At 36.1% G+C, this 144,179-nt stretch overlaps 1 protein-coding gene across 1 annotated transcript; it reads right to left on the bottom strand.

Moving 5' to 3' along the window:
- Positions 1-74,061: 74,061 nt before the first annotated feature.
- On the bottom strand, positions 74,062-138,047 carry LOC145667118 (uncharacterized). Its single transcript, XM_081734861.1, has 5 exons — positions 137,385-138,047; positions 119,082-119,302; positions 99,270-99,612; positions 87,324-87,425; positions 74,062-80,448 (listed from the first exon to the last, which is right to left on the bottom strand). The coding sequence occupies exons 1-5, from the start codon at positions 137,528-137,530 to the stop codon at positions 80,316-80,318; spliced, it is 945 nt and encodes a 314-aa protein (XP_081590987.1). The 5' UTR covers positions 137,531-138,047; the 3' UTR covers positions 74,062-80,315.
- Positions 138,048-144,179: the final 6,132 nt, after the last annotated feature.

Raw genomic sequence — 144,179 nt, 5'->3', positions numbered from 1 at the left:
GGTTGAACATAAAGAGATAAACTTAGTGTCGTTTTATAGAACATAGATAACACAATATTTTTATGGAGAAACAACTTTTCATAAAACGCATACTTTTAGAAATATTTGGCTCTAAATTCTAAAATTCCGAAATTTATCGTTAAACTAATTTACAATTTTATTGAACTTATGAAGTAACTATTAACAAGTTAAAATTTGACGTAGATGTTGGTAAAGATTATGTAAATGACATACTAAAATCCCACAACTTCTTCGTTCGCCATATTGGGAAATGTCCAAATGTCCGAAGTGATTGAAAGATAATATTTTGTTAAGTGAAATACAAAATCTGGACTGGGCTAAATATTTCAGAAACTATCAATGCAGTCGATCCGAAGTCAATTGCGATCAATTCTGGTGGGAGGGGCGAAACGTTATGACGTGTTTAAAGTTGTTATCCGCCATCTTGGTGGCCGCCATCTTGGTATCAACTTGTTTATTTTAAATAACAACATGGTTGTGTGACATATAAAACAATATCCTCGTCCGAAGAGAAGCCCAACGGTAAGGTAATTTTTCCAAAACCTGCAACAGTTTTGAACTTGTGAATAGATTTAGGATATGTTATGTGTGAAATGCTGTGTAAAGTTTCGAATTAAAGAATAAAGATAAAGTAAAAAACAAGCTTTGTAACATCTCACATTACATATTCTTTAATAACCAGGAAAAGAGAGAGCTAACACACATAAGACAATTACAATCACATGACATGTATAGTTTAGGGTAAAAATAGTGTAAATTATTGCCAATGAGCTAGAATTATAACGACATTCAAGGGTATTATGCAGTTAGGATTGTCACTGAGACTGAAAACTATAAAGGTAACCAAGAAAGTTCTGTCGCTTTTTCACCCACCATCTTCGGACATCGATATGTCACATAAGACGTTCCTGAAGATCAAAATTAGTCCCCATAAGCATCGATGACCTTCTCATAACGCTCTGGAAGGCCATAGATTCCATCGCGGTAGAACTTGGTAGGCCGTAAAGCCAAAAAGGTATCAAGTGCATATTGCATCTTTACTAGGTATTTGAACTGGCGTCCTCTAAGGTGATTGTCCAAGAAATGAAACAGGTAATAGTCGGAAGGTGCAACGTCCGAGGAGTATGGCGGACACAATAGTATTTCATCCAAGACGTAGAATGGTGTCCAGGGTCATCCTAGCTACGTGGGACTTACCGTAGTCCTGTAACAGGAGGACCCCTTTGCGATTCAGAAGTGCTGGCTCCATAGTTTTGAGTTTTTATTGAGCACGGCTCAACTGCTGACAGCACATAGTTGCATTGATGCTCTAATCAGCTGGTAGCAGTTCCCGATGCACGATGCCGCGAGCAGTCCAGCAAACACACAGGAAGACCTTCTTCTGGTGAAGTACTGGTTTCGGTTGTTTTGGAACCTGTTCATGGGATGCTAACCAATAATGACGGCGAAGTGGAGCTTCGTACAGGACCCACTTCTCATCACATGTTAACATCCTGTCCAGAAATGGCTTCTTCCAAAGACGACACAGCAAAGAAACGCAGGTGTCTCCTCGCGTTGCCTTCTTTCCCGTAGTCAAATCATATGGGACCCTACGACCCAACTTGTAGTGCTTCTCAAGTTGATGGAGGTGCTGCTGAATGGTTTATTTCCTCACACTGAATTGTAGTTGCAGTTCCTGACATATCTGGCCACTGTTCGTCTCAATTGCTGCCTGAAGATCTTCATTTTGTACATGCGTTGGTCTTCCAGCACATGGCGCATCTTCGAGTGTTTTGTCACCGTCCTTAAACTTGTTAAACCACCGCTGCACTGTCCGTGTAGTCAAGACACCCTTACCAAAGGCCTGGTATATCTTTCGCCCCACTGCAGCGGCGTTGACCCCAGTTCGAACTCGTACAGCATACACGCCGTTATGACGCTCTTTGGAGGTTCCATATTCACTCTGTTCTTACGTACGTTCACGGTGTAACTGAATTGCCACAACCAGATAGATATACCCACACCAACAACTGACCTTCGCCTTATCTCCATTTGCATTCAACTCATGGTGTGAGTGCCAATTGAACACAAATCTCCACAAAAAATAACAGACTTTCTTTGTTACCTTTATAGTTGATAAGTTTATTTGTTAAGAGTTTGAAGATTTTAAGAATTTTGAAGTTTCTAACCGTTCAAACTGTGGGTGGTTCTAGTTATAATGTTAAAATAGCATGATTTATCATTTTCAACCATAATTTGGAAAAGTTGATTTTTTAAATGAAAATCTTGCTTTGTATACTCTGGGACAAAAGTGTTGAGTTGGTGAGATTGCATACCCCGAAGTTAATATTGAAATTAATGGTCGATTTTCAGGAAACAAACAATGAAATCTAACTTTTCTCGTCTTTTGGAGCTAATATATACATATTTTGTAGTATTTTTTTGTACATTTGAGTAAATTTTTGAGAAATTTGATTTGTCTTGGTTTAATCAAACAAACGTCAATCATACTGTTATTAATCAAATTCTATCGAATCCTTTGTGTATTTGATTGAATATTATTAGAATATTAATTATAATAAATTGTTACCTTTGGAATTTGCTATTTTTTGAACTGTATTCAATTTTTCAGCCTTGTTGCCTTAAGTATTAATATATTAATGGAACCTGGGCGTAAAATTCTTTCTATCTTGACCATATTCCGTGACCACCTCTTTTGTACAGTCGTTGTGGTTTGCCCTTTGAGTTTTTTTTTTCCTTTCGGGTTATTTAACCTTCGAAAATTCGTGCCTAAATCGCTGTGACGTTCATCGGAGTGTTAGAAGTTCAACAGTGTAATAATAGATTAAATTTTGTGTTACTAAGTTCAGCAACGTCGTAATAGAGATGTCTTATTAATAATAATAAGGGAATAATAGATAAAATGTAATGTCACTAAGACATGAATATTTTTTATCAGAAAATCAATGTAAATACTAAATACAGTCTCTAAAAGCATATCATATGCTTTAGTTAAGTAATAATAAGACAAGTAAGAGTGATATTGGTCACCGTCCGGAAAGCTGTATATTGTACAAAAATACGGAATCCGTAAGTTTTCTACGAAAATCTCTGCGGTGCTACATACATACTGTCCCTTTTTCCGCTTAGATATTACATTTTTATTTCATACGAAAAGTACTTTTTGATGGAACACTTAACATCCAAAGTACTATACGGAAAGTATTATAAAATATTGCGTTTTCAGTTATACTATTGCAGCTTGTTACCTATAGTCGTAAGTTAAATCCAAAAGCTACAGGATTTACGCATGTAACTTACGTTTTTACGTACGCCACACTTTTTTTTTAGTTCCTAAGGCACTTCGAACGAATAAATAGTAAGAGCAAATTTTAAAAAATGAAAATGATCTTTTCCCGCCATATGATTTTTTTCTGCCATGGAATAGATAACACTTCTCTTTAATGAAATATTAATAATTTCCTAGAAAAGTAAACTTAGGAACGTTATTGTATTCCCATATGAACGGTTCAGTAATGCATAATGTAATAGATAAGATTTTATTTATTTAATCAAGATGTGAATGTCTTATCAGAAAACAGGAACTAAGTGAGGTTGAAGTCTGATTAGATATGAAATAGGTATTAGACAAACAGGGGCAAGACTTGATTTTGTGAAATATAAATAACTTATTAGCAAGTTGAAAAGTAAATATTGATGCCAATTGGCGATATGGAAAGTGTTTCAATTAAAGTAATGGTTAAGATTTCGTCTTATTGAAATGTAAATAATTTGTCAGAATACAAAGAAATGGATCATTTTGTCAGTAACGAGAGATATTTATCAATAAAGAAATGCCATTTACCAGTGGCGGCGTTACATGTTTGTCTTGCCGGGGCGGGCCAGGAATTTTGATGCTCCTTCCTCTCCTCCACGCACACAAGAGAAAAGGGAATGTTTTATTATTACAGTAGAGCGTCGATTATCCGAACGTCGGTCAACCGAACGACCGCTTAACCGAACTGTGTACTCGCTCGCACCTGTTACTCTCCCACCCTACCGTCCATCATCCCCCTCACTCCCAAACCAAGTTTCCCACAGTAGTCGCCGCACTGAGCTACCGCTGGCGGAACATTGCTTCTAATGGGGCCTTCATAAGGCGCTGCTGACCGGCCAAGCCGCCAGTCGCTGTGTTTCAACAATCAGCACACTTCTGTCGGTTTGGCACTGGCTGTAGAAGTACAGTCCAGTACAGTACAGTGCAGTACAGTACAGTTCGATTATCCGAATAAACCAGTTTTCCGAACACCAATGTCCCCCAATTACTTCGGATAATCGACGCTCTACTGTATTATTGAACAAGGAGGAATTAAGTTATCGAACTACTAAAAAAAATCCTCTGTCATTCTGTTCGTTCAATGATATGATTCTTATTTTCTTTACTGTTTGTTTGTCTTAATAGTTTAAAATATTTGGTCTAGGAATTAATTCGTGCGGGTGGACAAGAGATGGCGCAACGAACGGAGCGTCCCACAGTTCCGTGTATCCACACATGTGTTGCAAACCCCTGTCATCGCGTATCGTTCGTAGTATAGGGCAGTGCAGTGTTGCCACACTTGGTACAATTGTACCAAATTCAGCCCTTTTTGTCATTTATCGGCCCATTGGTACCACGCTGGCATTTTCAGCCCCTTTTGTGAAAAAGTTGGTACAATTCTACCCAATTCAACACCATTTAACAAATATTTGTCACATTTTGAAAAGTATCAGTAAGAATTTTCCTACATCTCACGTTACTCATACTGTGTGTTGGATTCTTAAAGAATGTTGTTGTACATTCATTCTGTGACGTTGCATCGCATAGCGCTACGAACTTTGTGTGGAAAATTCGTAAATCGAACTATACTGAGAAACAAATTATGCTAGATGGACGCATCCGCGCCGCGCATGAAGGAGACAAGAAAGAAGCAGTGGAAATTTTAGCTTGGAATCTTATATATAAAAAAATAAGTACACACACGTTGAATCAAGTGTTGAATGTTCTGAAGAAGACCAGTGTGTGCTCAAGTAAGTCTATAAATTCTGTGCCGTTGCAAAGATTCTACACTAAAACGATAATAGCAAGAAAAAATACATTGACGTAGTTGCGAACTTACCAAGCTAAGCTGTTTACTAGTGACGCTATATTGACGAATATAAAGATACCCGAACATTTCTGCGTTTTATATATCTATATCGACGGGTTCTAACAAACTTTATGTATAGGCCTAAAATTTGATCAGGGACGATCATACGTTGGCTAAATTATTTTTCTTTTTGACCAAAAAAAATAAATAAAACAGTAGTATAAAAATAATGAATTCAGCCCTTTTTGTTTCAATTTGGTACTATTTTTCAGCCCACTTCAGAGCTAGGACTGTGGCAACACTGGGGCAGTGGATTAAAGCGTCAACAACACCAGTTTGTAGTTAAGTGAACATGGCGCAATTTGTGCCTGATAAAGTGTTTTTGCGGGGTGTCCTGCTGCATTACTTTAACATGCAGAAAAGTGCGACTGAAAGTCATCGTATTTTGGTGGAAGTGTATGGTGACCATGCTCTAGCTGAGCAAACGTGTCAGAAGTGGTTTGCACGGTTTAGAAGTGGTGATTTCGGCTTGGCAGACCAAGAGCGAGCTGGACAGCCAAAAAAATTTCAAGACGAAGAATTGACAGCATTGCTCGAGCAGGATTCGTGTCAAACGCAGGAACAACTTGCAGCAGCATTAGGCGTTGATCAAACAACAGTCTCCAAACGCTTGAAAGCCATGGGAATGATTCAAAAGATGTCACATTGGGTTCCACATGAATTGAAAGACAGAGACGTTGAAAGACGAAAAACCATTTGCGAATTGCTGCTTCAACGACAGAGCAGAAAGGGGTTTCTGCATCGAATTATTACGGGTGATGAGAAGTGGATCCATTACGAGAACCCTAAACGAAAAAAGGCCTGGGTGAAACCAGGTGAACCAGGTCCATCACAACCAAAACGAGATATTCACTGTGCAAAGGTTATGCTGTGCATATGGTGGGATATGAAAGGTGTGGTGTACTATGAGCTGCTGCAACCGGGTGAAACTATGAATGGAGAACGTTATCGACGACAATTAATGCGTTTGAAGCAAGCTCTGGCCAGAACACGACCAGAATGGGAGAACAGACATGATAAATTTATTGTTCAACATGATAACGCTCGCCCACATGTCGCAAAACCGGTCAAAACCTATTTAGAAAATGTCGGATGGGAAGTTTTACCCTACCCGCCGTATTCACCAGACGTTGCTCCTTCGGACTACTACTTGTTCGATTGCATGAACAACGATTTGATTGGACAGCGGTTTACTTCTTCAGAAGATATCGAAACATGGGTCTCTGACTGGATCGCTTCCAAGGATGAGGACTTCTTTCGCCACGGAATCCGTACATTGCCTGACAGATGGGCGAAAGTGGTGGCTAGCGATGGACAATATTTTTCTTAAGGTATTTATGTATTTTGTGTTTGTACTACAGCTTCAATGTGTGCGTACCAACCGCACGAATTAATTCCTAGACCAAATAATATATTTTATATAATTACATAAAAACGAGAAAATAAGGTGTATCATTACAAAGAAATAGAAACGTTATGTTTACAACAGTGGACTAGCTATACTAGTAAAAGTAAAGATCGTGACGAGAAGCAACCCCCTTCCCCCCGAGTGTTCAACACTTTGCTGGCCGTCATACCCTGTCATTGCAAAAATCTTGATCACATCGTTTAAAACTACTTTGGATGGTGTTTCCGATTCTATAGATACTATTTTAATTTAACTAGCCCACCCAGTTTCTTCTCAGCCATTGTTGATCTGAGTTAGTTTTTTTTTTTTTTTTTTTTTTTTGTAATTTTCATTTCAAAGAAGATTCTTTCACAACTCGCGACATTTACCGGTATTGCCAAAAATATACAATAGACAATCGTAGTATTTCGTACATTTTCGGGTAGGTTATTAGAAATTATATCATAGGAACATGTCTTCAGGACATCATAGGAACAGATCTAAGATCCTTTCTCTCCTAATTTGGGAGATGATTTCTTCCAACGCAGGAGCTCTTCTACAACATCCGTAGATATTTCGCCATTAATAGTATTTAAATAATTGAATCCTCGATTCACCTATTTCTTCCACTCGTAAGCCAGCAAGATTCCTGGGTTGTAAAAATAATAATACTTAATACTTTTTCTTTCCATTTCTTTAAATCTGTCTTGCAAACTCCGTATGATAGAATGAGACATTGTGTTGAACACTTCAAATTTCTTTTGCAAGGAAAGTGGAGGTTCATCGGGACTAAATTCTTCTGGTACAGTCTTCTATTCTTGAAGTCTTTTTTACAAAAAATGTTTCTTCCGTTTTCTATTTAGCCATGGTCTGTGTTGTGAACGTGAATAACACGAGTTCTTCTTTTCGGATACCTTTAATCTTTTCTCCAATTTCGTAGATTGATCCTCGAACCAGATTGAGTTCGCGTTACTGTGAATGTATTTACTTGTAACGCTGATTTCCTTCAGCACTCACTTCCATATCACAAGAATAATGACAAGTTTTATTTTGAAATTGGATGAAGGAATCCTTCGCTTTCAGGTTTTCCTCGGAGTTTCGAAAAGCTTTTTCGTAACCCGTTTCTTTTCATCTCGCTAACATTCAGCATCGAAAACAAAATAGGGAATGCGAAATCAAGGTTTCATGTTCTCGGTTGTGATTGGCCATTGTCCAAATTCTCGTAAAATTAAGAACTGGAAAAGTGCAGTTTACCTTTGCCGATCAGATTTGTTTTTCATACGACTGGCAAAGTCCAATAGAGTGGTCGTATTTTTTTTATTTTCGATTGTTTTTCTCACTTCCTAAAATAATTCCATAATAGACCAAAGTAGCTCACGAGAAAAATTAGTTGAATTAAATAATACTAAATCGTGGCGCAAGTGATCTGAAGCTTTTAATGCAACATGAGACAAAGGTACCTCGTAAGTTAGGAATGGCTAGAGGGAGTAACACCATATTTTAGATAGAGATAATAGAGGTAAAATCCCATTCATTACTGTATAATACCATCATGGTGGTCACCTTGAAGTTCGCAATCTTGGATACGGGTTGCAATGAGCACTTTCAAGCTCATTGCTAGTTTTGTATATATATACATATATTTAAAGTATTTTAATATTCATATTATTTCTTTGTTTTATTAATAAATATATAATTAGTAGTAAGTACCAGCGCTTGTAAAACATTATAGAATATGGTATATATTTATTAATCTCTTATATAGATATATACATTTCCTGTTGTACATTTTATGTGTTGCTGAATGTGTGTATATATGTATATGTTAATCTGAAAATTATCTTTAACATATACATGAGAAAATATTTCCAGGTTTGGCTAAAGTTTGTTTTGGTCACTAGCTAGTTCAGTTTGAAACACTACTAAGCAGAATGACAGTTTCTCTCGTTGTTGCGGAGAGGGAGAGGTTGTAAAAATCATATATAAGAAAAAAGGAAAATACCAAAGGGATGGCAGATTCTTCATTCTTTTCAAACAGTCGAGACGGAATTTCTTTCGGGAGGAGCCTCCGTGCTCCATAGGTCTCTTTTTTCTTCGCGACTTTTTTTTAGTCAGAACAGGGGTGCAGCCGAGGAGATGGCTGTGGGTAGGACCAAGTTTTAGACTTGTATTAGAGGAATACAAATCGGAATATTTAAATTCTGGTTGTATGTCCTTGGGGTTTAAACTAAGGATAGGTTCGATACTCAGATAGGAATTTTGAGTGAAATGTATTTTAGTAGGGGTCAGTAACATACATATCTAACAGCATTTCCATCTTATCTCTAATCATTTCATAGTTTTCCTTCATAATACATGTTTATTAACTTACAATTGCCTTTCTAAACTTAAAAAGTACTTTTGCCTCATGTTGTGTATTAGAAATTATTCAAAACTTGCAACACCATTTAATGTTATTCAGTTCAGCTAATTTTTTCTCATTGGCTACTTTGGCTTTGAGTATTTTACCAATCATGTATTGGATCTACAGGGGAACTAAAAACGTGGTGTTTGCAAAGCAGAAAAGTGGGTGTCATTTTATTCGAATATAAAGACGCTAAAAGGCAACGTACGAGGGGGAGTCAAATGAAAACCATAATTATTTTTTTAAATATTATCTATTGGTCACACAGGGTACAGAAGTAAATCACTTTTCAACATAGTTCCCTCCTCGTTCAATGCAAGTCCGCCAGCGCTTCGGAAGAGCCTGAATACCTGCTGAAAAATGTCTTTTGGGCGACGGCGCAACCACTCGTGCACCGCGTTGCGTACCTCTTCATCCATGACTCATGTGTACACATGCTGCAATTTCGTCTATTGTCACTCGGCGGTTTTCTTCCAAAACGATGGCTTCAACGGCTGCAATGGTCTCTGGAGTCACTACGCGCCGAGCCTGACCGGGGCGTGGAGCATCGGCCACAGACGTAACACCATTTGCAAATTTCCGGCACCATTCATAGATCTGTGGCTGTGACAAACACGCATCTCCATACTGAACCTTCATTCGCCTAAAAATGTCAATCGGTTTCACACCTTCACTTCGCAAAAACCGAATCACAGAACGCTGCTCCTCGCTGGTGCATGTGGCTAGTGGGGCTGCCATTTTGGAACTGTTGTTGCGCCGGTGTTTGTGCATCTGCCGGCTGCTGCCACCTAGGAGACATCCGGCATACTATCGTAAACAGGCATGCCAACTTACAGCTCACTGGCGCCATATGCGGATTTTTATTTCTATTTTTATGGTTTTCAGTTGACTTGCCCTCGTATGTCCAGTACGTCAAAGTATTTTCTAAAATAGTTTAGCATAGGAGCCTTTTAATTTTATATTTTCTCATTTACAACAATCACTTCACTTTTGTAGTACTAAACTAAACTTTGTAAGAAGAGTACTCAAGTTTCGAAAAATACTTCAGTATGCAATAATTATAACGCTAATCGCGTGGATTGCAGTTCTCAAAATAGTACTTTTTCTCCCTCTTCTACTAAATTGTGGGGTTCCCCATAACCCTCTATCTCTAGCTATGCCACTGAATATTTCTAAATTTGCTCTACTCTATATACGTACGCGCTATCAACGCAGCGTTGTTAACACGCCCAGATGCGTTGAATATTCTCAACGCCCAGTTCTTAGCATCCATATAGTCCATGGCTAATTAAGTTCTTATTTTTATGGAATCAATTTATTATAACTGTAAGAAATACATGTTGTTTTGAAAGAGGAATATGGAAACGTGATTTATACCAGTAGCGAACAAAAGCAGAATTTTGCTTTTTCAAACGTGCCACAGAATGATTGTACTAGGCTCAAAGTGCCACAGAAGATTACACATACTTTTATTTAGGATTATTGGTAGATTCGAATCTATAGGTAACAAACATAAATTAGATATTATCCTCTGAATTCATAAGTATGTACTGTCAGATGGAAGAATCTCTATTTTTGTTAATGGGTATGCATGTTTGTTTGGTATAATATGTACTTCAAATCATGGAAATTTCTCTGTGATATGCAGATGTAGTATAATACAAGAATCTATATTATTCTGTGTGTTATGCTTTCAGTAATGTGGTCGCTCTATGTTTAAAAAAATCTATATTTGCAGAATGTGATAAATACTGGGTGGCCGTAAAATCTCGTTACGTTACCTCTTGATAAATGTTAATGTAAGTTTTCCCCTTTACCCCCTTGATAATTTCTAACGTAAGTTTTCCCGTTACATCTTTATAAATACTAATTTAAGGTTTTTCATTGCTTCATATTGTGTTAACGATGGCTGATACTTCCGGTATCCGGATCTGCCCGCAGCACTTGCCTGGCCACCATGAAGCCCAAACCTCACCACCTGTGATAACGCTATGGAGATTCATGAAGGGCGTCGTTGCACAAAACCGTTACGATACCACTGCCGAACTGACAAAAGCTGTGAAACAAACTTTCATTCAAATTATATCAATGCTCCGGAAAATGTCGCACAGAACCTGGCGGTGTATAATCCTTTGTCATGAGAATGACGGTCGACAGACTGACTCTTTGGACACCTAATGTTTCCTACTTAATAAAACTCCTCGAAAGCAATGTTGTTTATGTCATTCAGTTCTTTCTGTGTAGTTATTTACGTATGTTTAGTGGTTTATGTTACTTATTTTCAGGGATAACGGGACTTTGTTGCCACCCTGTAGATTCCAAACTTTTCATAGGGTCTTTTTGGGTTTAAGACATATCAACATTGACGCAGTGGACAACATAGCATAGAATATCAATACAAACAAAAAAAATAGATCTTGAAAAGCAATATTATTTTACTTGTTGCGAAATATTAATACTTTGCAATTGCTTTGTGAAAATATCACGGACACCAATAGAAATTTACTTGTAGTAAGGTAATTGCTACGAACAATAGATGTTATGTTGGTAGGAAATTTCTTTGAGGTAAACAACCATCAAGACGCATTAGAAGTTTCGTGTGCAGGTGAGAGTCGAGATAACAGGTCGTTAACTCTAAGTGATTTTAGAAAGACTCTCTGCTTCATTAAAAGAGGCACATGCATACAGGCAGGAAGCTCAACTGCATGAAGGAAAGTTTAAATTATTATCTATTACTGGAAGCAGAAAACACTTCCTATTACGAAATCAAATCAAGTCTTTACGCTATTACGAAATCAAATTTAGGTTTACCAAAATAGATCTTTTGTATAAGAATATGAAAATAATGGAAGTCAAAAGTAATGCTTTGTATGTTATTTTAGTTTGAGTTTTGGTATTTTCATATTATACAACACCAAGGTTATAATGGACTGGACTTACTATTAACAAGTGTTACGAATGACAATCGGGGCTTCAATCCGGTGCAACTGAACACTGCGCAGACTATTAGGCAAGATAAGTCTTTATAGGATAAGCCTTTATAGTATTATGTAAGATTTAGGTCTTTCCTTACCACACTTTCTCGCCTCCAAGGAACAAAGGCTACAAGACCATGTATTGGTCCGGACTGATAGAAGATGTTGGGGTATTATGGAATAGCATTTTTGTTTCGCTTGTAACTCAGTTAATAATTGCACATTGAAGCAAAAAGGAAAACAAGTATACGCCTTACATATTTGGCATTATTTATGCGTATCTTGATAAAGAAGTTTCGTTACAGGGGTGGTCAAAATTTATAATTTGTAGAGAAACCACTTTGGAGGGTAATATGAAATAGTCGGATAATATGGAATACAAATGCTATATAGAAAAGGAATGAGTTTTCTGTTGAACATACAATACAATGACAATATATGAAAATTCTGAATGCCAATCCTTAACTGAATGTGATTACTTGCAAAAGTCACAAATATAATACTTTGCTTCAGGATCGGCACAGTCATTGTGTACTCATATTAAACATGATGAACAAAGGACCCAAGTTCAACCCTTGTATCAGCAGAAAATTTGCTGTCGTAAAAAATAATTTAGCATTGTTGTAAAACTAAATGTTTGTTTAATTATCCAATATCGATAGATATTTTTGTAATCGGAATACCATACGGAATACGGAATACCATGCTTTTCTTGTGGGTATTCCATATTGCCCTCCACGCCACCTTGGAAACAAAAGAGCTGTTAAACGCATCTGAAGATGTATAGGTTAATGGCGCTTATCAAACTACCACTCTGTATATCCAACGTCATAGTAAAGAAAGAATTGTTGTTCTACTACATTTCAATAGGAAAATACAGGTTGTAAAACACATACCTGTAAAAGTTTTCACGACTAAGAAATCAGGTTTTTACATCTACCAACACAACGAATGTCACAATCACAGGGAGACTGACTGTAGAGAAACATGGGAAGTAGTAGTAGTTTCTTTCACGCCATTTTTAACCAACACATCACAGGCGAGATAATGAGGTATTCCATATTACCCGACTATTCCATAATACCCGAACTTCCTCTATAGTATGATGATTCAACTTCATGTACAGTATGAAATTAACCCGTTCAGACTGATATTGAATACTTTTCGGATACACTCGTTTTTGAATAGGAACTCTAATCTTCAACGGGGTGTTGTGAACACATTGCCTTGAAAGTCTCCATTGTCTGAAAAAAACGCCATTTTTTTACCATTTACGCTGTATGGTGATAAACGTTGAAACTGGTATTGAAACCGGAAGTAATAGTAAATTTGAATTACTTCCGGTTTTGCTAGAGTGAGATAGTCATGATATATTGTCTTGAGAAGCTAAATCGTTTGCAAAAATAAAACCGCTTCTCGCTGTTTGTTACTATTTTCGTTTTACGGCAATAAACCTTGAAACGGGAAATGGGAAACGGGAAACTACAAAACACTGCATCTCCATATCTCCTACCGTTTTTGTTCTGATACCTGTCGACAGACGGACGGACAAAGCTGTTCTATAAATTTCCGACATTTATGCATAGCATAGTTTAGAATTCTAACAAATTAGTTTTGTTTCACAGTGTGAAACTACGGTAGATTTCCAAACTATGCTGATTCAATACTCAAAAGTATGTACTACATCTATAACTACTGGTTGGAAGATTAATAAGATCAAACAGAAAAGTCGTTCCTCAGAATTTTAATCCATACCAAAAACCCTCGCTATTTTTACTCATTTTATTCTATGGTGATAAATATTAAAACCGAAAATCGTTAATTTGAATCATTTCCAGTTTGAACAGAAGGTTAAGTGAGGAGATAGAACTACTCTAGGAAAGCTGAATCGATTGCAAAAATCTGCACATCGATATAGATACCTGCACGGGCCCGGCTTGGGCAGGCCGACTCTGTTATTTCTTTGGGCCGGGCCGGGCCGACACTGATTTCTCTTCAGGTCGGGCGGGGCTGGGGTCGATTAATTGCAATTCCTTAATAATTATTGACTTTCGTTAAACGATAATTGGAATAAAGCCAAACGTTGAATAAGTGTGCCCGTGAAAACTGTGACAAAGAATGCAATAGCTATTTACAGTTTGTGTTGCTTAGCGGCTCTACTTTCACTATAGAGGATTGCAGGCATTGTGCGGTAAATTGAGCTCTGACCTTGATCTTCACTGAACCCAAAATATGGTAAGAAGAGGTGGGAAAGTTTTGCTTGTCGCTGAACAATATTGTCATCGTCACTTTATGCTAAAATCAATTAAGTTAGATTGTTGTTACAGGAAATGGAGTTGTTGTTCTCTCGATGATAGGCAAAGTTCTAGGAGGCAAGCGTCAGGTTGTCAACCAGAGTTTACAAAATGTTTCTGAGGGTTAGGTCAAGTTTAATACTAAATTTTGAGAAAGATTGGGGCTCGAACAAATTTTTTTTTAATTTATCGGGCCGGGGTCGTTCCAAAAACTTTTAAAATTTATCGGGCCCGGGCCGGGCTTGGGCCAAGAATTTTAAAAAACTTATCGGGCCGGGCCGGGCTCGGGCCAAAAATCTCCAAAACTTTTCAAGCCCGGGCTCGGCCGGGCCTAGGTAAATTCGGGCTGGATTGGGCTCGAAACATTCGGCCCGTGCAGGTCTCTACCTCCATAAATTTTACCGTTTCTGTTCTATGGCAATCAGTATTGAAACTTTTAGAATTAGTAGTAACTTTCAACCACTTATGGTTTTAATATAGTATTGCGGGTTATGATGGTATGTTCTCTGGGCATCTTGAATCATTTGAAGAAAACCGCTTGACGCTATCTAATACCATTTCATGCCAACAAAATGTTGAAAGTGGAAATGGTTTATTTAACCACTTTTTATTTAAATTGGGGTTAATGGAGAAGAAGTAATCTATTCTTGGAATTTTAAATCAATGGCAGAACGTTTTATCTCTTAACGTTTTTGCTCTATGAAAACCATTATTGAAACCGGAAGTAGTAGTAAATTTGAACAAGCTCTGATTTTGGTAGTGTTTGGAATAGTCACGGTACGTTCCTTTGCGATACTGGGTTGTTTGCAAAAAAACGCTCCTGTCTATCTATTACTGTTTTCGTTCTGTGGCGGTAAACGTTAAAACTAATTTTAATGACTTCCTGTTCAAATAATGGGCTATTGCAGAAGATGGAATTTATTCTTGGGACGCTAAATCGATTGTAGAAAACCGCATCTCGATACATCTTACTATTTTTGCTCTGTGGAAATCACTACTGAAACCGGAAGTAATATTAAATTTCAATTACTTCCGGTTTTTCGTAGAGTGCTCTGGATATTCATGGTACGTTGCCTTGAGACGCTAAATCATTTGGAAAAGACCGTGGGCCGTATGCAGAGTCGTTCTGACGCATGATTAGTACCTTGCTAAAGAGTTCGACTAACATATGTTTCCTGCAGTAGTAGGGCCTTTAATATGATGCTAATCATACGTCAATGAAATGAAATCTTTAAGTTTTACGTCCCACGGTTATGCCGGTTAGGCTAAAAGAGACGGTGATGATGAGAGATGAGTGAAATGGTGGAATGAAGAAAGTGGGAGGAAACGGGAGAACCCCGAGAAAACCCATGAGCACGGTGTTTGTCCATCACAAAGTCTACACGGCGCGAGCTGGGATCGAACCAGGGACCCCAAGCACCGGAGATGAACGCTCTACCACTGAGCCACCGCGCCCCCAAGCATAAGGCCCCGTATCAGCAGCGAGGCTATATGAGACGTGAACCTACAGATTAAGGTGGAATCCGAATCACATGAGCTCTCGCCGGGAATCGAACCTGGGTCCCCCAATCCAAAGACGCGTACACTAACCGCTTAGCCACGGAGGAGCTCAACGGACAGACAAAGCCGATCTATCGTAAGACTTTCAACAGTTATGCATAGCATAGTAGAAAGTCTAATAATTGCTAGAATGCAAAATTAGAAGCACATTAGAATGGCTTAAACTAGTGGTTCCGAAACATTTTAGGTTCAGGACTTCCTTCATAGCTCCTTCATGGTAAGCTCTATTTCCTTACAATCAGATCTACCGGAGGTTATTTGAAGAATATACGCATATACTTAACATGTTCACTGACCAGTTTAATCTCCCCGCAGCCAGATCTTTCACTTTGAACTTAACACGTTCTTTTGCCAAGTCAATCCCCCTACTTCAACGTGATTAAATATTTAAAAAATCAGCTTAAGAACTGGGATTCTGGCGTAGTTTTTTTCATTATTTTCATCTGAATGTTATACCAGTATTTTATGAAGAATAGTCAGCTATTTGTTCACGAGCGAGCTACAATGCCTTAATTCTGTGACCGATTAGCCTATAAGCTGAACTATAGGCTGAAGATATTCTAATGCAGATATGCAAATAAGCAACAAAATTTTACTCGTCCAAGAAGAAAGCTACTAGCCAATATCCCACAATAGAAATCATTTACTTACCTTCGGTATCATATTAAATACTCGCCCGCACCTACGAACCACTCATCCGGGCGTGTGCACAGAGAAAAATCCGTTCTCTGGACAGCGGTATATTGTACAAATATACGGTATCCTCTAGCTTACTATATAAATCAGTACGAAACATATGTTATCCGTAAGCTACATACGCACTGCTCTTAGATGTTACATCATGCCGTTGCAGGATGTCTGACATCTAACAGTTTTCCGTATATCACATGCATATACTTATGTTACCTTCGTCAGCTATAGGTTATATACGTCCATTTGTATGTGAGATCCTGACCGCCTACATTGTTTCAAATGTAAGTACGTATAGATGGAATACTTATACAGAAAGTATTATAAAACATGCGTTTTCAGTTATACGTCTGCTGTACGTTAAGTCCAAAAACTACAGGAATTACACATGTAACCTATCTTTTTAAGTACGCCACCTACATGTTTTTCTCAGTGTGTTATTTGCATCCCTGGTCTAATGTAATAGTGATCAGGCAAGTTATATTATTAATGTTTGTATTATTTTGATAATTGTCTGTATCTTTACATTCAATAATTCAATATAAATCTGAAAAATACTTAAATTTAATATGCACCTCTTAGAAAAGAGTAGTTTCCGTTGAACGTAAGCTATTAGTAACTTCAGCCTACTATCATCTATTCAAAACTATAACCAGCGATAACTGGTTACATCAAAAAATAAAAATAAAAAATAATAAAAGTAAAATAAAATAAAATTATAAAATTTGTTTTACTAAGTTTGCTGCAGATAATGCAATATTCAAACAGAATAATTATTGTGATTTACAACATCGTTTCCTTTATTTATTATGGTATTCGTGTATACAGGGCTTAATGTCAGGAATGCACTTGAAAATGTGTGCACTTATAGTTGTACCTTTGAAGCACTACTGTTCTTCCAGGTAGTTGTCATTTGCATGTTGAGTACCTTTAATCATATTTGTTAGATAATCTTTAAAATCTATAGTAATTCAAGAAGAGATTTTCAAAATCTTCAAATCTGTCTTTGTGAGGAAGGGAGAGAGCATATTGCAGAACGAGAAAGTTGATTGAAAGGAACAAGTTTTATTAATACTTTCAATTCTAGGCACTCATAATGTCTTACGAGCATTGATGCAACCGGACGGAGCCCGAGTCTAGGGTCCGGTACAGACGCGAATCTACGAGAAGTTTACCGGGTCCGGACACCCCAAAAATTTCCTAAATCAGTTTACAGTTCTGCATTTTCTCAATAAAACTATACTAATTTAACAGGGAAATGATTTGATGTAGCATGAATCTTTGATTTTATACTTCATCTGTACTCTTTTTCTTTTATAAATAATCTACTGTGTCTCAAGCCTCGTGAAGTTTAAAGCGTGCACTCTTTTTCCGCAATACACAATGAAAGTTACACAAGGTTATCTAATACTTGATGCTTGGGAAAAATACTATATGAACTCAAAAATGTCTTTGTTAATAGAATGTTAGTGTATGTTTAGGAGAAAGGAAAATCGTTTCTAAATAATTACGAGAGAAAAGCATGATTCTACGTGCAGTGATTCATAATTTTATTGTAAAATTGTTTCTTCATATACAAGTCAATCTAAACCTAGGGGTAAAAGTGAGTTCAACGGGGGACGCCGTTCCCCTGCTGCCAAAAAATGTCCGTGACGTCTCCCCACTTTCTAAAAAAAATTACAATTTGGCAAAGATAGGCATGGGAGACGGTGTGACGTCATCCGTCCTCCTACCTCTTCAGATCCACTTTTACCCCTGTCTAAACCAGTGTTTATTCTTTCATCTTCTCGGTTTGAAGCATTTACTTTGTTTTCCCATCTGTGTTTCACAAAAGAAGAGTTTTGCGTTATGCTTGTACACGAAAGGAAATTAAATCCGAGAACGTCGCTCTTACGCGCCATTCGCTTTCGCTAAACGTCATGAACCGGACAGTAATTCTATATTTTTTTCTGAAAATATGGGCGAAAGTATTTCACAATTACTTATCGTATTTTCGGATACAAAATAATACCTGTCCAATACTACATAGACGAAGTGGCTTGTAGTATCCCCCCCCCCCCCAAGTTTGGATCCCTCCTAACAAAAAATTTTGGTTGTGCGCCTACGGCTCCCAGATTTTTAGGCTAAAAGAGCGGGATACCCTATGAAAATTGGAAGTACAGTCATACTTGTTATTTGCTGAAGAATCACAATTAATTAATTCAACACTCACCATAAGTGAGAAACAGAGAGCATTCGTATTATTCCCTTATCAATTACTTATGAAAGTGGGATGTTTGTAAATATCGAACGAATAATATTAACTTGTGTTTAGGAAATAGGCTGAAACATTTGAAGTTTTGAACATTTTTCTGCTGGGGGCAGATGATGAAAATTTCAGACTGTCCTTGCTAAACCTGGACGCCCAGGGCACAATAATGTCATTTGAGATTTTTCTAGGGGTGCAAGATTTTCCGCAAGAATATCGCCTCAGTTATATTACTTTTGTTCTATTTTTCTAATAGTAAAAAGGAGAAGAAATCAATTTCGTGTGATGACCCTATTTCCCTGGTTATCATTATTTAAATGTGATTATATCCTTATATTCTAATACGAACAAAAGAAAAGATGAGTACGGTGTTTAAGAGGCCTCATCACTGCGAAATTAAAATACCGCTAATTTTGCAGTAATTATGTGATATCTTCAAATAGATAAAAGATAATCGAAAAGTGGAACAAGATCTCCCTAGACAATATTATTTTGCGAAGAAATACCGTTATTACGACTCATTTATCTGCTTTCGATTTCCAGCCATTTAGAAAATCGGCATTTCTTTTCGCGTTTCTAAATAATTGCAAACGGAAAGTTACTAGGTGACTCATAATAACGGTACCTCATGCAAAATAACATCGTCTAGGGAGATCTTGATCCACGTTTCGATGATCTTTTATCTATTTGAAAATATCACATAATTACTGTAAAATTAGCGGTATTTTAATTTCGCAGTGATAGGGACTCTTAAGAACGTATTGCGTTATCTTACAAACGAGTGTTAGAAGTAAACAGACATCAGACATCATATTGAATTATCTTTCTGGTCTTGAATACACTCACTTTCTTCTTGATTCCAAGATACTATATTCATAGAAAAGATTGACATAGTTATCAATTTGCAATTCATTAGTCATAAATCGAGCAGTCTTTCAGACCATTCTTAATTTCGTGATTGTCTTCGTATTTGTGATCTTCGTTTCTGTTTACCCCTGCCTGCTACCGAATGTATTTCCATCTTTTCCCCATCTATGGTTTCTTTTACACAGCATCTACCTTATGCTGTTTACAGTTTAATTTTTCTGAGAAGTTTTTTTTTTTTCCTTACTTCTGTGTTGATCACAATCGTTCACTCCTAATTTCCAGTGACCATGCCAGAAGGAGGGAAATGGTACGATTGCCCCTTGGTGGCTACGTCTGTCCCCTCTCCCAGAAATGTTGTTCTGTAATGTAAGTCAAGCAATATAAAACTATCCATTTCGGTTTCAATAGGTCATTTTGGCTCAATTCTTGTTGTAATATAAATACATTAATTAAAGTATATATTTAATCTTGTAATTTCTATTTTAACCACCAACTACTACAACTTTGCTTCCGCCGTTTTCCGATAGGTGGCTACAACGGTAAGTAGCGGTCGAAATAAACAGATTGCAGACGTCAGGCAGTTAGCTTGGACCTCTGTCAACATAACCCCATTCAAGCATTAGTCGATTTGTGTGTGCATCGTAAAGTTGTTCTCGATTGAAAATGTCAGGTTACGAGCCAAATTCTCACCATTTGCGGCAGGTTCTACTTTCTTGTTTTAATATGAAGGAAACTGCGACTGAGTCTCATCGAATGCTCTCAAGTACTTATGGTGAGCACGCTATTAGTGAGAGAACGGTGACTTTAACGTCGAAGACCGGCATAGTGGTGGAAGACAGAAAATTTTCGAAGATGCAAAATTTGATACCTTGCTGAGTGAAGACTCGCGAAGAAGAATTGGCACGATCATTGGGAGTGCCACAGCAAGATATTTCAAAACGGCTCCTCAAAGCCATGGGTATGATTCAGAAAGAAGGAACTTGGGTCCCGTATGAGTTGAAACCAAGAGACGTTGAATGGCGTTTGTGTTTGTGAACAGTTGCTTCGGAGGCAAAAACGGAAGGGATTTCTGCATCGGATTGTGACCGGGGACGAAAAATGGGTTTATTACGATAACCCTAAACGCAAAAAATCATGGGGGTATCCCGGCCATGCTTCCACGTTGACGGCCAAACCGAATATTCATGGCTCCAAGATCATGCTCTGCATTTCGTGGGACCAGCTCGGCGTCGTGTACTATGAGCTGTTAAAACCAAGTGAAACAATCACAGGTGATCGTTGTCGAACGCAATTAATGCGTTTGAGCCGAGCATTAAAGGACAAACGGCCGCAGTACACCGAGAGGCACGACAACGCTCGACCCCACGTTGCTAAAGTGGTCAAAACGTACTTGGAAACGTTAAGATGTGAAGTCCTGCCCCACCCGCCGTGCTCTCCAGACATCGCTCCCTCTGATTATCACCTGTTTCGATCAATGGCGCATGATCTGGCTGGCCAACACTTCCGATCTTATGAAAAAGTCAAGAAGTGGATCGATTAGTGGATCGCCTCCAAAGAAGAAACATTTTTTGGACGCTGCATTCATACGCTGCCCGAAAGATGGGAGAAAGTAGTGGCCAGCGATGGACAATACTTTGAATAATGCCTGGGTAAGCAATTTGTTTCATTAAAGCGTCATATTTTGGGGAGAAAACGGCGGAAGCAAAGTTGTACACCTTGTATTAGTGAAAATAATTTTCTTTCCTTACTTAACTATAGGGTGATCATAAAGTCCCGTTAACCCCTATCGCCTGTCCACATATTCATGGATGGTCACATTTTATAGATGTGGGATCATGGTAGAAAACAACTTTGAGATAGTGTGACTCTTCTGTACTATTTATTCCAGACTCTGTGTGTGTACATCATCTCTTTCATGACAGAATATGATTATCCTCGATGTACGATCTGAAATTCTCCTCAACATCCTCAGACGTTGTAACCTTAAAACATGTGCCCAGTCATGTTGTCTTCTATGCATGCCTCTTCTCCCACCGTAAAATTTCTGGATTTGAAGGGGAAGATTTCTGAAACCTTTCAGTGAAATCTTGCTGAATGTCTCTCATTGATTTCCCTATATGGGGTCATTCGTTCATTGCGATCCGTTCCTCCATGATGTAAGTGGACACATCAGGCATGTTTCATATGTACTTATATCGGCACCTACAACAATAAGAAACAACAATTCATTAACATCTATGTAATAAAAAAAAACTGGTTAACGGGACTTTGTGATCACTCTGTACATCTCTGGATGGTTGGAAACATTGGTCCTAACTTAATGCTGTCTGCTCAATAGAGTAGGGACAGGGGAAACATAGTCTGTTTGCAACTCCCATTAGGTTCTCTCGCTTTTTTGTTGACAAGTGACGTTGCATCACATGACAGGAAAACTGAAACTATATAAACAGAAGATTAAAACTACACTACTCTTTTCAGCCTAGTCGTTTGAGCCTTGCTTTTTAGCCACGATGTTTAGTCACCGTGTTACAGTTAACATAACTGTTAGAGCATGTAAATCCTTTACGGCTCTTGGGTTTTTAGCTGGTAGGTTAACTAAATGTTAGGTTTCCTGGAAGACTAGTTTTGCTATTAACGTACACTATCTCACTTTTGAGATAGTATTGAGATGGTAAGTACGACTGTTAAAGTTAGGATAGGAAAAACGAAATGAAATATTTAAGTTTTACGTCCCACGTTTATGCCGGTTAGGCTAAAGGAGACGGTAATGAGGACAAATGAATGAATTAGTGGAATAAAGAAGGTAGAAGAAAACGGGAGAACCCCGAGAAAATCCACTCACATGGTTTTTGTCCACCACAAAGTTCAGTTGGAGCGAAATGGGATCGAACCAGGGACCCATGCACCAGAGGTGAACGCTCTACCGCTGAGCCACCGCGGCTCAGGTTATAATAGGAATTTCGCCTGTAATAAGATTTTGTTAAAGTAAGGTTTAGAGTGGACATTATTATTATCCTTACTGACCCTACTTTTATAAGAACATTACTTTTGTTGTCTTTGTTATTTTATTTTATTTTTATTTGTTATTTTTGGTAAAGAGAGTTGTATTTGGCTTTCTTAGGACCTAGTTCATTAACTTGGCTAGAATTAGAAAATTTTAATTTCAATTCGTGTCTTTTATTAAAGGCAAGTACAAAATCGACCTGTCTATTAGAGAAAGGTAGTGTGCATCCTTTTAAATAGAAAAGAGTTCGGCTTAGTCATGATAGGACATTTACTTTGAAGTACCTAGTTCGAGTTCGGTTTATTAAAACCTCTTTTGATGTATTTCCTTCCCTTAAAACCCTTTCCGCATCCCGGCATTTTGGGCTATTTTTTAGACTTTCAGTCAAGCAGCTACTGCATCGTCACTATTTATCGTAGGATCATGGTTCATACCTCATTCTCTTCAGAATAGAGCTGGCTTTCAAATGGTACCACTTGCGTGCTCATAGCATATACCAGAAGCGGGAAAAATGATGTCAAAGGGAAAATTTCGGGGGGGAAATTTTTTTCTCGCACTTTGGCCTCCCCTGGAACGGCCCTGTGTGAACGTAGCCATCTAAAAAAAAATCTGATAAATAGTACTTGCTATACTGAATGTGTGTACCAAATTTCAAGTTTCTATCTTGAATACTAAGATAGAATTCCCACAATAAGATAGAATCAAGAATTCCCACAATGCCCCAAATTACCACAAAACACTATGATCTCAGGGAAAAAATTTCCTGAGACATCCCTAACTACCCTAGGGTCATGTTTCGCCCATCATTCTCTTCAGAATAGAACTACCTTTCAGGCGGTACCATTCACATGTCTCCATCATGTATCTAAGGCGGGAAATTCCCGAAAAATGGATTTTTTGGTCTAAATTTCCCTTTTTTCAACTTTTTGCTCCTCTGGACCCCCACTGTTTTAACGCAGAAATCTGCAAAAAAAAATATGTTAAATGCTATTCGGTGGACTGAATGTTTGTGCACAATTTCAATCTTCTAGGTGCAAAAATAAGCCCGCCATAAAATATATATATACCGATAATGCCCCATATTACCCTATACAGAAGTATATTTTTTAAAAATTCCCTGAGACATTCCTAATTACCCTAGAATAATAATTCGACCGTCATTCTCTTCAGAATGGAACTGTCTTTCAGACGGTATGACTCACGTGTCTCCATCATGTATGTGAGGCGGGAAAATCCTGAAAAACGGGATTTTTGGGTAAAAATATCCCTTTTTTCAACCCTTTGCCCCTCTGGTTCCCCCCTGTTTTAACTCACAAATCTGAAAAAAAAATCTGGTAAATACTACTCGGTGGACTGAATGTTTGTTTAAAATTTCAATCTTCTACGTGCAAAAATAAGCGCGCCAAAAAATAATGAACATAGGCTTAATAAATGAAAAAATACATTTTAGAATTATGACGTCATCACCTCCTATGTTTGGACGCAGGAAGGTCTGAAACCATACGTAATGTCTTCTACAATGCCTCTGGACTTGAAAAACAAAAAAACCCGGACGAAAAAACTCAAATAGAAGAGAAATAACGCAATGTACCATGAAAAACGCGTATGGTACAAATTGTACCATAGGATCCCCAAAGGGACCTAACCTTGTCCCTTAAAAGAGAAATTCAGTTAGAATCCTTAATGGAATTGGTTTTAATTTCAAGAGGCTATATCACGGTTAGAATTAGTCCTAAAAGATTAAGCTAGCCTTTGAAACTTAAGCAGCAAACCACTCGTGTTGGAAAGCACCAGAAAGGAAATGACTTGATAGTTTCCAGTCTATTAGAGCAATATAGAAATTACTGAAGCTTAACCTGAGTTTTTGATGTTAGTTTCAGATGGCTATCTTCTTAAGATAAAAAGAAGTAGATTTTATATGCAAGGCTTCAGTGGCGTAGGGAAGGGGGTCCCAGAGGGGCCGCTCCCCCCCCCCCCCAAAGAGGTCCGACAATGTACTTTGGTACTTTGATGTTTGTAATTTTTTATATATTTTTATGTTTATATATTTTTTTGTTTGTAATTACTCTATATGTACCTATAACAGCACTGCCCCCCCCCCCAAACACACATCCTGGCTACGCTACTGCAAGGCTTTTACTTTATTTTAATACTCTTAAATAGAGAAGTGCTTGAACTTAGAGAAAGTATTTTTACAACAATAAATTTTAAATAGGAAAGAATTCCTCACTTTTATTTAACGAAGATAGCTCTCAGCCTTAAATTTTATATCTAGAAGTAGGTTGTTTCTTGATAATTATTTAGAAAATCTGTATTTTAACATATTAACCATTTCAATGTGTTTGTAATTTGTAACGTTTGGTTTTGTGGTCTCGTGAGCCGTTTAGGTAATGATAATTAGTTTGATTTTAGAAAACGTGTTAGCCATCACCTGTTATATCCAACTAATGGAACTATAAATGAGAGACAATATACAAGATGTTTCAAAACAACACCGACAACGTTTGGGAGGTGATTCCTGACACCAAGATAAGACAAAAACTATAGACCAACTTGGATGCACAAATGCTTCCTTTCGGAGTTATAGACTGCCGAAAACATGAAAAAATGAACTTTTAAAGTCCATAGCTCCAAAACTATGGGACCTACCGAAGTCAGGTCAAGAATTCACTTAGGAACTAATACCTGTCATATCGAAAAATACATGTTTCAGTATCCTAAGGCAGTGCTATTCAACTTTTTTTTCTCGCGTACCCCTAGACACAGTTTGCCATCCAATTGTGTACCTCTGAAGCTGTTTAAAAGAAATTAAATCGACATGAAGTTATGAAAATTAATACACATGTTCTGTTCTTTAAAATGGAGACCAATAGACACCCAACAAAAGGACAATCAGTGTGCCAATCAAAAGACTACTTACAGGGGGAATAAAGTGCACATCCGAAAAAATTAGCATAGGATATTTCAAAACGTATGGGAGACATCTAGTTCTACAGAGGAGAATTTCCCCTCATCGTCCCTAATAATTCGCACACTGAGGACAATGTTAAAAATTCAAAAACTAAAAGTAACTTTATAACTAAACTGTTAATGAGATGATTGAGTTTGTTTCCGGGACGCTAAAACTCGATTCTTGGTCTAATCTTCGAGAGTGCGAGAATCAGACCTGATTCTGGATTTTCTGTGCTTCGTTTTTATTGATCTCGATGGAGAGAAACCCTGTTCACATAAATATGCAGAATTTGTGAAAGAATTCGTGAAATAGCACTGATAATTCAATAAATTCTCCAACTATGATCATTCAATACATATTGGAAGTATGCTTATTTTAGGATTACGTATCCCCAGTATACTCTTCGCGTACACCCAAGGGTACATGTAACCCGGTTGAATAACACTGTCCTAAGGTACTCACGAAACAATTTTTATAGAGGGAGTTACGGGCTTATATTTTGAAGTGCTCACCAACTACCTCTATAAAAATTGTTGTGGAAGAACAGGAGGATTATGAAACTTGGATATTTGGATAAGACACACATTAGTTCCTAAGTGAAGTCTTGATAGATAGATAGATAGATAGATAGATAGATAGATAGATAGATAGATAGATAGATAGATAGATAGATAGATAGATAGATAGATAGATAGATAGATAGATAGATAGATAGATAGATAGATAGATAGATAGATAGATAGATAGATAGATAGATAGATAGATAATTACCAATCTGGTAAATCTAAAATGTATCGTACTCATATACAGTGCAAAAGACGGTTTCTCGTATAAAAGCTGAGATCATATACAAAAAACTTTTCCTTTGATATAAGGTTTTCCTTAGGTGAACAACAATTCCCTCATCTTACCTCTATGCATAAAAAAACGGCTTTACAGTATAGCAAGTTAGACAAGAAAACTGTTGACAGTTCAGTGAATTGTTGCGTACAGTTTAACTAAAGCAGTCAGCAGCACGAGCACTCTTTGAGCGGTCCATTCATATTATTACCCAATTTCCAAGACAGTTGTTGTAGTGTTAAAAATATTATAGGAATAAATACGTTACTGCATGTACAGAAATGTATATACGTTTATACATCAAATGTCATGTTTTTTACTTAATACTCTATACTTAAACAATACAAGGTGATGGACTGAATTTTGCAGAAATCAGGGGTAAAAGTGAGGGGAAACCCGGAAGCACGTTGTCCCCCACTTCTAGAAAATATCTGTGGCGTCCCCCCACTTTCTGAAGAAAAAAATTACAATGGGGAAAGATAGGCACGGGGGACGAAGTAACGTCAAGCGTCCCCTTACATTTTCAGATTCACTTTTACCCCTGGTAGGAATCAAAGTGCAATTCAAGGTATATTTTATTTTCTCTTAATTTATCAATATGGCTAATTTTATGGTCTACAAAGGACTTGTTTCTAATTGAATAAAGGAAATACATGAAACAAAAATAATGAAAATTAAGAAACTGCATTTCGCTGCCATCTACTGGTGTTAACTTAGTTTTAACTCAGACGGTACTTTCCTTTTCCTGACATCTAACGGAGAACGTACTAAACGTTCTGACTGCAGAATATGTGGGTTTGCATTTTCACCGATTACGACAGTTTTTGCTCAAGTAACATTTTTATTGACCATATTAAATGATGACATATGTACACCTTATTCCAAAAAGGTTGAGGGGATTCTTTATTGATGCTTTGAGGGAAAATTTTTCTAAGTTTATCTTCGGCTATCTTCGGGAAAAAGTAAACTAGGCTCGAGCCTCCAAGGCAACCTTTGCAATCAAGAAAAATTGTGTAGATGTGTTTTTTCTTTTTTAAAAAAAAATTGTAAGGCTTGTTACTAAGTGTAGAAAAAAGCAACATTGATTGAAATACTTAATGATACAATATTTCGAAACCATATACCGGTATTCATGTCAGCACATGTTTGTTTGTCATTAGCTTTCCATACGTAAAAGAACATTTAGGTAAGTGAAAGAACCTTTCCAATGAAAGGAAATACAGAGAACATAGATCCATAGTAAATTTAAAAAGAGAAAGGAGAAAGAAAGCTACAGAATTTGCAACGGACAAGAATTGCATTGGGTTGGAACTTCAGTTATATTTCGTTAGAAAGAATCTAGCCAGAGTGCTCATGTTAGCTCAATTGTAAACAGAAGGACTTCAAATCGTAAGGTTGTGAATTCGATTTCATTTAGGTCAAAACTTTATTTGTATGAAATTCTATTTTCATCAATGTATGAAAATTATATAAAATAATTACAATAAAATAGATCAAGTGTGTATATATATCCATATAATCGTTTCAGGACGTAAGTAATTCTTATGTATAAAATATAACATCTAAAATGTGGGAGGGGTTGACACAACGTCGGTATATTATATGTGAATAGTAAAGGTAAATTCATGCCTGTTGTTCTATATGGTTGGGAAACATGGTCGCTTACTCTGAAAGAAGAACATAGACTGAAAGTATTTGAGAACAAGATCCTGAGACAAATATTCGGACCTAAGAGGAACGGGAATGGGGAATGGCGGAAACTTCATAACGAGGAACTACATAGTTTATACGGTTTACCCAACATTGTTAGGGTCGTCAAGTCTAGGAGGCTTAGGGGGGCAGGTCATGTAGCTAGAATGGAAGAAAGTAGAAACGCTTTCAAAGTCTTGACTATAAGACCAATCGGAAAATGACCATTAGGAAGACCTAGGCGCAGATGGGAGGACAATATTAAGATGGATCTCGCAGAGATAGGAATACAAAGTAGAAACTGGATCTAGTTGGCTAAGGATAGAAGTCAGTGGAGAGCTTTTGTGAATGCGGTAATGAAGCTCCGGGTTCCTATCTTTACCCATTGTATTTTTTTAGGAACTAGGGGACGCCATAGATACTTTTTGGAAGTAGGGTAACGGTGTTCAACTTCACTTTTACTAGTGGAAATAAACGAAATTACCATCGCAAAGACTACATTTGGCGTGGAGTTAAATTTGAGTGTTATACTTAATTCTCACATCTTTTTTACTTCTTTGTTTCACCCATTTGTGGTCTCGCTTCTATTCTTTGAAAGATTAGAGATTGAAAATAACTGAAAGTTATTAATAATTAATGCATGAAGATAATGCGAAGAAATAGGAGAACTCTTAAGTAATACAATGTCATAGTGTTCTCAAGTGAGAGATTTAATAATTTATTGCCTTATATAAGGCTAAGAATAAAAGATAACAATTTTTATTTGTCTTCTTTACTAAGGTATCATTTTATATGGAATTAACAATGAAATAGAATTCTCATTTATTTTTTCATTACGTTTATTAATTTTATTTGTTCATTTCGCTATGGCTTCCACTTATGAATTCCTGCATACCGTCTAGATTGTAAGTTCAAATTGACACAAACATATTACTTTAATAGCAATATTTGTCTGTGGGTGATGCTAATTTCTAACAGTTCAGAATCGTCCTTCACTACGTTCACTAGGACAGTGCAATATTAAAAAAACTTCACTGTTGTTAAATAGAAATAAGGTTATATAATTAAATATATAAAATCCACAAGCATTTATTCCATGTTAAGGTGAATGTAATTTAGTGACTAAAAGTGGATGACCAGTATTATTATTTTTCTTTTTGAAATCTTTCGAATCAATGATATTGAGTACAACTTAATTTAAAAAAAAAAAAAAAGTCTCATGTAAAATTTTGTAACGTGAAGATGAAATTTGAATACTTTCTACGTTCCTGCTCGTCACCATTTTATTTATTTATTTATTTTTTTTTTTTTTACAATAAAGCTTTATTGCATATATATTCCTTATGATTTAAAGGGGATTTCTAACTCAACAACGTATCTAGCAAAAGACTTTGGAATTCAAAATCTACTTTTCAGAAGTTTTTTTTATAACAACTAAACGACAGACACAAATGTGTATTTTCCTTCCAGCCCAACTCTCAACAAGATTTGCAGATCGAGAAGTATGTACAAAGTTATGTTTGCCCGTATCATAATAAGTACTACTACAGTTATTGACATAATTCTTGTTCGAAAAACAGAAACAGTAAACTTACGACAGTTATTTTGAAATTCCCTGTGTCTCCATAGCAACTATGTCGCAATAAACTTCTAGACAGTTCTCCAAAATTAGTTTTTGAATACCTTAAAATTACTTTGAGAACAAACGTAAGTTTTGTCACATGTACAAAATATGCACAAATGTTTGAGACTATTTTGGTGAAATTCGGAAGACATGGGGAGGACTGTCTAAATGGACGTCTAAAAATAGGACTCAAAGGAAATCATTTCCCAGTCGTAGAAAAGGTCAAAACCAACGCAACTGCTAGCGAACCTTCTCCGGTGTTTCCTGCAATGGCAGGAGCAGCAAAGCAAGTAAGTGTATACGTATGTTCCTATGGCACCTACTTTGAAGGCGGTTATGCAAATGTGTACTTATATTATGGGAATAAAGAGCTACAAAAAATTCCAAACATTTTTTGACTGCTCTCGTATCTAAAATAGAAATTGTTTATTACGTTCTGCTTTACTTAGCTATAAGCCAAGATGTTTCAGAGAATATTATAAAGCAAATTAACAACGGGAACTTCCCGGTTGAGACTCAGATTTCCCATGAGTTAAGAAACAGTGCATATACAGTATGTGTGTGAACTAACTTAGTATTCTCGATTGGTATTATGCAACAATGATGTTTAATATTAACTATAATTATTTTAGACTTTTCTCTTAGTAGGAGAGCTGGCGTTCAGATATCTTAGGTATTGTACAGGAAAAAGTTTAAGTTGTGATTTGCATAACAATATTAGAAAGGTGTAAGTGTGGATAGGAACGTACGCAACAGGTGGGTCCTGGGAGTCACGAACTCCTCCTCGAAATTTTACAATTCTGTAAATATAGTCTAATTTTTGGGATAATTTTGCAAATATTAATATCATTTATCCTCATAAAATGAATTTGGACTCCCCGAAATAAACTCCTGCATACGTCCGTGACTGTGTCATTATATGTGTACTATAATGTGATTAAATAAAAAACACAAAGAAGAAACATATTTATTACCCCTATCAATGTTCACAGTTAATCTTTGTAAAGTTTTATTTATTTTTTTATTTTAAATATGGTGTAATATCGATTTTATATGTATCGATTTTTTTTCCATCAACATGTATTTGTATCAGTGTTTTTATTCATTTACTTATTTCACTTGTGTAGTCATAAGTCCGGTAACCTCTAGTTGGTTACTGTGATATGTGATGACAAGCTCATACAAGTATCATGATTGTTGTGGTAAATTTAGATCGGTAAAATCAGAAATGTCTCTCCAAGGTTTCAACTAACTTCCAGAAAGGAGACCAAATTATAGGTTTCTAGGAAATACTCTTACATAATGACAATGCAACACCCATATGTCTAGTACGTTTAACTTCCTTCCCACAAACAAGATATTATCCAGATGTTGCCTCCTGTAACTACTGTGTCTGCTTTCTTAATTATATTAAAATTGATGAGGAAAATAATAAATGCATTACTATTTATCACAAAGCCGTTGAATATTATCTTCAGAACTAACTATTATAAAAATCGTTTTAAAAATGCAACTCTGCATAGACACTGCTTGAGCGGTCCCGGGTTCGATTCCCAGTGGGGGCACTCGGTCAAGATTTTTCAGGTCAGCCATCCGGAATGAGGTTTTCCAGAATTCGCACCAGGCAAATGCCGGGGTGGTACCTAACTTATGATGTGGTTATTCCGTAAAAAGATACAAAACCGCGATTTAGGGGCAGTTCAAAACTTTTGTGGCCCCTGATCCTTAAAAAACATCCAATATATTTCATTCCATCAAACGTTTTCTTGTGCGCCTTTTATCTGGAGAACTACATATAATGCAGCCAAACCCAAATTATCACTTAAGTCAATATGATGTGGTTATTCCGTTAAAAAAAAAGTAAGAAAACTTGATTTTGGGGCTATTTAAAAATTTTGTGGCCCCTGATCCAGAAACTAATTATTGTTCAAGATCGCGAAGTTTTGATTTAATTTTTGGATCATTCTTAAAATTATTCTTCATTTACTTCCTATGCCATTACTCTTTTTTTTTTTTCTTTATTTATGTACAAATTCTTGGAAGTCTCAATTTTGAAGTAATGGGAATTAAAATGATCGCACCGATATAATGATCCTTTGCTATACGCTTTAAAATAAATATCTTTCAAAGATTTAAAGTAAGACAAATATCCGTGTTCAGTGATGTGTTTTTGGTAGGTATACACTCGACTGTTTTCTAAAGTTCCAACGCTTATAATCTCCATTCATTCCTGCTTTAGAGTGAGTACATGTTAATCTATAAAAATATCCCATATATCTTCATAGACACTCCATTACATTCTTGCCTTAAGTTGTTTCAATAAGTTTAATTTTTCTAATACTAGCATATATTACCCGCTTCGCATGGTTTAAATGAAAATTTAAATGCACAACTCCGTATCTCATGTGTTTAGTACCCGTGAAATATGCTGTTTTCGGTCATGTCAGTGGTCATCTCAGTGACGCCAGAAACTATGAATTCGACACTAATATGGGTTATTTTTGGTCAGTTTTATGTATTTCTCTTCCCCCCCCCCCCCCAAAAAAATGCGGGGCTGAATTTGGATTTAAACAGCATCATAAGTGTCACTGTTCATCTCGGCGACCCCAAGAACTATAGATTCAACATTAATATTGGTCATCTTCGACCATTTATATATAGCTCCCCATCCTCCGTTCGCGCCACATGGCATCAGAATTGTCACTGTTAATCTCAGCTTCTCCTAAAACTATAGATTCGACACTAATATTAGTCATTTTCGATTTTCGATCATTTTAAATGCTTATCCCCCTAATCTACGTTGTACCCTCCCCTCCACAACCATCAGGGCTGAACTTGGATTGAATCAGCATGCGAAGTGTCACTGTTTCTCTCATCGACCCCGAAAACTATGGATTCAACACTAATATCGGTCATTTTTGTCATTTTTAAATTTCTCTGCTCCCTCTCCCCTACGTTGCATCGTCAAAGTGAATAGCCTAAAGTAATAACTTCCCCTAAACTCATATATGTTGAAAATTTGATCGAGATTGGTTGGATGGTTCAAAAATTATTAGGTTTCTTTAGTTTTTATTTATACGTCCCCCTCCCCTCCCCCCTAAGATCTACAATTAAACTGAACTTACAAAAATGTTTCCAGATCCGAACCTCACGTATCTTGAAAATATGATTGAGATTGGTCGGATAGTTCAAGAGTTATTAAGTTACAAAAATAGTCAGTTTCAGTCTTATATAAATTGATTTTTATATATCTCCCCTTCCTTCTCCTACCCTACGTTGCTCCGTGAAATTTGAATCACAAAAACGATCCCAGACCTGAACCTCATCTATAATGAAAATTTGATCAAGATCGGTCGAGTGGTTCAGGAGTTAGTAAGTTTTATTTATTTTTATACCCCCCTCCCCAAGTCTAAGTTCTACCATGAAAGTGAATAGCCTAAAACCAGCCCAGACTTGAACCTCATCCATGTTAGAAATTTGATCGAGATCCGTCAGGCGTTTCAGAAGATTTATTAGTCATAAACATAGTGATTTTCAATTTTATATATATAGATTGACTTACTATGGTAAATAATGATCGTCCCCATAGTTCGAAAGAAGCATACCATTAACATTTATATTGTTATTATTATTATTATTATTATTATTATTATTATTATTATTATTATTATTATTATTATTAATGATTTCCGTTGCCCCAAAGCTCGGAAATGGGAATCAATTCAGTTTTCTTTATATTTTTTTATTTTATTAATTATTTTTGTAGTTACATTTTTGATAAACTGAAGCGTATGGTACGCGCATAGAAGACAAAAGACGATTCCTGGTATGTTGTAACAGCTGACATTACATAGAAAGAAGTTTCCTTTTTGATATAAGATTTTCGTTAGGTGAATGCCCATTTTGCTCGTCTTCTCCTATATCCAAAAGGTAACTATGGACAGATTTCACTATATTGTTGTTTACAGTTTAACTTAAGGAACCAGCTATCAGCAAATCTTCAGCAGTTTGCATTGCTGCTGTTTTTAGTGTTCAAAATATTTTTGAGATAAATTAGCTTTACACGGCATCTTCAGAGATACATATATGTTTATACATTTAGTTTCGTGTATTTGACTTTATACTCTCTACTTAAACAATACAAGGTGAGTAACTAAAGTTTGCATGGGTTTAAGTGCAATTAAAGGTATATTTCAATTTTCTCTTAGTACAGTAGTATGGCTACCTTTATGATCTAAAAACGCGACTGGCTTTTGAATGAATGAAGAAAGAAAATACACCAAACAAGACTAATAAAAATTATAAAAGTGTATTTTACTACCATCTGCCGGTGATAATGTAATATTAACTCAGGTTCTTCCTTTTCCTGACATCTAACGGAGAAAGTACTAACGTTCCTATTGCAGCGTCGGGTTGCATTTTCGCTAATTCCAAGTTTCATCAAATTTATAGCAAAAGCGGAGCCCAGGGACGGCGTTAAGGGTGGGCGGGGGTGGGCGACTGCCCACCCGATGGATGGCCTCGCCCACCCATCCGCCCACCCCAACAGAAGTAGAATAATGAAGGTGACATCCTGTACTTCAAAAGTAATAGGTATTACTTTCGATTGTAATGTAATAGGTTCTAAGACTATGTTTAACTCTGCAAAGAACAATAATTTTAAGACAGATACTTGTAGTAATATAATGATGTCAAAAGTCGTGATTAATGAATTAAAGTTTAACACACACACACACACACACAAAATCGTGCTATTGAAACGCCGGTGTTTATATGTGCTGCGCTAAAAAAAAAAAAAGGAATGTGCTTTTTAAAAAGCCGACTAAATAATGGACAGGACTGAGTAGTATTGTCTATTGTCTTATTTCAGAAAGAGAGGGAGGGGAGTAGTGCTTTGTGTCGTCGTGATAGCTTCTTAAAAAAGGGTTTACAGCAATGTACCCCATGTCTTATCCGTGTAGCATTAAATAGATTTGTAAAACCCTTATTATATCATTGTTGAGTTGATCTCTGTTGAGTTCAAAAGTCTCAGTGATCGGTGCTTGCTCAGTTGTTAAAAAAAAAAAAAAAAAAAAAAAACCTTATCAGCGATTTCTTCTCAGGCTCAGTGTCTTCCTCGTGTTCAAAGAAGAATGATTTTCAATCCGTTGACGTGAGTGATAATCCTTCTTCAATGGGGAAAAAGACAAAAAATACGAATACATGTGACAACTAGTGCTGTCGAAATTTTGTGACATTTGCGGTTTTCGGTTTTTGACAAAACCGCTTTTCTGAAAACCGGAAACCGCAAAATCGGTTTTTAAAACCGAAACCGTAAAAGTGGTGTTCAAAACCGAAACCGCAAAAGCAATTTTCAAAACCGACATTTCGGTTTTATGAAATTTCACTATCTTCAAAAACCGGTTTTCGTTTTTTTTTCAAAAAACGATTTTGACAGCACCAGTGACAACCAGGGTTCGCAATTTGAAGTATTCGATTTCGAATAAAGTGAAAATGGACTAGATGCTGGAGAGAGCGAAGACGACAGCATTGCTTCTGAAGATACTACTAAGGACTTGTCAGTGGAAGCAGAGGAGTCTTTGTGTTCAACCAAAAGCCCTAGTTGTATTAATCGTGTCAACGATTTAGCAGAATTTCCATCCGAGGAACCCCACCAACTATATTTGCATCATTATCCCAGAATAAAATACGGCAGGGACAATCGATCATTCAAAAGTGATTGGTATAACACATTTCCGTGGATTGGGTACAGTGTACAGGAAAATGCAGCTTTTTGTTTTCCTTGTAGAATGTTTTCATTGCCGAACAAAAAGAAAGGGAAGAATGACATATTTACAGCAGTTGGTTACAAAAACTGGAAAAGAGCTATGTAGAAAGAATGTTTTTCGAAAGCACGAAAACAGCGAGCATCACAAATCTCAGATTGCTTGGGCTTCGTTCAAACAAATGAAATCCAAAGGTAGAAATGTATCTGTTGCCACATGTGTAAGTGAAGTGTATGACCGCCAAGTAAGGGAAAACTGTCAGTATATTGCGCGTCTTGCTGATTTATTACGCTACCGCGGTACAGGGAATTGCACAAAGGGGCAACAGAGAGGAGGAAAATAGTGAAAATAGGGGAATTTTCCTCTAACTGGTTTCGCTAGTTGCTAAGACTGATGAGATCCTACATAAGAAATTTCTTAATGCTCCAAAAAAACGCAGAATATTTAGGGGTATCCATCAATCCAGGACGAATTGCTGGCGGCTTTTTGTAAGTTAGCTAAAGAAACAATTAAGGGTGAAGTTGAACAGGCAAAATATTATAGTCTATTGATAGATGAATCAAAGGACATAAGTAAAGTGGAACAGCTCTCGACCATTGTACGATATTACTTTGAAGGAATAGTGCATGAGAGATTCCTTGGTTTCCATCCTGCTGCAAATTTAGATTCCGAGTCACTGTATCGGTATGTGAAAGAAATTCTGTGCAGTTGGGTATTCTTCTAGAAAACTGTGTTTGTCAAACACGCGATGGAGCCAACGTTTTGAGTGGGCAATCTCGTGGAGTCCAAGCACTAATTAAGCAAGAAGTACCTCAAGCCATTTACGAGTATATCCATTGTATGAACCATAGATTAAACCTTGTTATGGTGGATGTCTTTTGTCCAGAACACGCTCATTGCCCCATTTACGTTAGTATATTATGACTGAGCAAATATCGGTTTAGGAAGATGATATCCAATCGCAAGAAGGCCACAGACTAGGATATTTCTTCCTGTACTTGACAGAATACTTTCAGAAATGAATAGGTGTTTTACAGAAAATGCAGGTAGGCCCTATTCTATGTGGGATAAGCGGTCTTCACCCTAAAAGTGAACACTTCCTCTCATTTGACAAGATTGAACCACTTGCGCGTCATTATGGGTGTGATGTCGATAGTACAGAGGTAGAACTGAAACTTCTCCCGAAAGTTTTGAAACGTTATGGGGAGGAAAAGCAATACAAATTACCTCCGTTTCTCAGTTTACTGAAGTGATAAATTGTTTCAAAATTGCTTTTCATAAAATTCACAAATTAGCCATTGTCACCATTACTGTATCTAGTTCACCATGTAAGCGTTCTTTCTCGTGTCATAGACGGGTTAAAACACATCTAAGAAATCGAATGGTAAACGGTCGCCTAAGCGATCTTTTTTTCCTTTCGGTAGAAAGAAAACTTGTAATGAATATTGCTGTAGAGGATGTGGTAAACGCATCCCATGCTGGGCATAAAAATAGACGCATTGCACTTCATTAAAGTGTAGATATAAGAGTTTATTGTAAGCTTGTTCGTACCATGTGATCAACCCTTCATAGTTTAAAATACATTGTTGTTTCTGTGGATCATGATGAAGTTTTGTTAATTGCTATTTACTTCTTTATTTTTTATTTATTTATTTATTTATTTTTTGCTAACTTGCTTCAGTTTCAAAGATTTCTGTATAAAGTATGATCAAACAATCATGCTGTCGAATTTCTCTATTCTTTTAGTAATATAGGTCTTTGCTGTTGCATATAGAGATCATGTCAAAAAATCTAATGTGCACAAATTAAGAATATATTAGAGAAGATATAAATGATTTTTTTTTTTGTCTCTTGCTTTCTTGTAATAAATCCTTCAAAGATAAAAATGTTTGCAGTACCCTATTTTATCCTTGTTTCACTTTACCTACTTATTGTGTATTTTATGTTATTAACGAAAGGTAGAGTATTATCTGTTAGTCTGTGTTGTTTGAACCTTCTTTTATTTCTATGCATTCATGTGCATTCTTGAAGAGAAAGGAGGTAAAGCTGTCTTGAACTTCATCGACTACACAGTACACACCGTTATTATTGTTTTTAAAAAAATGGAAGTAGAGGTAGTGTTTCTTCCAGGCGAAATTCGATAGATCGAGCATATAGCTACGAGCTCCCGCAGCCCATCCTAAGTCCTGCATTTCTCCAGTCCCACTAGGCGAATGCCGGAATTGTACCTTCTACAAGACCAAGACTGCTTTTTCCAGATCCTTGTTCCTTCCTATTTCGGTCTGAGCCTTAGCTAACTAAAGAGTATAAAAAATTGAAACTTAATTGTCAAAAAATATCTACATTGCCCAGTTCTCATTTTCATTGTCCGCCCACCCAGCAACTAGGTCCGCCTCTTTTCGCCCACCCCATCAAATGTTTCTGGCGCCGTTCCTGGCGGAGCCGTAGCTAAGTAGGGGGCGAGTAGGTCGGTTACCCCGGCCGCTGATAGCAAGAGGGCGCCGAACGAGCAAGAAGAAAATAAAAGGCTTGGAAATGAGAAAATGGCTTGGCGCCCCGAAAAAGTATTGGCACCCTATTAAATCAATATGTTGTCGGTTTCCAAAGAAATAGATTTCTTAAAAATTTTCTTGCTCGCTCCGCCCGCAACACAAACGTTTCAATAAGAGTCAGTTGCGTACTCAGAAATTTTTCGAGAGGGGGGCCTATTTAGGCCTATTTTGTCTAGAAACATGAATCCAGCTATGTAAGTATGGCTAATACACACACACTCACACACATGCATATATATATAAAAGCAGATCTTGAGTATGCATTGGTGAAATTTACTGAGTTTTCGCAAAAACATACTGCGGTATTGGTTGGATCAGATTATCCTAACTTCTCTCTTCATTCTAATGTTTCTGATTGTCTTACTGAATGAAGATTCTGGTATGTATCAATGTGCGAAAAGTTTTGATCATCTTCGTCTAGTGAATGCTTTTGACTGCTTGTATTCAAGATATATCCAACATGACATTAATCCCGGAGATGAAGTAATGGTAATAGAACCGTTTAATGATATGTACATGACGTGGTTCATATAGCAGAAAAAAGGTTGATTCCAGTATTCGTGAAATTCAGAAAGAGAACGTGTGTTCCTACCAATGTTTGTAGTGATTGGCAGATTGAGTTGAATGTGTTGAATCGTTCATTCAATGAAAAGACCAAAATGATAGTAGTGAATAATCAGATGGTGCTTTTACCGAATGCATTGCAGTGCGTCAACTTCAATCATCTAAGTATGACATTGCAAAGTTTTGGAAATCCATCAATGTAGCAATATCGTACTAACCTGAACCAAACTAACCTTAATCGAAACCAAATTCGAAATATCCATGTGAAATTAAAGTGTGATCCCAATGTAAAAGGTGATGCTAGATTCACATATACCGGTAATGCAACCAAACCTAATTACAGAGGAAACAAAAACCGTGGTAAGACAAATTATCGTGAATATTGTGGAAAGAATAAGTACAGATCTATTAGGAGACACGACATCTCGCCACCAGAAAAACGAATGAGGACTGTTAATATACGTTGCTGTTTTTGTATTAATATAGAGATTCGTTGTCATAGTAACAAAGTATCAATATAAAATAATATAATTCCGGAACCATCTTATGAAGAGCTACGAGCATAGTCTTGGGGGGTGTATTTATTTTAGTACCTATGTGACATAATAAAAAGGAAAATATTAAATGCAATATGAAATGTTTTACGGTGGTTCTAGTAGCCTAGTTTAGATATAAATATAACTGAGGACCTTTCTATAAGTGTCGTCTTATAAATTTTTGGTGGTCCTCGCAGCAAGGTCATCGTTATATATATATATATATATATATATATATATATATATATATATATATATATATATATATATATATATATATATGAAATCTTTAAGTTTTACGTACCACGCTTATGTCGGTTAGGCTAAAGGAGACGGTGATGATAAGAGATGAGTGAAATGGTGGAATGAAAAAAGTGAGAGGAAACGGGAAAACCCCGGCAAAACCCACGAGCACGGTGTTTGTCCACCACAAACTCCACACGGCGCGAGCTGGCATCGAACCTGGGACCCCAAGCACCGGTCTCCCACTGAGCCACTGTATGCTGAGTCTCCCATACAATACATATATATTGTATGTATTAGCAAACATGAGCAGGAGAAAATTGCCAAGAACAGAGAGAGCCGAATTTGAGTGGGGCTTTGCAATAACATATTCGCTTCTAAAAAGTGTTTGTTGGTATGTGTGTGTTAGAAGGTAGAGGTGAAGAAAGATGGGTCAATCTGTTGTCCTTCGTTCTGCATTTCGACAAGAGACAATAGGTGACAATTTCGTGAGTTTTTCTTTTATTGCTGCAACTACATTAGAAAAAACTTTGGACTCAATCGGGGAGGCTCGATCCAGGTGAGCCCCCCTACATACGCAACTCATAAGAGTCAGAACAAGTTTTTATTCTTACTGAAAGAATATTATTATATGTTATTTGTTAATGACGATATGATATATAGAAACCGAGTAATCATTTATAGTGTACGCACCAGCGTTTTCAAAATCAGAAATGCTCAAAATCTGAAATACGTGTTCGGCGTTTTGATGATGAGTTTGCTTAATTAATCACGTGATTCTACCCAATCGGATTAATCACGGCGGTAAGAACGAAGGTACTAAAATGAAAGGAGTGAAAAGACACGCAAGCTGCTGTTTGTGCGGGAATATTAAAAATGAAGATAAACAAAGAGAATAATAACAGTTTTTGAACTTGAAGCAGTTGTTGAATATGAGCTTAAGGGGTGAGAACTTAACCCAACGAATTTCGTCTTTTTCAAAGACTGACCAAATGACCACAACCAGTGACTTTTCTTTTTAAATTTTATTGACATATGAAATATTTCCACTTTGAATGAATTTATTGGGGTCATTTCTCCATCAACTATTTGTATCGTCAGGATATTTTATGTGAATAAGTATCTACTTATGTGATAGTTTTACATACAATATATATAGATATATATATATATATATATATATATATATATATATATAAGTGTGTGTGTGTGTGTGTGTGTGTGTGTGTGTGTGAATGTATTTTAATATGATAATTAATAATAAGTGACCTGAAATTCACAATTTTCATTCATTAAAAAAACGCAGGGGACGGTGATTTCTATAATTTCTATATACGTAGTAGCGGGGGGCGGTATATTATCCAACAGGGGCTTACTCTTTTATTTAACTTGAGTGGGAGAGACAGCGTTAATGGAAATCGGTGGACAACGGAAAGCTACTGAAGAACATTATGCACAAACTCGTTTCTGATATTTCCTACTGTCTGACCGCGCAACATCAAACCTTGTAACAAACGATATTACGAGGGGATGCTGGGAAGTCCTTAGCTTTGCCCCCTTCCGATATTTATAATGTTTGTTTTTATTTGAAAGCTACATGTGTCTATATGTTTGTGACGAAATATTAAAACATTGGTACTAAGGAAAGTTATTTTTTTAGGTGAGTGCTTGAGATGGCAGGGCAGCCCAACAAGTTTAACGATGTTGAGAGTCGAGCGGTGATGAAGTTCCTCTTCCTCCAGGGGAAATCTGCAAAGACGATCCATGGTTAGATGCAACAAACATTGGGGGTTCATGCACCTTGTTATGCCACAGTGAAAAACTGGGTTGTGAAATTTAAGACACACCATTTTGGCACTGAAGATGACCCCCGCCCTGGGAGACCATCCATAGTGATTGTGCCAGAAATCATTGAACAGGTTCATGAAATGATTCTCACAGACAGACGAATTTCTGCTAAAAGTATAGCAGAGGACCTAGCTATATCCCGTGAATGCGTTGGTGTCATTATTCGCGATCACTTGCACAAGAACAAATTTTCTGCCAAATGGGTGCCGAAATGGTTGCAAGCCGATCAAAAGCGTGCAAGAGTGCTTGCTTCCAAAGAAGTTTTGAGCCATTTTGAGCAGGAAGGGGCTAATTTTGTGGAACGTTTGGTCACGGAGGATGAAACATGGATCTATTTATATGATCCAGAGACAAAGGAACAATCAAAAGAGTGGCGTCACAGTAGTTCACCGAAACCAAAAAAGTTTCGTGTACAAAAATCAAGTTCAAAGGTTCTTGCCAGTGTTTTTTGGGATAAGGTTGGGGTAATCTTTGTTGATTATCTAGAACAAGGTAACACCATAATCGGAGCTTACTATGCATCATTACTGGAAAGGCTTCACTCAGAGCTGAAGCAAAAACGCCGTGGAAAGTTGTCCCGAAATGTTGTCTACCTTCAAGACAACGCATCTCCTCACAAGAGCAATGTTGCGATGCAAAAATTGGCAAGCTTAGGGTTTGAAAACTTGCATAACCCACTATATTCACCTGACCTGGCCCCATCAGACTACCACCTATTCCCAAATTTAAAGAAACACTTGAAGGGGCAAAAATTCGCCACCATTTCTGAAGCAATTACAGCAGTAAACTCATGATTTGACACCTAACCCAAAGAGTTTATTTAGAGGGCCTAAATAAATTGCAGGCCTGAAGCAAAAATGCATCGAATTGAAGGGAGAGTATGTTGAATAAATCCATCAAAAAATTTAATTTTGTCTTATTTTTCTTAGTAAAGCTAAGAACTTATCAGCACCCCCTCGTATTCTGTGAATCAAAAGAAGTAAGTTACTGAAATAGTAATTCAGTTTTGTCTATAGCATTTAGATTGTTTCGTATTTTTTACTTATGATTTACTATATTCTCCTTCATTTACTTTTTATGAATCGTTATGTCATTATTCTTGTTTCTTTATTTAAGCAAAAATATACAACGTTTTCCAAATCTCTGTTAGAGGGTATTGGGAATCACATTGATCGCACTCAGGCCCGTAGCCAGCCCAAAAATGTAGGGGGGGGGGCTGAAGTTAGGGAGTTCGATCCAATCATATTATAGTTCATTTGCAAGCCTACCGTGAAAATTTAGGGGGCAACAGAATTTTAGGGGGCAGCCTCCTAGAGTCCCCCTGGATACGGGCCTGCTTGCACTGAGGAAATGATTCTGTACTATACGTTTTCAAATGAATACATTTCTAAGATTTAAAGTGCAATCAATGTCTGTGTTCAGTAGTGTGTTTTTGGTAGGTATACACTCGAACGTTTTCTGAAGTTCCAAACTTTATAATCTCCATTCATCCCTAATCTAAAATCAATATGTGTTAAACTATAATCATACGCCATATATCTCCATATACACTCAATTATATTCCTGGCTTAATTTATTTCTCTTGGGACGATCCTCTTATAAATCATCATTTTTCAGCTCTACTTCAGTCATCCGATAACCCAGAAGATAAGGCCAGACTCCTAGCTACATCATCTCCAGAAGCAGGCGCTTGACTCCATGCTATCCCGTCACCTTCTTTAGCGTTGCATCTTCCCAATGACAGTTTTAGAATTGCCAGTGTACTGCGTTTGGGAGCAGATGTTTGCGAGTAACACAGATGCCCTGCCTGTAGAAGTGTCGTAAACAAGAAGGGCCTTCATGGACTCTCCTTTGCCAATAGTGCGGGCAGACATTCACGCCACTCCAGCGTCAACGACATTATCACGAGGGCTCTAATTTCAGCAGGCGTTCCTTCTATATGTGAACCGTTGGGATGCAGTCGTGCTGATGGCAAGAGGCCAGATGGTATGACCCTAATACCATGGAAGAAAGCAAAAGCATTTCTATGGGATTTTACTTGTTCCGACACTTTCGCCCCTTCAAATCTACATTCTTCCTCAGCACAAGCTGGCAACGTGGCTGCTCACCGTGAAACAGAAAAACGCAAGAAGTCCAGCAATTTACTCGAGAAGTATCATTTTGTCACTATAGCTATCAAATCAAGTGGTTCCTGGGGTCCCGAAGTTCTTAGCTTTATAAAAGATGTCGGACACCGCATTTATTTATCGTCAGGAGACGCTAGAGCAACCTCTTTTCTACTGCAACGCATCAGTAATGCAGTACAAAGAGGGAACGTTGCAACAGTTTTGGGAACGCTACCCTCTGGTAAGGAACTGGAGGAGATCTTTTTTCTGTAATCATCTCGGCGAAAATTTGAAAATGCTGTTGCAAAGCTTTAATATATATTTTGCATAATGTACTGCAGGCACGTAGCCAGGATTTCGTGAAGGGGGATTGGGGTCCGTGGCATGAAAAACTGGTCACCACACGAGGGGCTCGACCATTCTAAACTATTTTACTGGCACATATATTGGTTCTTTTAGCCAGGATTTCGGGGAGGGGGGAGGCGTGACATGAAATTGTGAAGGCCCAGGAGCTCGATCAATCTAAACTACTTTACTATCAACATATATTGGTTTGTTAGCACAATAAAATGAGGATATGTTGGTAAGTATTTTAATAACAAACTATGAAGAAATCTCGAGTGAAAGAATAAAAAAACGTATTGAAAAAGATTTTACAATATTTAGCTTGTTCCTCTGTTCATTCAAATATAACAATTTTCCTTTCATTATGACCTCAACTATTATGAAAAGTACATATTCAATAATGTCTTGTAAAATATTTTACAATACCTGCGTTCCTTTTTCTGTTGAATCAAATGTTAACAGAACTTTCTTTCCACATATGTTTTTGTTTTTATTATTCCGTCAACTACTGTCTGTTCCAAATGAAAGATTAATAAAGGAGCAGTATAAAATTGTTTTTGAAATAACATGTTTAATACTGCAAGGATGCCATGACGAAAAATTATGATAAAAAATGTCCACGCTTTTACACAACGGCACTATGCTTTCGGACGCTTGAAATCTTCCTGACTAGCAACAGAAATTCTGAGAATTCGGTAACTTTTCAAGAAATTTCAAATTTCCTGACTCTTCCAGAATATCTCGCTCACCTCGTCACCACGTATTTCAAATAATACAAATCTCCTCATAAGAAAGAGTAACCAAAAGCTTCCTGTATTTTTTTTATTTTTAACGCTTATCTTTCTTTTTCTCATTTCATTTTGTTTCATCCTTCCTTAATTTTTTTTTCATTTCTGGTCTCGAAGGGGGTCTTGACCTCCCGGAATCCCCTTTGGCTACGTGCCTGTGTACTATAAATAAAACTGTCGGTATAGTGTGTATATAGTAGAGAAATACTTCAGAGTCAAAATATAAACGTTAGAAGTGTCCATAAATAAAATGAAGAATACAATATGTGAAAGATGTAAATACAAATTAACTGTACTGTTGTAACTTATTGATAATAAATTGATTGAGCGACATCATTTACTTCAATATCCTTAATTTTATCAACTATGGCCCTACTACAGTAAATAATGATCATCTTTATAGTTGGAAAGAAGCAGACAATATGATTTACCCTTTTTATATTATTATTATTATTATTATTATTATTATTATTATTATTATTATTACTATATAGTGTAGTTACCTTTTAGTAAATGTAAAACTATCGTACGCATTTACAATACAAAAGGCAGTTCCTCGTATAATATATAATAGCTGACATTATATACAAAAAAGTTTCCGTTCGATATAAGATTTTCCTTAGGTGAACACCCGTTTGCCCCGTCTTCCCTCTAGGCATAAGAGAGATTTTATAGCAAGTTAGACAAGAGAACTGTTTGAGTGAATTTGTTGTTTACGGTTTAACCTACTAAAGCACTTGCCTGCATCCGCATCATTCCACGTTGTAACAGTTGTATAGTTGCATTACACAATTTCCAATACAGCTATTGGGCTGTTAATCAAGTATGCAGCGCAAAAAATGTATGAGTTTATTGAGTTTTTTTTTTTTTTTTTTTTAAGGGAGACAGGATTGGGTGAAACCTTTATTATCATATAATATATGGAAATATGAAACACTGCCACTAGAGGGTTTCGCCCTCTCTCTTGGCCTGGGATGTGGAAGCATCAATTAACTTTTATTGCATTTGTTGTTGGGCAATGTGCTGTTAAAGAAAATGTTGGTAAGTAACAATTACTAAAACGCAAGAAGTTGCAAACACATTTATGCATATTAATACATAAAAAGAACTTGAAACAGAACAAAATATAAACCTTAACAATAACTAAACACATAATAGGATAATAGAATAATAAGTGCATTTAGATAAATAATACTAAAAGGTGCAAGGAAAGCATCAAATTTATTGAGTAAATGTTATGTATTTGATGTTCTACTCTATATTTACACAATGCAAGGTGAGAGAGTACATTTTGTAGTGATTAAAGTACAATTCAATATACGAATTTTAATTTCTCTTAATTTAGTAATGTGACTAATTTTTACAGTCTATAAAAGAACTTGTTTTTATTAGAATGATGGAAACACACCCAACAAGAGTGTTGAAAATAATGAAAGTGTATTTTAGTGTCATCTATTGGTGTCATCTTAATGTAAACCCAGCACGTTAGGTAAATGTGCTGTAAGGGTTCAACACTTAGATCACGTTGAAGACTTGTCAATAATGGTAGTGCACAATGATGCGTTTCAACCAATTCTAGGAAGGAGTTGGATAGATGCGTTGATTACGCAGTGGAGAGCTCAATTCACAGATATATTTCACGGTACTAGAGAAATGAAGCAGGTTGAGGTTATTAGAAACCGGTCTCGTGATATATTAGAGAAGCAGCTATTACTACAATATAAAGAAGTTCTTAATGGTTCAATTAATGTACCAATTAAGGATTTTAAAGTTTCGACACCACTAAGGCAAGGTGTTACACCTATATTTTGGAAAGCTTATCATATTCCCTACTCCTTACGAGAACAAGTTAAAACAGAATTGGATAAATTGTGTAATGCAGGTGTTATAAAGAAAGTTTCCCAAGTTGATTGGGCTACTCCCATGCAGGCCCGTATCCAGGGGGGTCTAAGGGAGCCGCCCCCTACGTTTTTGGACTGGATACGGGCCTGCTCCCATGGTTATTGTTAAGAAAAACAATGGTACGGTTAGACTATGTTTGGATTTTAAGCGGAAACTTAATTTGGTAACTGAGAAAGTTAGTTACCCTCTTTCAAAAATAGAAGATTTGCTAAATAAGTTAACTCACGCAAATTGCTTTGTTCTGTTAGATTTGAAGCAAGCATATCTACAACTGGAAGTGCATGAAGAATCATAAAACTGCTTAGTGTTTAACACACCTTGGGGATTATACTTACAACATAGGCTACCGTTCGGCCTTAATTGTTCAGCACAATTTTTTCAGAAATTTATGCATACACTGCTATAGGATATGGAAGGAGTAACTTGTTATTTAGATGATGTGCTTATTTGGAGAGTTACTGTTCAGGAGTGTTACCAGAGAACAGTACGAGTGCTAAATACATTCAAAAGTTTTAATATACAGGTGAATAAAGAAAAGAGCATTTTTTTCGCAGATTCTATAACCTATCTAAGATACGATATTTCTCAACAGGGCATACTTCCAGCAGAGAACAAACTACAGCCTATATTAGACACACCCTCTCCAAGAAATGTAGCCCAGTTGCAGTCATTTCTGGGTATGCTAAATTTTTACCATCGACATTAACCTGCTTTATCATCAAGCATTCCCGAGTTATATAGATTGTTGAAAAAAGTAAATAGACAAGTAAACAAGAGGAGGAATTTCGTGCTGCAGAAAAACATGCTACAGAATACGAAACTTTTGAATCCCTTTGATGAAAAGGATAAGGTAGTACTTACGGCGGATGGATCTTCAGTTAGTGAAGGTACTGTATTATACAATGAAATAGATGGACAGTTAAAAACAGTAGCTTGTGCATCGACTACTTTATCATTATCAGAAAGGAATTATTCTTAATTTGAAAAAGAAGCCTTAGCTATGATATTGGGTGTTCGTAAATCATAAGTTCTTTTTTTAGGACGTTTAAAATATTGAATCCCAGCCTGTTAAGTGGATTTTTGGATTGAAATATTAAAAAATACAAGAATGATAACAACTCTTTTCATTTTTTATTAACACTTTCTACGTGGCATAGACATATTATTCTCATGGACATATTTTGGACATATTTTAAGCCTTGGTCCAAGTAGGAATTAAAGAAAGAAAAACTTAAGTAACAAATTTTTAAAAATACCGACTATGTTGAAAATTGACTAGTTTATTGCTCTTTGTTCCGAACAGAAAATTAAGAAAATAAGTCCCGAACTGAAAACTATAAAAAGTAGTTGTATAATCGGGTAGAAAGGACGGAGTGTTACTCTTTTATTAGTACATTCGACATCATGTAGATCTTAAAGCCTCCGAGTACAAAGCTATACCTTAGTTTTCAATTCAGGATTTGTTTATTTAGTTTTCTCTTCGGAACGAAGAGCAGTAATTTTTTTTTCAGTGTAGTTTGTTTTGTTTACTTTATTTTTTTCTACTTTTCAGAGTATGAAGTACTTAATTAAAAAGAAAATTTACTTGAGAAGTTAATTATTCCTTATGGATGACATGTGGGTGGCAAATTCTCCCTTTTTCTCTATAATTTTATCGATCTCCCTTCCTCTATTTACAAAACTTCTTTTCCTACAATACATCGCCATATTGTCTTTTTTGTGTGTGACGTCTTCCTATGTTGTCCGGGTTGTTACCAAGTTTCCAATGATACCTCGTTTATTGAGATCGGTTCAGGCGTTTGAACTTCACAGTGGAACTAATGAACAACAATACATTCAAACTCAGATACGGACTTGCCAAACACAATAGCCTCCTTTTGGCTTAGCAGTGGTCGGATGAAGAAAAGAACCGAATATTAATTGTATTACTGTCTATAATTTTAACACTTTCGTTCGATCTCTTATCAGTATATGATGTGGACAATGAATACACTGACTTTTTAATAGGATGTTAATGCAATATCATGTTTTATTGTTAAATTTATAGATAAAACTAGGGTTATGGTGAGTTTATTGTGTATTGAGAATATCTTGGCATTTAGCATAGAGTTGCAGATTGGAATGTGTTTCAATGTGTTTCTTGGATTAACGTTATATCATTCGCTTTGAATTAACACAATTACACAGAGAAAAATCCGTTCTCCGGACAGCGGTATATTGTACAAATATACGGAATCCTCTTGCTTACTATAGAAATCAGTACGGAGCATACGTTATCCGTATTCTACATAGGCACTGCCCTTAGATGTTACATCATGCCGTTGCAGGATGTCTGACATCTAACAGTTTTCCGTATATCACATGCATATACTTGTGTTACCTTCGTCAGCTATATGTTATATACTTCCATTTGTATGTGAGATCCTGACCGCCTATATTGTTTCACACGGAAAGTACGTATAGATGGAACACGTATACAGAAAGTATTATAAAACATGCGTTTTCAGTTATACGTCTGCTGTACGTTAAGTCCAAAAAAACTACAGGAATTACGCATGTAACCTATCTTTTTAAGTACGCCACGTACATTTTTTTCACAGTGTATAACATATGGCAAGTGGAACCGATTTAGAAATCCAATAAACATGTTATAGTGAGAAATGTGCTAAGAAAGATAAACTATGAAAGCTTTCTTCAAAGATATCGCAAGTGTTCACTGTGAGCATCCCGTAAAACACGGCGCCAGTGTCTCTTCCAGACATGTTTTTGGGGGGCCACTGCTCCCCCTTCCCCCGGGGGCTCTGAGAATGTCTCCCGGGGAGGCCAAATAATATGTCTATAATGTAATAATAAATAGAATAGTACCACAGTGCCCCCCGGAACATTTCTTCTGAACGCCGATCACGGCGCACATCTCCTGCCAAACCTTTTATAGCATGCTGCACTCAATCAGTAATTCATTTCATGCTCACTGTTGACTCCTAGCGGTAGAAAGTGGAAACACTGCTTGGAAAGTAAACTTCGAAAATTAATATATAATTAATATTATATATGAAATTAATGTCTTACAGTAACATATGTTTACTAGATTTCGCAGAATAAATTTCTGAAAAGAGCATATTTTGATTTGTCCGTATTAAGAAAAAAAAAATAATCCTTGATAAAGTTCCCGTTTTGAGACAAGTGTTATTCATAAACATGTTTTAAGAATGTGTTAGCAAAAACATCTTCTTGGACTGCTATTGCTCTCTTGTGAAAACTGTGAAACAATTCCTGCTCAACTTTGTTAATGAAATCGAAAGCTTGTCTTTAGAAATGTTTATGAATAAAATCAAAATACCACTTTCACCAAGACCTTCTTACTGAAAACCTGTATCTCAAAACGTTGTCTGAGTGGGATTATTAATCAGAAATTCACTTTTCAAAACAGAACTTGAGAAAAAAATCATTAAGATGCATGTATGAGTAGAGTCCTAAATGATGTACAGAATCTAGTTAAAAACGGTCAAATTCTTTTACTTATTTTGATTAAAGAGTGCGGCCAACAAAGCATTAGAATTTAGTCCCAATTGCATCTCCAAATAAATTTCCTCGAACTTGAGTGCAAGCGATAGCTTCTATGCATAGAACATGACTCTGAAGGAACCAGAGTGGTCAGATGCACCGTTCCTGCGTTATCACGTTCCAAAGTGTGGGATGCGACGAGATGGTGCCAGTATCGAGGCACAGCTGTGAGATCGCCTCTAAACGCCTCGAAGCTATCACGTTATAGTGGTCACAGATATAACTCCGTATCGTATTAAACTCCGTATTAAACTCCGTATTATCGTATTATTGCGAGTCTGGAGCACATACAGTAGGATGTTGTTAACACATGACCACCATTATTTGGTACTTCTCTTACGGCCACAACTATGAGTTTGTTGTTCCCGGTCATCGATAGTCCAACGTTTCTCTTCGCATTGAAAATGCTTTCGGGGATGAGGATGTTTCGGATTGAGTTTCATAAACTAAAGTGGCACGTTGATCTTAACCTCGATGCTGGCGCCACCTCGTGGCATCCCACACTTTTGGAACGCGATATCTCACACGGAGAAAAATGCATAATCCAGTCGGCATGTAAATGCTGTTTTTACCAGGTTACGCTCGTCACCACATTAAGTAATGTTGTTTCATCAGTAGTACGATCTACACCACCGTCCAGCGAAAATTTTGTATTGTGGGACCACCATTTCAAATCTAGAATTAACGCCATACCCATTCCGACGGTGGTAACTTATGTATATAATGTTGTTACTACCTTCCTACGAGTGTCCCCTCTTGGTTCTTTCTAAATCTGTGACTCCCTACCTTACGAGAGTAATAGTTTATAACACGAAATCAATCATGTGAATAAAATTATCCAATCACAGCGAGTCTAGTTCGACGCCGAACTCCAGACTTGGCATGGTGTTCCCACCTGCTGTACTTTTATACATGAAATTACATTACTTAAGGAGCGCACCCGCGTAAATACAATGTATCCACACGGAAATCCTAGTCCTTATTTTCTGAGTGCAGGAACGGTGCAGGAACGGGAGACGAAATTGAGGCTAAACCTGGACGCACTCTTTATTTTAATAATACAGCAAACAGAAATTTCATAATTTTACTGTATTCATCCAGGACTTCCTTAGTTCAATGCGTTAAGACTGTATTGTAACTGAGGCACATAGTCAGTGCACGCAGATCTCTCTCTCTCTCTCTCTCTCTTTGCATCCTCTTTTGTTTCTCTCTGGCTTGACTTCACTGTCTTTCCTCTGATAGGCCTAAATATGCGGCTTGCCCAATGGTTTATTGTCTGTAGCATACGCGCAGCCTTCTCATATGGGTGTGCATAAGGGTTATGAAGGGTTAAAACGAAATATTACTTCAATTTGAATCATTGCAGCTACAAAAAAAAAATACGTAGAATGCATTACAATTGAATAAAAATAGAATAAACTATTTTATTGGAATATGCACTGGTAGGTCCGACACACTCTCTAGCTACGCCTATGCTCTGTAATACGACTTAGGCTACTAAAAGCGTACGTTAAAGCCAACTGAGTGATTATGGGAAAATTGGTAGAATTACAATGTGGAAGGAAACGAGCAAAGCAAAATACACAATGTTATCCACCATGAGTCTACGTGTCTGGAATCGAATGAAAGATCCAATGGGCGTTTTAACTAAAAAGGCGCAAATACTTTTAATTCAATTGTTTTAAGCAAATGCTGAAAAGTGAGTGAATAAGTATTGGAGTAAATGTTTTTTTCTAAACTGGAAGTGAAGTACTTGCTTTTGCTTGTGTTTACATGTGTTCCAGCTGTGATATGCGTGAAACAAAGCAATGCTTCATACAAGAACCAAATGCTTCCGAAATTTCTGAAGGTCCTATCTTTGTTAAATCACATATGAGAGCAATGGTACAAGTAAAAATTTACGTCGCGTTATATCCTGTAAGTTACATGTTACCGCTAAAGATTTTTTTTTTTTTAGCGGGATGCTAATTGATGGGTTGACGGCTCCTTGTACTAACTCGTACAACATTCTTTTTCCATTGAAAAAGTTTTATTTCTCTATTTCCTGTTCTGTTTCTGCCAGCTTTCTTTTTTAGTCTTCTTTTCACATTAATTTTCTTCATCATTGTTGGCTTACAATTACATTCCGGAAGATTTCTTGAGAGGTGTTAACCAACGATTCCAATGCGGCTTCTTTCTTCTTTTTCCGCAACGGGTAGCTGTGATTTTTCTAAATACTCTGGGTATATTTTGAGTCGTGTTACTAAGAATATCATCGCCCTTTTGGCATCCTATTTGTTCATTGTCATATTCACATTTCCTTTTGAGCTCCCTCGTGGCTAAGTAGTTGTCGTGCGCGCATGTGGCGTGGGGTATCCAGGGTCGATTCCCGGAGGAAGCTCATGTGGTTCGCATCCCATGTTAAGCTCTGTAAGTCCACGTCCAATATAGGCTAGCTACTAAACTAAAAATCCAATCAAATCAAATCCGATTACCTTTCCACGATTACGACTAGTACGTGAGACACCAACCTCAGCTGCACAAGTTGCTTCTGTAGTATGTATACTAAGTGGAAATGCAAAAGTGTCGGGGTTTTTGTGATTTTTTAAAAAAACAAACCGAAAGTTCTTCGTGGTGGACAAACACCGTGTGCGTGGGTTTTCTCGGGGTTCTCCCGTTTCCTCCCACTTTCTTCATTCCACCATTTCATTCATCACTCATCATCACCGTCTCCTTTAACCTAACTGGCATAATCGTGGGACGTAAAACTTAAAGATTTCATTTCATTTCAAACCGAAAGTTGTCGCTTTTTTATTTACTTTTATAACTTTCGTGTCGAAGTACCATTTTTGCGCCCCTGTACTAAATTCTACAATTTAAAAAAAAGCTTTTACATCATCCAGTACTTGTGAGTCTTCTGTTCAGTCCAAAGATGATTGTTTTGATTGGTTTTCAAACTGGCATAGCTGCAGTTGCCAGCAAGTGTAGGTTATGCAACCACCAAATCCAAAATGTTCTTTTGGATACTTAACTATGTTATCAATTACCTGGAATTTATATATATTCTTAGGCATTTATATATCGACAAATATGTTTTGCTGGTTTCCTAAATTCAATCTGGCAGGCAAGTAAAAGGTATCATAAACCAAGAAAACCATTTTTGTTTTCGTTCAAAATCTTGCTTACCTCTCATTCTCTGTCGAGACAACAGTTTATTTTGGGTTTCAGAGACTTCAGTTTACATAATTAGTGCCGTAAACTTATCACTTTGGGCATGATGTTAGTTTAAGATCATTATTCTCATCATTCCTTCTTTCTTTACTGTCATATTGTGTCACAATTTTACAAATAAGAAAACTTATGAATACCGTTTTAAACGTTCTTTCCTTCAAATTTTAGTCGCCTTAATGAATGTTATATATAGTTATAATGACTTTTTATTGTACTCACAAATTTTAAAAGAATTTTTTTGATCGATTGCTTACTTTTAACAATAATTTTTGTTCTTCAACGTTAACCTAATAGCTCCATTAACAATTCGTTGGAACTTAAAAATAAGACAAGCACTGCGTCCACCAGTCTGCACATTTCTTCCATATCAAATGACCGATTTTTTCGATTCTTGAAATTTTTCACGATTTTCTCTTCAGAATGCAATAATTAAATGTTATTTTGTGTTATTATAAAAAAAACAAAGGTGCAATGTATTGTTACATCTCCACTAAAATTGAAATATATTAAAAAATCCAAAATTTCCCAGGCAGAAAAGGAGCGAATTTTTTTCAAAAAAATTTTTTTTTCCAGACTTTCGATCTCCAATACTAAGTCACAAACTGCCAGTATGTAATCATGTGACCCATTAATTGAAGCATTAGCTTCGGTCCCAGGAAATGTAAGTTTAAAAAAAGAAGAAGAAGAAGAAGAAGAAGAGTTTATTTATCCAGATCGAACCAAATGTTCATCCTTCGACCTTTTGTTTCAAAGCACGTGCTTTTTCTTCATGCTTATTCTTTGAAGCATTTGCTTCTATTTTATTCATACTTTGTACCCCTCAGTAACTTTCTTAGGAATCCAACAAATCCCAAATTCAACAATTTCTTGTCAACATCTGTTGTTTGTTTCGTTAACGTATTTCTATGTCATCGCTGGTGAAATTATGTTTAATATATATTTTCATGATAGTTTAATTATAAGTACTGAGTTAACCTGTTTTACATCCCGAGTTTGGATGAAAAGATCTGACTTAATTTGCTAATTATAGCGTTTGGTGTATAAACTATTTTTTAAATATTATACAAAAACACGTAGCTACTTGAAGATACCGAACAGTAAATCTATCATTCTACAAGTTTTGAAATATTTCTTTATTTCTATTGTTAAATATATGGTCACTAGGGCATACTCATAGGACCGCCGAACAATGGAACAACGTTACATGATCCTATGAATCACGACACAGCCTTCCTCACGTTGATGACTGGGTTAAAATCTGTCGTTTTTTATAGGAAAAGCTGCTGGAGATGTGCTCAGTATAATGATAACAGGCTGGTGGTGACTCCATTATGATTCGGGAAACCTTCACATGGCCATCCATAGGCCCAGTAGTGCTTGTGGAGGGAACCAATATCTGATGGCTCCTAGCTATCATCAGATCATTGATCACGTACACCCATTAATGTCAGCCATATTTTCAACTGTAAATGGCATCTTTCAGCAGGACAACGTTCATTGTGTTGCAGCGGTTCGAGAGTTAAAGTGGTGAATTTCAATTGCTAAAATGGCCTCCAAACTCACTCGATCTTAACCCAATTGTACACCTGTGGGATGTCATTTGAAAGTCAGGTCCTAGCTCATCCCCTTCCCCCACAGCATTTATTATTTATTTATGTCTTTATTTGCCATCAACACAACACGCATAAGCCCAATTATAATGTTGGTGTATTACATAATAGATTTACAATAGTCTTCTTAAACATAGAGTTCATATTACAGATGTCAATTTCTTTGTGTTCGATACATATTTTGTTATAAGTAAAGCATATTCTCCAGATTGGTGATTCCAATAATACGTTGCTCTTTGCTTTTTTCCAACAGAAGAGGCCAGAGTTATCAGCAAGAGTTTTAAGTGTCGGAACATGAAAATTTAATATTACTATGAAATCCGTACAATTAAACTCGTTTCGTACTATTTTATGAAGAAAAATCATATCTATCACATTTGCCTTTGTTCAAGTGTAGGGATACAGAAGTTGTCTATTAACGTTAGATAATTTTCATAATACAGATAGATTCCAGTTCTCTTGTACGCCAAGTATTTGATAAATTAAGATTGGACCTTTTCCAGTTAGTGTCTGTATTGCTGTTGTGATGGATTCCAGATCAGAGCAGCATATTCCAGTTTTGATCGGACATAGGAATAATACATTTTTTGTTAGTGCGGTAGCAATATTGTTAAATTCCTTTCCAGTTCTAATTATGAACCCTAACATCTTTAGAGATTTATTAACTATGTTCACTATATGGTTATTAAACGTTAGTTTCGTATCAAATGTAACTCCAAGATCTTTCACTAAATTTAATCTATTTAGTAAGATCTGATTCATTGAGTAATTAAACTTTATTTGACTTTTGTTTCTGGTTAAATATAAAATGTTACATTTGTTTATCTTTACATTAAGTTTGTTAAGAGAACACCAATTAGTAATATTTTCCATGTCACGTTGTAAATTAAGACAGTCATGGATGTTCTTTATCCTACCGTATATTTTGAGGTCATCAGCAAAAAGCAGTTTGTTACTTAATAATATATGATCAGGGAGATCGTTAATGAATAAAAGGAACAATAATGGACCTAGATTAGAGCCCTCGGGAATTCCAGAATATCCAATATAATCAGTTGATTTATATTCTTTGTAGGTAACAGTTTGTTTTCTATTATTTAAATATGATGAAAACAAATTGATGAAGGGGGAAGAGAAATTATATTCACCTAGCTTATGCAATAGTATTTTGTGATTGACTCTGTCAAACACCTTTTCAGAATCTATATATATTACATCAACCTGACATCCTACATCTAACGAATTTGCTATAAAGTCTGTGATAAGTGCAAGGTTTGTTGTTGTTGATTTGTGTGGAATGAAGCCATGTTGATATGGTGAAATTACTGGTTGGATGTAGTCAATTATCCGTCGGTATAGGATTTGTTCAAATATCTTTGCAAAAGTAGGTAAAATTGATATAGGCCGATAGTTATTTATTTCATTATTGGGTTTATTATTGGTTTTTGGTATTGTGCAGACTGTAGATGATTTCCATTTATCCGGAAAAACGCATGTTTTTAAATCGAGGTTGAGTGCAATCCTTAGGGATATGTAAATGCATCTATGCACCCCTTTATAATATATGGAGGTATTCCATCAGGGCCAACAGCAGTTCTGGATTCTAATTTTTGGATAGCCATTTCTACTTTAGATTAAGTGATTTCCTCAATGCTAAGTGACTCTAGTTTTTTCTTTACACAAGTTAATATATTGTTTGTAAGAGTGTCAGTGACACCTGTATATGGCACATATACTGACGAGAAATACTGTGCAAAAGGATTGGCTATTTCATCATTATGATAAAGTTCACCCTCATAATTTAATTTCCCACCCCCAGGAATATGCTTAGTCTGTTATTAATTTTATTAGTATTGTTATTAATGTTATTTTCAGACTTCTATGAACGCTCTGTATGCCAGCTTAATGTCTTTATTCCTCTACGTAATTCATTGAATTTATTGAGATAATTTACTCCTTTATTATATTTGTATTTTTTATGATACATTGCTTTAGTTTTGATTTTTTGATCATTCCATTTGTAAGCCAGCACGGATAAGCTGTTCTTGAGTTGTTTTTAAGTGGCACTCACTTGTCAAATACACTATAAATAATATAATAGAGATTAGCGACTAGGTAATTGGCGTTTTCATATTGCTTTAGGCAGTTCCAGTCAATAGATGAGAATTCAAGATACAGCCTTAAGAAATCAGCTTTCCTAAAATTATATCCTGATATATTAGTTTTCTTTCTAATCTTCGTGGTCCCCTACTGCATTACTTTTATTATTAAGAATGAAAGGTGTACATCTGGAATTAGTGGGCAATATTCCCTACTGACTTCTATATTCGTTATATTAGACAGCACCAGATCTAATGTACGATTATTTTCGTTCGTCACATTATTTAATGATAGCAGATTATAATAAGACATAAATTCATATAAATTCTTACATCTAGAAGAGCTTGTTTCAAAATTGAATCCCGTACCGTGTATTTCTTATAAATTGAAATCACCAATCAGAAGAACAGGACAACCTTGAGGACAACTAATTTCAAAGTGACTAAATAAATCATTATATAATTCAACTAGCAGCGTTCACCCCGCTTCGCTGCGGTCACCCCGGAACGCAATAAACTTTGTTACTTAGATAATTTTTACTTTTTCGCTTTCAAATTGCAGTAAATTTTAACATTATAGCGCCTGTCATTTATGTTAACCCGCCGAGTGCAGTGGTCATGCGGGTTGCATATACATACGTTTATTTTTACCTATGATGAACTATGGAGACTTAAATGGTCCATTATCTCAAGACACTGATAATTAAAAATTAAAGTGATATGATAAAAACCATCTAGGGTCCAAATCCTAACAACCCCCCAAAAATGAAAGAAATCGGTTCAGCCGTATTAGCGTGATGAGTTCACAAAGGATTTGTGCGTTCTCTTTTATATATATAGATATTAGATCCCGGTGAGAAATACACAACACAAATATATATGGTTTTCCCCTCACTGATTATTTTGGCAATCAAGCAGTCATAATTATCATCACACCTGTCCAATAAGAAGATGCAATGTTTAGTTAGAGCTGCAATAAGAACACACACACACCCCTGTTTCACAAGTTTTCATAGAGTTTCTGTCTTGTCTCAACACAGTATATCTGTTATGAAATAACTCAGCATCATAATGAAATTCGTTAATCCATGTCTCAGTGATTACAATTAGATCATAGTTTGTTAATACACTACAAAAGAAATAACATGTTCGAATACTAAGCTACGAGCATTTTGATAGAATATTTTAGAGAATCTTTATTATATGTAAGACCAGTTGCTATTTTTGAACTACACAAACACGTTTCTTCGAGATCAAATATAGATAACATGTTCCATTGCATTCCTTTGATAGTCACACACTGCTTCTTTGGGGATGTGGAAAAGTCGCCCGTGTGATCTTCCTTCATCTTTTGTTATCGGACGATGGAATTTCCGCACAGATGGGTGCACTCACTGAAATCGGCGTTTGGTTAACCACTGGTAGTGTAGCTAATTTTGTATTCACGTTCATCGGAATTTCCTCTTCCTTTGATAGCGTCGCAGTTCTTCAAGAGTAAATGCCTTATTATTTATAATTAACCTGTTATACTGAAGCTTTGCATGGTCACCTCTTGGAACGCGCATCACACATGAAGACAGTTCATTACGAATTTGACGAACTGAGGCGGAGAAATCTTCGGTAATTGAGACAGAGGTTCCCTTAGCATGATATGCATCTTTTTAATATTAGATTCTACTTCTTGTAGGAAGAAAACTTTACAATGATGGGTCTGTTATGTCCGCGGCCTACATGATTTACATGAATTAAATGACTTCTGTGTGCAAATGTTGTGTGCCATGCTTCGAGCTACCTACCAACGTCTCATTGATTCCCTGCCAAACAATATTCCTGTTGTCCTATGAGCCGAATATAGGTGGTCATAGTGTTCTGGCTGGTCAGTGTATATGTTTAAATTTGAAATTTTAAATGCTGCTACATGAAGAGAAGGCATTGGCTTATTTTTTATCTAACATGTATTAACGAAAGGTATAAGGGAGTACGTATGTGTGAGTATGCAGTTTTATTGCTAGTTGATCATGAAACTACGTGTGAAAAACTCAAGTATCCACCGTTGGGAAATGAACTTCCATTCTTTATCACATAACACTCTGTCGTCCTTAAGACCTTGTTCATTGAATCTCTAGAACCTTCTGTTTGCGTGGGCAGAGGTATCCAATTTGCAAGATCTAGAAACTGAAACTGGCTGTACAGTGTCAAATGGCTGTGACGCACATTCCAGACATATTAAGAGCCACAAAATGAAGCTACGCAAGATGAACATCGACATGTATAAGTTACAGGATACATATTTTTAGAAATCATGTTACATCTAACTTTAACTTCATTTGTTTCTTTGCCTGTACTAAGAAGTTGAAAAATACGACAATAGCTAGCTTTTATTAAGATTGAAGTTTTGCCTTCATTTTAGGAAGCTGTTTAAGGATGAAAATGTCATAATTTAATACATACCTTCTGAGGGGCGCACATGTAGGGGATCCACTGAATCCAAATCCCCCAAAACTTTCTCACTTATTTGTACACTTTCTCAATAAAACTCTACTTGCTTAACAGTGAAATGATTGATGTAGCACGAAAATTTGAAAACAATCTAGCTTTATCACTTTTTTTCTGAAAATGTAGGTGGAAGTATTTTAGAATTACTTATTGTCTTTTCGGGTGCAGAATAATATCCGTTCAATACCACTTAGATATCATCATCATCATCATAGGTATTCTGCCTTTATTGGCAGGTCACTTGCCGCAGCTGAGAAGCTTCCATGCTCCACTGTCCTCCGCTAACTTTTCGTCTTCGCGTATGATCTTTCTGTTTTAATATCATCCATTAATTGTAGTCTCCTTCGCCCCCTCCCTCTCTTTCCCCCCACCATACCCTCTAGGACGTCCCTCATGATACAATCTCTTCTTAGGCAATGTCCTAACCAGTTTCTCTTCTTCTTCCTAATAATATCTAAAAGTGTTCATTTCTCACCCACCATTTCTAACACTCTCTCATTCGTTTTCCGCTCGACCCAACTAACTCTTTCCATTCTTCTCCACACCCACATTTCGAAGGCTTCCAGTCGATTTTCGTCACCCTTACACAATGTCCACGTTTCCGCCCCATACAGCACAACACTCCACGCGAAGCATTTTATGAGTCTTTTTCTCAACTCTTTGTTCAAGGTCCCACAAAACAGACTTTTCTTTCTTTTAAAGGCTTGTTTTGCCATTCCTATCCTTGCTTTTATTTCACGTTCGCATTTCATATCATTACTAAGAACACTACCCAGGTATCGAAAACTATTCACTTGTTCTATTTTCTCCCCTCCTACTTTTATATTTGACACAGACCCCTTTGTTCCAATCACCATGGCTTTTGTCTTTCTAACATTTATTTTCATCCCATATTCTTAAAAGGCCCTTCTCATTTTTTCTAACATTTTATTGATTTTCTTTTCAGATTCTGCAACAAGGGCCATATCGTCTGCAAATCTTATGCATCTAATCATTCTACCTCCTACCGAAATGCCATCATCATCATGTAGGCTCTTTTTCACTATCTCTTCTAGATAGACATTAAATAGTGTTGGCGAGAGGCAGCATCCTTGTCGAACTCCCCTTCCAATTGCACTCTCTTCCGTCAGTTCTTCCCCTATCCTAACACTTACTTGTTGGTTCATGTATAAGTTTCTTATGAGTCTTCTATCTTTCCATTCCAACCCTATCTTTGTTAGAACTCCCAACAACAATTCCCAATTCACGCGGTCAAAAGCCTTTTCTAGATCAATAAATACAACATACACCTTCTGACTTGGATATAATGACTTGTAATATTGGATCCTTGCAAAAAAAAAAAAAAGAAAGAAAAGAAAAAATAAAGAAAGAAAGAAAAGAAAAGAAATCTGGATTTGCCCCCGTCTTCTGTTTATTTAAAGAGTTGAGGCTTTCTTTTATGTGGGTTTATTGGTGATATATATATCTATTAAAATGCTACAATAGCAATTACAAGCGCTTTTTTTAAGGCTAGTCGAAGGCTTGCATCCTTTAAGAGGGCTACACCCTCTTTTAGGGAAGGAAGTTGAGAGGACCGTTATGGGGAAAAGGTATGGGTGGTTGGGCTATGGGCTTTTAATGTATTATTATATTATTTATTATTTAACATGTTATTGGAAGGACATTATGATCTTTGCGATCATAAACATACTTGTAGGCGAACTGGAACATAAATCATGGTTATACGTGAGAACAAGATACTACATATATAATATACGAAATATAGGATACACAATACAACATATAATATAACAAGAATGGTGAAGAACATACATAATATGGCAAGCGTGAGAAACTAGACAACAAAATATAAAGTGAAGGTATAGATAAGCGATATGTAGAAATCATTATGAAAATTAGAGATGAGATGAAGTGCACTTGACGCCACAACACGACACAAGAAGTGTTAGAAAGACGAATGCGGTTATCTTCTGCCTAGGGGCTGCTGTATACTTCAGTATACTTCAGTATCATTAATGACATACACCTCCTATTATCAAAATGAAGTTGATACTGTAGTTTCTAGGATGCCTTTATCAAGTTTTCGTTATGACACTTGCAAGACAACTGTACACAGTATAATTAATGATGTACACCACGTATTATTAAGATCAACTAGATACTGAAGTAGACTGAGAAAAATCTGTTCTCCGGACAGCGGTATATTGTACAAATATACGGAATCCTCTTGCTTACTGCAGAAATCAGTATGGGGGCACTGGGCTATATTCTCGCCCCAGGCGCTGATTTTCCACGGCACGGCACTGTCAGCAGGACAATTTATTTCATGTATTTGGGCAGCTGGCATTTTAAATCGCAACGTCGATGTTTCACTCCACTTGTGAGGGAGTGTTTTCAGTTATATTTTTTTAGTTACAGGATAGGAGACCAAGATAAGAACTGAACTCCTCGCTATATTTGTTATACTTGCGTGAATCGTTTTACTGGGTGGGCAAATGGTGAACGCAACATAAACTTCGGCGTATCCATGATCTAAAGGAAACCAAAAGATCGTTCTTCAGATTATTACTTTTGTATGACACAGATAAAATGAATAACCAGTAAAGTTCAACATTCAGTGCAGTACCCTGATTTGCCATCAGCAATTAGACCAATTCCACACAATACAGAATGACCAGTACCACAACCTCCAGCTCATCTTACTGTAGATAAATATTACGTATTTGAAGCAACTACTGAAGTACAACATGAAGAGGAAGATGATCCTACATATGTAGGAAGCACATCTACATTCGAGCCCCATCTGATAACTCAGGGTGAACTAAATGACCTCATTCGGGATTTAAAACTCTCCAAAATACAAGCAGAATCTCTTGCTTCTAGACTTAAAGGCTGGAATCTGCTTCATCATGACACTGAAGTGTGTGTTTTTCGAAACCGTCATGCAGAGCTTCAGAACTACTATTCTAAAGAAAATGATTTAGTTTATTGTAACAATGTTTGTGTTGTCATAGATACACTCGGACATGAACATGTAAGTACAGAGTGGAGATTGTTTATTGACTTTTCAAAAAACTATTTGAAGGCAGTCCTATTGCACAATGATAATGAATTTCCTTCAGCGCCTTTTGGTTTATGCAACTAACATAAAGGACATCTATAAACACATCAAAATATTGTTAGAAAACAATCAATTTGGGAAATACAAGTGGATCGTTTGCTGTGATTTAAAAGTCATTTCGCTCTTAATGTGTTTAAAGCTTGGTTATATGAAATATTGTTGTTTCCTGTGCAAATGGGACATCAGTAACAAAGCGGAACTTTACATCAAGAAGTAATGGTCAAAGCGTTTATTAACTCTTGGACAGAAGAATATTGTTTATCTTTCACTGGTGAGCCCTGGTAAGATAATTCTACCTCCTCTTCATATAAAGTTAGTGCTTTTCAAAACTTTGGTTAAGGCAATGGACAAAAGTAATGCAGGATTTTGTTATCTGAAGGAAAAATTACCTCTGGTTAGCGACGCTAAAATCAAGTAAATAATTTTTGTAGGCCGCCAAATAAGATGTTTGATTCGTGACAAAAAATTGAGGATATCTTAACTCCGGTTGGAAAGGCAGTTTGGTGTTCATTCAAAAGTTTAACAGAGATTTTTTTTTAGAAAATCATAAAGCCCCAAACTACAGTAAAGTTGTGAGTGATTTCCTGCAAATCATTCAAAGAATTGGGTTGCAAAATGTCCTTTAAAGTCCATTTCGTAGACTCCCACCTGGATTTCTTTCCTGAAAATCTCGGTGCCGTTAGTGATGAAAGTTGTGAACGTTTTTTATCAGAACATTTCCGCCATGGAAAGGTGGTACAAGGGACAGTGGGGTTCACAAATGTTAGCAGATTACTGTTGGATGCTCAAGAGAGATGTTCCAGAAGTCAAACACAGAAGAAAGTCGACAAGTAAAACTTTTTGGTTAAGGTAAGTGTTCATTTCTTAACACTTGACACTTTGGTAAAGTACATATATGGCAAGTTTAGTTTAACTTTAGTTTAGCATAGAAACAACTATTTATATTTATAGACAGAATAACGCGATTCACATGAAATTAACAAGGCTTATTGAATAGAAATAAATGTATCTTTTGGTGCGATTTCCATTTCTGTATCATTATATAAATAGAGGCGTGAGAAAACATTCTTATAAACTACTTTTTGGAGGGAATTTCCCACAATATCCCTCTCGAATTTTACTTATATAAAAAAATAGCGACACGTTGTATACATCATTGTAAACTTTGGTTCATTCGAATCCAATGAGGTATAAACCATGCTTATATTGTAATTACTGTGGAGGTTACATGTGATTATCTGGACGTAAATAAGACATTTCTGAAAATAACTTATTTTTCAAGGTCACGTGAGTGTCGCTTGAAAATAGTGGGCGATGAAGAAAACTGGTTACATATTTGAGTTCTACGTGGAAAGTTCTATTAGACTCAGGTATTTTCTCGTGTGTCAGAGAAAAAGGTTTCTGTTGACGAGTGTAATTGACTCATAGAAGAAAAAATGAAGAGGTAAGTTTCCAGGAACACAGATTGTTGAGTTTTTTAAAGCTTGTTTGTTTTACCAAAATTTCCTTTATATATTCACTCTGAGTTCTTCATATGTCCGACCGGAAGACAAAATTTCAAGAATTATTTGATGGGTCATTATTAGCTTTGGCCAGCGTGTTGAGAGTCGAACGTTATGAATCATGCTCGTTGATGGAAATGAATTCATCCAGTTGATCTCAAGATATACAACCAATCAAAATTAGTTACCCATGTATTCCTATGGAAGTAATTAAGAATATTATCCTTGGCTGATAGACTACCCACAGTACTGTTTATATTAGCGGGTTAGTATAATGCTCAGGATGCAAGATACTAATCAGGCCATAGAATAGAAATCTAAAATTAAACTACGCGGCGTGGTCTAGGACGTACGTTTCACACTCCACGAACAGAAAACAGACAAGATTGTGCGAGATGGTAGTGGGTATGCGCTCGAGACAAAACACGTGACTATCAGCTGCACTACGCAAGCAAAGGAGCAGAGTGAAAATATTGGCTCTGATACAATCCTCCGCCAACTATGAAGCGTGATCTGTGATCAGATTTTTGGACGTGCGGGCCGTTCGAAACAAGGATGTGGTATGTTTAGTACTGGTATTGTGTTTCACGATAGTGTTCGCCCAGGTACATGCCATGTAACAAAAATCTTTTGCGATCGTTCCACTGGAACGTGTTTGACCACCAACTCTATAGCGTAGATCTTGCTCCGAGCAATATTCATGTCTCCTTACACCTCAAGAAATTCCTTTCCTTTAATAATTTTAATAGGGATGAAGAGTTGCAAATGGCTGTCATAAACTAGTTACACTTCCAAGCAGTTGACTGTTACAACATCGGAATATGGAAGTTGATCCCATGGTATGCCAAGTGTCTGAATTCCGGTGGTGAATACGTTGAAAAGTCGTGTCATCTGTACTGTATTTGTGGCAATAGATGTTTCAAAGTCACTGGTCTTCTTTATGATTACCGGTCTAGGGAAACACACTTTCCGAACGCTCCTCGTAAATTGCTTTCTACTCGACAAATCTAGGGACTTAAATAGTTTTCATTGTCAAATATTTATTTATCTTAAATTATTCTTCATCTAGTTCGTGTTAAAATACTATATTTAAGCCTGGACTTGGTAAAATTTAGCCTTTTAAAGGAGTATGTTTTATAAAAGCCAAACTGAATTCTTCATATAATGTCCACTTTGACATTGCAAGTTATTATAATCATTTCAGTTGTCTCAGTCTAGTATATGGCAATAATATTATTCTATATTTTGCTTGTAAATGTTTGAGCATAAATTTATGCAACCAACAATGCACTTTAATAATACAGGTTGTATAAAAGCAAGGTGTTTACTCACAAGGGAAGGTCACAAAGTGACTCCGCTTAGATCCGAACGAGGTAATTGTGTTTGCATTTGATATGTTATAACTAGACGAATCTCAAAGTTATACATGCGACCGGGCGGCATATCGTAAGTGAGAACATATTTTGTAATGTATTAGCTGGCAGAATAGTTTGAACTAGGTCATTTGTTCGGAAATGGTTGGGTAGATAGAAAACTCGACGAACACGTATATAATTATTTTCAAGGGCATACTTTTTGAGGGTAAAAAAGTTTGCCCAGGGTCCCCCATAGGGTCCCAGACGGGGTATAACTCAAAAGTTTCAAATGGTAAGGGGGTTAAGTACTACATCGTTTGAAAACTGTTGTGAAATGAAAGAAGATGAAGGAAGCCCCGACTCTCTACGGCAACCGTATGCAAAATGGCAGCTAGTTAAAATATAAGCAAAGACTTAAAGGAGCAAGTTCAGCGTTTCAAAAAAAAATCGAAACCAATATCATGTAAATAGATGGCGGACGAGATTGCTGCAACACCTAAGTACCTTTTCTTTAATCATTCTTCCGATTCCCAAACATAAGTATGTTCACGTTTTGTTGCAATTTTTAACGCTGACAATATAATGTTGTGCTTCAAGGTATGTACAGGAGCGCAACATATGAGGCAAAAATGAAATAACATCTGTAAAGTTTGCCAGAATACGAAAAACACTTCACCGGTTAAATTTCTTTTATTTTCATAGCTGTCCGCGGAACAACTCTCATCACCCGTTTCATCATCATTGTCACATGATACAGAGAAATTAAACGATGGATCAATGTCTTGAGGAACAGTCATGGTCACTGATTCCTTCTACAAGCCGGTATATTTCACTCACTAATTCACATTGTATAGCATATTTCTAAAGCAGTATCTTCAGAATCATGAGTGACATCGTCTCTATTACCCCCTAAGGGTGACATCCAGAAGTCCTAAACGGCAGAAATCCTAAAAGGCAGAAGTCCTAAAAATATAGGCACTAAACCTAAATTTTAGGACTTCTGCCTTTTAGAACTTCTGCAGTTTAGGACTTCTGCCATTTAGGAGTTCTGCCGTTTAGGACTTCTGCCTTTTAGGACTTGTGCCGTTTAGGTCTTGTGCCTTTTTCATTCACTTGCTTCAGTTCTGAAATTCGCCACCACCACTCGAAATTGCGACGATGCAGCAACTAGTTGGCAATAATGTTACGAACATAGCTAATTGCAACAGTAATAGCTATATTTGTACTACTAAGATTATTATTATCACTATCTGTTCTGCACTTATACACGAATTACATAATACAACCTATTTCATTCCAAGAATTAATTACATAATTAGTTAAGAAATTCGTTTCTTTCGAATGGAGATACGAGAAATTCGAGAATCCCAAGACAAATTTCTAAAATAAAAATAAATAAATAAAAAGTAATAAAAATGTTTAAAAAGCATATTTTACCAGACTTCTGAAACTAAGTAAACATTCAGAATTGCAATATATACTGTGCGGAGTGTATTTTATTAAGAGTAGGACAAAAATCCACCAAAGTTTACTTAATTAGGACAAAAGCTCACTAGACATTTCACGAGTGAACATTAAATACCAACTGTATACATAAAGAACGCAGTAAATTTAAAATTGAACAAAGAACATTTATTATGCAATACAGTGGGTGACATTCAGAAGTCCTAAACGACACAAGTCCTAAAAATATAGGCACTAGACCTAAATTTTTAGGTCCTGTGTCATTTTTGCAGAAATTACTACATAGTCATTTAAGGGTGTAGCCTACAAATTTTTCTAGGGGAGCAGGCTTTTTATATATTAAAAGCAAATCAAAAGTTTATTTCCAGATTACGAAACCTTCAATAAGACAATAAATTTATACATATTACACATGTACATAAATACATAATATTATTATATTTCCAGTTAGTTCCTTTTTGAAACCTGGACCTTGACAAAGCGTAAATTTAAAACCACAGCTTGTGGGAAATGTACGAATAAGTTAGTTATAAGAAATCGGAAACTGTTCATGGAAGTCCATTTGTTTGGCTGTATTTATCTTCTGTACTCTTATATAAAAGAGTAAAGATGAGTGATTTTTGGGACATACTACTACAAGTAGAGTCGTTAAATTTTAATTATAAAATATAATTTTCTTATGAAAGCAGGACATACAAAAGAATTTTTGGAAATAAGTATCGTAAAAAGGGTGGTGCAAGATTTTTTTTAAAGGGTAGTGTATCTCGCAAGTTTCTGAAGCTAGTAAAATGAAACTTGGCATATAAACTTTCCCGTTTAAAAAAATGAAAATTGAACACACAAAAGGGAAAGAGCAAAGGGAGCACTTTTTTTATGTTCGAATTCTCCACAGGCAAAAATCTGTGAGTAAAATCTCCATTGCGATGAGCAAGAAGCAAATATGTCAGCAAAATAGGCTTTGGAAGTGTGGGTGAGATCCAAAGCTATCGCTAAGAGGTATCAAAAAACTTAAAAAAAAATAAAAAAAAAAGATTGGCTCTGGGAAACAGAAACGCAACTTCTAGAGACTTAAACATAAAAATGGCTGAGTATGGTGTAGACATTTCGCCTGAAAATGTTCGAAGGGTTCTTTGTGTTAAGGGAATAAAAGAGCACAGGCCAAGAAAGAAAGCAAAAATTACTCCAATCATTGCAAAGAAGCTCCTCGAATGGGCACGAGGCAAAGAACTTTGGACTGCTGATGATTGGAGAATACGAGTTTCAGTGATGAATCATATCTTCGTGTCTGATGAATGTTCACAATATGTGCGACTAGTGTTGCAAAGGTCTAGAAAAAGAAATGGAAATTTTGGGTAAAAAACAGTTTTTTACAGTTTTTCCCGAACCTGAAAAAAACGAAAAGATTGGGGAAAATTGAAATTTTCGAATGTTTCACACATTATGCTTTTAAAATGAACTCTATTTTATATTTACTACTTTACAGTTAAGATCATTGAGTAGTTATGTTTCTCGTATTAGAATAGGGAAATTTTATGGCAATAAATATATTTAAACCAGGCTACAAAAAATACTGAAATATAATCGAAGTTAGGTTAAATAATATAGACGCATTTAAATTATCTTAAGTAATCTTATAAAGTTACCGTTTTATGGCAGGGAAGTGTTAAAATAACAGAGCCAGAATCATTTTAGTTAATACCAGTATGTTAAAATCAAATATCTATTTTATGGAGACACGTATCTTCCTTGTGCTGTGTAAATTTTTATAAATTTTGAACCCATTAGAAAAAATCTTTTATTGGGAAATATTGGCAAAACCCGGACAATGTAATTTAAAAACTATTTATTTGCCAGATGCTAATATTATTTGCTGTAACGTGTTTGCAGCATCTATACATACAACGTATTTCGCTAGCAGGAAAAATAGTTAAAGCAACATCTTTTAATTTTACTTTTTAGTTTTCTGATAAAAATACCTCTATATTATTTGTATATTTTTCGAAGAACTCAAAAAAAGAGAGGATTTTCTTTAAATATACACACATACACCGCATAAGTGCGTAAATTTGAGCATCGACAAATATATTAAAGAATTTAACATGTGAAACTTCCGTTCGTTATTCTTAAAGACTAGCAGAATACCCGTTCTTCACACGGGGAGAATAGTTTCATTTTCGGTATAAGGAGCATCGAAACTGTCACCAGTGAACTTAGGGACCCCAAAACTATGAGTTTGACACTAGTATCAGTCATTGTCACTTACTATTACATGTCGTCCTCTCCCTTTAGGAGTAATAATGGGGCTGAATTTGGATTTAAACGGCATCGGAAGTGTCACTGTTCATCTCAGCCACCCAGAAAAGTATGGATTCGACACTGATATCGACCATTTTCGACCATTTTATATACCCACATCTTCTCCCCCCACAAGTTACAGTGCTGAATTTGGATTTAAATGTCATCTGAAGTGTCACTGTTCATCTCAGGACCCAAAAAACATGAATTCAACACTAGTATCGGTCATTTTGGATCACTTATATATATCCGTCTCCAAGTTGCGGGGATGCATTTGGATTTAAACTGCATCGGAAATGTTACTGTTCATTTCAGCGACTCTAAAAACTATGGATTCGACACTAATATCGGTCATTTTCGATAATTTTTTAATATCTCTCCGCCTCCAAGTTGCGGAGAGGAATTTGGATTTAAACTGCATCAGAAATGTCACTGCTCATCTCAGCGACGCCGAAAACTATTGATTTGACACTAATATCGGTCATTTCCAGCCATTTTTATATAGGCGATCTTTTCCTACCCAAGTTGCGGGCCTGAATTTGGATGTAAACGGCATCCGAAGTGTTACTGTTCATCAAAGCAACCCCAAAAACGATGTATTGGACTATATATACCCCTCTCCTTTGTCCCCAGGTCACGACGCTGAATTTGGGTTTAAACGGCATTAGAAGCGTCACTGCTCATCTCAGCAACCCCAAAAACTATAGATTCAACACTAATATCAGTCATTTTCGATCTTTTTTATATATCACCCCTTCCGTCTCCCTAAAGTTTCGGCGTTGAATTTGGATTTAAACTGCATGGGAAATGTTACTGTTCATCTCAGTGGCCCTGCAAACTATGGATTCACAACAATATCGATTATTTTGCATCATTTTAATATACCTCCCCCTCCCTCAATTTGCGGGGAAAAATTTAATTTTTTAAACGGCATCGAAAGTGTCACTGTTCACCTCAGCGACCTCGAAAATATGGATTCACACTAATATCAATTATTTTGCATCATTTTTATGTATCTCCCTCAATTTGCGGAAGTAAATTTGAATTTAAACGGCATCGAAAGTTTAACTGTTCACCTCAGCGACCGCAAAAACTATGGATTCGACACTTATAGCGGTCATTTTCGATCATTTTATACATCTTCCTCTCCTTCCCCCAAGTTGAAGTGCTGAATTAGAAGTAAAGCTTCATCGGAAATGTCAGTGTTCATTTCAGCAACCCCGAAAACTATGGGTTCGACACTAAGATCGATAATTTTTAATATATATCCGCACTTCCTTCCTCCAAGTTGCACCTTCAAAGTGAAATGATAAAACCATCTCAGCCCCGAACCTCATCTATGTTGAAAGTTTTTGTCGAGATCAGTCTGGTGGCTCAAGTGTTGTTAAGTTACAAATATAGTTACTTTCATTTATATATATATCTAGTTACATTCTTTCATTTCTAGTCTAGTTAGTTACATTCTAGTATACTTTCATTTATATGTAACTAACTAGACTAGAAATGAAAGAATGTAACTATATATATATATATATATATATATATATATATATATATGTATATATATATATATATATATATATATATATATATATATATATATATATATATATATATATATATATATATAACTCAGCTATTGCTTCTGCACTATTTCAATGGTTCGTACTTTAATACATCCGTTCCTCAACCATGGTTGCGGAATTGATTAAACGTAATGTTCTTGTATTAAATAAATTTATTTTAAATATATCTTTCTCATTAATTTCAATTAAGTTGCTTTTCAAAGATCATCTAAAATTTCAGTGACGCAATATGGGCTATAAGCTATTGACTTCTATGGCCACCCCTGCTAAAACTACAGACTTAAACATTCGATAAAGCATTTCAGTAGTAAGTAGTTGCCACAATACCAATATGAACATATTTAATTCCAACGGTAACAACGATGTTACTAACACTAAAATTATTATTAATAATGATAACGAGTAAGGAGTAGTTAATTACGAGTATGACAATTATTTGCTACAGAAAGACTTCTGTACAAGAAATATATGTGTAAAAATAATTTACTTCAAAACAACACAAGGAAAGCAAAATTTATGACGTACATAACTAAAACACAATATTATGTTACTAATATGCGGTCAATGGTGTGGAAATAGAGAAAAAACAGACATTATGAAAAATATAGGAATCACATTTGGTAGGAAGTTAAAATTTTGTCAACATAGAAATATATCATGGAAAGAGCAAGAAAGGACAATAGGCTTTATTTATTTATTTATTTATTTATTATTTCAGAAAGATAGAATATGTATTTATACAAATAACTTGTAAGAACTAAGGCTCTGTAATATGAAACAGTATATCTAAAACTTTGACTAACAGATTGACAGTATTCTTCTTACGGACGCGATGGTAGCGCCACAAGAGATTTTTAGGACTTCTGCAGTTTAGGACTTCTGCAGTTTAGGACTTCTGCCTTTTAGGACTTGTGCCTTTTAGGACTTCTGCCATTTAGGACTTGTGCCGCGAAATATTTTTTAGGACTTGTGCATTTTAGGTCTAATGCCGTTTAGGTCTTGTGCCTTTTAGGACTTCTGCCGTTTAGGACTTCTGCCGCGTTTCCCCCCCCCCCCCATAATGCCTCGTCTTGACTACAACCATCAATTGCGTCTTGTATGATATTTGTACGTTGGTAACTGGACATAGATCGGTGCTTGTTTAATGGCTCGGATTTTAAACCTTTCAATAATATACTTGGAACAGCATTCTTTCTCAGTTTGCGTGTAAATAATTCTTCTGGCATTAGCCAGAAGTGGATCCAGACGGTAAAAACTAAGGGGGGAGTCAGAACCCAGACTATGATAGGTATATCATGTTCACTAAAAACTTTCAAAAATATCTAAATAATAGCTTAAATCAATTTTTTCACTCAAAAACTGGGGGGCCTAGGACTCCGGCTCCAGCCTAGATCCGCCACTGGCATTAACTTTTCTTTCAGTAAACTTGACTTCTCGAAGGCAGGCTCTTCAAGATGTTTGGAACACGAGTGATTTTATTTGGTACAGTTTTTTCCCCTTGATTTTCTTGAGCCATAATTTATATCGATCTGGTGATTTCTCACGACTTGGAAACGTAAAAAAAGATACTTTATGTCCTCAGCTTTAATTGCACAAGAATTACAACCGAAAACACAGCAGGTGTTAGGCATTTCTACTTCACTTTACAGACACAGCACGCGCTGTACTAACACGTGTTTTCTACTTCACACTAGTGTTTCTTTCAGAAAAAAAAATCCAGGGGGGACACTTAGTATTCGGAGAGGCACATTATTTTTACACAGTACTATTACATTTATTATATTATAGACGCATTATTTTGGTCTCCTCCGGGAGAATCTCTCAGAGCTCCGGGAGACAGTGCCACCCTAAAAGCATGTCTGGAAGAAACACTGTTTCGCACAACAAACGTAATTCTGCTCTCTCTCTCTCTCTACTCTTTTTTATACTAATGCTGTAGGAAAATTAACTAACAAAAACGTCCCTCAAGAATTCAACACAGAGCAAGACTGCTAACAAATCCAAAACACAATCTATTAAATCCAATGCATTATTAAAGGTTTATCAGCTGCGTACAAGGGAGTGGTTGCTGACTCACATTGAGTTTCTCGCGTATCCCACCCGTGACGTTAGCATTTACGATTGATCAAAAACAAATGCCTGTAGAAGCTGAACGAGACGGCCTATCAAGATATAAAAAAATACGGGTCTCTTATTTTTTGTTACCCTTTCTATCGCACCAAACTTGTTTTTAACTCGAACTGCTCCTTTAATTGAAAAGTCCATGACCAACCCTATAAATCAGAAATCGTGAGACAAATTTAAAAACAGGAAAGCACGTGTGGCATCATTTTCAAAGCACAACGATTTAAAGTGAAAACGTCTTGTCACAGGGCCCCTGGAGGGTCCCAGGTCGGTTTCAACTTAAAGTTTTCAAATGGGAAGGGGGTTAAGTAGCACATCATTTGAAAGAAGATGGAGCAAGTTTCGACTATTTACGATAACTCTGTTCAAAATGGCAGAGGGTCAAAATGTAAACACAAACTTAATTGAAAAGTCTATGGCCATCCTGAATCCAAGATGTCCGCTTAAAACCTATGTTGAAAGGAAAGGCACTCCATACTGCTGAAGTTAGGAAAACCAAATTTAGCATGAATGTTGATTAGTAAGAGTAGGTGACGAAAAGATACGAAACTTTCAAAACTGCGACGTTGTCTTCACTTCAAAATGCCGTACTATGTATTACACTGACGTCTAGCTCAAACCACTGGAGCTGGAGAAGTGAAATGTCTCTAATGCTGTAAATGCTAATGTAAGTTTTCCCGTTACCCCTTTATAAATGCTTATGTAATGTTTTCCATTGTCTCAGGTTGTGTGCATGATGGCTTTACTTCCAGTTAAAGTATTGAAGAATGTGTTGTTGCAAGTTATGAGTCTGGATCTCCCCGCACCACTTGCCTGGCCACCACGAAACACAGACCTCACCACCTGTGATAATGCGGTATGGATGTTCATAAAGAGCATCGTTGCACAAAACTATAACAATACAACTGCCGAACTGACAGAAACTGTGAAACAAACTTTCATTCAAGTTACACCTGCAATGCTCCGCAAAATGTCGCACAGAACCTGGTGGCGTATTTATTTTTATTTATTTATTTATTTTTATTTTATTTATTTATTTTTATTTTTTTTTTTTTTGTCATGAGAATGACGGTAGATAGACTGATCTTTGGGACACTTAATGATTCCTATTTCAATAAAACTTCTCGAAATCATTGTTGTTCATGTCACTCAGTTCTTTCCGTGTAATTATTTACGTACGTTTAGTGGTTTATGTAACTTTTTAGGAATAACGGGACTTTGTGGTCGTTCTGTATATGAAAGCTGAAAAATAACATAATATAGAAATATATGTCTTATACTTTTATTTCTATACGATTTAATACAACTATAACTCAAACATATTCACAATCTGAAGCAAATAACTTTAAAAAATAATATAAATAAGTATCTTTACAATAATAAATAAAACTAGCACAAACAAATATTTGCCTAATACAATTACACAAATTACAAAAAGCAATCTGTTTTGTTATAATTTAGGAAAATATAATAAATATTTTTTCTTAGCTACATACGTGCACTAAAAATGTCTACGTTTTTCCCCTATTGTCCATCAATGTCTATTACTATCTATACTACTTAATCAAATATTTACATACAAAATTTTAAATTTGTAGAAGGTATTATAAAATGTAATTGTATTTATTGTCATGACTACATATATTTCCTTGTTCATAAATACTGATAATTTATATTTCAAACTAATTTTGCAACTACAACTATTATTGATACATGAAAAGTTCTATATTCTTTATCCGGTATGAGAAAATCATCACAGATAGATGATATCTAATATGTATAATTACAAACAGTACATACAGTATAAAATATTTAGAAATAATTTCAGAAATCATGCATATAGAACAAAGTTAAATATACAAAAATTCAACAGTTACAAATTTCTTACTTCAAAGATCAATAATATTTGAATCAAATATGTAATGGTTCCGTAATTTACTTTACCAAAAACATATTTATTTTGCTTTCAAATGAAATTGAAAACATTCGTGTACCAAATATGATTATACTAACAACTTCCTGTTTTTGAAGCAAATAAGTAGAATTTGATACGTTATAGCATGAATAAGGATTTACTCCAAATTTACACAAAACTTTTTAAAAATGAATTTTAAACAAATCAATAAAAACTTGTAAGATTAAGACCGTTTTATAAGTATGCTTATGTTTATGAAAGATGCTTGTTTCGTGAAGTTTTCAGATAGATAAACATGCATACTTGATTTTAAATGCATTATCTGATTTTAAATTCATTGCCTATATGTTTCGAATATTGTAAACCATTTCCAGTTCCGGACACTAATTCCGGTTGAAATTAATTGAAATATTTAGATGTATTATTTGTGTCTTCTAATTGTTGATATCAAACAAAAAGTTTTAAGAAATTCTTAAAACCTATCAATTGTAGAAATTAGTTATGCCTCTTAATTGTCTCAAAGTTAGTCCGAAGGTTACTTATTTTCAATCCTTCATCTCTATTCAGAGTTTGAGTATTTAGCATTCCTTCAAGTACTCACATCAGTCTATTTCAGAAATTCGTCATCTTTCTTTATTTTGCATATACTACTTAATTTAAACATATATCTCCACTGTAATGAGTGTTTCTTCATCTTAATATCTTTTTGGCTGAAGTGTACACACCTTATATGTTTTAAATGTTAACTAGTTACAATATGACAAATAAATTGTACTAGACAAACGAAATGTGAGCAATATCGAAGACAATGTGTATATAGCTTCATTAACCTGTATGAAAAAACATCACAACAATATTCAATTTCCAGAAGTCTATCAAATGATACTTTCACCTCATACTTTTCAAAAATAATTGGTTTTGTCACACAAGATGAGCAAGTGCCGTAGATTTATACTAAGTATGTTACAACCACATTATTAATTAGGTATAATGAACATATTCATAATAATGCAATTTTTCCTTACCTTTACAAAGAAGAATCAAATACAAAGAAGGAAAAACATTTATTCAATAAATAATTTATTTGAAAACGTATTATTTTTTAACCCAACGTTCATATTTTCTTGTTTGTTAAAAACTTGCATTTATTTTTTCTGTTCTATTCTGCATCTTTTAAATTTCCTCTTATCAGCAATCAATATTTATTTGAAAATATTAAGAAATTGTTAAAAAAAAGAATATGCATAATACATACATATGAAGTAAATATGATTACATCACTAAATTTTCGCACTGTCTTGTTTAGTCCCATTTTAATGGTGATAGTTTTAATGCGAAATATAGAACTCAGGGAAAAAAAACTCCTACATAAAAATTATATAAAAAATAATGTACCCATTGATTAAGAAGGCTTAAAGGCATAAATATATTGATTTTTCAATGTTGACGTCTGGAAGTCTTGTCATAATATTGACACTATCAAACCTAATTCACATGATTATTTAATATGTGTTAATTAACTGTAACAATGTTGAATTAATACTTTATATTACCATATCTCATTTGCACATATTGTAACGCTCACATTTCCCATACGTATGCATTAATGATCATCTAATTTCTATATATTATTTACAATTAGTTTAGTGTTAAACCTATTATAAATTTAATCAAAAGAAAGTGTAAATATCAAACACTCAAATTTGTAAAAAGAAAATATAAGAATCACTTACCTCAGACTCTACTCGAAAGGCACTCCTCTCAAAATGATTATTAATTAATTTTGTATGTTAAACAATTTACATAATATTAAGAATAAAAATTTATTTTTGAATTTTGTTGAAAATATTATCAAGAAGAGTGTATTTCCAAAACATGCTAAATCCCTTTGGTAGAATTCTTCAAAATGGCAAAAAACTATATCTTTTTACATTGAATCGCTATCGCAAGTAATATTTCAAACGGAATTTAACACAGAAAATAATGTTTTGAGTAAAAATAACTACAAAATTTAATGTAAGAGGTTCCATTGTATACTCTTCCATATTCAATTCAAAATCGACTTTTTGGATTTAGCATGTTTTAGAAATACACTCCTCTATTTAAAGACCACAGCCTACTTAATTCCTCTCATCTGATGTCCATTATACATATGTAATATATAAACCAAGTTGAATTTCCGGCTATTATTTTCTCAAACACTGATCGCTTATTTTGTTCAAATTTGCCGATTCATTGTGTAACACTTAAAATTATTTTCACTATACTAATTTTTTGTACTTTTAATTTCGATATTTTAATATATACATTTTTTAAGAATAGAAGGTTAGCACATTACCTCTATATACTGAATAAGTATTACATAATTTTAGACCTTCATATTTCAACTTTAATATTTTTAATTGATTCATTTCTCTTCAAACATTATATTTTAATACTTTCTTCGTATGCTAACTTTTAACCAAAATAATTTACATACTAGAACTTTTGCTTACAGTAAAATATTGAAACTTTAATAGCTATGATCACATTAGAAAATACATAAAAGCAATTTAGCTAATTTTTGTACACTACCGACAAGAACAACTTTGTTTTCGATGTATTAAGAAAGACACTATGACAGTAATTGTTAAAATGGGGTTTGAATCATATTATCACAATTATTATTTAATGTCATTTAATGTTAACTGTTGTTAAGTATTCTATTTTTCGCGAACATTAAGTTAAAATCTGTGTGTCATTATCTGTGTACAAATTTGAGAGAATCTAAAATGTATATTTTTAGTAACAAATTAGTTACGAATGTATGTCTTAATATTCTTTGCATAATACCATGTTATCTTAAAACATTCTCATCGTTTCTTATTCTTTACACTACATATTTAATGAAACTGAAATCATAATTTTCATTTACTTTTACCTTTTGCAATATTATTATATGCAATATGTTTCCATCATTATTATAAATAAATTATATTTCACAAAGGTATCTTTCAGTATATATTCTCAATATAATTGACTCAATCTCTTAGTTCTTTGAATCTTTCACTGTTGAACCATTAACTACATTTTGTAATAGTTTACAAAATATGGCAAAAACGAAATTTTAAGACCGCTTAAAATTACACATAATTTAACAAATACATTATTTAGAAAACGCTGCTAAACTAGTTCATATTTTGTTTTAATAAGCTTTTCATTACTTACCACTATATCTAAAAGTCATTTCTAATGTCATACATTTTGGTAATATACTGCTAAACAATAGCAACTTATTGGAATAGTTTATATTTTAAAGCATAGAGGGTTTTGTGAATACCAAAAACTTTAAATATTAAATATTTACCTTTTAAGTACCGAAGAAACACCTTGTAACCACTAAACGATAAGTTGCAAATAAGGAAAAAGATACGAGATAAATAATAATAGTTACGCTAAAAGTACTTATAATGTTGATTTGTAAGCATAAAAGAGATGTACTCTTAAGTACTGAAAAATTACCTTGTAATATAGTCTAAATTTATTTGGAAAAAATTAAAAGAATTACATTGTTAAAAATATAACGACAGCCTTCACTACAATCTTTAATAATATATTCGTGCTTAGAAAATGAATGATTTCGGGGACAATTCTGAAATTCACTGTGACAACTAACACAAAGGAAAGCATGGAAGAAATATTGTTCTTTTGATTAATTTAAAATTAGATCCTACAAAATATAAAAGTAAAAAACGTCAGATGTGAGGATTTTTGTATCTTTTCGCCATATTTTAATTATAATATAATTTATATGCTGCTATAATGTTATATAACTTTTTATAGTAACAATATACTTACAAAATCGCTACTCATTTTTTATAATTTGTTTAATTTCTACATATTATAAATTTAATAGTAATCCTGATTATTTTTAACTTAAAAGTGTTTAATACCTACACAATACTTTTTTTTTGCACCTCGATTTATGAGAAACCTTGAAAAAACCGTAACTTTAATTATTTAATGTTAGTATTGATTTCTTTCTCCTTTATATATATATATATTACATCGTAAAACTTAAATTTTATTATACATGGTGTATCAAAAGTCCGGAGCCAAACCTAAATTCTGTTATAAGTAAAGATACAAAAACCCGAAGAAAATTGTTGTAAATAGGTGTTTTTCCATGTAAAATGGTGGATTTTCCCAATTACGTCAACCATTTGGGCTTTAAACTGATAATGTGTCCTATGTTTAACGAAAAAGCAACATTTCCAGTCTTGCAGGTTGTTCGAACGAAACATAATGGTATGCAAAAATAGCACGTGAAACGTGTACATTGTTATGTGAGAGAACCTAGATCAACTAGAGGCTGTTTGAATGAAGCACAGGAGCATACAGAAATAGCACGTGAAACGTGTACATTGTTATGTGAGAGAACCTAGATCAACTAGAGGCTGTTTAAATGAAGCACAGGAGCATACAAAAATAGCACATGGAACGTGTACATTGTTATGTGAGAGAAGATAGAAAACTCGAGGCTGTTCAAATGAAACGTAAGGGCATGCAACGTAGAACGTGTACATTGTTATGTGAGAAAACCTTGAACGATTTGAGGCTGTTCGAATGAATGATATAGGCATGCAATATGGAATGTGTACATTGTTATGTGAGAGACCCTAGTGCAACTCGAGGCTGTTTGAATGAAACATAAGGGCATGCAAAAATAGCACGTGGGACGTGTACATTGTTATGTGAGGGATCCTAGAACAACTTGAGGCTGTTCGAATGAAACACAAGGGCGTCCGAAATAGGTTGTGGAACGTATACATTGTTATGCGAGAGAACCTAGAACAACTCGAGGCTGTTCGAATGAAACATAAGGGTATGCAAAAATAGCACGTGGGACGTGTACATTGTTATGTGAGAGAACTTAGAAAACTCGAGGCTATTCGAATGAAACATAAGGGCATGTAAAAATAGCACAAGGAACGTGTACATTGTTGTGTGAGAGAACTTAGGACAACTCGATTCCTTGTCCCAACAATGTTGTATTGTTGGTATGATGAGACCCTGAGGAACAGCCAACTAAATTGGAAATTTTACTTCTTCATTTAACGCAGGGTAACTTAGAAATGTGCAGCCCAGACGACTAGTGCAATTGGAAAATTTCCACCATTTTACATAGGAAAAAACCAACGTATTTTCAATAGCTTTACTCTCTTTCCAATTTTTCACGTCTTTACTGATAACAAAGTTTGCCTATGGTCCTGGAATTTTGATACACCCTGCATATAAATTTATATATAATCAAATTTAATGAAAATAATATTAAATTTATACAAAAGTTAAATTCATTTAACTATACTAAGAAGAAATAGGTAAAATCATATCATTAATATTGAAGCTCATTTCAAAGGAAACAGAAAAAAGTCCTCATAAAAATCAATGGCTAAAAGAAATTTTAAAAAGGTGTAGGTACTTAATGCCGTTTTCATAATTATATTTTGAAGCAAATTCAGTAAAAAAAATTTTAAATTAAATATTGAAAATTTCTGTCTTATTACAAAGTCTGGAAAAGTACTTTACACATGACAAGTAACTTGATAAATCCTTTCTGCAATCCTCATGGATTTCTTGATATCACGTGAATGGTCAACCAACGGAGCATCTCTCGCCATAGGAGCAGAGAATCATAGTTTATCATTTCTTCTGTTTTCGATGGACATCTGTATTCAAATACATCGCATTTCCTTGCTCTGTAATGAAACGTCAGAGATTACTTACAACAATTTTATTATAATTTTAGTGTTCAATGGAAAACAATTGTCCAAATATGAAATATACAATCACCAACAAAAATCATTATAACCACCTGCTGCTCTTTGAACAAAGTAGTTGACGTAGGAGTCATAGAACACAGGAGAACCGTTCCTCAGACGGAGACAGGGAGAACGGGAAAAGCCAGTGATACATGAGAGTTTTATCGGGGGTTAGATTCTGATGGCTAGACGGCTGGGGACGACCATCTCGGAAACACCTTGGCTTGTCGGGTGTTTGCAAGCTGGAGTTAACATCTTCTAAAAGTGGGAAAAAGGTAGTGAAACCCCTATAAACCACAAGGCATGAGGAGGCCACAACTCGTAAAAGATGTTGGACATTGTAAACTGTCAAAATTGGTAAAACAGAATCAGATACAAACTATGCCACAACTAACAGGAGATTTCAACAGTGAACAAAGAACGAGTGTGTCTGAGGACACAGTTTATCATCGTACACTGTTAAATATGGACCTCTGCAACCGCTTTTCACATGTGTATCAATGTCAATCGCGCAGAATCCTCGATTACGAAGGGAATGGGACGAACTCATCGTCATTGGACAACCAAGCAATGGCTCAACGTTGCACTGTCCGATAAATCACGATACTGTCTTCATCACATCGATGGCTGAGTTAGAATTCATTGTCTTCCATGGAAAGGACTGCTCTAGATGTGCAAATTAGGACCGCGACAGACTGATGTTGATTCCATTATGATCTAAAGAACTTTCACGTGGTCACTATTGAGTCCAGTAGTGCTTGTAGAGAGCACTATGACGACTCCTAGCTATTATCAAGTCATTCCTGATCATGTACACCCCTTCATATTTTCAGCTGAGAATGGTATCTTTCACTAGAACAATACTACTTATAATAAAGACAACTTTATGCTGCAGTGGTTCGAGGAAAACAGTAGTGAATTTCAATTAATGCAATGATTCCCAGACTCACTCGATCTGACCCAATTGAACACCTTTTGGATGCTATTGAATGTTAGATCTTCGCTCATCGCCTTCGCCCTCTGCTGAATTTACATCAATTAAGCGACTTGCATGTGTACATGTTTCGCACCATACTCCAACCATCTACCGAGATCCTATTGCTACCATGTCAAACCCCGTTGCTTCTGTCCTGAGTAAAAAGTGGGGCATACTATGGGGTGGTGAGTGTACAAAAGTGTAAATCTTCGTGTGTAGTTTATGAGAAAAACGAGCAAAAGACTTTTGCAAACCTCAAACTTGAAGCTATACAATATAAGCACCATCTATTAAGATAAAGCTGATTCTAAAGTAGGCGCATACATTAATCAAACATTTCATTATAGCAAAGATAATAAAGAGTACAGAAACAAGATATAGCCAAACGATATGATTAGCACTTATACTTCAATTTTTTAAACTATAATATTGTCCCACGATAAGACATAAAAGGGTTATTGAAAAAAACGTCCCGGTTTTGGATCGCCTGGTAAATATTTGTTTCTCGGTTGACGACATTGTTTTGTATTGTTGCTCTACCAACAAACATTCCGATTGTCGATTTAGTCTGAATTCCTCACATTTCTTCAGTCGGAAGAAAGTTGTGCACCAACTGTCAGGCGACTTCGCGCGGTTCTAGGGCGAAAAGAGGCACCGAATGAATCAACAGTTCGCAGAGTTTTTGTGGCCTCATTTAATTGGAATGGACACTCTAGAGTTGTGGATTCAGCAGGATGGTGCACCTGCATTTGCTGCCCCCCAAAACAATCCAATTGCACAAAGATTGCCTGGATTGCCTCATTTCGCGTAATGCTGCCCAGTAATGGCTTCAGAATCCATGCGACTTTACTCCTTGTGACGTTTTCTTTTGGATACTCTTAAATCAATTGTGTATGTCAATAAACCCCGTTCCATCCGTGAATTAAAGGAGGAAATTCGGCTAGTCGTCGACAAAATCCAAGTGGAAACGTGTCAGGCACCATAGCGAATTTCACGAACAGAGTTATTGCATGTCAGCGTAGTAGAGAAAGTCATATGCCCGACGTCATTCACCATACCTGAAATCGGAATGTGTGAAGAACACGTCTATAAATTATGTTAGTGTATTTTGAAAAAATAAAGTTCATAATTTGATGTAACAAAACTGGAGCGCTTTTCGAATAACCCTACAAGTTATCAATACCCACTGTTTTACAAAATGCTTTATCAACCATGCTAATCTATATTTTTTAGCCAATCTTTTATTACAAGCTATGAATACGCACTGCTCTACAAAATGCCTTATCAACCGTGATACCGTCTATTATTCTTGTAGTCAATCTTTTTTACAAGCTATAAAAAAATGCTTTGTCAACCGTGCCATCATTTATCATTCTTTTTAGCCAATCTTTCTTACAAGCTATGAATACGCACTGCTATACAAAATGCCTTATCAACTGTGCTATCGTTTATTGTTTCTTTTAGCCAATCTTCACTACAAGCTATGAATACGCACTGCTTTACAAAATGGCTTATCAAGCGTGCTATCGTTTATCATTCCTTTTAGCCAATCTTTATTACAAGGTATGAATACACACTGCTTTACAAAATGCTTTACCAGCCTTGTTGTCGTTTATCATTCCATTTGGCCAGTCTTCACCACAAGCTATGTATACACATTGCTTTACAAAATAACTTATTACAATTGTGCCATCATTTCCTTCTTTGAACCCGAAATTAACATTTATATAGTTTGTTACATGTATTTTTCCTATCAATAGTAGCAGTTCAATATTTTATTTGACTTTGACCCAAGTATCGTAGTTGCTAACATATTTGCGTTTGGTTAAGCTTTCCCGGATTCGATTGCCGTTGAGGATACTCGGTCGAAAACATAAAAATCATTTTCAGGTCAGACACCTTTAGTGAGGTTTTCCTCATTTGCACAGGCAAATCCCGGGATGATACTTATCAATATGAACCCCCAGCCGCTTCCCTTCCTCCTCATTCCGTTTTCCCTTCCCAATACTCCAGGTAATATGGTCACCAAGGTATGGGCTAACATAGTCATAGTTGCCGCAAGCCCTAAATTCTCATTTCTAATTCTAATTTTCATCGACTATTTGACGAAGTCCAAAGAGCACCAACTTTCATGCCTCATAACTCATGAACTAAAGCCTTGCTTCATAGTATTTATTGTGCATATTAAAATCATCAAGGTCTACCATTATGCCAAAATTGGTCAAGGCCAGATGAGTCTCATCGATTACATTCAATATACAGGGTGTTAATGAACTCCACCGAGAAATTATAGGAGGTAATTTCTAACATCAAAATGTGAAAATAGTTGTTCACATGGACCTGTCGGAGAAAGTGCAGTTTCAGAGCTGGGACCGTAAAATTCATTGCGACACATGTCATGTCGAACACAAAGAACCGTGAAGTGGCAATCCATATCGGCTTAAACGTAGTCACATATACTTCATCCTAACGTACAGATTTTAACATGTGCCATGGATTCATAGGATTCCTTACATGCCATAAATGCCAATATGCTCTTAAGATGATCCCCGGATATAATCGGACTTAAAGGTGAGTCCAAAGTAAGCAAAAACTAAGCCTTGACATCAGTGTACGCAGAATATGTCGACATGAATTAGGACTGATAAGAACCACCAGCTTTACTGTTCCTTGTGTTCGGAATGACGAGTGCTGCGATATTCCCTTTTTCACGATTTTGGACAGCCCTAGCTTCGAATGAACACATACATCTCTTTTTTGTTCTCTTGTGAAGAATGACTTCTTTCAGTTTTCCGTTACTCCGACCTGATGCCACCTTGCCGCGATATTTTTAGCAAGAAGGTGCCCCACCGCACTATGCACTGCGGGAATGCTTGGATCTGCATTTTCATTGACATTGGATCGGTCGCCGAGGCCCTTTGAGGTGGCCAACCCGGTCGCTGGACCTCACTTTCTTGGATTTTTTATGGGGACACTTAAAACACCTGGTGCATCAGAAGTTTCGGGATGTTGCACACCTACAGGAACGTATTCAGGACGCCTGTGATAGCATCACCCCCGCTGTGTTGTTACGGGTTCAGGAGGACTGGATTAAGAGACTCCGGTTGTGTGTTGCAATGGACGGGCAACATATGGAGCACATCCTGTAGGTGGGACTTTGGGGCGTCATAACTTTGGAACGGGACATGATAAAGTGTTTCTGTTGCAGAACTGCATTTCCCCTGCAAAAAGCAGTGTTAATTGATGTGTCACATGCCTACCTTCCCATTTGAAAAATTAACCTAAATCCAAGATGGCGGCCATCAAGATGGCCGCCATTCACCACGCAAACATCAATCGGTAGCTTTTTTACCCAAGTCCGCCCTCCGCTAGTCAGATTTGCTTTAATCATGTTTGTTTACAAAATAATCCACTGTACTAAGACTTATGAATCACCCTGTAGTTCAATAGTAGGAAAAGAGACAGCGGACAGTACGCTGAAAAATCACGTAACCTAGATCCATTCAGGAAGAGGTTAATGTAATTTCTAAGTACTAAAATTAGGTGAAATGTGGACTTCCTACAACTTAAAGTGGAATCCCAAACATATGACCTATTTGAGTTCAAACCCAAGCATTCTCGACAAAAGACAAAATCATTTATAGCTACGACAGAGCTCTGACAATTAGAAACAAAATTGGGTTATCGCCGGACCAATTTTAGGAAATTTATCGGGTTAATTGGAGAATTTATTTAAGTTTGTGAGAAAGAATGAGTACAAGGGAGGTAAGGGGAATAGTAAAAGTTAAGAACAGTGTTGAATTCAGACATTTTCACCCGGGGGGGAATGTCAACTCCTCGGGGGGGAGGGTTGTTTTTCCGTATTTTTGCAAGAAAGCAGCATATTTAACAATTCTATTCACATGCACATCTTAGCTAATATTGAGACTAATTGCTGAAAAATATTCAATGTGAGATTATATATTTAAAAAAAAAACAATCGTTTAATTTTATCTAAAACAATAAATAAAGAGTGGCAAAAATATTTTAGACTAAACTTTAACTGCTATTTACAGTAGCTATTTTAGTTATTTTCCCCTATATTCAGTAGTTCCTGTTTGTTACTAATGTAGAAGTTTTTTAAATTAACTCAGATTTTTTTTGTTCTAAAACAAACATACATAGGAATATCTTAACAAAAAGTAACCATTCTTTCTCACACTTCTGATTCTAAATCAAGTATATTAGCCTTGGTTTCTTTACTGCATACACATCAATAGTTTAGTTTACGAAATCTTCAGAAGGATTAGTGCCGTGTCGTGGAAAATCAGCGCTTGGGGCGAGAGTATACGACGGCACCCCCGTACATATGAGTGAGGTCTACAGACCATCCGCGAAAGGTGAAAAAAATTTTAAAAGTACTCGTAAATCCTGCTTTTCCTTGATTTTGAGCACTTTTTATTACATTTTTCCTTTCATTTTATATATGTGCACATGTGTTTCATTGCCTCTTTTTTCTTTCCTTCTTTTCTTTTCTTTTTCCCTCCCGAATCGTCCGCCCCTTTCTTCGGTACCCGGGTCCGTCGCTCCGTTTGCCCCTTCTTCGTCACCTTCAATAGCAATCTTTTACTTATATACTACTATTATATTGATAAATTCTATATAAATATTTAACCCAGGAGGGATAACTGTTCCTCCCTGATCCCTCTAAATGACGCCCTCTGAATCTCACCCTTTAACTGACTTATTTTTAGTTAAAGAAAGGTGTGTTTACTTTAACAATCGTAAAACATATTTACGTCTGTTACTTCGGATGCGAGAAATGAGATTTAGACGCTGTATTTCAAATAATGCAAAAACTGTACATTTAAGAACTGAAGTCTGCTGACATCAGAGATCATATGGAATGATCGAAAGATCTTCCCTATCTTTCCTTTCCTATCTCAATCTGTGCTAGTACTACATACTAATATATAATATAGGGCGAGAGTATAGTACCTATTAAAATACAAACCTTTCTTCAACAGTTGACAATTTCATGTTCTGCCAAACTGCGTCATAGCATTAAGAAATAGAGGTTTTATTGACTATTTGGTATTCTATCTTAGATGTTACATGTTTAATATTTATATAGAATGGGTCTGCGTCATTTATATGTATATTGAGAGATCGGATTTCGTCCGCACGTGCGGAAAGAAAAACAAATAATTGGGTGAAGTAATTTCTACATTTGTGACTGAAATTTTGGGAGTTTCTCCGGGGGGGAATGAATTTTCTTCGGGGGGGACATTCCCCCCCGGGCTACCCCCTGAATTCATCCCTGGTTAAGAAAGTCGTTGTATTTGTTGATTGTTTGTTATGTTGTTAACGGCACTGTATGTGGAGACGGATGGACTATTTCGCGGAGAGGTACACTTTTTTTACTATACGGATCCATAATTTGTAAAATGTACAGAAAAAATTGGCAAGTCTTTAATTTGCCTATTTCATGTCAAGAATAGAACCCAACCAACCCCTGCCGGGCTTCTAACCCGTTCCTACTACTACTATTACTACTCTTACTCCTGCTTCTACTACTACTAATACTTAAACTATGGATCCGTATTAAATTAATACTGCACGCCTAATGTAACGTAATCTAGCATAACTTAATGTAATCCAACAAAATATAACCGAATGCAATACACTTTTGGGCTTTTTTTCAGTTTTCAAAGTGGCCCGGCGATACGGCACAAATGCTGCAAGATTAGTTGACAAATTGAATTCAATTTATATTGGCGTGTTTCGTATATTATTTCCACTCTTGTATTTGTACGTAATTTTACACGTTCTTATAAACTAAATTTAAGCCACTTACCTATCTTGTCCCCTAAAAGTAGCTTCCATATACGACAGCAGACGTGCTCCTTCAGTTGTATTAATCAGTTGAGACGTCAAGTAGCGATAATTTCCATTAAAACTGAAAGAATACAACGTGAGTTATTAGTAGTGCTTCAAATACTATATTCGTTAATTATAATCCCGTTCCAAAAAAGTGTCATATTATTCTTTAAGAATGTCATATGTATACAGTATCGGATTTACGTATAAGCTCGACAAGCTATAGCTTAGGGCCCACACTCTTTTGGAGTGGCCCAAAAATTTAAAAGAAAAGACTGGACGCTATTTTTGTAAGATAAAAGGTAAATAAAATGAAATCTACATACAACAAAAGTGTGCTTGTATGATGAGTAATAGGGCCCCTCCTGGTAGCTGCTCCCTAAAATGTTAATTGACAAAGATTAGCTGTATATATATAAACCGATTACCTTCAAAAGGTTAGGGTCTCATCAGACCTGAATTCAGCTCTGTATGTATTCACATATTAGAATGTCAGATGAACAACTAATTCATAAAAATACATTGAAACCAGATTAGACTTCCACTAGTATTATCGGATAGCTGGGTCATCTTGTTTTCTTTTTCATAAACACAACTAAAGTATTTGCTGAGCAAAATAATATATTCACATAAAAAGAACTACATAAGTGTTACAGTTTCGCCAACTAACCCTTGGCTTCATCAGACTCTAACTAATAGTGTCTGTTAAAGTCAAGTGTTAGTTGGCGAAAATCTAACAGCTATGTAGTTTTTTTACAATTATATGGAGAAGTATCTTGCTATTCTCTTTGATACACAGGCGGCTAATGAGAGAAATCACACTGATAAAAATTAGTATGTGAGAGAAGAAGAAAAGTAAAGAAAAGCTGAAAGAAGAAAACTTTCTTAATGTACTGATTGCTATATACAACAATTAATGCATTTGACAATCTTTATACCTTAGTTTCAATAATTAATGCATTTAATAATCTTTATTCCGTTAATTTCAACAATTAATGTATTTGATATTCCCTTTGTTTCAAGTGATTGGAACTTAGTAGTGAGCACCCTCATGAGCCGCCTGTGCTTTAAAAGAAACAAAAATTTTCTTTGGTTTTGTTTTAGTCGTTTCTCTTTCAAATATATTCGGAGATCGTGGCATGGTCCTGCAGTCCAGTACTCTTGTATGCAAACTAGTGTGGTGGAAACGCCTTCTAATGTAAGGATAGTTCTTGCATGGTGGCCTGTGTACCAGCAAAATTCTTCTAATTCAAGCCTTGGTCGTGGTTATAAACCCGCGTTAGCAGGGGCTCGTCCTTTATAACTTGGGTATTGCGTTTAACACCAGCTGATATGGCCGTTTCTCATACAGGAAGATTAGGTTTATGAAGAATGTTTGAAAAACAAGTGTATATTTGAATCCTTCTCTCTTTAGGACGCGGTTTTTACGAAAGAAGGGTGATAAGACCTCTGTTGAAGCCAAGTGACAAACTATGTTACAAAATTATTTTTAAATAGTTCAGCCTTTTCCCGTAATGATAAGATAAAGAACATCAAAAATATTTTAGAAATTTCACCTTCTTCCCCTTAGAATTGGATTTTTTTATGCTGGGGCACGTTTTCGCTTATTTTTAATAAGGAATTTATCTTCTAAATCTCATGTCCCTAATTTGGGGGAGGGGCTCCTGAGATATTCTATTTTAGGTATAAATTTACACCCCTTAGGATCCGTACTCTATTCAAATTAACATAATAATAATTATCCAATTCGAGGTAAGAAGTGACGGACACTCACGAATTAAGAAGTTGAAGCACCAAGGAAGAATAATCCAATTCAACTAATAGGTATGTAGTGTTGGGTATTGAATAGTGAGAGATACCAGAGTTGGCAACGAATGACTTATGTTCTAACGCCAGGTACGTCGAGTAGTAGAAAAGAAAGAAATGTCTTTACCTGTGGTTATGCTGAATTTGATAATTGCAATGAGAAGTTAATTCATGTTACGAAAGATTGTGATTTTAAGATAAGAGTATGTCATTACTCGTCAGTGCATTTAGATTATGTTAAAGCTATTAATGGAATAAATAAGATAAGGGGTTAATACAAGTTTATGGTAATTACTGGTAGTAATTTAGTTATTTCGATTAGTACCTGAGCAGTGCAACTAGCTGTGCTCAATCCTTGATTAGTCCTGTTTTTACTTTCACCAATTTGGCGACGAGGTATTAAAAATCCACGGGCAGGCAGATACAAGATGGATTATAAGTTTCAAGAATCACAAAAAGATGGAAGTACCGCACGGATACCGCCTAGTGATAACATCTTATGGATTAAATCCGAACTACAGAAGCGAGATATCCTCATTCGTTATTTGGTTAGGGATGTATGTTACCTGAAGAGAATTATTTTGCAGCAAAAAGGGCAAACCTATGAGTGTTTCCAATGCTATCAGAAGTCGTACATCTCAGCCAAGCGGTGTAAATATTGTCTCCTCAGTCATGGTGATAAGATATGTCCTGCAGCAAATAAACTTTGTTTCAGATGTCAATTACCGGGACATTTCGCATATGTTTGTCCTTTCCTTTCTAAGCAATCGCCTATGGTAAATAAATCTACTCCGGTATGTCAAGGAATAGATCACAGAGGAAATCAACAGCAGGAGGTATCAACTAAACCAGAGAAACAATCGTGTTTATTATTCAAGAATGATAAGGAAATACATGTACCGCACTTCTTTACCAACTCGATTTCAACTTCGAATGACGTACATCTAAAATGTCTACCGCAAACAGTAGCTAATAATAATACGAAATCAAGAGAAGATATTCTAGTTGACGAAATTCAACTCTCGTCTATAGATGAGGAAATAAATGTACATAAGCGGAAGGAGGAGGTTCTCAAGAAGAAGAAAATACATCAAAATCACCAATTAGTGACGAAAGAACATCGCAAAAACATGGCAGTCAACTCGATTCAGACTCAAGGGATAGATGAATTAGCACTGAAACTTAAACAACAGATAGGCAGCAAACAGTCTACAGAGGCGAAAGAAGCTTTTCACTCACATGAACCTGAACAGATATCAATGCTGAAATCGAAGAAAGAGGCAAAACACATTAAGAAGAAGAAGAAACATTCGCGGAAGAGGTTTCATAAAATATGAGGATATTTCATTCTTGTAATTCTCGATGTTTCGGCAGTCTGATTAAATAGAAGCAGTCCTCTCACACATATCGCAAATTGCAATATTCTCTGGTAGTGTTGGTTTATATCAAAGTTGGAGTTCGTGTCCAGTGGGAAAATAGATGTGGTCACATATAAAAAATCAAATATAAACGAGGGTAATGTTATTGGAAATAAAAGTTTAAAAGAAAAGAAAAGAGGGGAATGTTGTTGGGTATTGAATAGTGAGAGATACCAGAGTTGGCAACGAATGACTTATGTTCTAACGCCAGGTACGTCGAGTAGTAGAAAAGAAAGAAATGTCTTTACCTGTGGTTATGCTGAATTTGATAATTGCAATGAGAAGTTAATTCATGTTACGAAAGATTGTGATTTTAAGATAAGAGTATGTCATTACTCGTCAGTGCATTTAGATTATGTTAAAGCTATTAATGGAATAAATAAGATAAGGGGTTAATACAAGTTTATGGTAATTACTGGTAGTAATTTAGTTATTTCGATTAGTGCCTGAGCAGTGCAACTAGCTGTGCTCAATCCTTGATTAGTCCTGTTTTTACTTTCATCATGTAGTACTATAGACGGTGTATAAAATATTAGTTTCAAAGATCGGGAACATCGCGAATGGCCACCAGATGGCAGTAACGTCAGTAGTTAGGAATTCAACCTTGGTCGTTATCAATCAGTTGTGAAGCGAGAGAGAGAGAGAGTCAGCACATTGCCGGAAGATCAAGAAACACACATAATGCCTCGTCGTCGCATTAGACAACATTACCAGAATTTGACAGTGTTCGAAAGCTGCCGCATCGTGGGGTTGTGTGAGGTCGGCTGGGGGGTTCGTGCGATTGTCGTACATGTGGATCATTATGATGTCACCGTACCCGGATATTTGGATCAGTGGATACGTAGTAGCATTAACGCACGACGTGAAGTTTCCGCTCGACCACGACAGGTCACAACATGGGAGATTGTCGCATTGCGAATGAAGCTTTATTTAACCCTGTAATGTCCGCACCTCCCATTCGGACATAAATAGTGGACTCTCTAGAGCACCTTGCGTCATCCCGCACCGTGTCTCGACAACTGATATCAGTTGGAATGCGGATCCACCGTCCCCTGTGTATGTTGCCATTAACATCAGTGTATAAACGATAGCGTGTGGAATGATGTGACACTCGGTAGTAAGGAATCCTCATAAATGGTAACGGCACGTGTTAAGTGATGAGTCTCAATTCTGCATTACCGCAGATCACTATTCTGTGCGTGTGTGACGGTACCAAGGAGAGGAGTTGCATTCAACCAATGTTATCTAACGGGACACTGGCGGTACTTCCTGGCTATCATGGTACGGGGAGCCATCTCATTTGACTTCGGTCACCTGTCGTAGTAATTCACGAAAACCTGACCACACAGTGATATATGTGTGAGATTCTGAGTCCGCATGCATTACCCTTAATGCGAGAGCACGGTAGTACAATCTTTCAACAAGATAACCGCATCAATGCATGTATCCTTGACTTAGAGAGTGCTACAACCTACTATAGGTATTACGCTCATACAACTAAATCTCTGTCGGATTGATCTGATATTGTAATCATTATAATAAAGTTATGTACCCTTAGGACTCGTGAAGTTTCATTCTATCGTCTCTGTAAATCAATGTTAAAACAGCAAGTTCTAATGGGCTTCTCACTTTTGGTTATAGTAAATAGTTAAGAATGAAGGTAAAATGCATTGAAGGAATAGTTAAAGGATTGCAAGGAACAGCTTCTCGCTATCTGTTACTGATTTTTACTGTATGGTGATAAATGTTAAAACAGAAAATGGTTGATTTCTACCAGACTTACAACTGGAATATCGCCTCCATCAACTAACCCTACTCCTTTCTTTGACCCTCAATATTCTGTCCAAAATTGATGGTTCTCCATCAAGTAGCTGCTAAAATTTATTTGTCTCCCGGACGGAGAGACGGGGTAAATATATAAAGACGTTTCGGTAAGCGAAACTCATTAATAACCATACACTAACTAACTAACTAACTAACTCTATGGCCTATGGAACCCGGAGGTTCAATGCCGCGTTCACAAAAGCTCTCCACTGACTTCTATCCTTAGCTAACTGCATCCAGTTTCTACTTTGTACTCCAATCTCTGCAGGATCCATCTTAATATTGTCCTCCCATCTGCGTCTAGATGTTCCTAATGGTCGTTTTCCGATTGGTCTTCCAGTCAAGACTTTGAAAGCGTTTCTACTTTCTTCCATTCTAGCTACATGACCTGCCCACCTAAGCCTCCTAGACTTGACGACCCTAACAATGTTGGGTAAACCGTATAAACTATGTAGTTCCTCGTTATGAAGCTTCCGCCATTCCTCATTCTCGTTCCTCTTGGGTCCCAATATTCTCCTCAGGATCTTGTCCTCAAATACTTTCAGTCTATGTTCTTCCCTCAGAGTAAGTTACTATGTTTCGCAACCATACAAAACAACAGGCATGATTATCGTTTTGTATATTTTAAGCTTCAAATTCCTCGACAGAATTCGTGACGACAAGAGATTTTGAACCGAATGGCAACACGAATTCCCTGCTTTTAGTCGACAGTTAATTTCTTCGTGGATATGATTTTCCTCTAGCTTTTTGTAATGTATTGATATTTCTTACTGTCTGGTTTTTCCTTAAGCTCACTCTCACTTTCCTGAATTTTAGTACGCTAACGCTCTCGTCTTTGGTGCGAGCTGTCCCGAGTTCGACTCCAGATGGGAACACTCGATCGAAAAATTGGAAAAGCCTTATCAGACCAGCCATCCTAAGTGAGATTTTACTAAGTTTTCCTCATTCACACCAGGCGAATGCTGGAATGCTACCTAACATATAGGTCCCAGGTCGCTTCCTTCCTTCCCTTTCCTCGGGTAATGTGATCGCCGACGGACGCCATCCCACATGCGTGACGGGCTAACATGGTCTTAGATGCCGAAAGCCCAGAATTCTAATTCCTAATTCTAATCCTAAACTGAATTTCAGTAGATAACTTAAAGATAATGAAAAATATCAAAAATATAATAAGTGAGCCAAGTAGTATTTACAAACTAATTGTTTCCGAGCATTTTTCTTAGAGACCAGAAATTTTGGTACGCAGTGTGAGACGTCATAACTGGCGCACACCTAAAGGTCCTATTCGGTTTGCCATAAGGACCAGATTGTGTCATGTGATCAGGTCAAAAGTCACATTACCTGCTATATCGAGTCTGGAGATTCCAAATCCAGATGTGAGATATTTCAAGCGTGTAACCTCCGCGTGGGTTTGCCCTGTGTAATTTGCAGAAAATGCATATACTTTATCATTATTATTGGTTTTACTCAAACAACTTAACTTTCAACAATGTTCTAACCATATTTACCTTACGAGCTATACATCATTTTTAAGCTCTTCACCATGCCTTTGCAATAAGCTTTCAATTTGCCATCTTCTTGTTATAGTTTTTGAGATATGTGGACGACTTCATTTTTTCATTCATTTTTTACTGACGTTCATATTTGGTTCGTGATTTTTTGACTCTATTCCATCCATTTTAGGACAATTTCTTTTTTGAATGTAGACTCTACATAGTCTGATAGTCTGTTTTATATTTAATGTAATTTTCAGATATCTCCCTCTTTTGACTTTTTAGGTAAGTGGAGGAATTTGTTGATTTTCCATTGACCTAAATGTTAATTTTCCGTGCTTTTTCTGATTATGTTTCATCTGTTTTATTAAAATTTATTTTTCGAATATAGAATCTACACAGTCTCTTCTACATTTAAACTGAATTTCAGCCATCTCCCCTAAAGTCTGTTTACATTATTGCAATCGGATAGGGCCTTTACACACTATACGAAAGATCTTGTAAACAATTATTAGTTCATCATATAGGCTAATAGCATTTCGTAGATACAACCTGGCTTACTTTCCATATCTTTAATATTCTCCATTGTCCCTAATGCAAGTTAATCAGTATAATTCAAAAAGAGTTAGGGTAAATTTAGCGAACCATTAAAATCACTTCAAAAATTCTTGTTGGACGAATACACAAAAATGTTTATTCATTAAATACACTTATAATACAGTTCCTTCCATATGCAGCCTTTCTTCTACTACTCAATGTTGCAGAGAGAAGACAAAACGCGGAGATATTCCTGAAAACTTTCACATGTAGTTTTCTCAGCAAACAACCGTCTGGAAACTTCTTTTTTTATTATTTGGTGCAGTGTTATAGAATGCTCCACGGAAGCAGTCTGGCGGTTGTCCAACACGAATGGCGCCATGTAACTAGAATATTGTCTTTCGAACAGGCCAAGTTAAGCGTATGGATTTTGTTACGAGAGATAGATCCCGAGGGGAAGAAAGGATTATTTTCTTTTCATCCTTACGTATGCTTTGCCTAATCCTGCTATTTTTAGTTTTCCACCTAAGCTATTGTTGTCTAACTTTTACTCCCTACTTAGGAGAATTGAGTATTTTTCTTTAATGAACTTTCAAAATTAAATAACTTAATTACTTCCAACTAATTCTATGGATAATGACATAAGATTATTTATCGCCGCAGAAACAAAAACTCGCCTCTGGATCTTACTTTGTATCAATTCATTCAATCGTTCTAGTAGATCTTACTTCATATTACTTCAATCAATCCAACCAGTGTATCCCTTATTAATTCAGTCAAACCAGGCAGTAAATCTTATCCTGTATTAATTCAACCAATGACGTCAGTGGATCTTATCATTTATTAATTTAACCGATCCCGCCAGAAGATCTTATACTGACATGAAATGTGATTTCTAGTTTCATGTCCCATGGAAGATGTTGTCCATTATAAAATCGTGTAACCATGGATCTTATCCTGTAGTAATACAACCAATCTCATCAGTGAATTGTATTAATTCACTAAGTTAACAATGTATTCATTCAATTAATCCCGCCACTGAATACTGTTCTCTATTAATTCAATCATCCGCCGGATTATTTTATTCTGTGTTTATTTAATCAATCCTGCCAGTTGATCTTACCCTAAATTAATTCAATTAATCCTGCCAATAGATCTTAGCCTAAATTAATCCTGCCAGTAGATCTTAGTCTAAATAATTTCAATTAATTATGCCAATAGATCTTAGTCTAAATTAATTTAATTAATCCCGGCAGTTGATCTTAGCCTAAATTAATTCAATCAATCCTGCCAATGGATCTTAGCCTAAATTTATTTAATCAATCCGCCAGTGAATTTAGGCTAAATTTATTTAATCAATCCCGCCAGTGGATCTTAGCCTACATTAATTTAATCAATCCTGCCGGTGGATTTTATCCTGTATTAGTTTATGCCAATAGATGTTATTCTGTATTAATTCAATTCATCTGACTAGTCAGAAAGACCGAATCGGAATACACACAAGCTGAAATGTCAATATACACATTTTGATGCACACAATACTTCACGTAAAACAATTATTATTGATGCACATTGCATTACATTATTAACTACCGTAAATATATTAAATTTTGTAGGACGTAAGCAAGTAATTCTAGAATGTTTTGCAATGTATTTCGAAGAAACAAACTCCTTTTCGGAAATCCAAAGGAGGACAATTGTCTCCTCTTACACCCACTGCAGATGCCCATGTCGCTAGTATATCTTATCCTGTATTAATTAAATCCTGCTACTGTTAATTCAACAAATCCGGCTAATTTATCTTATCTTTATTAAATCAATCAATCTCGCCAGTGGATCTTATTCTGTATTAGTTCAATCACATCTGTCAGTGGATGAAACATTTGAAATGAATTTTTGAACACAGCTAGTATTTGGTTCGACAGTAATGGGGGAAAAGTTCAAATTTTTCACAAAGGATACTGTCATAAACGTATTCTTGCAAAGAACGTAAGCAAACACGAAGTTCTGGAGACAAAGCCTCCAGCTAGCCGGAGGCCAGTATTAAATAAGAGCGAAGCAGTGTTTACCTCGGTGCGATAAAAATAAAATCAAGGAAGGGAATCTAACAAAACCGTTCAAAAATGTAAAACTGGTCAAACGAAACAATATTCACCTCTTTAAGTGCAAACAAAATGAGGAGGGAATTGCATAACTCTTCAGAGTAAGAACTTAAAAGAGCCCAGTTTTACGAGTATATACTTTTCTTGAGTAATAAAGTGTTTTGTTACGTTTTCCAAATATATATTACGAAAGTTCAATGTTTTAGCATTTTTAATAAGTGAGAATTTTAGGCCTCTTGTAATTTTCACATGTGATATATATACGTATATACTTGAAATTCTTGCCTTAAAGTGAACTGGATAACAGGACCGCGCCCCCGGACTCGACTAACCAGTAAGTTTACTACCAAAGATTATTACCAAGATAGGACATAATACCTCTATGTTTGTATCCAATATGTGTTTATTCACAGAATTTGATCTTTGGAAAATTTGGGACTGTTCTGACAAGACTAGAGGAAGATATTGGATTTTTCTTTGAGGGACAACAAATCTTCTAATGATAATCTAATCTTTAAGTTTTACGTCCCAGTGTTATGCTGGCGAGGCTAAAAGAGACGATGATGATGAGAAATTAAGGAAATTGTAGAATGAAGAAAGTGGGAGAACCCCAAGAAAACCCCGCGCATGGTGTTTGTCCACCACAAAGTCCACTTGACGCGCTGGTATCGAACCAGGGACCCCATACACCAGAGATGAACAATCTATCACTGATCCACCGCGGCCCTCAAAACCTTCTAATGATTTCAACCATAACAGCCGAGCCGAGCCGAGCCGAGCCTGTCCCAGGTCGTTCACCAAATATAACAATATATATAAATATTTATCCCTCAGTTGATGGGCTACTTGTCCAATAAATTTTGTTCGGATTCTGCCAGTAGTTATCGAGAAATTTCGTAAAGACATTCAAGTTGAGCCTAGCCCGGTCTGTTCCTGACCGTACTTAACCACCAAATACAAGCTTTACCTCTTAGACGATGGACTAGGCCTACTTGTCTTCCAAATTTCGATCACATTCAGCCAGTAGTTACGAACCACATATCTGGAGTAAAATCATAAGCTTCCATGTGGTTACGCCGCGGGCCGGGTGCTAATAAAGGAGTTCTGGTAAACCAAGCTCGTTAAAAACATGAATATCGATTTATCGCCTGGTTCTATATGCAACCCCAATAACCTCAGTGTTACACGGGTTGCCTAGGATGTTTAATTGTATATAAAGAGTAAGTAAATACCGTAAAAAGAATAACAAAGTGTAAACAAATTCAGAAAGAAACTCGACTGACAGAAATAATCTTAACGAAAATAAAAAAAAGAAAAAGAAAAAATGAAATGTTTACTCACCTAAATTGCGTCCTTCCACGTTTCAGTTTTACACCAACTGAAGAAATCAACTGTTAATATCTGTCACATTGGCGACTCGAGAAGCTCGCCGCTTTCATAGACAAAAGCCAAAACCAAGTAGACCATTGTTGAATAATACGGTATTTACTTACGGAAAAGGACAGAAATCGAGAACATTTAATTGAATCGGTAAATGGGAAAACCTTAGTCCACAAAACGCATTTGAGATATTTGAAGAAAGAACTTTCATTTGTTAATGCCACAAATGTACAGTCGACATTATAGCATTCTGCTATAACGTGCGAGGTCTTGTAAATTGTACTGTTCTTCATTACAGCTTGTAGTTCTACATCTTTAGTGTTATTTTTGCCTTTATCTCAAAATGGCTTATTTTGGACTCACACTGTTTTCCCACTCGCCGATTCAATTTTAACGTTGAGTTATTCCCCAAAAGTTCTTTTTTTATTTGGATATGAACAACCATAATTCTATATACACATAAATTCACATGAATAAACACATAATACTTATTACTGGTCATGGAAAAAGTACACATTACGGGGCCTATCTTGAGTCAAGATACCCCCCCCCCAAATGTCATCCCCTGTTTCTCGAAAACTATCAGCGTACAAACAAAACGTTTTGCGCTACAAACGGTACGAACGATTTGCTTTCGAATTGTGTATTTCAATTTTTTGTGAGGTGATAGGGGGAACTATCTTGAGGCCAAGATACCCTCCCCAATTGACGTCTCAAGTAACCTTATAAGGAAAATAGTACAAACGAAAATATTTTCGGTACAAATGGTAGAAACGTAGTACAAACGAATGACCTAGTTATTGTTTCAATTTTCTAAAGTCGGGGGGCTATCTTGCCATACGTGAATAGTGCCTCACAGGCTCATGGTTACCGCCAAGCATCAATTATAGCGCTAATTACATATCCCCCTTCTGTCTAATTCTTTTCCTCTTGAACACCCAGATCACATCATCTTATGAGTTCAGAACTACAAAGAAAGTCATCTGCTCGACCCATCAGAACTTACGTAAAAGTTATTTTCGCATAGACTTCTGAAATTAACACAACAAAGTAGCATCTGTCAATAATTTACAAACGATAAGGTTCTGAAATTTTAATTATCTCTTTCTAAGTCCCAATCCCAATCAATTACCTCCAAACATTGTATATTATATAGTTACCATGATCTCGGAAATTTTGAAGAAATTACTTCACGAAAACTTATAAAATCAATTTGAACTTTCGGTGTTTCTTTAAAATTCGTCACACCATTACTGTATCTTAAAAGAGACAAAATAAAGGACTGTAAAATACTGTATAATCTTCTACAAAATCGCAAGAAGATTTAATTTCATTTTGTTCTCCATTTAACGTATATACATACCTTGTTTCGTCGTATAAGATGTTGCTCAAAGGGTAATATCGATTGGGTTCTTTGGCCACCTCACATAACATCCTTTGTCGACAATCTTCTGAAAGAACGTTCAATCTTTCAAAATAATAATCCAGTTTTTGAAGTCTCGCGTGAACTTCAAACTTAGGATCCTCATCTTTCTCTTGTTCCAACGATTTCAAAAGTTCTCTGATTGGCCCAGTTGGTTGTGGTAGGAGGTTACCGCTGGGCTGTTGCTGTTTCGACGAAGGTTTAGGAATCGTTGTTAAGTCTCCTGTTTTACTAGTCACCTCCATCTTGGGTTGGTTTGGATAATCATCCACGAAGAGAAATTCTGAAACGAAATGGATCATTTGTTTAAAAATTGTTTACTTTTAGTCAGGACCAAAATATTATGTAGAATAGTATCTATAGAGACTTAAAAGTGTCTTGTATTGTTGCATTTGTTTTCCGCAACAAATGAAAAATTATTTTCAAAAGAAAAATCTGCACAATCACAATTAAATGTAAATGTAACGATTCCGTTTGAAGAGATGGCGCTGTAAACACTAAGTATTGGGGAGCTTTGCTCTTCGTCAGTTTTTATTCAATTTTTAGTATTTACATTTCAATATTTTTGACAATTTTGTTATTTGTTACAATTTTAATATACTGTTCTTCAATTTCAATATGTTCATGCGCCGCTTATCCTTCCTTATTACATTAACAGTGTGAAAAACATAATTAAAACAGGCTAATTCGGCCATTTTGGCACGAGCCATCTTAGTAGACCTACATAATCTTATTTCAAACAATTTTCATTTAAAACAATATTAGTGAAGCAGTCCACAGGGCTCTTAGGTCGGAGCTTTCTTTATATAAATCTCCTGTAAGGGGGGTAACTGGAACTGGAATGATTCCGTTTTTCGATAAAAAAAATTTGGGAACATTTAGGTGCGCTACTGACAGCACTTAGCGGCAGGTTTGGACAACGAATTTCTATTTGCCGCATTTCACTATGACCATTAGTTGTCGAGCGAAAGCCACGGAAGTGAGCATGTGCACAAGCTGTTCGTCTTATACAGTGATAATGAAAGAGATTCAAGAACGACTTGCGTGTATGTGTGTGTATGTGTGTGTGTAATTTTGCTATACACTTGGCGAAACATTTACAGAAGACATTTCAATCGCTTTTCAATTCATTAAGGGTGTCCTCGTTCAGAAACAGCACCCATAAGTCAGTCAAAGATCAAGGTGATGTTAGTGTTTTTTGATTGGAAAGGCAATATCCATCATGAATTTGTATCACATGGTTAGATAGTAAATATACAATTTTACGAACACATTTAAGCGTGATTGAGGGATGTGTGCGCAGAAAGAGGCCTAAATTGTACTAAAACCAGACTTAAATGGTGCATCCTGTCAATGCACGTACTCACGCTTCGCTCCTCATCCGCTGTTATCTGAAAAACTATCAGACGCTCATTGTGCCTCATCCACCTTATTTCCCGGATCTACTCCCAGCAGACTTTATCCTGATTCCTAAACTCAAAATCACTTTGAAAGAACGTCGTTTCTGAACCATAGAAGACATTCAGGACAATGTGACAAGAGACCTGTGCACCATCCCGGAACGTGTGTTCCAGGAGGCTTCCTAAAAATGGCAGAAACGCTGGGGACGACGTATTGCCAGTAGAGAGGACTACTTTCAGGGGAACAGTGCTTAAAAGATACAATGAGCAATAAAGATGTTATAGCAAAAGTTCGGTTTCTTTCTGAATACACCTCGTATAAAGCCAAGAAAGTTGTTATTTGGCATCAGTTTACCCTCAAATATACTATTTTTCGTTAAACCTAAAAAGAAAAAATGAAATCTTTGAGTTTTACGTCCCACGGTTATGCCGGTTAGGCTAAAGGAGACGGTGATGATGAGTAATGAATGAAATGGTGGAATGAAGAAAGTGGGAGGAAACGGGAGAACCCCGAGAAAACCCACGAGCACGGTGTTTGTCCACCACAAAGTTCACTTGTCGGGGGCTGGGATCGAACCCGGGACCCCAAGCACCAGAGGTGAACGCTCTACCACTGAGCCACCGTGCCCCCCTAAACCTAAAAAGAATATTGGTGATGTTAAACCATCACATATTTGGTTCATAAGAGGGGTATATAATACTGGCTGCTTCAACTAGTACCAACATAGATTCTTTCATAAATTTACCTTTTCGGTCATCATCTTTTCTGTCTTTACCAGAGTTTATTTGTTTTTAATTCTCTTTCCTAGACTAATGTCGTATCTTTAGATGCTCCGAATTCCTGATCCACGCAATACATTGGTTTAGATCTCACTTTAAATTGTAGGTCTTGTCTTCGCCTTATTGCTGCCGAAGGATGTAAATACAATCAATCAATCATTTCTCCTCACAGCACCTCACCTGTTCCATTTTGGAGGGAAATGTTCAAAAAGTAACCAAAAATCGTATGAAAACAATGTATGAATAACGTAAAACAGCATATTTTTCTCTTCTTCCTTTACATTTGACCAATGGTAAGGTATTGGAGTTTTGCATCTCTTTCAGCACAGACGCTATATGAGACATGGAGCTACATCTTTGCCATGGAATCTGAACCACATAAGCTCTCACGGGGAATTGAACTCGGGGTCTTCCGTACCGAAAAAGTAATCATAGGTGTAGCCGAAACTTTTCGTATGGCTATGCACAAAGCTAATAGAATCTGGTCTTATGAGTGTCCGTAAAGTATAGGATCTATTCTTTTTTCGTATGGGGAGCTCATGTGGTTCGAAGTAAACGTTAATCAGTAGGTCCAGTTTCATATTGCTTCGCTGCTGAAAGGGACGTTAAACTCAAACTCAACTCTTTTTTCGTAAAGATATGCACAAAGTAATAGAGTCTGATCTTTTTGTATGGGAATGCATAAAGTAATAGAGTTTAGTCTTTTCGTATGGGTGTGCACAAAATAATAAAATCTTATCTTTTTGTATGGATATTCTCAAAATAATAGAATTTGATCTTTTTGTATGGGTATGCACAAAGCAATACACTGATTTTTTCATATGGTTATGCACAAAGTAATTGAACCTGATCTTTCGTGTAAATTCTTCAAGGCTCTCCTACACAGAATCGAGCCCAGGACTACTTGCATTAAAGGCAAGTGGGTTAAGCATGAGGCTAAAAGAAAGAACTAACAAATTTTGGGGGGGAAATAGCTAGTGATTATGATTTTTAAAAATTCTAAATACAATTCGTGTCGACAAAAGCGACATATTTTGTGTCGTCTGCTGACAGCTTCGAATGTTTTTTTCTCTTCCGCGACCACCGAAACAATTTCTTCTTTGCAGGGGAAGAAGCGATTGTGTAGAAGGACTGGACGTTGTCGCAGAACTTGCTGGTCAACTTGCCATGCCACCTATTGCAACTTGCCAACGCTCTTTTGCGACTTGTAGCGTTAAGCGATTGATTATTGTTAGTATACCCTTTATGCTAAAGAAGGTGAACTATTAATGAACGTGAATATTTTTGAAAGGAATTGGTGGATTGAAATTGTATGTTCTTCACAACAAGGTCACATGATCTGAGATCGAACCATGGGCCCTTTGGATAGGAAGTGAGCACTATACCACTAAGACATTGCAGAATAAATATGATAAAAACGCATAAATACGTTGTAAATATCGTTAATTAATCTGATCATGTTACCTTTGCACATCCAGTAAGGAATTCAAAGAAAAGTAACATAATAATATTTTATGCTGGTTCATAGACAGGCTGAGTTTCATTTTCAAAATTGCAGTATATTTGCAGTGTATTCAGTACAACCATCAGCAAAATTCCAGTACCTAATACAATGATTTTTTAAAACTTCTTTACGAATAATCACATTCTTGATGATTTCAAGGTTGTAACTGTTTTGCTATCAAAAGAATATTTTATTTGTAATATATTTAGTTTGAATTTTTTTAATACAAATGATTTTTTAAGATTTTTTTAAAAGGCCTCGCAACTCCCCTCATAGCCCTCCGCTCCACCCATTGCTTTAAATGTCTAATTACAAATTGCATAAAACTCTTGCTTTAGAAAAATTTGAATACAAAATTGTTTCTAAAAATATTAAAATCATTACAAAAAAATATTGTTGACAAATTACCAGTTTCATGATTTTTTCAGTATGTGGATCAAAATTTCAGTATATTTCCAGTATCGAAATTAATTTCCAGTATTATTCAAGTATTTCCAGTATCAGTAGACACCCTGATAGAGTTACAGTTAATAAATGACTTATTTTGTCATATACTTTGACAGGTTACTTGAGCTAATGGTGTTTTGGAAAGTTTTGAAAAACAAGAAGAAAGAGGAAAAATAAACCTGAAGTTAAAGTAGGTCAAAAAGTTCTCGTATTTCTTGGAAATAGTGTTCGCGGTATCTTTGGAAAGTCTACATGTAAACAAAAGAGAAAAGGATACAAACTGACTTTTTCGATCTCTTCCTTTCAAAGCTTCCTTTTTTCTCTCGTAATCGAACCCTGGCATTGAATTTTCTCTTTAAACCACGTCGTTCTTTACACATGGATTTGAAAAAGGATTGTTCAAAATGGCCGATGCAAATCTCTGTATAAACAAACAAAAAACACTGTTGTAATCGACTGCTTGTTTTCAGAGACCAAACGGAACAAAACAGCTGTTTACTCTGCTGTATATACACAAAGGCTCACATTCGTATGGGAAAACTCTTCGTTCCTTTGTATTTCTTTTGGGAAGAATTGGAACGTGTATCAACTCAAGAAAATGAAGACAGAGAACCTGGTTTTGGTGTGCTTAGTGAAAATCCTTGCATTATGTAAAATGTTCGCTTTGTAGTTCTGTTAGAACTTGATTCTCGAGGTAGCTTCTATCCATAGAACAAACAACAAAATAGTAGGATAAAAAGTTCATTATTTCTTTGCATTCTTAAATTTTAAAACTTGAAAGTAAAAACACTAGCAAGCTCTATTTTGTAGACCAAAGTAAACCAAAGGTTATTTATTACACAGTTCATCAAGGATTTTATGGTTTTATCGTTACATTGAATATAAATTTGAAGCTATTCCTGATTTTTTTCTTCAAACGGAATGATTTCGTCACAAGACGAACAGCCTATATAACCAGGGTTTTCTTTTCAATCAAACTTTGACATTGTCTTGAGATTATGGAAAAACTATTCCTGTCTTTCGTTGTGTCTCAAAATCCTGTAGAATAGCTCTTACCACTCTTTACACTACTTTTAACTGTACCAGTAGTAGTCAGTCGTCTGTAAAAGCAACAGTTCTAATACGAAAGGCATGTGTGCACAAAAAGATTCTCTTCTTGCTGCCAAATGTTATTTCAATATTTAGAATGTGTGAAAAAGAAAGTATCTTCTTTCCTATTTTCTTATTTTTGATTTACAATTACATTCGTTGCTTTGACTATGATATTTAGTTACCATTTACTTCCAGTGAACAATTACAACTAAAAGTAAACTTAATGAAAATTACTTCTACACAAAACTTATCCATCATCCTTATTAAACACATATTTCCCAAGAAACAAGAAATATTTGGGACCACGGTGGCTCAGTGGTGTTCACCTCTGCTGAATAGGGTTCTTGGTTAGATCCAAGCTCGCGTCAAGTAAGCTTGTGGCGGACAAAGACCGTGTGCATTGATTTTCTCGAAGTTTCCTCGGAGTTCTTCCGTTTCCTCCCAATTTCGTTATTCCACCATTTCATTCACTTCTCATCATTACCATTTCCTTTAGTCTAGCCGACATAACTATGGGACGTAAAACTTAAAGATATCATTTCATTTTATCAAACAAGAAATATCTCATGATACGAGATACGGGGAAAAAGTTTCCTTTCAAGTTCGAAACAAGACAACAAACATGACAATTCTCATCTCCTTTTTAAGACGAGACGAAGAAAGTTCACGAGTGTTGTGGTCTCGTCTTAGATCTCAAACACTCTTCCAATGTTATATCACTCATAGTAAAGGAAAACTATAAATTGATAAAGTGATAGAACGAACACAACGAATAGCATTTTTAACATTTAAAGGTACCCAAGTCATTTAACAATGTGCTTCAACAATAAAATTGTTATATAACACCCTTTGTGAACCTTTTGTAACGCAGAATGATTTTGAATATTTTTAGATGATTCAATATTTTAGATAATGATTTTGAATATTTGTGAATCATCACGGTATTAACGTTGTACATAAATTTACAAAACGAAACAAACCTTTGGAAAATGGAGACAAGACATAGTTCATCAAAAATCGAGACAAGACCTTTTCAAAATTTACGAGGCGAAACAAGATAGCCTTGTTTCTCGTTTCATAGACAACAATATTAAAGATTAGTTAAAGGGCAGATAGTGTACTGTGTTACGTGCGAAAACTTTTATCCACACTTGAAAAACAAAAATCTTGGAAGGTATTGCCTGAGGAGTATGCAACCTGAAATAAAGATGTATTTTTTCAACGCCTCTGGCGGAAAGTTTTGAATTTCGTACATACGAAGGTGCTTGGAGAGGATGGCTTAGCCATTCGATGACTACTGTGGAAGTGGGCACTATCTGTTCTATTGTAGTCAACTATAACGTAATTACGTATTACAAGTGTCAGGATTACTGAGTTTAACAATTTCTTGAATGGAGAGAAATGTGTATAATTTCAAAAGCATTGTTATATAATTACATAAAAGTGTTAATCTTGAAATGAAATGAAATCTGAGTTTTACGTCCCACGATTATACCGGTTAGGCTAAAGGAGATGGTGATGATGAGTAATGAATGAAATGGTGGAATGAAGAAAGTGGGAGGAAACGGGAGAACCCCGAGAAAACCCACGCACACGGTGTTTGTCCACCACAAAGTTCACTTGGCGGGGACTGGGATCGAACCCGGGACCCCAAGCACCAGAGGTGAACGCTCTACCACTGAGCCACAGCGGCCCAGTGTTAATCTTGCTTATGATGTACAGTTCACAGTAGTCAGCTGTACGGCAAACGTTCATAAGTATGTTTCATTTCATTTACGGATTTAAAAGTACTATATTTTTCAGAAGCGCTAAGACAAGAATATATGGTATTTAACTTTTCGTAGAGAGCGTAAGCGAAGCTTCTATTATTTGGCTCAATAGGCATTTGTGTATCGGGCAGTCTGTTCCACGATAACTCTCGTAAAACTTATCTAATTTTGATTACATTCGGTATGTGTCTTCTTCCTACTCTCAGAAATAATCCTTTCTTTTGTTATCGGAATTCAATAAATTTAAGAGGATAAAAGGGAATAAAATCTACCCCACGTTGCAAATTTACACATGTACATGCAAAACAATTTTCCAGTTTAAACCACATTTAAAAACATTAATTATGACAAAATTTAGAGCATATTACGTTTATAGAATTGTCAATATCCTCCCAGTTTGGAATTAAAATTTGTTCAGAACTTAAGTGTGAATTCTCCATTCCCCTCTCCGAATTTCAAAAATACGTTTTACGATAATTTTTGTTTAAAAAACAATATTCGATTTAGGCATAATATGTCGTACATTTTCTTTAAAGTTTCCTAATCGTTCCTTCTACAGGGAGTTAAAATGAATAGAGAATGAAGTAATGAATTTACCCTGCTAACCCAAGCTCTCCAATTCATTTTAGAGTTCAAAGACAAATTCCCTACAATTAATTCGGTTTCGATTCAAAATAAAGTAATTTTTTTAACTCCTTCCGTAATCCCCAATGCTCGGCGTTCAAATCAGTCTGGAATAAGTGATGAATTCAACCCGTGGTAGGAATTACTCCCTGCCTCATCAGATTTTTTAAAAAAATGTTAAAAGTGTTAAATTTTCATGGAATATGGCATATATTTTTGAGGTTTCACAATCATTTCCACTATTTGGATATAAAATCAATCGAAGCCTAGAGAGGGAGCTTATTCTACTACCCCCTCCCCCGTCAAATAAAAAAAAAGTGTTCTGCGATAACTTTCGGTAATATTGTTCGATTTCTTTCAATATCATGCATGTGTTTATTGAGGTTTTCACATTATCCTTGTAGTTGATGACAATCCAATATCATGACTCAGTTATTCCTCTTCCCCGGTGAAGATTTAAACTAGTTACACTATACATTGCTGAATCGAGCGATCCTCCCTCTCACTAATTTCAATCCTAAACTATATCAGTAAATCTCTTATCTCCTACAAAACACACACACACACACAATGTTTCATAAAAGTATTTTTGTGTTTAATAAATATTCAAGAAAATATAATAAAATTGGGAAGAACGCACTCTTTCATTATTGACTCATTTCAATTGCAAACAAATGAGATGATTGAAAATTCTTAGAAAAAATAGATAATAGTCGATAAAATTGTATTTTTACAAAATTTATGTATTTTTTATTTCATCTTCGGGGGAGGCTTAATTCAGTTCTCATATTTATGTTATTTCTACCGTAAGAGTGTGACTTATATAAAAGCTTCACTAAATGCATACATCATATTCCGTTAAAATCAAGTAATATTTCGAAAGATCGTACAATATATATATTACTTAAATCTAGGGCGGGAAGATTGACTCTTACGTTCTCAATTGATTTTAAATCCAAGTTAGGAAAATGATTATGAAGCCTCAAAAGTACACACAACATTGCATGAAAATTTAATAATATAGCAAAACCATCTTCTTAATTTATATATTTTTTAATTTGGGGGAGGGGGTAATACATTGGGTGCTAAATTCATCGCCGACTCTTGACTAATTTTAATGCCAAGCAACGGCGATTGCGGAAAGGACTTAAAGAAACAGTTCACTATATTGTACCAAAATCAGATGAATTTTACAAAATTGGAAGCTATGAAAGGATTTTCCCAGTAAATATACCTACAAGAACTTTACAGATATTAGAAGACATAGTAAATATCTTATGAAAAGATAATATGAGGAGTACATTGAACACGTTACAATCGATACAAGTAATAGCCCTAAGCGTTTCTGGACCCTAATAAACAACTGAAGAAATAGTTCTCGTATACCGAGAGAACTGACCTACAAAAATGCATGTGTAAATGAAAAAGACAGGGCAAAGGTGTTTAATGAATATTTTGCTAGTAGCTTTGTTTCATCCCCTCTCACCTCTCCTTCCTTCCCCTTCCCTCTTCAACCTGCTTGTTCTGAATCTTTGTCTTCTATCAGTACCACTCCGACCGAAGTACTTTCTCTTCTCTTGTCATTACACCAACAGCGCGCCTTACGGCCAGATAATATTTATACTTGCTTCCTACGCAGTGTTGCCAGTTCGCTATCTCAACCCCTTTTGAATTTACTAAATCGCTGTTTTGCAGAAGGTGTCTTTCCCACCTGTTGGAAGAAAGCTAATATCACTCCTATTTATAAGTCTGGTAAGAATAAAAATGAAATGTCCTCCTATCAACCTATTTCTTTATCACCTCTCTCACTCGTTTGTGAAAATTTTATCAAAAACAGGATCTTTCAATTTGTTCCTCCATTTATAAATTCCTCACAGCACGGCTTTTTGCCAGGAAAATCTTGTGTTATTAATCTATCTGTTCTTTTGCCCGATGCTGTGGACATCATCTCAGAAAACTTCTCAACTCGACATTTTGTATTTGGACCTGTCTAAGGCTTTCGATTCCCATCCACACCATCTTATATACAAACTCAATTCTAGATTCAATTTACATGGCGAATTGCTTAGTCTTCTGGAAACCTATCTCAGTAATAAAACACAACGAGTTTCAGTTTCAAGTTACTCTTCTGATTTTATTCCCGTAAATTCTGGAGTTCCTCAAGGCAGTGTTCTGGGTCCACTTCTATTCCTATTATACATGGACGATCTGCCTTCTTTATTCACAAACAGCTCTGCCAATATTCTTCTATTCGCTGATGATTGCAAACGCTACAGACAAATTCAATCCGAGTACGATGCGCTTGCTCTTGCATGCTTCAATTCTTCTCAACTGGTGTAACTCTTACAAACTTAGCTTAAACATCGAAAAATATGCTTCTCTTACGATTTCCTATAAAAGACATTTACAAGATTGGTCACAAGAACAAATCCTATCTCCTCTTTCAGAGATCTTGGTGTTATCATTGACAGTAAGCTTACTTTTGTGGTTCATATAAGCACAATATCGTGTACTGCTATGAGAAAACTGGGACTCCTTTATCGCTTCGCTGACAGAAAAAAATCCTAATTCCTAAGCTTATTCTATAAGTCATATGTTGCTCCCACTATTGAGTACTGTTCTCCTATCTGGTCCATGGCCTGCCCTACTCATTTAAAAAAAAATTAAATTCCGTAATTAATTTCTTTTTAGCCATTGTATCCTACCGCGTACCTTACCTCCGAACACTTCCAAACAATGCCGTTTTAAAATCCCTCAATATCAAACCTCCCCTAGTAAGAAATAAAATTTCTGACCTAATATTTTTGCAAAAAAATTGTAAATGGCCACATATCATGTGAACAGTTGTTAAGTCAGATCAATTTTCGCTTACCCGCTAGAACAACGCGGTCTAGTGATCTCTTTTACACTCGAGCGGCGAGAGTTAATATTGTCCAAAGGCCCCTTCTAAACCGAATTGTCAGTACCTATAATCAGTTACCAGAAACTATAGACGTTTTTTCAAGTGAGTATACTTTCAGATCATCTACAAATAAGCTATTTTTGTAATGTCGCTGTTGTGTTGTACCATCTTCATCTCAAATTGCTATTGAATTGTTATGTTATCAAATTGTTAAAATGTTTCAGTGCAAAATGGCCTAGTGATGTATCTGAAACCTGTTATAAATAAATAAATAAATAAATAAAATTTATCGTGGGACACGAAACAATCATGACAATACAGGGAAGGTAAATCCTTTGCTTTATTCTTTAATGATTTTAACTTCCTGCAGATGAGATCATTGGGAAGTCTCAAAGAAAATATATGATATATTAGTCTAAATGAAATATTTTTAACGAACATTATCCGAAATATATTTTGGAAATTGAGGGGAGGTGAATTTACATGTTAGTTGTTGGTAGAGTTTAACTCTAAGTTTTGGGGATATCCTCAATAACACTAGTTAACAAAGGTTTTGTTACATAAAAGGAAATACCTGTTCTTAAAGGAACTTTTTGCTCTGAATTCGAATATGCACTCGGTTTTTCTCCATCACGTACGATTTTCCCGTAACAGAGGGATTTTCGGGAAAATCCCTCAAAAATTTCCCTTTTCGTTTATTTTACACCCCAAGATCTTGTCCCCTTGCATATACTAACATAGAAATTATACCTAAGTATACTTTGATTCATATTTAACAAACCCTCCAAGTTTCGTAATAATCGCTTTATTCTTTCTATAGAAATAAATATGTTTCTATGTATACTGTGTGTACTGTTTATTGCACCTTATAGTAATGCTTTCAGATCTCTTAAGTTGAGGTAAAACGTTTTGCTTTATTATCACAAACACATATATAAAATATAATACAATATAATTTACAAGTGTGACAATTTACAATAAACAATAATACAAATGTACCAAAAGGTCATGAAAAGACAATCAAAACTATCACAATATATGAAACTTCCATTGGGTTACAAAAACGTACACTACTTCCTTCTTTTGTAAGAAATGTTGCATTCTCTAACAAGACCCCAACAATAGTCCCCCATCATTGAAGGATCCCATCGTCCCTGGTACCTTTTCTCCATTGCCATTATATCTTGGTGGAATCTTTCCCCCTGTTCGTCGCTGAGAGCACCTAGGTTAGCAGGAAAGAAGCTGAGGTGGGAGTGCAAAAAGTGGATTTTTAAAGACATCCTACAACCCAACTCTTTGTATTTCTGTATCATGTCCTGTACGATTTCTGTGTAACTCTCAGCTTTGTTATTGCCCAGAAAGTTGCGCACAACACACTTAAATGCTGTCCAGGCAGCTAGCTCAGCACTGTTTAACTTGCTGTCAAAGCTATCATCAAGCATTAATTTCCTAATTTGGGGACCAATAAACACTCCCGCTGAAATCTTAGCATCACTCAGGTTAGGGAACTTATCTCGCAAATACTTGAAACCTTCACCAGATGTGTCCATGGCTTTGACAAAGTTTTTCATAAGTCCTAACTTGATATGAAGTGGCGGTAGTAATATCTTATTAGGATCTACCAAAGGAGCGTATTTGACATTGCATTCTCCAGGTACGTAATTCACTCTAGGTTCCCATTCCTTCACTTCATAATGTTTGTCATCAGCTCGGCTATCCCATAAACATAAAAAACATTGGTACTTCGTGTAACCGCACTGCAGTCCTAATAAAATACCAACTACCTTGAGATCACAACATATTTGCCAACAATGGTCCTTGTAATTTATACGATTTAGCAAAGTTGACATGGTGTCATAGGATTCCTTAATCTTCACTGAGTGCGCAAGTGGTATAGAAGGTTTTTTATTTCCATTATGTAAAAGGACAGCTTTAAGGCTGACCTTTGACGCGTCGATAAATAACCTCCATTCTTCTGGAACGTAAGGAATTCCTAGCTCCGCCATCAACCCATTTATATCCGTACATACGCACACATTATCTTGCATTGAGAAATAGCTTGAAAATTGAACATGCCTTTTCCTGTACACTGATATGTTCGTTTCTGCATCCAATAAGTTCCACTGCTGGAGCCTTGATCCCAGAAGTTCCGCCTCTTGTTTTGTCAGGTGCAAATCACGGACTAGATCATTAAGTTCACATTGCCGGATGAAATGTGGCTCGCGAAAACAGTCAGGGATGAACGTTGGATCCTTGGATGTACATGTTGATGTCGATGGTTCATCAAGGTCATGATCATCATCAGAGTCTTTTGGCCATATCTCTTCCCAGTTGGTAGGGGACTCGGGAAGTGGAAGTTCATCCCCGTGCGGAATAGGTCTAATTGCGGATTTAACGTTGGGATAACTTATTGTGTATTTGCTTTTTTTAGAATGTCCCTTAACTACTGTGAGACAAAAATAACAATCATCCAGATGGTTGGTGGGTTCTCTCCACACCATTGGTACAGCAAATTTCATGAACCTCCGTTTCCCTTTGGCCCATGCAAGTAAAGTGACGTAGCACGACGCACAAATTATGTTGGGTGCCCAAGTTTTGTCCTGATCTCCCACACGACATCCGAAATATTTATAATATGCTAGTTTCACCGATGGCGTAATGGATCTATACTGTCCTTTAACTACAAACTGGCCACACACATAACAAAAACTATTTGGTGAGTTAGCACACGAACGCCGTCCTCTTGACGCCATTGTACTGATCACAAACTAAACTTCTGGTCTTAGTTGGGTATAATGCCGTTAAGATCAAACATGAAAGCACTCTTAGCAGCAAAGACAACTTTGAAAGTGAAGTAGTGTTAAACCCCACGTCAATATAAAAATGTACAAAACTCCCTCACCAGGTGTCAAGAACACAAGAAAGAAAGAAATGCGCGGGGGGAGGGGGTAAACGATACCGTAGTGGAAAATTCAGACTGCATTAGTTCATTGTTGTCAACAATGAGTCTGTATTCCATTCTATCTTTCTTTTGCATTCTGTTACATTTGATAACAAATATTGATAACCATTTCATGAACAAAACGAAAAAACTTGGAGAATTGTATATATATGCATTAAGATATACATATACTGTACGTTTAAAAAAAAATATACGTTGGAAGTATTTACAGAGAGCAATACAAGTGTGTTGTTGACTATTGTAAATATTCATTTTTATGTCTGTGTTTGTAGTAATAAAGCAAATCGTTTTTACCCCAACTCAGGAGATCTGAAAGCATTACTATCAGGTGCAATAAACAGTGCACACAGTATACATACAAAGATATTTCTTTCTCTAGAAAGAACAAAGCGATTTTTACGAAACTTTTAGGGTTTATTAAATATAAATCAAGGTATACTTAGGTATAATTTCTATGTTACTATATGTAAGGGGACAGGAGCTAGGGGAATAAAATATCTGAAAAAGGGAAATTTTTGAGGGAATTTCCCGAAAATCTCTCTGTTACGGGAAAACTGTACGTGATGGAGAGAAACCGAGTGCATATTCGAATTCAGCGCAAAAAGTTCCTTTAAGATCAGGTGATTTTTCTCATGTAACAAACAAAAAGTTTAAATTTGTTAACTAGTGTAATATAAACAAAACTTAGGTTAGGTTTTGCCATAATAAAAAAATACGTGGTTTATGTTGAAAAATTTTCCTTCGATTATGTATGTAAACTTGCATCTTGGGGTGTATTTTATTTCGTATTATCCTCCTTATACTCAATGGGTTGCGATCTTAAACAACACAATTATTTCTCAAGTAAAAATAACTTACATCTCAAGTTTCAACAAAATAGGCTAACTTCTACGATAGACATATATACAAATGCCAGTCGAGTAGAATAAGAAGCTTCGCTAACCCTTGCTTCAATAAGAATTCTACGATCACTTTCGTAAAATATACAATTTTAGCGGATATGGTCAGTTTGTTTCTGAGAATTTTTAATCGTCTGAATTATTTGCAACTAAAATGGGATTATAGTAAGGGACCGCGTTGTTCTCAATTTTTATAACATACGCGTATTGTTAGTAAATGTCTATTAAAAGCATTTAGATTTTTTTATTGAATATTGTGTGTTTTGTTAGAAATTAAAGGCGAACTCCTATAGTTTGGGATTGAAATTAGTGTAAGAGAGATTCCATCTCTTTTAAAATTAAAAACAAACTCAGAATATTTTACAAAACACTCTTCCCAGCTCTTACGAAAAAAAAAAAAGTTGAATTCAATCGTATTTCCACCAACACACTATTATTTGTTTATGTTTGAGAAGTATGTTTGCGTTTAATCTATCATTCATTCTTTTTTAATTGTTCTGACCCACTCCTTTGTCACATGCACTCAAGGGACTTAAAAAAAAGAAGTTGAGTCAATCGGTAGTAAGTGGATAAATTCGCAGCAATTATGAAAATAAACTGATATTTCTAAAGTGGCTGCAACCATATGTTGACAATACGAGAAAGTAGGAAAGATTGAGAAATAGATCCAGCTCTTGCCAAATGTTCAATGTTAAACTGGGTTCTATTGCAGCGTTTATGAAACTACAAACGTTAACCGCTCTCTTTTACTCAGCTCTTTAAAAATGAATATTTGAGGGATGCATCAATGTTGTCTTGCGCCGAAGAGGTAAGTTTGTTTTTTTCTCATACACTGTTCTAACACTTTAAAAACATTTTTAAGGTTAAAATAATTATACCTTTTTGTACAAAATAAAGTCAACCGATTTCAGACATGTAACCTACTTGGTTAAAATTTTAAGTGTTCAAAAACTTGTATAACGTCTGTATTGATTACATTAAAGAATGTGTGATCGCCTATGAATATGCTTACTTTGCCGTAATTAATCCAGTGTAACCCCTGTGTTGTTATGCAACCAAATAACATTAAAGAATGTGTGGTTGCCTATACGTATGTTTACCGTAATTAGCTCAGCATGCATCGAGGTGTTTCATAGCCTAGCTCGAAAATAATTACCATCAGTTCCTAAAGAGATTTAAATCATACCAACAGAAAGGTATACACTTTTAAACAAACAAGAACAAAAACAGTTACCAAAATCGAAGTTATGCATGAACATATCCAGAGAGTTGAATTGAGAACTTACTATTTTTTTTTAATTCTAAAAATTGTGGTTTCACGACAATGCAACCTATACCAGCATTGAATTACACTAGAATCTACCGAACACTCAGATAAACGATACATTTTTCACCAATGGATAGAGAAGGCAGTTCACCAAGTAGTGTTTCATCGTGAATCATTATAATATGCGATACTCTACAACAGTCCTCCCAAATTATGGTCCACGAATCCCTCAGGGTACTTAAACAAATTTAAGGAGACTGTAGCATTGTTTACATCTCATATAGTGCACTGTACGCTGTATGCTTATAACATAAATAAAAACTTATAGTTTAATTGTTGTTAAAATTGGTATCTACCTCTCAAATACTACTACTACTACTACTACTACTACGTAGATAACAAAATTTACAAAGGTTTGGGGTTTGAATTTATCTTCCTTATAAATAACAAGAGAGTCTACAACTCTGAACACTGCGACTAAAATTTCATTCAATGTAGTGTTATCAGCAGTATTACTTTGCTTACTTATTTACTTACAAGTGTTTGAGTAACTCCTCTAAACAGCCAATCGGAATAATATATGCTAAATTAATTAGAACTACGCGAAAGGAAAAAATTAACCACTTCTTGTTTCAATGTCATCCCACAGTGCAAAAATAAATTACCTCTTGTAGGTTTTTATGAGAAATGCTTACTCATAGCTATTAATGAAATAATTGTTTACGAAATAATAACAACAAAATGGCATTATTTGAGGAAATTATAAATAAATAACTCACCTCATACAACCCCTTGTAATTTTTTAAATGAGAAATTAATCATCGCGCATTGTAGGGTTGCTACTGAAATTTGTGTTTACGAAATACGAACAAAAATCACCAAGTCGTTTCTGAGAAAATTGTTCGAAAAGAACTTACTCCTAAACCTAAACTACCCCTTGTGAATCTTTTTTCAAGGAAAATAAGTTATATCATATTGTTAGGTTACTGATGAAACAATTATTTATGTAATATGAACAAAATTACCGCAGTCATTTTTTAGAAAATGATCCGAAAATTACTCACTTCCAAGGGTAAACTAGTCCACTTTATTTTGCAGAGAAATGGCTTATACCACAGTATAGAGTTGCTAATGAAATAGTGATGTATGAAACATGAATAAAAATCGTTACAGCCGATGACGATAAATCACATTTTTTCTTTTCCCCTTCAATAAACTCCCTTTACTTCGAAGGAGTAGAAAGAAAATTCGGGAAAACTCTTGGGAAATCTAATAAAAAATTACCTTTAAAATTTGGTGCAGATACATTAACCCTTTTAGGATTTCCAATTTTTTAGGTAAATTTTAGAATTTCACTCTAATAGCTATTGGTTTCTTACTATTTATCGTAGGATCATGGTTCATACCGCGTTTTCTTAGGATAGAGCATACTTTCCAACGGTACCACTCGCTTGTCCGTATTGTTCACCAAAACGGAAAAATCGCGAAAAAACGGAAGATTTTTTGACATCTCTTTTTTCGAAATTATTGCGCCCCTCTGGCCTGGGCTTGGGTTCACATAAGGACCTGAATTTTTTTAGAAAATACACTGTTATGTACTTAATACATGTGCAAAATTTCAATCTTGTATCTGGAAAACTGAGGTCGGGAGAAATTTTGTAAGTCTGAAGGTGAGCCATTTCTTCATATATACATATAAAAATACTTCAAAAATGTACTGCGTCATTATTATTTAACCTAGAGTCATGGTTAAAACACCACTTTTTTTCAGTATAAGGGTCCCTTTCCAACGGCATCAAATGTCCGTATCATACACCTGAAAAGGAAAAATCGGGGAAAACCGGATTTTTTTTCTGAAAGAATCACCCTCTCGGATTACTTGCGCCCCTCAAGCTCAGCCCCGGTGTCATGTAGGGATCTCAAAAATTTTAGAAATACCCAACGATACACACAATTCTTATACAAAGTTTTAATCTGATATCTTGAAAACTAAAGGTGTGTTTTTTTTTCTAATTTGCCTTTTAAAAAAGTAGAACAGTCACAAAACTCCGCCCTCACTTGGCGCCGCCAAGTTGACCATCCGGTTCCAAAATACATCTGGGGTCCATCCTTTATTTGACCAATAAAAATCGGCTAAAATACCTGTTATAGAACCTAAATAAGCGGTTAAAGACGGTACTACGCCATGGTAACAAAAGTTACCAAAAATCCTAAAAGGATTAAACAGTCTGGCTTCTAGATGATCTGGACGCCCTTTCAACGGGTGATTTGGCAAATGACGATCGGAGTCCAGGAGAGTTTTCATTTTGACCACATTTTTGTCCACACTAGTCGTAGAAGGGCATCCAGATCACTCCATTTTTTCAACGATCTCCCTCCGTTCTTGAACTCACTAAACCACTGGAAAACTTGGGCACTTAACACAGCGCTTTGTAAGCATTGTTTCCGAAGGCAAGCGTCTCGGAATCGGTTTTGCCCAGGTGAAAGCAAAATTTAATCGCGTAGTGCTACTCCAGCGAATGCTGCATTTCTCACGTTTTCTGTTGTGACAGAAACTCAAAAACAACTTTTGCGTCACAGGTGATCCTCACTGACTCAGAGCTCAGACGTGACTGCTGCCCAGTGTGTTGCTCAGCTGAGACCCCCCAGCACAAATTACGCCAGGAAGTACCACGCGGCGGTCAGTTTCATTACTTTATGATCAAACCCTGCATACATACTTAGGACAAACGCATGAACAGACATTCAAACGTCACATTTTCCTCATGTATGGGTAATGAAATGTATGTATTCGTTCAAATCTCGAAATCAATTTTTACAGGTCTACCACACTCTCTTCTATTGTCACTACAAAGGAAAAAGATTAAAAGAAAAAGGAAAAAATTCATATTGTTCAAATGGAAGAGTTTTAAGTACCATTTGCCACGTTCTATACTAAAAATGCAGATGAGATATTTCTTCTAGAAGTACTCAAGCGTACAGATCATTTCGTTTTCCTTCAGTTTTTTGTTTCTTTCTTAATAACGTCCAAGAAAACATTATGTGTAAAACGTTAATTTGCTCATTATTTCTACTATCTTGTTTTAAAGGCAGTGAACCAAACACAAGCGTTACTCCAGACTGGAAAACAAACTTTCATATATTGGAAAAATGAAGCAATATACTAGCGTCTATTAATAAAGACGTTAATTAGTTTTTGGTATAAGTGTTTCAGCATGCAGTATAAGAGTAGCAATCCAGACTCATTATATGAGTTCAAATTAAAAACTAAAGGATTGATGAGAAAAGCTCTTGAAAATATAATGTCAGTTGACCCTTGCCACGTTTATATTTTAGAAGCGTTTCCCCTGGTTAAGCTCAAACTCATTGTACATTTCTGGATATGCTTCAACAATTTTAAGTAGTCTACTTTATATTGCTATATTTTGGAGAAAAAAATAGATATGTTAGAGCAGATCTGATTATCAGTGAAAGGTCATATGATTTGGAATAAGCACAGTAAAAATGGTTGTCTTAATTTATCACAATGGATCCATGTGATCCATTGATCCTTACTATATTTACAAGATATATTTATTTAAATTTTGACACAAAAATATCTATCATCAGACAAAATGTATAAAATTTGGATATTCAACTTCCGATAGGTATTTTCGCTTTCTTTATTTATTTTTTCTTGTTTCTTTTTTGATTATTTTATTGAAGCCGACTACTGTATTAAATTTTCTTGTATTACAGCATTTGTGGATTTCCGCTGATTGTTGAAATGAATTTTATGCAATTGGAAGTAGAGTTTAATAATGTAGGATATTTTATATCACCTTCTCTAACAAACTTTACATACTTCCTTATGAAATTTACTTTCGTTTAAGAGTTATTGCGCCGAGTAACGGATGGACGTGATAACAGTACTATGTTGAGAGCCTTACCGTGTGATCCAATATAAAAGCCTCACCTTTTGTGAGTTAAGCATTTCTCTTATAAATCATGCTTAAGTATTAAAAACTAGGACTGAAATATGTCTGACTCAATAATGTCAAAACTCCCTTTGTCAATATTCTACAACTACTAATGTCATTAAAGCTAATATCAAAATGAAAACTTACCCATATTTGTAGACAATTGTCTTCTATTGGACATGGATTGCCCTTCAGGTCGATCGATTCTTTTCATGGGGTCAAATTTTCCAAATCGTATTACTTTTCTAGGATTCCACGGGAAGGCAACTTTCTTAGGAACTGTGTTTCCAGTGGAGCGAAGTGAATTTGTTTCATTTTGACTATATTCTTGTTTAGTTACAACCTGCTTCTTCAATTCTTGTCCCATCCTGAAAGAGAAACCGTCGTAAACATTAATGTCTGAAAGTTGAAACACTAAAATTAATGGGACGTAGGTTTACTGAATGCTGAATTGGAAATTGCTCCTGAGATGTACAGAGTTTTAGAGTTCGCGGAATGCAATAAAATAATAATGTAATATATAAACATTGGACTGAAGATGTAGAGGGGCTGAAAAGAGGGAGTAGAAGCATTGTAAGAAAATCGAAAGAAGCAGAATGGATGCGAAAGGAAGAAAGCGAGGAACTTATGAACTGGCATAGTAGTCTAAATATTGTAATGACTTATAGGTAGAGTCAATAATAAACCGAGATTTTATCCCTTCACCAATTTTATTAGTGAAGGTGGCAACCCTATAGAACACTGAATAAAATAGTTGGGGAAAATACTAATATAATAATCCCTATAGAACACTGAGTGTAAAAGATGGGAAAATAATCACACTGAATATATAAGAAAGAGTGAAAATCAAAAATTTGTGAGTTTCTCTGAAATAGATTTAACGATTTCGTATATACGTATTTCATAAATCAATATTTCATATTATGGTATAAGTGATTTCTCTGGAAAATCGAGAAGGGTTAATTTATTCTTGGAACTAAGATGTTCTTTATCAGGCAGCTTTCTAACAGCTAAGGCGATCTTGCTTTTCTTTCATTGGTAACCCAATAATAAAAATAATTATTTCCCCTGAAAAATTCCACACGGGGTAGTTTGGTCTTGAGAATGAGTTTTTTAGGGGAAATATTTTCTCAAAAACGATTCAGAAAGCTTTGTTTATATTTGAAAAATAAATTTGTCAGTAATAATTGTAGAATTACCTGATTTAATTTTAAAATTGATTCTAGAAAATTTAGTGTGATGGTCCGTACTTTTATTAATGACGAATTAGTTTATTCATTTATTACTTGTTTAAGCAAGTTATATTCATTTATTTTTTTAACATTACAAAGCATCTGTTATACTTGGTTGGACGAAAGAGTCATGAGTTAGGATTAGCCCAATGCCGTTAGGATAAATCTAGGATAGCTCGTTCAACGATCACATCGTCAACAAATCAAAACGGTCACATTGTCAAAAGAGTCAGTCACTTTTTCAAAAGAAAATACTAATTTCTCTTCGGAGCAGGGGTAAAAGACAGGGGCAAAGATAGGCAGGGGAAACGGTGTGAAGTCATACCGCTACCTATCGTCCCCCTACCTTTTCAGATCCACTTTAACCCCTTCTTTGGAGCACTGGCGTCTCTGGCATGTAAAATTTGGGGGGGACATCGAAGAAAGTGATTAAAATGGTGCTACCTAGCCCAACCTATTTATTATCTTCGATTCTATTTGTTACCTTTCTGCTTACCTTCACGGATTCCCTAAGGTATATCAAGAACTCTGATATAATCGTTCCACAGCCTGAATAATATATTCCAAATAAATATAATTATTATTATTATTTATTTATTTGTTATTCTGTCGTTAGTAAATAAATTAAATTAGAATGAAATATTGAATATTTTGTACTTCAAAATATTGGGGGTACGCGACCCCCTCGTCCCCCCCCCCGCCAGAGACGCCTATGCTTTGGAGTACCTTTCAACATTGTGTTTCATCATTCACTTCGCATGTTAGAAATTCAGGAAATAATTTAGATTGTGTGATCTCGAATAAAATAATAAAAAGAAATGTAAAGGTCTTATTAAGCACATGCAGGTACATGGGTTTAGAAGTAAATGCAGAGAAAACTAAATACGTGGAAGTTTGTCGAATTCATACTACTGCAAATTATAGATGTGTTAAAATATCAAATAATACTTTCGATAAAGTGTATACTTTCAAAATATCTAGGATCAATATTAACAGACGAAAACCATATATACGAAGAAATTAAATGTCGACTAAAATCCGGGAATTCTTGTTATTATTCAGTTCAAAATCTTTTGTCGTGGCGACATAATCATGCCTGTTGTCCTGTAGACCTATGATTGCGAAACATGGCCACTTACTCTGAGGGAAGAACGCAGATGGAAAGTGTTTGAAAACAAGATCCTGAGACGAATATTCGGACCCAAGAGAAAGGGGAATGGCGGAAACTTCATAACGACAAACTACAGTACATAACTTATAGTGTTTACCAAATATTGTTAGAGTTATCAAATCTAGGAGGCTCAGGTGGGCAGGTCACGTAGTCAGAATGGAAGAAAGTAGGAACGCTTTCAAAGTTTTAACTGGGAGTCCAATTGGAAAACGATCATTAGGAAGACCTTGGCGCAGATGGAAGGATAATATTAAGATGAATCTCGTAGAAAAAGGAATACAAAGTAGAAACTGGACCTAGTTGGCTAAGGATAGAAATCAGTGGAAAGCTTTGGTGAACGCGGCATTGAACCTATGCGTTCCATAGACCATAGAGTTAGTTAGATCCCGAATAAATGAAAATTATTTCGTGGATAAGCACCTGATAGACTACAGTTTGCAGACTGATTGCTTTTATATGATCATTTTCTTGTTTTTCTTTCCCTTTATGAAATTATGTAGCAATATAATACTGTAGCATAGAGTAATTTCATTAGTTTTTCAGTGAAACAGAAAAAATAGGTATAATTTTCTCACTTTGCCAAGTTACGAAAAATTTTAACGGCAGTTCTTCGTATAAAAGCATAGCGAATGAATGAATGAATATATATATATATAAAGATTTCTTTTTTCACTTTACTTCAATTTTCGTTTTGGCAAATGTACAACACTTTTTTCTTTCTTTTTTTACGGAGACTGTATCTTATATTTGTGGAAATAATAAGAAAAAAGCTTACCATTACTCTCGTTGTTTCTGGATTTTTACACACTGACGCACAAGAGACTTTGTCGCATTATGGATCGAGCAACCACTTTCTCCTTTTGTTTTTTTTTAAATTATTACTTTTGCTTTTTTGAAAATGTAGTCTGCTGTCAAAACTGGCTCATTTTTCATAGAACAACCCCCTTATGAATACTAAAGAGATAAATGGTAGACGTTCGGAGATTCTAAAAGCCTTCATGGAGGGACCAAGAAATGGACTTCGAATGCTAATCTGATATGGAAGGAAGGAAGGCAGACTTTTTCTGGGAATTTGATCAGAAAAAATCATTCTTTCCTGCGCCCATTTACTAACCTCTTTCTTTGCATTAATATGTGTTTACTACAATCATGAGCAAAAGCTCTTTTCTTTTCGTCTATGAAAGTTATGTACCAATATATACCGGCTTCAATATATACCAATAGACTATAGACTATAGACTCCAGCTATAGACCAATCTCGATACTATGATGTGTTTCGAAAGTTCTGAAAAATGTGTACGTGCTATAATCTAGATTCTATGAATTTCTTTATAAATCATTACACGATTTTAGAAAAGAAAGTCTTGTACTTTAAATATAGGAACTGATATAATAGTTGAAAGGATTAGCCTAAATGATTCATCAGTTTACAAAGCACTGTTTAATGACAAGTGTGCGACGTACAAAGACGGGTGAAACGTGAAAAGATAGAAGCCTGCCTCGTGGCTCACGTGCACGCTTATTGGCAAGCCTGTGACGGCACTCTACAAGACGGCGCTAATGCAAGAGAAGATTTTTTGTGTGTTAGAATATCCAAAGTGTTCTTCGGTTACGAGAGGTCAGTGGAGTGAGGTGCATTTGAAGTTTAACGTCCCTTTCAGCAGCGAGGGTATATGAGACTGGACCTACCAATTAACATGGAATCCGAACATGAGCTCCCGGCGGGAATCGAACCCGGGTCTCTCACGTCAAAGGCGCGTACGATAACCGCGTAGCCACGAAGCTCTTACGAGAGTTCAGCGTGCATTCATATACAAATACGAAAAGTTGCCCCTAGTCACCAGAGCATTTTGCGTTTCATGATACTGGTTGTCTGTGTAAAGGAAAAAGCACTGGAACACAATTGTCAGCGCCATTCTCAACAAAGAACTGCCACATCGGTGTACTACGTGATATTCCTCTGTTGCTAGACCCCCCATATCGCCAGATCTCACGCCATGTAATTTCTTCCTGTGGGGTTATGTTAGGACAAAGTATATTCCCAATGCTAACAACGCTGCAAGAACTGCACGACCGTGTCACTGCTGCAGTGATGGCCATTGACGGAAACAGGGTAGTGAACGTATGGACGGAACTGGATTACCGTTTGATGTGTGTCGGGTGAGCAAGGGCGCACATACTGAACATTTGTAGAATGTACCAGAAAGTTGGTGAGTGTGTCTATATTTTCATGTATAGTCCGTCTTTGGATACTTGTCATTAAACAGTGCTTTGAAACCCGATGAGTCATTAAGACTGGGTAATAACAAGTTGACAGCTGGGTTACTTATTGATATAAAAAAAAGCCTTTGATGCGCTAAAACATAATACAGTGAGAAAGTTAGATAATATAGGTTACAGATGCGTAGCTTACTCCTGGTTTACTAAAATCTATGTAAAAAGTAATAGATTTTGATGTATTGCATTTTGCTATGACACTTCAGCAGCAAAATAGAAGTGTGACATATATATATATAAATGTGTGTGTGAGTGTGTGTGTCCTTCCGACCAAAGAGAATGACGGGTCGACGAAGAGAAGACGGGTTACAAAACTTTGAGGGATATGAAATACTTTCAGAAAGAAAGAAAGTACAATCTGTGCTGAAAGTCACTTTGTTTAAAAAGTAGATTTCTTAAAGAGCAAAGTGTAGTTAGAAGTCTGTGTGCCACGTCTGTAGAAATTACACTAAAGACAAAATATAAAGAAAAGGTTTCCGTACGTGACAAGAGTTTAAAAAAAGTTAAATTCTTACAATTCAGGAATAAACGTCTGCAGCTAAGTTTCTCTTTTCTTCAAAACGAAGAATTCTTGAGAAGGAACGCTTTTCTGTTAAACCTTTATATGTAAAAATGAAGTCGATCTTTTATGTCGCCTTTTCACGACAGAATGACGACGGTTTCAAATGAATTTTTAAACATAGTTAACACTTGGGTCGAGCTGGGTTTTTATCATTTTACTTTGATAATAAACTAGCCACAAGTTCAGCTAAGCGATTATTAAAATATATAGCATGTATCTCTGAAAATAAGATGTTGCCAGATAATTAACCATAGCATAATTTTTAAATTTGTCGTATTATAATACGGTCCACTCCAAGTATAATCCTTACCGACAAAATATGCTCAAGTAGTTACACGGTTCGAAACGGGTTACTTTACGCATATTAAATGTGTACAGATACTAATATTTATTTATATATACAGATAAATACTAATGCTTTCGGGCGAAGAAAAATTAATATAAGCCCTGGTCTTATTTTCGGGGAAACATAGTATAATAGGATGATGAATATACGAAAACGCCTGAAATGTTAGATAGCCCACATGACATAGTTGTAATGACTGTAGATTACATGCCATATTCTGTCCGTATACAGTCTAAGTATCATTTATTTATTTATTCGCTCTATCTACCATTAGGGGACATGGTGATTCAATGGTAGAACACTCATCTGTTATCGAGGTATTTCTGGTTCGATCCAAGGCCATGTGAGTTTGTGGTGGTCAACATCGTGTCTGTGGGTTTCCTGGAGTTTTCCAGTTTCCCCTCACCTTTTCATTCCACCATTATTTCATAATAGTTCATTTTCATTAACAATTCCTCTCCTTTAGCATAACCGTGGGATAGAAGATTAGAAATTTAATTTCACTTAATTCTCTTCAAGGAATGAGCCAAACTGGACTTGAAACTCACCCTCTTCTACATTGGCTGCATTTCACAGAAAATCAACACTGTAATCCCCGTCCGGATGATGTAACAGCTTATTGAGCAATAAAGTACGCACTTCATAATTTTTTTGTCCGGGGTACTTATTTGATTGATTTCAAGTGCAAGAGTGACCATTATGTGAAATCCTCATTAACCATGCATCATATTAAGTTAAAATCAAATATTTACGAAAGTTATTATAAATTATTTTTCTTTTAAATCTCTGGTGGAGGGAGAAGCTTACTCTCAAGTTCTCGATTGGTTTTAAATCCAAGTAGTGGGAATGATCGTGAAGCCTCGCCATATTACGTGAAATTCTATTACTATTACGAAAGATATCTTGAACATATATCTGAGGAGAGCGGAGAAGTAATCCATACCACATTAGAGGACTAAATTCAAAGTTCATTCTTGATTGGTTTTAATGCGAAACACAGGGGATTATGCGGAAAACAGTCAAAGAAAATATACATAATATTGTATTAAAACCAAATGAGTTTTATATAAGTTATCATGGGACTCGTCTCGTGGCACACTGAATTATGAAGGTCGGTGGTCCCTGTGCCTGTGCGTGCAGCCCTGACGTGTAACAGAACTAGTCTCGAAACTTTTTTATACCACCTCGTATAGATCTTGACGAAACTTGGTTATGGTTTCTTGAAATTTAAGAGCTGTCCCTATTACCTGGGATTAAAATAGTCAGTGACGAAAGGGTGATTTCATCCTATACTAAACAAACATGTTTAAATCCTAACTTCCCTAAAGATTGGTAGTTTCAAGAAATTTGATATGTGCTTTCTTTGGGATTTCTCGACGAGGCCAATTAAATTTATGGTTAAGCTATGAATTGATTCTCAAGAATAAGAAAGTTTCAGGGAAGATTAATAAATAATGAAACTTGGTCGGCATTTCTATTCGTTGGGCTTGCAATCGATTAAAATTGAAGTAGTGGCATCCCGCAATTTACGAAAGATCTTTAAAAAAAAACTTTCGCTCGCTTTTACAGGTAAGGTACGCCTAGTTATAGCTGCTTCGGAGGGGTAGATTGGTCGATTGAAGTTTACTGTCTCATTCAGCACCGAGGCTACATGAAAAGTGGGCCTACAGCTTAGCGGGAGATCCGAAGTAAATGAGCTCCCATTGGGAATCAAACACGGCTCTCTCATGCCGAAGGCACGTGCAGTACTATATAGCTACAAAGGAACTCTGCAAGGGCAAAGCTTATGTTGATCCATTCCTTCCACTGCGTTACTGGTTTATTACTATCTTTACTAGCAACAGGAATCTAAGAAAAAATGTTTTACGATGTTAATTTTTGTATTCAAAATAAGTGGAAACCTTGGAATATTACATAAGGAAAATATACAAAAGAAATCCTTAGATTCAACAAATACTACTTTAAGATCACGGAATCGTTCGTGGATATTGAGAAATAACCTAAATCTTCTTTTATTACGCCGTTGTTCATGCAAATAAAAATCTAAGATAACGAAATTCGTGACAAAATGTTTCATGATTCAGAAGCAAGAAATACAAGGATTACCTTTTTTTCTTTTCTTTCAAGATTGAGATAGTTATTTACAGTTTTTATCTCTCCTGTTCCGCATATATTATGATAATTATACGTAAGTATCTTTCTCGTTTTAGTGAAAAATGATACAAACTAAATTTCCCGAGGTTTTTAAAATGAAGTACTGTAGTTCACTACACACACACACACACACATATATATATATATATATATATATATATATATATATATATATATATACAGGGTGTTAAAGAACAATACCTACAAACTGTAATAAGTAATTCCTCATATGATAAGGTTATGATAAAGGTCTCATTTGGTAAGCATTGAAGAATTGTGTTCCGAACACATACATCTGTATAATTCAAGATATCTATCATGATATAATGAATGCAGGACAGGAGTGAAGAGCGCGTGCGGAATAACAGAACAGTTCACGGTTAAAGTGGGACATCATCAGGGATCTAGTCTTAGTGAATACCTTTCTGCAGCTGTGATGGACAAGGTTACAAAGGGTATCCAAGAGTTAACAAGTTGGAATATGCTATTTCCGGACGACATCATGGTTTTAAGTGAGACCAAGTCAGCACTACAAGAGAAATTAGATACCTGGAGAGGAGCATTGGAGAGCAAAAGGCTTACAACAGAATGTAAATCAAGACAGAATATTTACATTGTCCTTTAAACAAAAAAATATATATAATCGACAATACAAAAATGCGAGAGGACCAAGAATAGGTGGTAATGACGAGGAAATTGAAGTAATTGGGATCAATACTCAAGGAAAATGCAGGAAAAGAAGATGTAAACAGTAAAATTAGCAGCGGTTAGACAAAACGGAGAGAAGACGCAGGAATATTGTGTGGCCGTAGGATACCAATAAGCCTTAAAGAAAAAGTTTACAAAACAGTAGTAAGACCTGCCATATTATACGGAATGGAATTTTTGGACGACGAAGAAGAGAGAGGAACAGAATTTGCATGTAGCGGAGATGAAGATGCTGCGGTGGATGTAAGGAGTGACGCGGAAGAACCGAATTAAGGATGCAGTGATCAGGGGAACAGTAAAAGTGAGACAAGTAGTCGAAAAGCTACAAGAAAGTAGACTGAGTTGGTTTCGGCATGTAAGAAGGAAACCTTCGGAATACATGATGCTATAGAACTAAATGGAAAACGAGCGAGAGGCCTGCTAAAAGAAGAAGTGGGGGAGATTGTGTGAAAAATGATACTGTGATATGGTGTCACAGTGATAGAAACAGTGAAAAATGATACTGTGGTGTGGTGTCACAGTGATAGAAACAGTGAAAAATGATACTGTGATATGGTGTCACAGTGATAAAAACAGTGAAAAATGATACTGTGATATTGTGTCACAGTGATAGAAACAGGTGAAGGACAACGTTTCGAAAGGCCGATCCCAGCTAACTGGGAAAAAGATATGTTAGAAGAAGAAGAAGAAGCTTGAAGGAGAGAATGATTAACGGAAATGAAAGATTACACAGCCACACACACACACACACACAAAATAAAACTTCTGTTCGGCGGACCCCAGGATATGGATTCGATGTACTTTGGTACACAGAATCCAAATTTCGAAACCCCAGGACGATTGACAGTGTCATTTTTTTTTTTTTTATGGGCGAAAAACTTGAGCGGCTTTGCATGGGGAGAACACACATTTTTCGCCCATAAAACAAAATTGACAAGGTCAAACGTCCTAGGATTTCGAAATTTGGATTCTGTAAAAAAAAAATCGTGGTGTTATTTCAACGACATGCCTATGTGTTAACATGATTGTGTTAAAATATAACACAAACAAGTGGTTAGAACAACTCACTCTCTACTTGGAGTTGTGTGTCAAATGCCGGTAGTTGAAATGACACACAACCTGTGTGTTAAATTAACACAAGTGTAGAATCTTCGGTGTTGTTTTCTGCGTGATTGCCAAATATGTTGGGCATCTAATTATAAAGGTTTATGAATTGAAGCTACAGACAAACACAGTAGAAAGAAATACTTAAACAAATCCAGGTATACGCAAAATTTCATCTTCCACATTTGATGCATTTATTGCTTCTTTTTCTAAGCGATTGTGTACTAGAAACAACAAACGCATCAACTTTATTAGATGGCAACTGTCGCCGATCATTTGAAAGTGAATATGGAAGAACTATAAAATAAAGTAAATAGACAGTCGTCATTTTGTTATAAAATTACATGGCGAGCAGATTTGATCTTATCCCAAACGGTTATCGTCGAATATACACGGTTTAAAGGAGCACTCTGATTAGCCAAATTCAAAAGATTTCAACAATCTATCCCTCCACGAACGACGTTTTCTTCATCGCCAGCGTGGAAAAGTCGGAAGAGCACGCGGCTAGTAATCGAAAGGTTGGTGGTTCGGGCTCTCCACCCGCCACTGGAGTAATTGTTTTTACTTGTTTAAAGTGTGTTTTTTTTTTTAGACTCGGCGTAATGTAAACACATTACACATATAGGCGATTTAACATATTTTCAGAGAGTAATTTTGTGATTCATTAACGCTTACGGCACGGCTCAACACCGGTTGTGTGTTAAAGACGTAACACACCCCCTGTGTTGAACGCCAACACCGCGGGATATATGTTGAACTAACACCGCATAGTGGTAGTCACGCTGGAACCACTGCCTTGTGTTAAAATTGAGTTGAATTAACACAACCATTTTTTACTGTGTGGGGTCCGCTGAACAGAACGTTTGTTTTTTGCATGTCTGTGTTACATGTATCCCCCCTGTTCAAAATTCCTCAAGTTTTTCAGCCATAATGACATGGTCAACCGTCCTGGGGATTTGAAATTTGAATTCTGTGTAAGAAAATATATCGAATCCATTCCCTGAGTTCCGGTGCACACAACTTTTATTTTGTATGTGTGTGTGTGTGTTATTAAAGGAATTGGTGGAATGAGAACATGAGACAAAACCTACAAACTCGGAAGAAACTCATGGATTCCATATTGTTTATCATGAGCTGGTATCGAACCCCCCTTGCACCAAAGGTGAGCGCTCTATCACTTTTTAAAAGCTCTTCTCTACTCTCAATTTTTCTCATATTCTCCATGACTACTCGACCTGGCTGGGACACAAAATTGGAAACATCGAGGAGAGCTGAAAATACTCATCCTCTACAGACAGACTCGAACCTAGAATGGATATCACCCTTCAGATCGCTCGAACACACCATACCGTCTCCACTGAATCATGCCGTCATTTTTCAATATTATTTGTCTCGATTTTATACACATAACTAGGAGTGTTATTTGAGGAGAACAGAGAGGCAATTGCCACCCCCTCTGAGTTTGGGAAATACATATTTTTCTAATCAATATACGTATACTGATGCGTATACTGTATACTAATACGTATATTAGTATTCAACGTGGCTCAGTGGTTGAGCGTTCACTTCTGGTGCTTGGGGTTTCGGGTTCAAACCCTACTCTCGCCAAGTGAACTTTGTGATGGACCAACACCGTGTGCGTGGGTTTTCTCGAGGTTCTCCTGTTTCCTCCCACTTTCTTCATTCCACCATTTCATTCATTTCTCATAATCACCGTCTCCTTTAGCCTAACCGGCATAACCGTGGGACGTAAAACTCAACGATTTCATTTCATTTTTTCCGTTTCCTCCCACTTCTTCATTGCATCATTTCCTTCATCCTGACCATCTACGTCTCCTTAACCTACAAGACATAATCGAGGGACGTAAAAACTCAGATATTATTTCATACTTTCATAAATATTATTCGATTTTGTTAAATTTCTTAAGATCACCGTCAAAGTGAAATAAAAACCATCACAGGCTCAAACTCCATCTATATTGAAAATTTGATCGAGACAAGTGGTTCAAGAGTTAAGTCACAAACGCAGCCAATTTAATTTTTAAGTATTTCTGTACGTCTCCCCTTCCCCTTCCCCTTCCCCTACCCGTCAAAGTGAAATGATAAAAATCATTCCAGGCTCTAACGTGATCTGTGTGGCAAAATAGATCGAAATTGGCCTCGTGGTTCAAGAGTCAGTAAGTTTTATTTATTTTTATATATATCCCCCTTCCCTGCGTTGTGCCGTCAAAGTGAAATTATAAAATACATCCCAGGCCCATACCACATCTACATTTAAAATTTAATCGAGATCGGTTGGGTGGTTCAAGAGATATGATGTCACATACTCATTTTGATTTTTATTAGGATAGATTTTCAAAGCACGCGTTAGAGTTTTTTCTGCTCATTATTTTAATGCAATTATGTGTTATTAAAAAATATATACATATAACAATAAATAGAACATTCTATATCGAAGAAATCGTCGTGACGACGTTTTATACTGACGACATTTCTACCCAGGCGAGATTCTGTGTCCCGAGATCAGGACGGCGAGGTTTTGTCCAGGCGAGATTTTGGGTATGACGAGATTTTGGGACGCGAGGTTTTGCCAAGGCAAGGATTTGTCTTAGCGAGATTTTGGCCCGCGAGGTTTTGGCCTGGCGAGATTTTGGGCCGCGAGGTTTTGGGCGGCGAGGTTTTGGACAGGCGAGGTTTTGGCCCGGCGAGATGTTGGAGCGCGAGGTTTTGGCCAGGCGAGCTTTCGGTCCGGCGAGATTTTGAGCCGCGAGATTTTGGGCAGCGAGGTTTTGGCCAGGCGAGGTTTTGGTCCGCAAGGTTGTCGCTGCGAGATTTTGTATCCAAAGCAAATGTACAAAGTTAACTTACACAAAGTTATTTTTATTAAGAAACGTAAAGTTTTTACTTATCTTTTTCCTAAGTTATTACTACATTCTTAATATGAATTATGTTCATAGGAAATTAAATTTAAAATGTTTACTGTACTTAATCCAAACTGCTACTTTTATTCTTTAAAGGCAGAATGATATCATTGCTTATAATTCTTAATATAAGTAGGGAGTACAGGATAGTTTTATAAGTGTCAACTAGGTTTCAAACAGGCCCAATTTTTGTTTTATTCCCTGAAGGGGGTGGGGCTGATTGCAATGAATCATTATGCAAAACTTTCACTAGGCAGCTAGCTAGACAAATATTGTGACTATTGTCCGTGTATCGCTTAGTAGGGATCCAGAAAGGGGGTGTGGGGCTTGCGCGCCACTCCTTGAGGAGTAAACTATATAAATTAGTCCCTAACGAAGCCCTAGTTCAAAAGCTGTGGAAAAACACAAAGTTTTAAAATTTCTCTCGAAAGGAAGATTCTGAGTGCGTTCTCCACTCATTGCACATAATGTGTGCGTTTCCAGTACATGGTAATCCTGGATTCTCTCGTGTAGAACAACATGGTTTTCCTCAATGTCGCCTCCAGAAACGCGGATATAAATACGTATTATGAAGCAATGCAGCCCACATTTTTAGTTAGCGAACCAAATATCGAAAAATGTCTCAAGTTTATTTTTCAAACCTGCGTCCCCCCTCCCCTCAAAAATTCCTATATCCGTCCCCGGTTTCGGCTGTTGCCAATTAACTGCTAATAGTCATAGCGTACCTTTTGAAATATTTCCAAACGTACTTTGTGTAAAGGACAGCTTTCCGTTATCTTTTTCGCACTTGCGCCCTTTTACTGTGCGTCCTGGAGCAACTACTCCACTCGCTCCATTGTAGTTACGCCACTGGTATTAGATGATATGGCATACCGATAGTAAAATAAAATCTCGAAAACTATACCGTCTGCAAAAAAATTAATTAATTACAAATTCAATTCTATTGTATCCAACAAGATTGTCCATGGAAGTTGTGAAAGCGCCATTATGTCGAATAAACAGGATAATCTATTAAGAGTAATGCGTAATAGTAAAAATAATGTATTAATATAAATAATACAAAAATGATTTAAGAACATTCTTTTTTTAAAAAAAAATACAATAATGTTAACCAACTTCAACAAAAGCACTAAAAAGTAGAAAATAATAAAACCTCTAAAAAGTAGAAAATAATAAAAGCGTTAAAAGTAGAAAATAATAAAAGCTCTAGAAACAGAAAACAACAATAATAAAACTATTAAAAGCAGAAAATAATTCGTTATCTATATCTATACGAAATATTTGAAGTCTGTGCCAGGCGAAACAAATTAATACCTATAAAATTAGTTTCTATAATAATTTTATGAGATATTAATTTGTTTAACTTGGCATGGATGTCAATTTTTTTATAGATAGTAACAGTTAATTATTTTCTGCTTTTAAGCGTTTTATTATTTTGTACCTTTTAGTACTTTTGCTGAAGACGGTTAATATAATCTTTTAAAAATAAAAATTTTATTTTCTAGTTTTTAGTGAGTTTTTGAAGTCGGTTATTTTTCCCTTAAGTTTTTCCCTTTCCCCTTTTTCCACTTATTCGTTACCCCAGTAGTTTAGTTATATGAATAAACTAAAGATAGAGCAGCAACTTCCTATAAAGTGGGTCAGCCTCCGAAACATGAATTATCATATATATTTAGATACACGTCTCTCAGTCTATGCGTTAAGAATTATACGTGAATATAATTACGATATTAACACGATTATCTGTAGAGGAATTTCATGGTCTCATTCCGAAGACTGTAATCAAATTCTGAACAAAAAAATGTTGGAACCTGTGAAAAGTATACTCTTTGAAACTGAACAAGTAGCACTATCACGTGTACACCATGTGAAGAAGTTTGGTTTCTATGGTGATTTTTTCCTCAATTATTATAGAAACCGGAAGTGGTACTATATTGATACCACTTCCGGTTTCACTAGAAATAAAGACTTATTCTGGATAAAAGCATGCCGGTTTTGAATCGTCTGGCAAATTTTTGTTTCTCAGTTGCAGACATTGTTCTGTACTGTTGCTCTGCCCACAACATTTCGATTGTCACCTTAGTCTGAATTTCTTGAATTTCTTCAGTCTGTATCTAGTCATGGAGCAGTTTACAATAGCGCAACGTGTGCTATCAGAACGGAGAAAGTTATGTACTAACTGTCAGGCGACTTCGCGTGGTTCTAGGGCGAAATGGGGCACCAACTGAATTAACAGTTCGCAGACTTACGAAAGAGTTCATTAAAACGGATTCAACACAGGCCGGTACCCAGCCCAAAAATTTAGGGAGGCCGGCTGAAATTAGGGGGGGCGATCCAACCATATTATAGTTCATCATCATATTATAGTTCATTTGCAAGCCTACCGTGAAAATTTTATGGGGCCCAGCCAAAATTTAGGGGGCCCCCTAGACCCCCCTGGTACGGGCCTGGTTCAACAGTGAACATTAAAAGTCCTGGGCGTTATCATAATGGTCGTTCTGAGCAAAACATTGCGGTGGTTCGTGACAATGTTTTGGATGTTAGTCAGGCAGTCATAGCGAATTTCTCGAACAGAGCTATTGCATGCCAGCGCAGTAGAGGAGGTCATATGTCCGACGTCACTCACCATACCTGAAATCGGAATGTGTGATCAACATGTCTATGAATTTTGTTAGTGTTTTGTAAAATTAAAGGTCATAATTTGATGTAATGCCGGCGCGCTTTTTGAATAACAACCGTATATTAGAGTGGAGATGAAGTTTATTCTTATGACGCTTAATCAACTGCACAAAACCACTTTTCCCTACCTATTGCCGTTTTTACTCTAAACTGCAAATGGCTAACGTTAAAAGTGCAAGTGATTAATTTTTGTTATTTTTCGTTTCTATAGATGGTTAACAAAGAAGATTTTACCTATTCTTAGAACACTAAATCGATTTTTTTAAAAACACTTCTCTCTATCTGTTATTGGAGTGGCTCTATGTAGATCAATCGGAAGATGTAATAAATGTTTTACAATTTAGTAGAGAGCTAAGAATGGAGATGAAATATGTTCTTCGGATGGTTAATCGACTGCAAATAATCGCTTTTCGCTTTCTATTTGCCTTTTTGCTCTTTAGTGATCAACGTTAAACCTAAAATGCTTGATTTCTATCATCTCCTGCTTAAATATCACTTCCACCATGAAGCTTTTGACTGCGTACATCCTGGCCAAAATTGATGGTCATCCATCAAGTAGTTCTTGAGATTTCTTGTCTTCTGCATGAGGGACACACGGACAAACAGAATAAATAAACAGTGCGTTCCATGCATAACACTAAGACCCGTCTCCTGAAGAAACCAAGGCAGATAAAAACATGAAACCTTTTGTAGCCTTCAAGGGACATAAAAACAACATTACGCTGATAAGGAAAATCCTGCATGAGGGGGGCCTAAGAGAGTTACGAGGGGTAACTACGCTGCCGTGTCGTGACAAAACGCTGTAACTTTGGCGGAGAAGTTTTGCGAAAATGAGCCGTAAAGTTTTCATTCGAAAATGTGATCTGTATCGTGTAGAACCAGTGTACCTTGACTTTGGAAACACGTGGTTACATGTAATGTTACGTAAATGCATGTTGTGTGATTAAATTTGATGAAAACTGATTGGTTGACCATTATTGCCTAGTTACACTGGTTCTACACGATACAGATCACATTTTCGAATGAAAACTTTACGGCTCATTTTCGCAAAACTTCTCCGCCAAAGTTACAGCGTTTTGTCACGACACGGCAGTACGAGTACTTCGACCGTACTTACGGATGGCCGCCATGATGGATAGAGACATGATAGCAACAAGCAGTTTCCAGAACTGGTCTCTACACGCCATTAGCTTTCAAACGAGATACCGCACGATGGGGCTGCTACTTAAAATTTTATAGTTACCCCCCATAACTCCATTAAGTCCCCCCTCTTGGGGGATTCTCCTTATCAGCATAATGTTCTCTTTTATGTCCCTTGAAGGTTACAAAAAGTTTCATGTTTCTATCTGCCTTGGTTTCTTCAGGAAACGGGCCTTAACGTTATTCGTGAAACGCACTGTGTATATATAAAAGAGTTAAATTCCTTTAAACACGCTTGTTGTGAAACCATATGAGCTTGAGTATCTACATGAACTCCTCCTCTGACAAAATTGCAAGTACGCTAGGAATTCAATAATTGCACACAAATAAAAGGGTCTGAAAAGCAAGGAAAATTGAAAACTTTGCTCTGCCCCAGAGAACGATCAGGAGACACAACCTTCCAAATTGCTTATAGGTGTAGGAGCAGCGCTGACAGAATCTAGTTATGACATACTACTTCCTAAATGAAGAACGTTTAGAGCTGATTTCGGTCGGTGATAATTCTACGTATAATGCAAGATTTCTCAACCTGCAGGTCGGTACCCCTAAGAGGTTAACGAGGGAAATATGCCCACATGGAGGTCACAAAGGGAGGTGTAAATGATAAATGAAACTTGGATCTAGCAATAGAAAACTATATTTGTAAAGATTATTCTGAATTTCTTATCTTGAAAGACATTTTTATTTTCCCTACTTATTAAGAGGCCACGGTTGTTTAATGGTAGAGTGCTTCTCTCTGTTGCGTGAGATTCCTAGTTCAATCTCCGGACAAATAAGTTTCTGGTGGACAACATTGTGTCCTTGGGTTTTCTCGGGGTATTCCCGTTTCCTCCATCATTATCATTCCATCAATTCTCTCTTCATCATTCACTTGGCTTCATCATCGCTCTCCTTTAGCTTAACAGGTGTAACGTATAAACTGAAAGATTTCATTTTATTTCATCTTCGTTTACATACTTACAGTCAGAGACAAAAGGATGTCAAACAAAATTTAAAATAAACAAATAAAGAAAGCAGCAATAAACGTAAAAGCTGATCACAAATTGGAAATTACTTATGGAATTCGCGGGCAAGAGGTTGTAATATGGAGGGAGAAACGTGGTGTGAAATTGCTTGAGAAAGCCTGCTATACAAAAAGCTTATCGCAAACCAGAAATTATTTATGGAGATCGCTGGCAAAAGGTTGTGATATGGGAAGGGAGTGTACTAATATGACAGTTTGAGAAAACCTCTATAGTGAATATAAAGCATTATCTACAGAAGACAAAATCATCTCTAACTTAGACCCTACATGGAGAGAAAGAAAAACGTAAATACTGGAGCAGCAGATTAGCACAATAAAACACTTGAATTTCTGGAAACATTACTAAGTAAACATGTCTTTCAACCAGAGCGAGATTAAAGGGGAGCCTAAAGGGGCTGTAGCTCCGGACATCCAGATAGGCAGTAGCTTCTACTCTTAACCAAAATGTCAACAGGCTATCTTAAAAAGAATCATGAAGATAGAATCATCACCATAAAATAAGATATGACCAAAAATATGAAACTTATTCCCTTAACTTCCCTACTGTACTTTCACAGAAATGTATTAGGCGAAGTCAGGAGGGGCTACATATTTTTTCTAACCCCGAGCCTCTAGATGGGTTAGGCAAGTCCTGCTTTCAGCGATGCAAGTTAGTTACAACAGAATGTTTCACGATAACAAAGTAGTCAAGTTTAAAATAAATAAATAAACAAATAAATAAATGTCACCTCTTCTCGGAGAAACAATGAACCCCCAGAAATACTAAAATTTTGAATTTGATTCTCCATTCCGCCCTATATCTCAATCGTATTTTGCTATAAACTATAAGAACGAAGTAAGCTATAAGAAATTTTTAGCTTCTTATTTTCTCATATATATATATATATATATATATATATATATATATATATATATATATATATATATAGAGAGAGAGAGAGAGAGAGAGAGAGAGAGAGAGAGATAAGCAAATGTAAAATATACAAATATTCAAATGACTGAAAGGTTCAGGGATGAACAGGTAATAAGTAAAGATGCTATAAAATTTAACGTTAGAATTTCTGATGCTTACCTGTTTTCGTTTGTAGGTATTTCAGTCTGATCTTCAGTATTTGTGTTCCACATAGTTGGTATTCGTCCATTCACGTCATAATCACTAGTACAACTATGCTTTAATGTCACGATCAAAATTACAATTGCCTTCAAGAAAAGCTCCATCCTTGATATAATATTTTTCGTCCTCAATAAGCTGACAACACTGATAAAATGTTACGGACAAATAATAATAACACGTTTTAGCTTGAGAAACAAGATAATTTTGTATTAATGGTCTTTTAATTTTTCGTAGAAAATTTTCTTTTCAAAAAATCCTAGAATAAAAATTGATGTTTTCAAAAGAACATATACAGGTTCCAGGACTGCAAACTTCTTATCTATTTATAAACAAACTTTACTTTGATTATTCACTTTTAACTCATTGAAAAAATATATGTAAATTCTATTTTCATCACGTTTCTCTGCGTGACATTAAAACCTTTTAAAACTTGGTATGTTTTTATATTGCAGATAGTCCAATGTAGAAGTTAAATAATCTAATAATAAGGCCCAGAGAAAAATATTTCCCCTCTTTTTTTATTATTATTATTTTCCGTTCGCTAACCCCGAGTATAACCCAAAAGTCGCGCTAGTTCCGTCGGAACGTTACCCGAGGTCGCAACACCGACTGCAAGGGTGGATCACGGAAGACTGCTTTCCAAGACTCACGAGTGCAGCCCAAGAATGGAAATTTTCAATGGGCAGTGTTTCCATCTACAGTACTCCAGATAGTACCATATTGCAAATATGAACAAAATATTCATCTCGCATTAGATAGAACAAGTTTTTTTATCAGGATCAGGTGTGCACCCAGAATTGTTTGTTCGGAGAAGGAGTAACGGATCTAGAAGGTAACAACTAAGGGACAGCCGGAACCAAGATATCATGAGTTTACACTTTTTTATGAATCCTGTAGAAGTTACCAACGTAACTATCTTCCAAGAAATATTATGACTAGGTTGAGCATTGGCATTGTGGACCTGAAATATTGTTTTATGCATTGCATAACAATAAAACAGAAACCATATCTAACGTTTCAAAAATTTTCCAATAAACAACAAAAAGTAACACTTACTATAAAATTTCAAAAATATACAAATAATAGTTTCAATTATTATTGTAACTGAAAAAACTGGATCCCAGGGTTAGATCCATGGGCGCCGATTTCCCTGTAACTTTGGGGCGGAGCATTCATAAAAAAAATACATGTAACAATACATATAACAATAAAAAATACATATAAAAATATATGTTCATAAAAATACATAGGGACCCACATGAGCTTTGCGGGGCCCGGGCCCCCTCGCCCCCCCCAGAATCGACGCCCTTGGTTAGATCTGCCACAGGAGAGGGGTTAAAGATTAGGGGGTACATGCCTCTACTTTTATGTAATATTGAATGGCTATTATTCTGCACCCCAAAAGACGATAAGTAATTGTGAAATGCTGCTACCTATATTTTCAGAAATAAATGATAGAACTAGATTGTTTTTGTAAGAGAAAAAGTACAGATGAAGTGTAAGGTCAAATTTTCATATTGCGTTAATCATTTCCCTATTAAACAAGTATTGTTTCATTGAAAATGTACAAATGTATGTTGAGTTAGGAAGTTTTTTTTTTTTTTTTTTTTGGAGGGGAAGGGTCAGGGCCTGGTGAATCCTACCGTGGATGCGCACCCAATTAGGATCATGCAGTGAAACTGATATAACAGGGATGCCCACAAAGGTGAGCTATGACGCAAACTGCGTCATTGAAATATTTGTGGGGGTTAAAAATCTATATAAATATGTTTGAGGAGATGTAAAAATTAATCGAATTTTTTTTTCATGGAAGAACAGCTACGGATAGACAATTGGGGGGGTGCGTTATGGACATAAGGGGGGTGGGCACCACTGATATAACGTCCGTTCGTCCGTTACTCCACATGATAACTCTTGAACGATTTTTTTTCTTTTGAGTGGATAACTCTAGCGATTATCTCGACGGACACCTTGTATGAAATCAAACCATTAATATCTTAACAAATAACAGTGACGTTAATACTTGCTGAGCCGCGGCGGCTCAGTGGTAGAGCATTCACCTCTGGTCTATGGGGTCCTTCGTTTGATCCCAGCGTGCGCCAAGTGAACTTTGTGGTGGACAAACACCGTGAAGGGTGCATTTTCTCGGGGTTCTCCCGTTTCCTACTGCGTACTTCATTCCAGCATTTCATTCATTTCTCATCATCGCCGTCTCCTTTAGCCTATCCAGCATAATCGTTGGACGTAAAACTTAAAGATTTCATTTCGTTTTTAATGCTTGCTACGTATTTCTCATACACGTAAGTGAATTTTGGAATTCTCTTTTCTGCAATAGATTAGCTCGAACTATTACCACGGCCACATTCGTCAATCGAGTCAACCCGTTAAAATGTTAACGGATATTAATGGCATTAAGGTGGCCATCTATATCCCATATCTCATATATGTAAGTTTCCAGTGAATTCTCTGTAACGTCTTCATCAGAGTTTATTCTTTGTGAGCTAACACCTGCAATTCAAAATTATTTGAAACGAACGTACGCATTATACACATTAAAATAATATTTTTTAAAAAAAGTTTCAAATGAGCTGATAGGAAAATTTAAAACAAGCAAATGTAACAATTATTCGTGTAGATAGAGTAGGTTCTATTTTAATAACTTGGGAGCTATAAAGCGTCATTAAGTTCAGAGGGCCAACGAACTAATCGAATATCTTGACTACGTAAAATTGCAGATATTATGGGATTAGGGTCGACTTCAAAACTATGAACTTTCAAATAGACGATATAGAACCTGTCTTTGAGATGCTGAATAAATATCAAAAACTATTTCTCGCTATTTCTTACGGTTTTTTGCTTAATGACAATAAATATTAAAACTCGAAATGATATAACTATATTCCTACCATTTTCGTCTTAAATATAGGACTAAGGGAGAGGATGACATCTATTCTTGAGACACTGAATTCATATCATCAGTGATGGAATGGGTTACAAACTTCGTGACTTATGATCCGGAAGACCCGTAGGCAGTCAGATCGTAATCCATCAGAGCCGGTGATCAGGAGTGACCAATTCTGACCCGAACAGACTCATAAATAGGAGTGGCTCGGTGACCGGTAGAGCCTGGAGACAAAACGTCGTAATACACATGTGTGAGGTTACTAATTCAATTCTAATAAACAGGATTTTCTCTTCTCTCATTATCTTCTAACTACTATTTCATTTCTCGCTTGCTGTTTGCGTCTTAGTGTGTCAAGCATTGCTAACTAAACTAACTAACTCTATGGCCTATGGAACCCGGAGGTTCAGTGCCGCGTTCAGAAAAGCTCTCCACTGACTTCTATCCTTAGCTAACTGCATCCAGTTTCTACTTTGTATTCCTATCTCTGCGAGATCCATCTTAATATTATCCTCCCATCTGCGCCTAGGTCTTCCTAATGGTCGTTTTCCTATGGGTCTTCCAGTGAAGACTTTGAAATCGTTTCTACTTTCTTCCATTCTAGCTACATGGCCTGCCCACCTAAGCCTCCTAGACTTGACGACCCTAACAATGTTGGGTAAACCATATAAACTATGTAGTTCCTCGTTATGAAGTTTCCGCCATTCCCCATTCTCGTTCCTCTTGGGTCCGAATATTCTTCTCAGGATCTTGTTCTCAAATACTTTCAGTCTATGTTCTTCCCTCAGAGTAAGTGACCATGTTTCGCAACCATACAGAACAACAGGCATGATTATCGTTTTATATATTTTAAGCTTCAAATTCTTCGACAGAATTCGCGACGACAGGAGATTTTGAACCGAATAGTAACACGAATTCCCTGCTTTTAGTCGACATTTAATTTCTTCGTGAATATGATTTTCGTCTGTTAATATTGATCCTAAATATTTGAAAGTATCCACTTTATCAAAAGTATTATTTAATATTTTAACGCCTCCACAATTTGCCGTATTACGGTCCCGACGCACTTCCATGTATTTAGTTTTCTCTGCATTTACTTCTAAACCCATGTCCCTGCAAGCATTTAATAAGATCTCTGCATTTACTTCTAAACCCATGTCCCTGCAAGCATTTAATAAGATCTCTGCATTTATTTCTACTGTTCTCCTATCATCCCCTATTAAATTTACATCATCAGCATATGCCATCACCTGATGAATGCCGTTCAACTCTAGGCCCTGGTTGCTATCTTTGATTTTCGTTATAGCGTATTCCAGCACAAAGTTAAATAATAATGGCGACAACGCATCTCCTTGTTTCAGGCCATTTTCGACGTGAAAGCTCGTGGACAAAAATTTTCCTACCCGGACTTTACTTTGGGATTCACTTAAGCATATCTTAATTAATCCAATTAGCTTTCTCGGGATTCCAAGTTCTGTAAGAACGTTGTACAATGTTTCTCTCCTAACCGAATCGTAAGCCTTTCTAAAATCAATAAATAGTTGATGTACCGGCGTATTGTATTCCCACTTTTTTTCGAGTATTTGGCGAATGGTAAATATTTGGTCAATAGTTGATCGATTTCGTCTAAATCCGCACTGATAATCTCCAATAATTTCATCTGCGTATGGGGTCAGTTTTGCTAATAGAATATTTGAAAGGATTTTATAGGATGTTGACAGAAGAGAAATGCCTCGATAATTATTACAGTCAGTTTTGTCGCCTTTCTTGTGAATTGGAACAATGATTGATTCTTTCCATTCTTGTGGCAATTCTTCCTTGTTCCAGATAAGGAGAATGAGTTTGTGTATCTTGTTCCACAATTTTTCGCCTCCAGCTAAAATTAACTCAGCCGGAATTTCATCCACACCCGGAGATTTGTGTTTCTTTAATTTCTTTATAGCGGCTTCTACTTCTATTCGATTGGGTTCTGGAATATACGGTTCTGCGGTGTGTATCTCCTTTTCTCCACGCGCATTAGATTTTGGTTGCGTGTTCAGCAAATCGTCAAAGAAATCTTTCCATCTATTTAAGAGGCTATCCGTATCGGTGAGAACTGTTCCGTCAGCTTTCTTTAATATATAAGCACGATGTTGATAGCCTTTCTTAAATTCGTTAATCCCCTTATACATGTCCCGAATATTTTTATTTTTACTATTATCTTCAAGTTCCTTAATTTTAGCTTTCAAAAAATCGCGTTTCTTTGTTCTACAAGTTTTGGAAGTTTCCCGCCTGATATCTGCGAAATTTTGTGTAGTTATTTCATTCGGATTTTGTAGCCACCGCAATTTTGCCTGTTTTCTCTTCTCTGCTAGTTTAATGCATTCTTGGTCGAACCATGGTTTGTTTCTACGTATTTCCGCGTGTCCCAATTTTTCTACTGCTGAACTTTTAATGCTATCTCTAATTTCAATCCAAGTATCCTCAACACTAGTGCACTCCGAGTCTTCTAAAACCGAGAATCTATTCGAAACTTCAATCTGGTATTCCTTTCTTACATGGCTCTCTTCTAATTTCTTTAAATTAAATCTCTCCGTTTTCGGACATTGAATATTACCTTTATTGAACGATAATCTCTCCCGTATTATCGCTACTACCAGGTAGTGATCAGTGTCACAATCAGCCCCTCTAAACGACCGGACGTCAATTATGCTAGATTGCCTTCTTCTATCTACTAAAACGTGATCAATTTGATTATGTGTTCTTCCGTCTGGTGATGTCCAAGTGTATTTATGAACGTCGCGATGTGGGAATTTTGTACTCTTTACGATTAGGTTTTCGGATGTTGCAAAGTTCACGAGTCTAACACCGTTGTCATTACTTTCCTTATGCAAACTTTCGTTCCCTATAATCGGTTTGAAAATAGCATTGCACTGAAAGATAACTCCAAGCATTGCACTGAAAGATAACTCCAAGCGTTATCAGAGTACAAACTCATCGGAATCATAAGGAAAGATAACCTGCATGTTTCTCTTATGAGCAACTGTCTAAGTTTAAATCGATCTTTTAAAACTTCTCGTTTAGAATATAAAAGATTGTCACCGTCGCAATTCCGCTGTAGCAAATGTGACGTGCATTTTACCTTGGTTGTGCAGATGGCGCTTGGAGTGATGAGGTGCTTTCTTTAATTTTTTTGAAATGATAATCAAGATTTTTAAATGTTTCATATATATTTAAAAAATTATATGCAAATGACGGATACAAACTATACACGTACGAATAGGAAGGTTGAATACTTATCGTGAGATCCAGCCGCCCGTTGCACTTCACACATATAGTTTCCATTAAATACTCAATGTAGTGTTCTTGGTGCACTCGTTGTTTCACTCTCTTCCATACGATGCTTCAGCTACTTCTAGCCTGGCCTCCGGTGCCTCTGCTGTTGTTGCCGCTGTTCTTACTGTCTTGATAGCTCCAAAGGCTCTCTCCTTGTCTTGAATGTATATAGCAAGGATGTTATAAATAGAGGATTTGCCCATATCTATCTTCATCCTATTAAATCTATGAAGCCAAAAAACAACCGAGCATCGGCACGTCTGATTGGCTACTCTCGTATCTGCCATCGTCTGATTGGCTACTTTCGTTTCTGCCATGGTTGTTGGCTCAAAACATTGCGATCTTATTGGGCGGAGTGAGCAGAGTAGGGGTGGCGAAACTGTGACGTATGGCTTCAAGATTTTGTTGTAAGGGCAGATCCTCTATTTTATAAGATCCTTGGTATATAGTCCCTTGGCCGGACACTGTGCTGCCACCTGCCGGAAAAGCCGAGGAACTATCCAAAGATGTTGCAGAAAGCATGAGGCGATGTGGTG

Source organism: Thermobia domestica, chromosome 12 (genome assembly GCF_964235325.1).
Source record: "Thermobia domestica chromosome 12, izTheDome1.hap1.1, whole genome shotgun sequence".
In the NCBI taxonomy this organism is placed as follows: Eukaryota; Metazoa; Arthropoda; class Insecta; order Zygentoma; family Lepismatidae; genus Thermobia; species Thermobia domestica.
This window is presented reverse-complemented; position numbering and strand designations above follow the sequence as displayed.

Bases quoted from the DNA above. Each gene is read 5' to 3' on its own strand.
- LOC145667118 (XM_081734861.1), bottom strand. From the start codon at position 137,530: ATGGAGCTTTTCTTGAAGGCAATTGTAATTTTGATCGTGACATTAAAG. The intron at 119,303-137,384 runs GTAAGCATCAGA...TTTCTCTTTCAG, and splicing joins ATACCTACAAACGAAAACAG to GATGGGACAAGAATTGAAGA. The intron at 80,449-87,323 runs GTAAGTGGCTTA...GTTTCATTACAG, and splicing joins ACTTTTAGGGGACAAGATAG to AGCAAGGAAATGCGATGTAT.